This window comes from Caretta caretta, chromosome 26, assembly GCF_965140235.1.
Source record: "Caretta caretta isolate rCarCar2 chromosome 26, rCarCar1.hap1, whole genome shotgun sequence".
Taxonomy (NCBI): domain Eukaryota; kingdom Metazoa; phylum Chordata; order Testudines; family Cheloniidae; genus Caretta; species Caretta caretta.
The window spans coordinates 5,978,071-6,119,354 of NC_134231.1; the positions used below are offsets into that span (position 1 = coordinate 5,978,071).

General features: G+C 50.9%; 3 protein-coding genes and 1 long non-coding RNA gene across 8 annotated transcripts in view; 2 read left to right on the forward strand and 2 right to left on the reverse strand.

Moving 5' to 3' along the window:
• Nucleotides 1–4,244: 4,244 nt before the first annotated feature.
• On the reverse strand, nucleotides 4,245–8,145 carry LOC142070139 (uncharacterized). Its single transcript, XR_012666110.1, has 2 exons — nucleotides 8,000–8,145; nucleotides 4,245–4,406 (listed from the first exon to the last, which is right to left on the reverse strand). It is a non-coding gene; the product is annotated as an uncharacterized LOC142070139 (long non-coding RNA).
• On the forward strand, nucleotides 7,285–95,378 carry BMP1 (bone morphogenetic protein 1). 3 transcript variants are annotated; one of them, XM_048829460.2, is made up of 20 exons: nucleotides 7,289–7,594; nucleotides 44,668–44,781; nucleotides 51,115–51,276; nucleotides 52,544–52,661; nucleotides 57,040–57,218; nucleotides 57,451–57,556; nucleotides 66,908–67,032; nucleotides 72,799–72,914; nucleotides 75,818–75,920; nucleotides 77,657–77,773; nucleotides 78,081–78,226; nucleotides 80,566–80,761; nucleotides 81,285–81,410; nucleotides 81,610–81,770; nucleotides 82,533–82,716; nucleotides 91,095–91,220; nucleotides 91,504–91,631; nucleotides 92,147–92,360; nucleotides 93,032–93,282; nucleotides 94,421–95,378. In XM_048829460.2, exons 1-20 carry the CDS (start codon nucleotides 7,456–7,458, stop codon nucleotides 94,553–94,555), a joined length of 2,946 nt encoding a protein of 981 aa, XP_048685417.1. In that variant the 5' UTR covers nucleotides 7,289–7,455; the 3' UTR covers nucleotides 94,556–95,378. The 3 variants fall into 3 exon arrangements, with proteins under 3 accessions (XP_048685419.1, XP_048685417.1, XP_048685418.1); XM_048829461.2 differs by having other exon boundaries at nucleotides 7,293–7,594; nucleotides 82,536–82,716; XM_048829462.2 differs by lacking the exons at nucleotides 91,095–91,220; nucleotides 91,504–91,631; nucleotides 92,147–92,360; nucleotides 93,032–93,282; nucleotides 94,421–95,378 and adding an exon at nucleotides 90,005–90,394 and having other exon boundaries at nucleotides 7,285–7,594; nucleotides 82,536–82,716.
• A 12,800-nt stretch (nucleotides 95,379–108,178) lies between these two features.
• Nucleotides 108,179–128,576, reverse strand: PHYHIP (phytanoyl-CoA 2-hydroxylase interacting protein). Of its 2 annotated transcripts, none has more exons than XM_048829332.2 (5): nucleotides 128,207–128,576; nucleotides 116,668–116,851; nucleotides 114,469–114,643; nucleotides 113,033–113,150; nucleotides 108,179–112,548 (listed from the first exon to the last, which is right to left on the reverse strand). In XM_048829332.2, exons 2-5 carry the CDS (start codon nucleotides 116,830–116,832, stop codon nucleotides 112,014–112,016), a joined length of 993 nt encoding a protein of 330 aa, XP_048685289.1. In that variant the 5' UTR covers nucleotides 116,833–116,851; nucleotides 128,207–128,576; the 3' UTR covers nucleotides 108,179–112,013. The 2 variants fall into 2 exon arrangements, with proteins under 2 accessions (XP_048685289.1, XP_048685290.1); XM_048829333.2 differs by lacking the exon at nucleotides 128,207–128,576 and adding an exon at nucleotides 127,966–128,154.
• Nucleotides 128,577–134,026: 5,450 nt separating this feature from the next.
• The window catches only part of POLR3D (RNA polymerase III subunit D), an 11,028-nt gene continuing 3,770 nt past the window's right edge, over nucleotides 134,027–141,284 (forward strand). Inside the window, exons 1-7 of one of the 2 annotated variants that reach the window (XM_048829457.2) lie at nucleotides 134,027–134,096; nucleotides 135,331–135,508; nucleotides 137,074–137,117; nucleotides 137,403–137,554; nucleotides 138,667–138,791; nucleotides 139,539–139,710; nucleotides 140,631–140,902. In XM_048829457.2, the coding sequence (XP_048685414.1) occupies nucleotides 135,344–135,508; nucleotides 137,074–137,117; nucleotides 137,403–137,554; nucleotides 138,667–138,791; nucleotides 139,539–139,710; nucleotides 140,631–140,902 (930 nt within the window). In that variant the 5' untranslated portion in view covers nucleotides 134,027–134,096; nucleotides 135,331–135,343. The remainder of the gene's footprint in view (nucleotides 134,097–135,330; nucleotides 135,509–137,073; nucleotides 137,118–137,402; nucleotides 137,555–138,666; nucleotides 138,792–139,538; nucleotides 139,711–140,630; nucleotides 140,903–141,284) is intronic. The other variant, XM_048829456.2, reaches the window with a different exon arrangement.

The window sequence follows — 141,284 nt, forward strand, 5'->3', positions numbered from 1 at the left end:
TCTGTTTTGCGCTTTGCAGAAACACATTTGGGTGCATTTTATTCCTCTGCTCATGGGTGTCAGTTTCCAATCATTGTGCAATGGATTTGATGCTGCGGTCTGGGGTGAGGGGACACCGAGTACAGGGAGATTTACCCTGAAGGACATCTGAAATGTATGTAAGTGTACAAAAATGACTTTTCCATACACATCTCATGTTCCTTGGTCCTTTCTCAAGCTGTATGGATGCAAATGCAACCCTTCACTAGCTCACATGTGTCTTTTGCTTCAATGTTGCAGTGAGTTAATAAATACTAATAATGCTTTGAATTTATGTAGCATCTTTCAGCGGAGAATCTCAACATGCTTTCCCAATGTGGTTAAATAGCTTCTTTAAAAAGCCTCATTTAAAAGATAGGAAAATGGATGTACAGAGGTTAAGATTCAGTTGAGAACAGAACCCAGGACTCCTGGCTCCTTGTCCCTGGTTGACCACTAGACCATTCCCTCCCAGAGCTGGGAGTAGAACCCAGCAGTCCTGACTCCCAGCCTCTTGACCTAACTGCTAGACCATCCTACCTCTGTTTTTACTGCACAACCGTCACTTTGTAGATTCAACACCTTAATGTCACTGAAGGATCAAAGCGAAAGAGAACCTTGTTTAAATGCAAACACCTTTAGGAATTAGCAAAGTGGCCAGCTGAGAACAACACACAGCCAAGAGCTTAACCTGTGATATCTCCAACTTTCTTCGAAAGCTTTCCCTAGTGTAAAGTTTTCTCTTTATAGAAAGCATAGCCTCTTACCTCACGGTACCATTTGGCCGCACGGAACAGCAGCAGTGCCTGGGGATCCCAAAAGGCTTATCCAAAAAGGACAGAAACACATAAATTACTTTATTTGATAGTCGGCTGCAGGATGGAGGAGAATTGACTGCTCACTCAGGACGGTCGGAGGTTTACTTGTTTATTCCACAGCTTAAATAAATAAATAAATGGATACGTCAGGAGACACCAGATTCCGCCCAGTGACTGGCTGTGAAGAACTTCCCAGATTTTAGCTTTCCGGTTCTTAAAGAGAACATGTGAGGTCAAACTAACCGCCCCAAGGCCCATGATGCCACATGGCATTATTCTCACTAAATAATGCTGGTGGGGTTCTCATTTTTGTCCTGTTGAGGGTACAGTATATCCAACTTCCAGCAAGCCCACTTGAAAGAATCGAGGAACAGACTTGCCAAAGGGTACTTCTGTTCATTGGAGCACCTCTTGCTAAAAGAATATAATGAAGCCTTTTAAATGAAATTCCAGGACAAGGATCAGTGAGATTTCCAGTTCTCCTAAGTGGCAATCAGAATGAAGAGACCAGGCCACTTCATGAACAGGTGTGGAAAGAGATGTGAAAGAAATTCACCCTCTGAATCTGTTTGCCAACATGCTACAACTTAAAGGGGAAAAATACCCAGATTGGCCTCCAGCTTCTTAGAGGGTGTAAATCTGCATAGCTCCATTGAAATAATAGGTAGAGGCTGATTTACACCAGCTGAGGATTTGGCCCAATAGCGTCCAAAAAAACCACTTTTCCTGTAATCCGAACAGAACCTGAAGTTATCAAAATGGAAAGTGTTCGAGACATTCAGCTTTTACATTTTAAATGTTTCACCACGGATGCAGTTTGTCTCCTCTCGAGACTACCCTGACAATGACATTGGATTTGCCTCTTGCCCTTTTGCGTTCTCATTGCGAGCCCAATGTTGCAGTGTGGGGATTGCACACTACGAAAGGGGGGAAACAAAGAAAGCCACTGTTTTCAAAGGGTGCTTTGTGGAATAGAAACTTTTTTTAAATTGCACTTAGTAGCTTTAAAATCTTGTTTTTACAAAAAAATCTAAATTTTGGGTTTAAAATGAACCTGCAAGCATTTGTGTAATTGAAGTATATCCTGACATTATCTACCCTGGAGAAAAACAAAGGGGGGAAATACATCAAAGGTAATTTATTAAGGTGACAGGCTTTCCCCCTCATCAGTGATGTTTGAGTAAGGAATTGGAATTAGAGGAATTCTGAATTTAGCAGTTACTGAAAAGAAAACAGGAGATAAGTAATGTTATTTAACAGATAGGAAAAGGAAGGGGGATCTAGGATTCCTGGGTTCAATTCCCATCTCTGGAAGAAAGTTTTAGCTTGTACCCAGCGCAGGAATCTGGGACCGAGGATGACTGAGTTCTGTCGTCTTCACTGCCACTAACTCACTATGGAACCTCAGGCACTTTGTCCAAAAGTGGCCTCAGATTTTTGACACCCAACTTGAGATACCTCGAGCCTATGCAACTGCAGTTGGCATCGAGGGGAGTTGAGGGTGCTCAGCCTGCTGAAAACGTGGCTGGCCCTGCCCTCTCTGTGCCTCCGTCCTAGTCTATGCATTGTGACTAACAACACTGACCTGCAGTGAATGTTAATGTTTGCGAAGGAGTTTGAGACAGTCACACAAAAGGGCAAAATATTAACCTGGCTGTTTAACGGAGAGGCAGCATTACCTAATGCCCAGGACCGGGAGTCAAAAGAACTGGGTTCTAGGCCTGGCTCTGCCACTCACCTACTAGGTGCTCTTGGGCAAGTCCCTTCATTTCTGATTCCTCTCTTTTTTACAGCACAAGTTTTTTGGGAGAGGGACTGTCTCTCCCTGTGTAGATAGCTCCTGGCACAATGGGGCTCTGAGCTCAGTGGGGGCCTGTATGTGTTTTCATAATCTAAACAACAATATTAACAACTTTAAATACACTTCCCTTCCCATTTGTACTTGTAAGTTGGGGACAATCCTCCTCCTGCTGTGAGATTTGCCATCAATTTCAACAGAAGCAGGATTGAGTCCTACAGAAGCATCACCCCAGGGATGTGAGAGCAGAAGCAGTGGCCAGTGAACCTGATGAGTTCAGGCAGCTAAGCCAAGCCCCTGTGAGTCCACTGTGCACTGCTGTAGGACTCGTCATGCAAAAGGGCCAAGAGCGGTACACAGTGCATTTAAAGTCCTTAGCAAGTTGGGACACTGTATGCTGCAAAGTGTATCACAGCACACAGCGTGTAAGGCCCAACGGGACCACTAAATCATCTAGTCTGGCCTCCTGTGTAGTCCAGGCTATCGACCCCAGCCAGCACAGGGAGCAGATGGCAATACAAACTGCAGAGAACCACCCTAGAGTCAGGCAGAGTGCACTCCTTGCCCCCGTGTTGGAACAGAGCTGGGTTGGTGGGAAGAGAATTTCCTCCTCTCCTCCCTATCACACTCATGACTCACTTTCTGCTGTAGGCTGGGAATCTAACCCTCCCTCCCCCTCCCAGTCTAAATCCTGCCTACTCTATCCCAGGAGTTCTCAAACAGGAGTCCAGGGTCCCCTGAAAGGCCACAAGCAGGTTTTAGGGGGTTTGCTAAACAGGGCCAGCATTAGACTCGCTGGGGCCCAGGGCAGAAAGCCAAAGCCCTATCACGTGGGGCTGAATTCCGGGGCCCTGAGTCCTGCCACCTAGGGCTGAAGCCAAAGCCTGAGTTTCATGGGGAGGGGGGCTGTGGCATGGGGCCCCAGGCTTTTATATGCAGAAAACCAGTTGTGGTGGCACCGGTGGGCCAGGGAATTTTTATAGCATATTGGAGTGAGCCTCAGAAAGAAAAAGTTTGAGAGCCCCTAGTCTATCCTACCCCATCAAAACATGGGAATGCACATCATGCCCATTGATTTTAAGGGGGTTGCATGAGTTTTGTAAGCTCTTTGGGGCAGGGAACATCTCTCTGTTCCATTTGTACAGCGCTGAGCACCAGGACTCAGACTCCCAGGCACTTATAGGGATACACATTAGTATCAATTCAGCCCTGCATGTTCGCTGCCCTTGACAGACAATAGCGAGCTTGGAGCTCTACCTAGTGGTCACTCCTTGGGCTGATCCCAGTGCTGGCCAGTGGCCAACCCTCACAAATCACAGCCTTGCCCAGAACTGCAGCAGTTCCCCCATGTGGCTGACTCACCCCCAGTGCTGCTGAAGTTCACTCCCAGAGTTAGGCCTCCGCAGAGGCATTTTAACCCTTTGGACTCAGCTGGGTTTAGCATGGGATGGGATACACGTTCTGTGTCCAGTGGCAAGGAGGGAGGAAGAGACTGCAATGAGAAGGGGGGTGTAGAGGGGAAGGACAGGTGCTCAAGGAAGACAGGGAACAAGACAGCACAGTTGTGAGAGGGAAAGGCATCCCTCTCCCATCAGCACCACCAGCTGCTCTGTGGGCAGGTGTTCAGTGTTTAATACAGGCAGAGATCTCATTCTTCTCAGAGGAGCATGCAGTAGGAATTCCACTGAGAACTGCAGGGAAGAAACCACAACATCTCATCTTCACAGAGGTAACTCTGCTTTCTCAGTCTGCTGTCCAGCCGGGGTTGTGTTCTGCAGGTAAAGGAGACAAGGGCAATTAGTGAATGCAAAGGTATAGACACTGCTCACACCTACACACAAACAGCATAAGCACTATGTACTCTCTGACTGATGCACACACTTTTATATATATATATAAACACAGTATCCTCCCACACACCTTAATAAGTGAGACCACTGCTCCCGCCCATATGCACACAGCCCACACCTGCACATACTCACCATATCAAAGGTGCAATATCCAAGGCTGCTGGGAAGAGACTGCAGTTTATGGCCTAGCCCCAGTCACATGACCCGGGTAAAGGTTTCAAAAGTGTCTGCACAAGCTCCATGATAGTAGCCAACAGTTTCTACTTCTCCAGCAGTTGCTTGTGCATTGAGATGCCAGGCACTTCTTCCCAGACCCACCATGCAGCCCAGGGAGTCTTAGGGGCAGGAAAGAAAGGTGAGGAGCTGTTCAAAGTGGGAGATGTGACGCTTCTGGTCATAGCTGCCCTTGGGATGGAGAATAACCTACAAGCAACAACCCCACTGCTGTTCTGCAGATTGGGCACAACCAGGGTCCTGGGGAGATCCGAGCCTTAGCCAAGTCAAGGGGGCTAGTCCCAATCCGGGAGCAGGACTGGGAATGTTTGCTGAACCCTTTGCCTAACTGTGCTCTGCACTCACCATGCTATCCTGGTACCCCCTTCCTTGGGCCTTCTGTTTGCAAACAGCTTGCTCCCCAGGGCTCAGCTTCCAAAGGGTTAAGAAAAACACAGGCTGGGTGGGCTCCTGACAACAGGCGATCTCAGGGTCATAGTGCAAGGTAGCCAGGGGCCGCCAGCCACAAGAGAGGCCTGAAGTGACACAGCTTGACCAGTAGGTGTCGCCCACAGACCTCCATTACAGGGGTGCTGAGCCCAACTTCCCATGGGGGGAGCTCCCTGCATGTGTAAAGGCTGTTCATCTCTCCTGGCTGGGGCTGCTGCCAGGGCCTGGCTTTATCCTTCCACACACAGCTACTGCACCACCCAGCAATTCCCCTGCCCTGCTTCTTCTGCACAAGACAGCCACCCTCTCCCAGCACACCAGTCACCCCAGGGTGATTTCCCTGCTGTTAACCTGGCTGAACACTGGGGTTCAACAGCACCCCGGGCTGGTCAGACACCCTTCTCCAGTGGGCAGAGTCCATCCCTCTGCATCAGTCCTGTGGGGAGAAGCATGTTGCACAGGTACTAGGGTGACCAGATGTCCCGGTTTTATAGGGACAGTCCTGATTTCTGGGCCTTTTTCTTACATAGGCTCCTATTGCTCGCCACCCCTGTCCTGATTTTTCACACTTGCTGTCTGGTCACCCTAACAGGTACAGGCCTTGTGCCAGGACAAGCTGGTGGGTTCTCGTGGGGCCAAGTGTCTATACCTCACACGTGTGCAGGTGAAACCCCTGCCGCAGCTGGCACGGCTTAGCCTGGGCAGCTCCAGCAGAGAGGTCCAGGAGCAAGTGGGCTGAGGAGAACTCTGTGGCTGAGTGCAGTGGTGGGGCCCAGTGTGTGCATAGGGGACGCTTGCCCCCGCTCTGTGCTAGCTCCAGGGATAGAGGGCATCCTGCTCCAGGGCTGTCAGGCCAGCACATCTCACCAGCATGAAATTTGCCTTGGGAGAAGGGCCACTAGAAAACTGAGCGGGGCCAGATTTGCAAAAAGGTGCAGCCCCCAGCAGCTGTGACTGCTCCTGGCCGAGGGTTCACACTGTCCAAATCGGACTCTTGCAAACTCTCCAGTCCTAGTCCAGACCAGACCCCCGAGTGACACAGATTCATGGGGCAGAGACTGTGCTTCCCATGCTCAGTGCACATACTGAAATGAGCGCAAGCCAGCTGAGGGACTTCCCCCCTGCAGGGTAGGGAGGGATGGCTAGATTCCTAGATGGAGACCTCACAGGGGCACTGCACGCCTCCCTGTATTTCCTCAGGCACTGGAGAAGCATGCTGTCCCCTTCCCAGCCTGGCTCTGTGGCCATTTACCCCTGTGACAAGTGAGTTGAGACTCCAGTCCACCAGCAGCTCTTTGCATGAAGCCAGAGGCAGGGGGAGAATCCCTTGTGATGCTCCGATCCTGGGAATGGCTGGAGCTAGGGTTTTGGTTCAGGCCTGTCCGTGGAGACCCCAAGGGAAACCCCAATGTGAATGCTAACAGGAAGCCCTTACCAAAAGCAATCAACAGACTGCTAAGGAGGCTGCTTATTTCCCAGTTTCCTTCTCAGCAAGCAGCTGCTTTGGGGTCTATCCCATGGCCCTCAAGCCCTGCCTCTCACAGACCAGCCCTGGGATCCCAGCAGGGGATGACTCTCCCAGTCCTTCTCCCTCCCCGGTAAACATCCCAAGGGCCGGAGCAGAGAGGGGGCAGCGTTTCCTAGCTCTCCGGATCTCTCCTCACGCAGCTGGGAGCCCTGCAGCCGGCGGCTGCCCTTTTCTCTGGGCTTAGCTGCAAGGAGCAGCATCCAAAGCGGTGGGCGAGGGGACTGGACCATGGCGGGGCCCCCCCCCAGGACCCTGCAGCTCAGAGATCAGGTCTGAAACCCCCCGCTGCCGCCCTATAGAAACCTGCCACACGAAGGGGGCCCCGCAGCAGCTCCCTGCAGACCCGGCTCTCGGGGACCAGCCGGTGCCCACAGCGGGGCGGGGTATGACGGCCCCACGCCGCGCCACGGGATGCCGGGCATGGCCAGCCCCGGGCAGGCGGGTACCCCAGCGGCGGGGGTTGCCCGGGGGCCCCAAGGACGGCGCTCCGTGGCCGGTGAGCGGCGATGCAAGAGCATCTCTGGGAGCCGCTTCTCCCCCACCCCGGGCTGGCCCCGTTCCCAGCCGGGCTGCGAGCAAACTCTGCAGGCTGGAGGGGCTGAGCTCCCGGCCTGAACCCGCCCCCGCCAGCTCTCATTTCCCTAAAAAAAAAAAAAAAAAAAGACAGAGAGCGAGGGGGGAAACCCTCCCATCTCCTTCCACTTCTCTCCTTCCCCCTCCTTCCCGCTCCGCTTCTCCCTTCGGTCCCGAGGTTCGTCTGCCCGGGACTCGCCAGCCAGCATGTCCGGCGTCAGGGCGTGCTGGCTGCTCCTTTCCTTCGTGGTGCTGGGGCCAGCCCTGGACTTTCCCGACTACACCTATGAGCTGGAGGACGAGGAAGACACGGAGCCCATTGACTATAAGGATCCTTGCAAAGCTGGTAGGGCCAAAGGGCTCCCCCTGTTCCCCCCCCCAACCTCCGGTGCAAATGCGCCCCTTGATGGGCGGGTGCGGGGAGCAGCGAGGCCACCGGAGGACAGGGGCTGGGTGAGCCTGGGTCATGCAGACTCTGCCTGGCTGGCAGGGCAGCTGCAGACAAAAGAAAGGGGCCGGTGTGTGTGTGTGTTTAAGGGACACTTTCAAAGTTGCTGCTCCTGCAGCCGGGGCTGGGAGGGAGCGGAGCCAGGGCAGAGACAGCCTCGGGCAGGGAAAAGCTCCGAGGCTGGAGACTTGAGTTTTCTGGGTTGTTTTGCCCCCTTTGTGCTGCAGGAAATGAAACTTTTCCTCCCCCCGGGAGTTTTGGGTTTCTTTGTGGGGAGGGCTGGGGGGGGGGAGTTAAGCATACCTCATGCAAGGGAGAGGGGGAAGGAAGTTGCCACGAGGTTACGCTGTGGTGTGGGGGGGATCCATCCATCCATCTGCTTATACTTCGGACGTGGAGGAGGCTGGAGGGAGAGGGGGGGGCTCTCCCGCTTCCCCAGGAGGAGCTGTCAAAGCAGGCGGACTCCTCCAGCCCGGATCAGCCCCCAAGTCCCCGGCACAGCTGGCCCACTAGCAGCTCAGGCTTTGTGGCTACGAGCTCTCTGAAAGTCTCCTCTCGTTCACACCGGTTTCACTCCTGTCTCAGTCCGGTGTGAAGGGTGGGATCCCGCTCCAGAACCCAGTGGGGCAGGATCGGGCCGTAAGCAAGAGGAGGATCGGGACCCAAAGACTTTGCAAAAACTTTTTGTTCTTTCCTTCTCCCAGCTGTATACGCCGCTGCGAAACAGCAGCGGAAAAGCCTGGCGGTGATAAACCTGGGGGTTGGATTACAATTGATAAAGAGGGATTTTGGCTGGGAGGAGTGTTATCTCAGTTAGTGATTGTGACATGTTATTTCATCAGCGCCTTGGGTGCTGAGACTTGGGCTGGGAGTGAGGAGACTTGGCTCTGTTCTTGGCTCTGCCACCAGCCTGCTGCCTGTCCTTGGGCATGTCACCTCATTGCTTGGTGCCTCCCTTTCCCCAAACGTAAAATGGAGATAACGAGGACTGTCTTTTGTAAAGTGCTTTGAGATCTGCTGAGGAAAAGAGCCCTGTAAAGCCTAAGTAGTAATATATCACTGTTTATTATTATTCCAGTCATTATTATTAATCAGTCTAGCATGATGCTTTACCAACCAACAGTGAGGGAGTTTAAAATTTAAAGCTGCAATGGGATCCTTAGGGGTCCTGGGGTCCCCTGGGGCAGATTGGATTGTGGGAGTGGGGCCTGAATTTGTGTGTGTGCCACTGTGACCATACAAAGCACCGTCTAAGTGCAGTTATTATTGTATTAGAATGATGTTTATCATCTTCCTTGAGCAAGCCAGGCCAGGAGATGGCTAAGGGGTTGGTATTTAAATTACAGCAGCACCTACAGGCAGGGCTTTGGAGCTGTGCTCCGGCTCCGCTCCAGCTCCAGGCAAAAACCTGCAGCTCCACTGCTCTGCAGCTGCTCCGCGCTCCAGCTCCGGGCTCCGCTCCAAAGCCCTGCCTACAGGCCCCAGCTGAGATCAGGGCTCCATTGTGCCAGGTGCTGTATTGAATGAGAGATGCTCCCTGCCCTCAAAGAGCCTGCAATTGAAATAGACAAGAGTGATGAAGGGTGGGAGGGGAAACTAAGGCCCAGAGAGCAGACATGAGTTGCCCAGGGTCACACAGTAGGTCAGGTGTTGCAGAGCCTAACCTTGTGCTCTGGACACAGGAACCAGTTGTCCCTTTAAATCTGCTCTGTTCAGCCTCCACTTTGTCACCGTGTGTGTGTGTGTGTGTAGGAGAGGGGGCTTTAATTGTTGATTAAATTAATAGAGGTTGGTAGGGACAAGAGGTAAGTCCAGAGGCGTTCTTTCTGATTGTGCTTGTTGGTCCATTGTGTGTGAGACACACGCAGAGCGGCGTGCCGGAGCCCTGCCCCCCACCTTTATTGGATCCATATGTGACTAAGTCAGTTATTGCCATTTGTATGGTGGCTGCGTCCGGAGGCCCCAGTCTGAATCAGGCTCCATTAGACACTGCACAAACACAGGCCCTATCCCGAAGAGTTCTTTATCCCTCGATTAGCTTCAAGTGCAACTCGGAATCGGGGGGTTGGATGGGAGCTTGCCCATTGCTTCTTACAGGACAGGGAAGCAGTTCCTCTGCTAAGATTGGCCTGGCCAACTACATATCCCACAAGGCTCTGGGAGCGTGTGTGTTTGTGTGGTGTTTTTTGGTTTTTTTTTCAAGGCACCAGCTGCAGTAAGTTTCCTAGGACTTTAAGAGCAACCGGAAACAGCTGACTCCTTGGCACTTGGAATTATTCCGTGGCTCCCTTAAATTCCACATGGAGAAGGAGCAGTAGGAATAGCCAAGAATGGGATTTGGTTTTCACTGCACAGTTCCTGCCACGGGTATCCTGAGGCCACCCGCCCACCAGGGATAACTCCCTGTGGCTCACAGCCTCCGTAATGTTCCCCTTGCCATCCTTGCTCTCCGCTGCAGAGCTTCCCCCAGCCCTACCCCAGGGTGGTACTGGCCCAGACCCTGCTGTAGTGTGCCAATAGGCGTTTTCCTGAGAAATGCAGCCAGGCTTGGGGGCCTGCCAGCTTTGGCATCAAAGCTCCCACATCACAGCTGTGCCCGCTCCCTAGAAGGAAACAGTGGCCCTGGTCCTGCAGTCCTGTCTCCTTACCTCCTGTCAAAATAAACCTCCCTGGCTCTGATTCAAAGCCATGGCTGCGGCGGCTGCCTTAGCAGCCCAGTATCAGGGGGTAGCCGTGTTAGTCTGTATCCACAAAAACAACGAGGAGTCCGGTGGCACCTTAAAGACTAACCGATTTATTTGGGCATAAGCTTTTGTGGATAAAAAAAACCCCACTTCTTCAGATGCCTGGAGTGAAAATTACAGATACAGGCATAAATATACTGGCACCTGAAGAGATGGGAGTTACCGTACAAGTGGAGAACCAGTGCTGACAAGGCCAGTTCAGTCAGTTAGCAGTCCAGACTCCACAGCGCTGAGGGGCCCCTTGGTAGTTTGCCAGGAGCAGTAGCTGCATCAGAGCCTGTGTGTGCTGTGGGTTCTGTCCTAAGCACTTGGATCCCCTGCAGCTCTCAGACTAACACCCCCTCGATTTCAACCCAGGGGGCTGGCAACTGTCGGAGAGGAGCCCTTCGCTGTAGCATTCACTCCCCTGTTTGGACCAGGAGAACCATGTCCATCTATTCTGTTTTACTGTGTATAGGTTCTCATACCGCCCTCATCATTGTCCTATGTGAAGTACTTCCAGCCGTGCATTAAGCGACATGACTGACAACCTCACACGTGGGTTGTTCCCTCCCCAGGGCAGTGTGCAGTGTCTTGTTTGTGCAGTGAGGTGTCTTGTTTTAGAAGGGCTTTGTTTAATTTTTGTATATCTCTGTCCACAGTGCTCTGTACAATTGCTGTATTAATAGGGGGGCTTGCCCATGGGATTAGCAAGTCCTGTGGGGGGGCCCATCTGTTGCCACTGAGTCAATCTTTTGTGACAGAGTCAGTTTATAAAGCAACTAAATATCACTTTATTTCCTTTTGTACACCGTGGGCTAAAGGAATAAGCAGGAGATTAGCAGGCAGAACTCCTTGGGTTCTCTTTCCAAGTCTGGGATGGAAGTGTGAATTTGTGGCTGGAATAAGTGGGGGGGACTGGCAGTCAGGACTCTTGGGTGCTATCCCTGGGAGGGAAGTGTGGTCTAATGGCTAGAGCATAGAGGTCTGGATTCTGCTCCCAGTTCTGCTACTGACTTGCTGTGCAGCTGTGGGCAAACCCCTTTGCCCGCTATATGCCTCAGTTTCCCCCTCTGTGAAATTGGGATGTTGATACTGACTGACCTTTACTGGTTTATTATGAACAAGGCTGAGTTAACATTTGCACTGAGCTTTGAACACACAACACCCTTTTTGTGCTTGCTTTGTCCTTGGGAGGTTAATGTCCCGTTGTTGGGCTCTTCAGCAATGAAAACAAACTCCTGGGTGTCTCCTGACCCGTTAGAGATGGACAGCAGCTGTGGGTTTGGCCCTGTGTGAGTCACTAGTTCCTATTAGCCGGATGTGCTACTGTTGTAACTCTGCCTCTGTAATGTGATGTCGTTGGGGGTGAAGCTGGAAAACATGGATGCAGATTTTGGACCTCCCCCTTCCCAGAGTCAGGGCTGATTTGAATCTTCCCATTCTGAAGTGTCGTGGTATTCTGTTCCAGGAGTTTAGTCTGGACCCTTTGCTGGTCAAAATGCCCTTCCAATATGAAAGGGTGTGATGACATTTCATGGGCCCTGATTTCTGGATCTCTGAGCATCCAGGATAGCAAAGGGTGTGGGATACTGGATCACCAGGAATAAGATTGGGGTTATCCCCCAAATAACTGGGATAGTTAGCGAACTCCACCATCTGCCTATGTAAGAACTCCCCAGATCATACCTTGGGTATCTCTACCATACACACCTGGTTGCAGGGGAGCAGGGCTTGACCTAAATTCCAGTTTCCATGTTGAGTCAACTGAAGTCACTTGTTACAGTTGTATTTGTCATCATGATGCACAAACCTATTCCACCAGTTGTCATTTATTCATCCAGGGTGAAGTGCGTCCGCTGAGCAGAAGCCAGCGTGAGGCTTTTGTTTGGAGATTTAAAGCGGTGCATAGGCCTTGTGAATTTCACACCATGACATTTGGATTTTGTTTGTTAGTGCAGGGGCGTGGCTCATTTCACACTGCAGCAGTCCTCTGACTAGACAGGGATGGTCTTGGTCTTGGACTTACTCGTGCCTCAGTGTGGGTTGGGGCGAGGGGGAAGACCTTGTGAAGTCTCTTCCAACCCTACATTGCTATGATTCTATAATAAACTGAACAGGGGAGAGGTCAGCTCTCATCCTGCAGCTTTGGAAGGGCATGGTGGTGGCAGTGTGGTGAATAATAGGTAAGGTTTAGTTGCATGCTGAATTTTAATCCTGGGGAGAGCTGGCAGGATTTCCCATGGCAAAGCACAAGGCTGCGTGCTTGGCTCAGCTGCACCTCCCATCTGCCCTTCTGTACATGCTGCCAGCAGCTTGGGAAATCCTCCTGCTGTTGATTCATGCCAGCGGGTCATGTCAACAGGGACGCAGGACTTCCCAAGGCTTATCAACCAGCACTGCTGCTGTGCAGGAACAGGGAGTACCTGCAGTGCACTTGGACAGGAAGGATGCTTCAGCCTGCTAGAGACGGAATGGGACAGAGACTCCCTGCAGATTTCTCTCTCCTCTCTGGTAGAGGAAGGAAAGGAGAGAACAAAGCAAAGCATCCACAGGCAGCACAAGCAGAAGGGGAGAGATTGGCAAGACAAACTAGATTGGAAAGATTTGAAGGGGCTTTAATTTGTGGGTGAAAGAACTGTTTGAATGGAAGAGGAAAGGACCAGTTATCTCCAGGGGTTGATCTGCCTGAGGACTGCATTTCTTACCTGCTTTGGTCTTTAAGGCAGCACCTAGAATCATACTGGGCATTGCTTGGGAGGAGAGAATGCCCCCTCCTGGTCTATCAGCAGCCCTGTGTGCTTCCTGGAGGTTCCCAGTCCAAGCAGTGGCCCTTTGAAGATGTGAAAAGATCACGGCTTGAGACAGGGCTGCAGCGCCTCCCTGACTAGTGAGCGAGTGGATTGAGAGGCCTTGGACAGCACTGACTCATTATGAGGTCTCCTGGGGTCAGCCACACGCAAACAGTTTCCGGCCGGGAGAGGAGGACCTGAGAGCCGGCAGCATCATAGGCTGGAAGAAGGAGGCACTTGGGGAAGAAAAGAAAATGTCCTCTTTCCCCAAACCTGGGCTGGTGCACTAGAGAGACTGACAGTAACTCTGGCATGTGTCCTTCCCCACAGAGAGGAAATCCCTGCTTCCCCCTGGGCCTCATAGCTCCATTTCCCAGTGGCTTCAGATTTCCAAGCCAGGGCTACCTGGGGTCTGATAGTTCCTGCACCGTTGAGAGCGGATGCTGCTGGGGACATTGCCTCAATGGCTGGGATCTAGCAGGTCCTAAAGATGAGAAGCATCTGTAATAACTATCGGAACCTAGTTATTGAGCGAGACTGTATAACTACTGTATTCAGATAGTGGAATGCTTATTATACATGGGTATTGTGTTAATTCAGTGGGGCTGCAGGCGAAAGAAGACACTAGCTTCCAGATAAGAACAACCCAGCACACAGTTGAAAGACAGTGGGGAAAGCTATTAGCTTGGAAGATCCTACAGCCTGTCTCCAAGGAAGTTGCAAGGTTTATTTTGCCAGTGGTGGGAGGTAACACATCAAAGGACTATAGGCAGTTAAAAAACGACTTGATCCCTGGGAAGGGGTTGATCAAAAGATAGAGCAGGATTTAAAGGCACACTCTTTGAAGCAGGCAGGGAAAACTGCCTGGTTTAGTTGAGAGAACAGAGTATACCACCCAGACTCTAGAGGTCTTGAAGTGTCTGTAGGAAGTTTAGATCTGGATGTGGATGTGGAAGGTGGACAGACACCTGGTAAATTAGATATGCGTAAATAAACAATATGTTGCTTTAAGAAGGCTGTTTGGTCACTGCCTACCAGAGGAACAGAACAGAGGGCATTGAACATAAGTCAAGCCTGATGAGGCAATCACAGTTAGTATCTGGGGCTGCAGTCCAGGGTCCAATCTGAGGGTGAGAGAATTGTGTGATTCCACCCAAAGAGAGGTGACAGCCCGAGGCCTGAGAGGGGATGCTCTTAGAGAGGCCAGAAGGGGTCCAAGGTGCAGTTAGCTTGGTAACTGTGACACAACAGTCCTGCGAGGCAGGCAATTGCTCTTCTCCCCATTTCACAGATCGGGGGAACAGAGGCATCAAGAGACTCAGGCCTGGTCAACATTTAAAAGTTTTGCTGGCATAGAATCATAGAACTGGAAGGGATCTCGAGATGTCATCTAGTCCAGTCCCCTGCACTCGTGGCAGGACTAATTATCTAGACCATTCCTGACAGGTGTTTGTCTAACCTGCTCTTAAAAATCCCCAATGATGGAGATTCCACAACCTCCTAGGCAACTTATTCCGGTGCTTAACCACCCTGACTGTTTGGAATTTTTTCCGAATGTTCAACCAAAACCTCCCTTGCTGCAATTTAAGCCGATTGCTTCTTGTCCTATCCTCAGAGGTTAAGAAAAACAATTTTTCTTCCTCCTCCTTGTAACAACCTTTTACGTACTTGAAAACTGTTATCATGTCCCCTCTCAGTCGTCTCTTCTCCAGACTAAACAAACCCAGTTTTTTCAATCTTCCCTCATAGGTCATGTTTTCTAGACCTTTAGTCATTTTTGTTGCTCTTCTCTGGACTCTCTCCAATTTGTCCACATCCTTCCTGAAATGTGGCGCCCAGAACTGGACACAATACTCCAGTTGAGGCCTAATCAGTGCTGAGTAGAGCGGAAGAACTACTTCTCGTCTCTTGCTTACAACACTCCTGCCAATACATCCCAGAAGGATGTTGCTTTTTTTGCAACAGCGTTACACTGTTGACTCATATGTAGCTTGTGGTCCACTATGACCCCCAAATCTTTTTCCGCAGTACTCCTTCCCAGACAGTCATTTCCCATTTTGTACAGGTGCAACTGATTGTTCCTTCCTAAGTGGAGTATTTTGCATTTGTCCTTATTGAATTTCATCCTATTTACTTCAGACCATTTCTCCAGTTTATCCAGATCATTTTGAATTTTAATCCTATCCTACAAAGCACTTGCAACCTCTCCCAGTTTGGCATTGTCCGCAAACTTTATAAGTGTACTCTCTATGCCATTACCTAAATAAGTGCTGAAGATATTGAACAGAACCAGACCCAGAACTGATCCCTGCGGCACTGCACTCGTTATGCCCTTCCAGCATAACTGTGAACCACTGATGACTACTCTCTGGGAACAGTTTTCTAACCAGTTTTGCACCCACCTTATAGTAGCTCCATCTAGGTTACATCTCCCTAGTTTGTTTATGAGAAGGTCATGCGGGACGGTATCAAAAGCTTTACTAAAATCAAGATATACCACGTCTACCATTTCCCCCCTATCCACAAGGCTTGTGACTCTGTCATAGAAAGCTGTCAGGTTGGTTTGATAAGATCTGTTTTTGATAAATCCATGCTGACTGTTACTTGTCACCTTATTATCTTCTAGATGTTTGCAAATTGATTGCTTAATTATTTGCTCCATTATCTTTTGGGGCACAGAAGTTAAGCTGACTGGTCTGTAATTCCCTGGGTTGTCCTTATTTTCCTTTTTATAGATGGGCACTATATGTGCCCTTTTCCAGTCTTCTGGAATCTCTCCTGTCTTCCATGACTTCTCAAAGATAATCGCTAATGGCTCAGATATCTCCTCCGGCAGCTCCTTGAGTATTCTAGGATGTATTTCATCAGGCCCTGCTGACTTGAAGACTTCTAATTTGTCCAAGTACTTTTTAACTTGTTCTTTCTCTTTTAGCCTCTTCTGATCCTACCTCATTTTCACTGGTGTTCACTACGTTAGACGTCCAATCACCACCAACCTTCTTGGTGAAACCAAAACAAAGAAGTCATTAAGCACCTCTGCCATTTCCACATTTTCTGATGTTATTTTTTCCCCCTCATTGAGTAACGGGCCTACCTTGTCCTTGGTCTTCCTCTTGCTTCTAATGTATTTGTAGAATGTTTTCTTGTTACCTTTTATGTCTCTAGCTAGTTTGATCTTGTTTTGTGCCTTGGCCTTTCTAATTTTGTCCCTACATATTTGTGTTATTTGTTTATATTCATCCTTTGTAATTTGACCTAGTTTCCACTTTTTGTAGGACTCTTTTTTTGATTTTTAGATCATTGAAGATCTCCTTGTTAAGCCAGGGTGGTTTCTTGCCATACTTCCTATCTTAGCTACGCTGGACAGGTGTGTGATGCGGTATGATCCCTGATCAGCAAAGCTGTGCTGGCAAATGGTTCCTTAGTGGTTAGAGCAGAGGACTTGGAAGTCAGGACTCCTGGGTTCTTTTTCCAGGTTTGGAGGGAGTGTTGTCTCATAATTAGAGCACCGGGGGGAGGGGTGGGTTGGAAGTCAGGACTCCTGTGTTCTTTTCCAGCTTTGCAATAAGAGGAGGATGGCTTGAGAGACATGACTTGCAGGTTGTATTCTTGTCTTTGCCAATGACTGGCTGTGTGACATTGGACAGGCCACTCCACCTCTCTGTGCCTCAATTTCCCCATCTGCACAATGGGAGTTAGTCAGTGTTATCAACCCCACAGTCATGCAGCAAAGCCAGGAACTGATCCCAGCAGTCCTTGCTCCCAGTCCTGGCCATGAACCACAAACACTGTTCTTCCTCCTGAAAAACCTGCTCACACCTCTGAAGATCCTGTTTCCTTGCAGATGACCTTGATCATGAAGAACTGGGGAAGGATTAAAAAAAATCTGGTACCCCCGCTGAATAGATTCCAAATATTTTTCATTCCAGCAGCTCTTCTTTCAGCAAGTGACTAGCTCTGCTGGCTCCAGTTCTGTCTTCATAGTCAACTTGAATTTGCAGATTGAATCCAAACTCGAGAAGGAGGGAGAAAGAGAGAGAGTGTGTGTGTGTGGTCCCCCCGGTGTCCCTTTGCAGCTTTCTTCGATTAATAAATATCCTTCCTTTTCCGCTTGCTTCCAGAGAGGCTTTGACGTGAGTTGGGTTTGCTTCCTTGCCCTGCTTCCTCAGCTGGCAGCTGGGAAGCATCTAGTCTGTTCAGAATAATGGAGCAGGAGCAGTAGGAAGATGAGTCCCACCCCATAAGGAGAGTTCCCCTCCCTCTCTCCTTTGGGGTGACCAGACCATCTCCTGTTTGTGACCCATCTCTGAGCATGTGTTAGCTGGAAACCATTTATGCTATGCAGGAGGTCAGACTAGATGCTTACAATGGTCCCTCCTGGCCTAAGAATCCAGAGAGCTCAGCTGAGCTCCTTTCATTGTTGAGTGGGCTCTGATTAAGCTGAGAGGTACCCAAATCAGAAGCATTATTCCACCTGCCCCACCCCAAGCTTTGTGGGATCCAGATGTCATGGGTGTGCTAACCTCAGAGATTTACAAAACAAGACCCAAAGCCACCCGGGCATTATCCCATCCCTAAGACACCTCCTAAACAGCCTCCCCATTCCACAGTCTCCGCAGCTTCCCCCACGAACATGGCTAACTTCTCTACCCAACCCCAAAGTAGCCTGCGGGTGAATCGGGCTAACTGCACTGACGTCCCGTACTGACGTCAGTGAGCCCAACTGCCCCAGTGTCTCCTGCCTTGGGCAGCTGTTCGCCTGCGATAGCCAGGGCTACAGTGGCAGGATGAAGGAGGCAAGGGGAGAAATGAAGGCAGAGAATAGAGCTGTGCAAGCCTTGAGTCCTGGACAAGAGAAGTTGTGGACAAAGGGGGGAGAGGGCAAAAATGCTGAGCTTGCTACAAAAAGGAGAGAGAAGGGGCAGGGGACAGTGTGCTAGACTGGGACTCAGGAGGCCTGGGTTCAAGTCCCAGCTCTGTGTGACCTTGTGCAAGTCACTGTCCTGCACCTCAGTTTCCCCATCTGTAAAAAAGGGAAGAATAATACTTCCTGTCCTCTACCTTTATCTGTCTTGTCTATTTAGTGTCTCGACTCCTCAGCACAGACAAAGGGTAGGAGTGGAAACTGAGGCCCACAGAGAGGAAGAGACTTTCTGAAGGTCACACAACAGGTCTCACATTTCCCCATCTGCTTTCCCAACAATCCACCCCACTTGCCTAATGCCCTGGTATAAAAAGGCCCTTTCCTCCTTATCCCTTTCTGGATTCCTCTGTTCCCCATATCTGAACCACCAACACTCCCATTTTCTGTTCCCAAGGATGCTGGCTCCCTCCCTTTTCTGATTCCCTCCACAAACAGTTAAAGAACATGAGAGGCCATCCTGGGTCAGACCAATGATCCATCTAGTCTAGGGTCCTGTCTTCTCACCTGGTCAATACCAGGTGCTTCAGAGGGAAAGAAAAGAACAGGGAAATTATCAAGCGATCCATCTCCTATTGTTCAGTCCCAGCAGCTGGCAGTTAGAGGCACCCAGAGCGTGGGGTTGCATCCCTGACCATTTTTGCTAATACCCATTGATGGATCTATTCTCCATGAACTCATCTAGTTCTTTTTATAACTCACTTATATGTGAGTTCTCTGTGTCTTGCTCTCTCCTGTCCATGCACCATCTGCTGTTTCCATCCTATGTGTGCCTTGGTGCATAACATTCTCCTCGCGCTCCCCCTTGGCCAGTAAGCCTGGGATGCGCTCTGCCTTTGCGCTCAGTTCGCACAGATACATCCCATGGTACCGACAGCCCTGGCGGCTGGTCGGGCTGTGATTAGCAGGGATTTGGAACTCGCCAAGTCTGTAATTACACACTCGCCATGTGAGCCAAGAGAGAGGGAGGCAGAGTGGTTAAGGTGATGAGCAGCTGGGGATCCACTCGGAAGTAGGGGCCTAGCAACAGACATTTAGCAGAGCTTGAGGAATACAGTGAGGGGCTCGCTGCAGGAACGGAAAGCACACTAACTACAGGCCCAGGGGCAGGGATACAAGGGTGCACTGAGGAGGATGCACCCTGAAGAAGGAACCCTCAAGATCTTCATGCTACTGCCCAGTCCCAGCTCCATCCCAGAATCCCCCAGAGCCTTTGCCCAGCCCCTGCACCATATTCCCTGTTCCCCAGAATCCCCCAGGGCTCCCACCCTTCCCCAGCACCGTACCCTGTTACCTCAATGCCCAAACACTGATGTTAGCCTGGTCTCAGCACAGAAGGGATTTTTTTCTCGACCTCAGTTAAATCAAGTCCTCTAACTGACACAGTTGTACCAACTGTTCACTCACTGCTAGCAGACACCAGTAAACTATAGTAAGATCTATACCTGGCTCAGATTGGGCACATGCCAGGAGAGGGTCCCTGGGTTCTCTCCCCAGCTCTGATACTGGCTCACTCCCTGGCCAGCCACTTCCCTGCCCAGTGCCTCGATTTCCCCCTCTGTTAAAACAGCATCCGTGATAATGACCTGCTCCACAGCACGCGTTGTGAAGCTGAATTTCTTTTTGTGTTTGACAGACATGCGTCTGGGTCAGAAGGAAGATGCTATGGGAAAGCAAATATCCCTAGCCAGTGTTCACAGGCTGTTTGCTCCCCATCCCTGGCTGGTAGTGAGGGGCACTGCCAGGGGGCTGCAGAATGGTGCATCTGGGAGGAATCTCGCAGAGGGCCTCCCTTGCTTTCCTGGTTTGTGTCTCCATCCCTCCTTGCTGTTCTCGGAATCTCTTTGCACAGCCGAGGCTGCTGCCAGGCAAACATCCCGGAGCCTGCCTGTTCAAACACAGCAGCAATCGGGAGGTGCGCTGCAGGCCCAGCAGAGGAACAGAAGCTTCACCAGCGGTGCCAGGTAACCGTCCACTTCGCCCCAAGGAATCTCTGATGCTGCTGCTAGGCAGGAGACTTTTGAGGGAGGAATTCATTCCCCCCCCCCCCCCCCCCAACAAATGAGTGAGCTCAAGTTGCAGGACTCTGGTCAGGACTGTGGATGGGTTAGTGCAGAGGGTCACTCCCTCTGTAGCACACGCACTGGGATATATCCCCACTCCGATATGTGCTCATAGGACTCCCTGCACGGTGCCTGGGCTCCATGGCTGGTCTAACATGAATGCCGTGCCTGGCTCTGGCCAAGCTTAGGAAATGCTAAGCATTGTGGAATGACTGCCTGCCTCTGAGCTGAGTGATTGCCCAAGGCCAGATAAACACTCCGACCCCGCGAGGATAAACACAGGAAGGATATGGGGCAGGGATGGGCTGTTGGCCCTGTCCAGATGCAATGGGGAAACGTTACTGACCATTCAAGCTAGCGTGTGCTCTCTGCACTCTCCTCTCAGCTAGGGTGACCAGACATCCCGATAAAATCGGGACTGTCCTGACTTTTAGTTCTTTGTCCCGCGTCCTGATCGATGCACGGTCGGGACGCCATTTGTCCCGATATTGCGGCTTTGGCTGATCCGGCGGGTTTTGGTTTTTTTTTGCTTCCCCCATGTGTCCCAATATTTTGTCAGGTTCATCTGGTTACCCTAGTCTTATCTGACAGGGTACACAGCAAGGCTACATAGTACTGTGGGTTCATGGGGTTGTGGCCCCATCCATGTAGGCACAAGCAGGATGCGCTTTCTCTGTTACACTGCAGGGGTGCTGTTTGCATGACTTCCATCTAAACTGGTGTTCCTGATCCACCCTGGTCCATCAAAGAAGAGCCAATCTGGGGGATTGGGTGGGCTCAGGCGATTAGAAAGGGGATAAGTGGAGCCTTTTGGCTGCAGATCACAGGTTCCTGTCCAGCCTAGGAATGATGGGAAGGTGATCGGGGGTGCGGGGGTCTGTGTGAAAGAGCTGGACTGAGCCCTCTGCATTGAAATGAACTTAAGTTCCACAGAGCAAATGAATGAGAACGGTAATCGACCTGGCAGAGAGGAAGGATGGCCCAGTGGTTAGAGTGCAAGCCTGGATCTTTGGGTTCAATTCTTTGCCCCATCACAGACCTTCTGTGTGACTTTGGGTAAGGCCCTTAGGTTTCCCAGCTGTGGTGGAGGTATAAATAGCACTGCTCTGCCTCACTACTCCTGGGGTGATGGGGGCCACGCAAGTCCCTAAGGATAAAGAGCAATAGTAAGGATTGAGTGGAGCATGAGGCCTGACCCTCCCTCCCTTCCCCCCCCCAGGTAGTGCAGGATTGAGCTCCTTCCCGCAGCCCTGCCATCCTCCGCTGTGTCATGGAGCTCCAGTATTTCAGGGGGAGAACCTGGAACTGGCTGAATTCCACTCTTTGCAGCTTGGTGTCTCTGTGTGCTGGGAGCGTAGCATGTTCTGTGTGCAGCAGCCAGGCTGGCGTGAGCTAGCGAGGGGGAGGGGGAGCATTCCTGACATATTTAACAACTTTGGGGTGGAAGTAGGATGCTCAGCTATTGAAGCTGAGGCTGTATTATTTGCCAGATCAGCACTTGTCCGGGATCCACATTTTTAAACTAGGGTGACCAGATAGCAAGTGTGAAAAATCGGGACGGAGGGGGGGGGGGGGGTAATAGGAGCCTATGTAAGAAAAAGCTCCAAAAATCAGGACTGTCCCTACAAAATCGGGACATCTGGTCACCCTATTTTAAACAGATCTCCTCCTTCCACTGAGCTGCCTTCCTGTTCTGGGTAAACCCACAATCCCTTCCAGTGGTGCAGGAAAGCAGGTCAGGGTCTTGTCTTCCTTGGGACTCCACATTAAGTCTATTCCAGGAGGGCACAGGAATCCAGTGTGAGATTTGGAAAAGATCTTTCAGATCCCATTCAGTCCACCCCCAGAGATTTTGGAATATGAGACTTCCCACACTGGATCAGCTCCATAGTCCAACTAGTCCTGTCTCCAGCAGTGACCAACTCCAGATGCTTCAGAGTAAGGTGCAAGAAGCCACACGGTTATCAGTGGTGATGCAATCTGCCCCACCCCATGTCAGCCGAAGCTTTCTCGCAGGAGTTTTCCTTACTCTTTGTTTTCTAGAGTTGTTTCAGGACTTGTTTGAAACCCCCTCATGTAGTGTGTCTGTCGAGAAGCTATGTTGGCAGGAGAGCGTCTCCCACCTACATAGTGCGGTCTGGCCGCACTTTAAGTTGATGTAACTTACGTTGCTCGGGGGGGTGTTGTTTTCACATCTCTAACCAATGTAAGTTACATTAACTTTTGTGGTAAGGTAGGCCAGCCCTCTGTCCATTGGTGCTGCAGGGCTGGGTCTTTTAGCTCAGGCAGTAGAGGCTTGTGAACATAAAGCCAGAGGGCCCAGGTTCAATCCCTGATACCAACAGCTCACCCAGAGTCATGGTGTTACATTGGCAGTTGATCAGAGGTAGCTTTTCCTCTGGCTAACACTTTCTAGAGCATAAAACTGTCTCCTCGCCATTCCCTGGGAATCTCTTTGGTGGTATATGCCCAGCTGTGTTTATTATCCCACAGATGTCTGGATAGTTAAAATCTCTCCTGTGTGGCTTCCTGCAGTTTTAAGTACCAGGAGAGTTGGCCTGGGCCTTCTGTTTGCTTTCTCTCTCTCTCCTAGCTTTGGTCATCTGTGGAAAATGCCCATTGTGGTTTCTTTGTTTTTCTTCCCCTTTATCCTTGTCTGGAGTGTTTAAGGCCAGAATGGACGATTGTGATCACCTAGACCGGGGTGGGCAAGCTTTTTGGCCCAAGGGCCACATCTGGGTATGGAAATTATATGGCGGGCCATGAATGCTCACGAAAGTGGGGGTTGGGGTGTGGGAGGGGGTGAGGGCTCCGGCTGGGGGTGCGGGCTCTGTGGTGGGGCTGGAGATGAGGAGTTGGGGGTGCAGGAGGGTGCTCCAGACTGGGACTGAGGGTTTCGGAGGGCGGGAGGGGGATCAGGGCTGGGGCAGGGGGTTGGGGCACGGGAGGGGGGCAGGGTGCAGGCTCCGGGTGGCACCTACCTCAAGCAGCTCCCAAAAGCAGTGGCATGTCCCCCATCTGGCTCCTACGTGGAGGCGCAGCCGGGAGGCTGTGAGCACTGCTCTGTCCGCAGGTGCCTCCCTGCAGCTCCCATTGACCGTGGTTCCTGGATGTGGAGCCCCCTGGCTGCCCCTACGCATAGAAGCCAGAGACGGGACATGCCGCTGCTTCTGGGAGCCTCACGGAGTGGAGCAAGCCCCGGACCCCGCTCCCCAGCGGGAGGTCGAGGGCCAGATTAAAACATCTGGAGGGCCGGATGTGGCCCCCAGGCTGTAGTTTGCCCCCCGGTGATCTAGTCTGACCTCATGTATAGCATGGGCAAGAGAATGCCCCCTAAGTTGTTCTTGCATCTTATGACCATGTTTTGATTCTGTCACCCCCTTCTCATTCTTAAATTGCAACTCACTGGTATTGAAAATACATTTGGAATGGGGCTGTCAATTAATCAGTTAACTCAAGCGATTAACTCAAAACAAATGAACTAAATTAAAAAAATGAATCACGATTAATCACAGTATTTAATCGCACTGCTAAACAATAATAGAAGGCCAATTTAAATGAATTATAAATATTTTTGGATGTTTTTCTATGTTTTCAAATATGTTTATTTCAATTACAACACAGAACACAAAGTGTACAGTGCTCACTTTATTATTATTATTATTTTATTCCAAATATTTGCACTGTAAAGAAGATAAAAGGAACAGTATTTTTCAGTTCTCTTCATACAAGTACTGTAGTGCAATCTCTTTATCATGGAAGTGCAATTTACAAATGGAGAATTTTTTTGTTTGTTTCATAACCGCATTCAAAAACAAAACAACGTAAAACTTTTGAGCCTACAAGTCCACGCAGTCCTAATTCTTGTTCAGCCAATGGCTAAGACAAAGAAGTTTGTTTACATTTACGGGAGATAATGCTGTCTGCTACTTATTTGCAATGCCCCCTGAAAGTGAGAACAGGCGTTCACGTGGCACTGTGTAGTGGATGATGCAAGGTATTTATGTGCCAGATATGCAAAATATTTGTATGCCCCTTCATGCTTCGACTTGTAGATTGCACTATCTTTTATCTTTTTTTACAGTGCAAATATTTGTAATTAAAAAATAATAATATAAAGTGAGCACTCTACACTTTGTATTCTGCGTTGTAATTAAAATCAATATATTTGCAAATGTAGAAAAACATCCAAAATGTTTATAATAAATTTAAATTGGTATTAAATTTATTGTGATTAAATGTGATTAATCGTGATTACTTTTTTTTTTTTTTGACACCCTAATTTGGAATAGGGGCCATATTCTCTTGGGGCGTCTACCCAGACAGAGTGTGTTACAAATGGATAAGCTCTCAAAATAGTAAGTGGGACTGAAGTGGTGCAAAGGACTTGATCCGGGGTTGCACAGACGTTCAATTTACCCAGATTGAGTTGAGATGTGATCTTCTTCTTTTTATCTGCATGACCCTCCTTTGCCACTATCATTCCCCCTAGTCCATGTTTGCTCTTGCTTGCTCACAAGAACGCTGTTCACCTTTTGTGTGCGTGACCCCATTGCTCCTCCCCATTCTCCTGCTGTTCCGCCAGCCTAGCCAGTGTGGATGTGGGGTCTAACTTGTCCTGAAGTGACTGCTGCAAATGATTTGGGAAAGAATATTCTTTTGACAGAGCAGTGCAATTTTATCATACCCTGCAGGATATTTCCAGCTTTGAGGAGCTACTGGAAGGCTACCGAGCTACCAGACTCTTTGGTTTGCCAAAACAAGCCATCTGGGGTTGCTGGAGATCTTTTAACATGGTGTGGTGCTGAGGTAGGGAGTGGGGGATTAGAAAGGGTGACCAAGAGAGGGAATGGGCTTTCTGTTTGTTAAAGGAGCATGCCTCTTGCAGTTCAGGGACTGGCTTGTGTCATAATAAGAGCCTTGTTTGTAAAAAGCTCAGCCCTGGGATTACATCAGCGTTCCAAGAAGCAAAAAAGAGAGAGACACAACGTCAAATAGTTGAGTATTAAGTTATCTTCCAGCCGTTGGAAAAATATGGTCAACTAAGTTCTTTTGCTCCAGTGAGAATTCCCAGGACTTCTGACACAGCAGCACCTCAGTGTGACCCATTCACAATAATGCTGATACTTAGCAGCTCTCTAGTACCTTCTCCATGAGGAGCTCATGCACATGGCCCATGCGCCACTCAAATCTCACCTGAGTTTAAGCACAAAGACCTTGTGCTTCAGTTTGAGTAGGGCTTAATGAGGGCATGGACTTTGGGCTGGCGCTCTGCCCAGAGAAGAATTGTACCCTAGGCCTTTCAGAAATAGGAACTGATTTAATTCATTCCAGTGGGGGAGTGTAGGTCAGTATTATCCCAGAATTGCTGATGGGGAATCTGAGGCACAGTGGGGTTAAAGACAAAATATTCAAAAGTAGCCACTACTTTGGGTGTATGTTAGGTGCCTAACCTGAGATATGTGGGTCTGATTTTCAGAGACTAAGCATATGCGACAGCGAACAAGATAACAGACTCTTTTTTGTGTTTGTGATTTCATTATGAATTAAGGAACAATGTGCAACTCATTGGATTCTGCATGGCCACTCCCAATTGTTCGGTTATTTTGTTTTCAGCTTGTAAAAATGAGCCCATCCAATGCTCTGAGTGCATTTCCAGCTATTCTTAAAAAAACAAACCCTATCTGTCTATCGTTTACAGTAGAACTGCAGAGTGACAAACACCCCGGGAATGGAGATTGTTAGTAACTCTGAAATGTTCATAACTCTGAACAAAACGTTCTAGTTGTTCTTTCAAAAGTTTACTACTGAACATTGGCTTAATACAGCTTTGAAACTTCACTATGCAGAAGAAAAATGTTGCTTTCCTTTTGTTTTTTTTAATAGTTTACGTTTCGCACAGTACTATTTGCTTTTTTTTGTTGTTGTTTTGGTTTTTTGTCTCTACTGCTGCCTGATTGCGTACTTCCGGTTCCAAATGGGGTGTGTGGTTCTCTGGTCAGTTCGTAACTCTGGTGTTTGTAACTCCGAGGTTCTGCTGTAGTTGAGTTAGGGTAGCGCCTACAGGCCCCAGTCAGGGACCAGGGCTTCATCGTGCTTCGTACTGTACAGGTGAACAATAAAAAGGTCCTGCTCCAAATAGCTCACCCTCAGAGTTATCTCTCAGTTGGGTTTCTGTACGACCCATCACCATGATCTCTCTACCCCCAGATAGAAGGCCTGATTGTCAGAGGTACTGAGCCCCCACAATTCCAATTGAAGTCAATGGGAGGTCTGGATGTCAGGCCTATAGTATCAATCTCTGTCCTCTCTAGGTTATTGTATTACTGTCAGCAATGATTAGGTCTAATGTAAGGTCCACCTGGAACCCCTAGATTCCCACACCCGCCTCCCCTCCTACCCTAGCAATAGCCTGGGAGAGCAAGCCAGCCCAGAAGTCGATGCGCCATTTTGGCTTTGACAAGCGAGTAGAGGAATCAAATTGCAGAGTCCCTTCACTGGGGATGCCCGGCATCCTGTCCCCGAGGTGATCAGAGCATTAACTCCCGTGCTGCTAAGGGGGGCGCTCAGCTGCCATGGTGCAGCATGGGGAGAGGGGCTCTCAGTTAATCAGGATGAAAGCACCTTGTGCCGATCACTCCTTTGGAAGCAGGGCGTGCTTGCGAAGCAGCTAGAGACCACATTGCTGCGCTGTTAGGAATTGCTAGAGGAACAGCTAGAGAGCACATTGCTTCAGCTTTGCAGCCCCCTTCTTTTTCACAATTTCTTTCCTTCTCCTCCTCCTCCTCCCCCACTCAGCTACTGTCGATGGGAACTAGGTTGAAGGGATAGTACAGGAAAAACCCATCAGCACCAAGCAGCCGCCCTTGAACCTGCACCTGCGCAAGATTGCTGTGTTCTCTCCCTCCTCTGGCTCCAGCCCAGGCCTGATCTGCTGAGCTGTTATTTTGTCTACCCGTGTGTGTTCTGCCCGCCATGCACTCGCTTGGGTCGAACCCGGTCTCACCCCGATAAGGCCCTGTTTCTGAAGAAGACAAAACAGCCACAGGCAGAGCCAAATGGAGATAAACTTGGACTGAAGTGCCCGGCTTCCTTGTGAATGAAGTGGAGCACTGACGTGAGAGCAGGGCTTGGTCCTCAGTCCCTTGACCAAAATATCCCCCTTCCCACTGGTTTGCATGGTGCTGTGTATCTGTCTGCTGCTCTCCTCCCCAGAGGTGGCTGCATTGCCACGGGCTGCATGTATAGCATTTGTGTGAAGCAATTTGGGACCTGTGAAAGCCAAAGGAAAATACCCCTGGTATTCCCAATGCAGATTGCATCCTGCGGTGGCGAGTACTTTCAGGGAGCACATTAATAATGGCTGTGACTGGGATGCTCCAGACACGTAACTGAGCCAGGATTGACTGCCCTACAGCTCCTAGCTTTCCTCATGCCCTTGCGGCTATTGCTAAGTGCTTTGGTGTCCGTGTCTCTCCCTGACCTTGCCTGAGGCCTCTGTGTCTGAGTTTTCCCCAGCAAGCCAGCTCCTACTCCCTGCTCAGTTCAGTGCGCAGACCCCTGAGGCTGCTTGCTCAGCAGTTTTCTGATGCCCCAGTGACACCCAACCCCAGCTTCCCCAGGTACAGACAGGCCACTGCACAGCTCCGGGACGAAACCCCAGGTGGTGAGGCTGAGCTGTCTGTCCCTCTGCCCCAGTAACCCTCCCACTCCTCCCCTTCCCCGGCGTCTCTCCCCTTTGCAGCGCTGGAATTTACAGTAACAGAAGTCAGTCGGAAAGTTAAGCAAGGGATTTTTCTAAGCTCTGTGTGGACTAGCACAGCTGGCAGCCCCGAGGGAAGCCGCGCTAATACACATCCCCACCCTTACAGAAAATCTTTACTCCTTTCACAGAGGCTCATCCCCTCTCTGAAGGGTCTTTGCACCAACCTGTAGAACTGAGTAGAGAATTGCATCCCTGCTATAGAGGGCAATGGGATGGGTCAAAGCCTCGGCCTTTGTTACATTCCATGGACTAGATCCTTAGGTCATGGTCTCCTTGACCTCTGTGGAGCGACGCTTTTTATACCAGCTGAAGATCTCGCCCGATAGGTCATTGTAATAATAGAACCCTGTTGCTTTCATCTCTGTTAAATTCTACAGGACTTTTCCCCGTGGAAAAGGTACAAAGGACATAATGGGTTATGCCAAGCCCCAGCCTTCTGGCTTATTGCTCTGAGACCTTTAGAGTGAGGCCAGGGTTCAAATCACCATCCACGTGTCGCTTGCTTTGTGGGAACGGGAAAGCCTTGTGGAGGCAGCGCGTGCAGCCACTGCGGGAGGACAGCTCGGCAGTTGAAGAGCGGTGATCTCTGCTCACCCAACCAAGGGCTTAGTGGTTATAGGGATCATGACTGGGTGGTGACATCTCTGATGTGATGGAGGGCAGGGGCTAGGGCCTAGGCTATGGTATTCGGAGGGTCACTAAGAGGATAAGAGAGAACACAGCACAGCGTCTGAGGAGTAACCCCAGGGACTTCAATCAAATGCATGTCTGGGGCTGGGCAGGAGCCCGGGGTCTTTGGGTAACAGTGAATGTGACGCTGAGTTTGGCAGGAGCCCCAGTGGATCCTGGGTAACAGTGAATGCAGGGCTGGGCAGAGGCCCCTGGGAGTTTCTAGAGAACACAGTGTATGTCAGACCACAGTAAGGGGGAGGCACCAGCCCTGGGAACAACAGGGTTTGTTTTCTATCCCATCAGCTCACTACATATATCCCTAATTAGCCAGGGCTCACTTTTACTGTTTCGCTGCATTATTTTTTAGACCTGGGGTTGGAAACACAGAACAGGAGCAAGAAAACATCAAAGCAGTGAGAAGGATTTGAGGGAGCCCATTGCAGGCGGGTGATACCAAAACCAGAACCCCTCTGTCCTGGGGTTTGAGTCTCTTAATCACGTACTTGACTGAAGCTCATTCCTAGAGACTCTGCGACGAGACTGCACAGGCCGAGAACGCCACGCTTTGGCGCTTGGAAAGAGCCTTCGAAGACGAGGCTGTAATTCCTGTGAAGAGAGCGGCCCGATTCAGCAAGGTGCTTTGAGTACGTGGGTTGCCATCAGTGGGACTATGGCTAAAAGTCAGACCTTGTCTGCACACCGAAACGGTAGCACTCTGCTGTCTGGGCAGAGCTGGTGCAACCCCTTAGTGCGGATGCAATTACACTGGTATAAAGGTGCGTGTATTGGTGCAGCCATTGATTGCTGTATGGGAAGGGGAACAAGCTACCCTGGTAAAAAGCATTTTTAATGGAATAAGTGTATCTATACTAGAGTTGTACCAGAATAGCTATACAGTAAAAAAAAAAAAAAAGTCACTCCTCTCCGATGTCCAAAGAGATGTTTCTGCAGTTATTCTGCAGCTGGGCTTCCACTCCTCCTCCTCCTCCTCCCACAGGCTGAGGAAATCCAAGGCTTCTTTCCTGGACCAGGCAGCAGCACCAGGTTTATCTGGAGCTTTACATGGAGCCATACCTGTGTGCTCGCCAAGGTGGGCTAGCAGAGAGAGAGGCATTTCAAAAACACGGTAGAGGTTTTAAAGGTGATGGGCAGCTTCTGGTCCCTGCAACTCCTGGGCAGCAGAATTGTGACCAGAGCTGTGGTCGTCGCAGAGATGGGGCCATTGTGGGACTGTTGCTGGAGGACTGTTGACAGCAGAACAGCGAATGCAGCATCTACTCAGTGATGGTACCTCTGGGATAGGGCTCTCAGATGACTTGGGTTGTCCATGGAGTTGGCTGACCATGACACACAGAAAGTCAGGGTTTTACCAACAGAATGCAAAACTGAGTGTGGACACATGCAGAGGTGTGTTGAAATGAGGCAAGTTTTACTGGTAAAACTTGGAGACCAGGCCTAATTGACGTTGTTATGCTGCTACAACATCTGTATGGAGACCAGGCAGCAGGCACACGGTTAAGCGCCATGCTGAATGGTGGCCGGAGCATTGGTCTCCAACCCAAGTTAGCGTGTTCACCTACTTTTTTATTTTGTCTTGTGTATTCTGTGCTCTTGATAAGTACCAGGCTGACTGTCGTGGCGAATGAACACCTTTAGTTATTGATCAAGCAGATACAGCATGGGCAGCATCAGGGCCACCTTCCCTGCCATGCTGGCCTGCCAAAGGGCATCCATGAGAAGGGATTTCAGTCTGGGTGATCCAGCTGGTCCTTGGCCTGTGAGCTGGGACTTCCCGAATATGTTGTTAACTGCTAACCTGCAGGGGGGTGTGTGTTTGTTATGTAGGCAGCTGTTTGGGGAACTGGACTGAGACGTCCCACCCAGCACCTTTCACATGGTAATAGCCACGTTTTACACTTCTGCACAGGGCACTTTTTGGCCAAGGGGCTCAAAAGTGTCTGGTGACTTGGAGGTGCTCAGCTTGTGGCTGGCCGGCTTTAGGCCCCTTAGAAAGGTCTGATTTTCCTGCCATTTGAAAACCAGGCCCCTTTAGGATGCCTTCAAGCTGGACATCCAATATCTCACCTCCCTGGCCCTTTTCAAAGGAGGGTAAGTCTCTGTCCATTGGTCACTGAGGAGGATGGTGGTTGTAGTAGGAAGAGGGGCTGAGCCATAAGCCCTTGTATGAAGAAGTTTCGTACGAGGCAGGACCTGCTCACAGAATCTGGCAAGAACAGGGCTGATATTGCAGAAATACACATTCTTAAGAAGTGCTAGTCACAGAGTGCTCACGCAAACACATCCCAATATCAAGGATGGTACAAAAACATTCCCCAAGGATAACAGGAACACACTGACCCCTCCTAAAAGCTAAGGTCAGGATGACAGTACGTAATAATCAAACCAATATGTAGAAGGTGATGGATGATAACTAGCCACATCAGGGGCAGTAACTAACTATGTCAGAAGGGCGGTACTAACGTGTTTGGATCAGGGTACAAGTTGTATCTCAGAGGGAGTATCTTTGCCCAACATAGGGGGCAGTGGAAAGTCCCACCACGGACTGAGCTGCGTCCGTTGTCACAGGCATCCATGTCTTAATATCCTTGTAGAGTCTACCAGGTGCTATTACTGTGCTTCGTGGACAATAAACCTGGCCGGGTGCCTTCATACCTTAACGGATCTTGTGGTCATTGGGCGGTTTGATCGAGGTCTCCTGTGCCAACTGTCTGTGCAGAGCTGGGACAGCACGCAGGGAGAATACACACATGCAGGCAAACATCTGACCACAGTGGTAACTTTCGATGACAGCTGGTCTGAGCTGGGTGTGCCTTAGAGGTGAAAGGCCCCCACATATGATCACCATTCCCCTGAGACATCTACCCCACCTCCTTGCCAGACTAATATGTGTATTTGAGTGCATGGTGCTTAAAATTAAAGTGTTGCATCTTCCAAGGCTGCCGTTCACCTAACCGTCTGCCTACCACTGTCTTCCTGCAAAAATGTGAGAAACCTCTTCTGTTCATAGCCAGGCATCTCCTGCACTCCTGACTTCTATAAGCCGTCTCAGAGACTTCTAGCAGATTAAACTGTCTTGATCCCAGGGAGATCATTAGCAAATATAAGGCAGCCCAGCTGTTGTGGTTTATGGTGTATACTCAGCATATGGAGGAACTTTGTCACCATACAAAAAACCAACAAATCGACATGTCTATGTAAGATCAATTTGGAGAAATACGCAGGCCATTCCCAAACCTGTCCAGGAATGGTTCAACCCAGGAGTGTGTCAGCTTGTCTGTCTTGAAATAGCTCCACTGGTTCACACGGGGTCACCTCAGTGTGTAAAACAACACGGTTCATTGTCAGTGGCTGAGCTTCTGAATTATATTGTAAACTCTTCCGGGTGGGGGCCCTGGGTCTGACCCACCTGTGCCTTGCATCTTGTGGTGTCATATACACGAGCGCAAACTGAGCGCAACATGCTGCCATTGTAATGGCTTGTGCTCGGATACTGTGGTGATAAAACCCTGAAACAGATTATTTATATAGCAGTAGCGTCTAGAGCAGGGTTGGTCAATAAGTGGGACCGTTGGCCAAATCCAGATCAGCAGATGCTTTTGAATGGACCCCAAAATCTTTTTATTTACTCATTATTAGTATTAGCATTACTGTTGTTTTTTATTATTTTCTCCGGATTCTGGACCTTGACTATACCTTGACCAAGAAATTTGGACCGAGACAAAAATAATTGACTCCCCCTGGTCTAGAGGCCACAACCAAGATCAGGGCACCATTGTGCTAGCTGCTGTACAAACACCTGGTGAGAGACAGCCCCATCCAGAAGAGTTTATAGTCTAAATACGCAAGACAGATAATGGGTGAAAGGTGAGCGGAGTTGCCCAAGGTCATGCAGCAAGTCAGAAGCAGAACCAGGGATAGACCTCTGGTCTCCTAATTCACCAGCCATGAGGGCTAGAAACTTTTTTTTAAACAATGGAAGCTGCCATTCTCAGGTATTCACATGACTCCAGGAGCTGGGACTCAAAGAAAAACACCAAATGTCACAAGGCTCATGAGAAAATGGCGAGTTTGGCCCCATCAGCCACATACTGGGACATGGGAAGCCCGTTCCCTGTTTGTTCAGACACCAGTCGCTACTAGAATCCCTGCAGAGACTTGCAACCTGTGCGCTAAACCAGTTTCCTCCATCTGACAGCAGGATGAGAGGAGGAGCTGGCCCGGAGATCAGTTTTCTCTTCCCTTCTGGCAGCTCTTGCTTGTGACCCCACAGTCTGTACTGCCGTGTCCTGCCATCTGCTTGAGCTTTGGGGTCTAGTGCTGGTTGAAGGCTGTTAAAATTCTCCGCTTCCCCCTTGCATTGCAGAGAGGGTAATTTACAGGGAGCGCTCTGCTTGCTAATCTGCTATCACCCATGAACTGCAAACATCAGACAGCAACAGCCATTATGCTAATTGGGGATAAACAAGTCACAACAACATTGTATCAATTACAGCCAATGCTGTCAGAGAAATTAAGTGTCTTGGGAATCTTTGCAAATGGGTTGAACGCTCCTTCACTCCATTGTCTGTGATGTGGCAGCGGAAACTCCAGTGGATCATTTTATGGCATTCATTGAAATCTTTTGCTTGAAAAAAGATTTTTGATGAAAACTGCCTTTTTTTTAGAATAGAAAAAAGGTTTGTTCTTGTGACACTTTCTGGGTTTTTTCTCAATGAAAAAATTATATATATTGGACGTTGAAAATGATTAAAAACTGAAAAACAGTCATGAAATTTTTTTTAAAAAATGTTTTATTTTGTTCTGAAATTTTTCTTGGAAAATTCTTGCCATTATCTGACCAGCTCTGTTAGTTTCTAATACCCCTTTAGCCCGGTGTGACAGTACCCCTCTACCCATCTCAAAGCACTTTTCAAACAATAATTAATTCAATCCCACAACCCTCTGCAGGATAGATGAGTATCATCATAACCCACTTTGCAGATGAAGGAAAGAGATGGCACAGGGAAGTAAGCGAGTTGGGATGTTGATCCTGCGCCCGTTGCGACAATGGTAAAACTCTCATTGGCTTTAACAGGAGCAGGCTTTGGCCCTAGCCCAAGGGCACTCAGAAAGTCAATGGCAACCTGGGAATAGAACCCAGGGGTCCTGACACCCAGTAGCCTCCTGTACCTCAGTAAACACCACTTGCTTCTCAGCCAAAGGAACCCAGGTGTCCTGATTCCCACTTAGCTGCTCTAGGCACAAGACCACAGTCCCCTCTCAGAGTCAGGGATAGAACCGAGGAATCCTGATTCCTAGTCCCCTGGTCTAAATACTTCTGCCTCTTTGGGTCCATCCCAGTATCTGTCCAACTCTGCTAGTGGTGCCAATGACTACAGACTTTTTAACCCCCACGTCACTTAGGCTTGCGCTGAACAGAGTTAGACAACATGCCAGTAAAAACACTGAGGGCTGGAGCTGATCTGGTGACAATGGCGGGAAAAGAGCTAGCCTACATAGAGCCACAGTCCTTCTTTCCAGCATTCCCTGACACGTTCCCTGACCTACAGTGATCCTCCCGTGCAAGTCACCCATGATGCACTGCAGTCGTGTTGGTACATGTGTAGCTGAGCTCTTTGAAAGCGCTGCTGGCAGGAGCTCACAAGTGATACTTTGCTGCCTTGGTTTTGCCAAATATTTAAAAAATATACGAATAATTATTGGTTTCCCATTTCCTGCTGGAGGCTTTAGGAGCTTGGTCAAGAGGGCAGATCTTAGACTGCCTATTCCTCTGATGGGCATTGTTGCCGCCTTGTTGCAGTGGCCAATATGTTCTGTTTTTGTTTTGTTTTGTTGCTGCCGCGTGGGGGGGAAGATGGAACTTTTCCAAATCCTAAGTGTGCATTTTGTCTGTGTTGATTCCCTTCGCCAGCGATCCCTTTGCTGCAGAGAATTGTGTTCTCCACCCACGTGGCTATTAAAATACATTGCCTCTTAAAAACACATAAAGCCACCTTCATTTAGGGATACACCCAGCTTCAATGAGCCAGATCCTTACCTGCAATAAATCAGCATTGCTTGGTTGAAAGCATCAGCCACTTTTCAGAGGAGATGCATGTATTTGTCAGTTATTGAAGATAATGGAATGAGGCTGAGAATCTGGCTCTAAAGACTTGCAGTTTCATTACCCAGGTCTTGCACGTACCATAAGTCTCCCCACATGGCTTCTATACAGCCTCTTAATTTATATCTCTTGGCTGCATTCATAGCCTTGCAGCTCCTTCAGCGAGTTTACTTTCCCTTGCCTTTCTGTACTGTTCTTTCGCAGAAAAGGACCTGGGGATTACAGTGGACGAGAAGCTGGATATGAGTCAACAGTGTGCCCTTGTAGCCAGGAAGGCTACTGGCATATTGGGCTGCATTAGCAGGAGCATTGCCAGCAGATCGGGGGAAGTGATTATTCCCCTCTATTGGGCACTGGTGAGGCCACACCTGGAGTACTGCATCCAGTTTTGGTTCCCCCACTACAGAAGGGATGTGGACAAATTGGAGAGAGTCCAGTGGAGGGCAACAAAAATGATTCAGGGGCTGGGGCACATGACTTAAGAGGAGAGGCTGAGGGAACTGGGATTATTTAGTCTGCAGAAGAGAAGAGTGAGGGGGGATTTGATAGCAGCCTCCAACTACCTGAAGGGGGGTTCCAAAGAGAATGGAGCTCGGCTGTTCTCAGTGATGGCAGATGACAGAACAGGGAGCAATGGTCTCAAGTTGCAGTGGGGGAGGTCTAGGTTGGATATTGGGAAACACTATTACACTAGGAGGGCGGTGAAGCACTGGAATGGGTTACCTAAGGAAGTGGTGGAATCTCCTTCCTTAGAGGTTTTTAAGGCCCAGTTTGACAAAACCTTGGCTGGGATGATTTTGTTGGGGTTGGCCCTGCTTTTAGCAGGGGATTGGACTAGATGACCTCCTGAGGTCTCTTCCAACCCTAATATACTATGATTCTTGGCACTACCTAAGTGAGGGTATTGTCCATTAATGTATTTGAGAGTCAGAACTTCTGCAATCCCTCATCTTCCCCTTGGAGGTTTTGACATGTTCCCTAAAAGCTGTATTCTTTTTTATTATCTTGTAATTATTATTATTATTATTATTATTATTTTTGCACTACTCCATTGCCTCCTTGCCCACATAAATGGATAGTCAATCCAAATATTGCACAGTTCGTAGCCGGGTTCCTTCTTCTAGCTGCATGAGGCAGTGTGACACAGTGGGTAGAGTGCCAGACTGGGAGCCCAGACACTTGAGTTCTTCACCCCAGGCCTGCTCTGTGACTCTGGCAAGTCACCCTTTGTGTGTCTCGTTCTGCTCTGCTGTAAACTAGGGAGAAAACCCACCCTTCTGGGGGAACTGTGTTGAGATACTGGAGACTTCACAGCACCGGCGCTGCGGTAAGATCTCTCGTGTAGCCGCTCTATGCCGATGGGAGAGAGCTCTCCTGTTGACATAATTCAACCGCCCCAGTGAGCAGCGGTAGCAGCTCTCCCACCGACATAGCGCTGTCCACACGGCCACTTCTGCCATTGAAACGTATGTTGCTCAGGGCGTGTGTGTGTGTGTGTTTCACACCCCTGAGCAGCATAAGTTTTGCTGACATAAGTGGTAGTGGAGACATGGTCGTGTAGAACATCATTGTTCTGTGTCTGGTCAAAGCTGTGATCACTAGAGACAGGCCTGAACCATGAGGTCCAGAGCCAAAGGTCTCCAAGTTTTGTTCAGAGCGGGGGGCTTGGTTCAGCCATTGTAAAAGGGGGGCAGGTACCACGTTCATTTCTGAGTCAGGATCTGATTCTAGCTCAATATTCAGAAGGCTTTTAGTTTTCTCCAGTAACTCTAATTGTCCTGTCTCATTTTCATAATTAAAGACATAATTAAAGATGTTCAATTGCATCAAAGCAGGGACTGGGCATCACCTTTCCTTACGTGTTAACTGATCCTGTCACCTTCCTTTTCATTATTATTACTCTCTCCTCCATCTTTTCCTTGGTGCCAGAAAATGTTGGTGAGCTAGAAATGCAGAAGGAGGTGGCTTATTTCATGAAGTCCTATGATTCTGTCCTCCTCATTCCACTGTGCTGGCTGCTTTCCCTTTCAATGATTCTAACATGGACTGTGGCTGCCCATTGATTGCATTGTAGAGGGAAGGGCAAGACATTGCCTCATGCAGTCTGCAGCTCCCCGTTCATGGACCTGGCCCGTGGTGCTAGGCACTGTGCAAACATAGAACAGAGGGATGGATGGTCCCTGCCCCTAAGAGCCTGCAATCTACATACGTCTTTCGACACTGGGCTCTTATAGGAACAAGATAAATGACCTAAACCCCCTCTCCAGACCTGCACAGGGTGTTTCAGTGAAAATCTGGCCACCAAGGCAGACAGTTGAGCCAAATTCCTGTAACTGAGCTGAATCGCCATCCCAGGGCTGGCTGGCTGAGTGTTGATGGTGTATCTCTAAGATGCAGCCGCCTAGGGTTTGCATGTGGATTCCATCTACACAGCAAAGAGGAGAGCTTAGATGTCTTTTCCAGGGGAAGGAAATGGAGGGAGGAGGAAAAAGCCGTCTTCCAAGCCAATTGTTAAGTCTGGGGTATTCTTTCTCAGCCTCCTTTGGCCAGAAACCATCCTGTTTCTTTTTAGCACTGGTTTTTTCCCTCTGTGGCAATGCAAGTTATATCCTTTAAAGATTAGGTTGCTCCCATGGTCCCCCTGTATGCAGCATACAGCACAGGCTTTGTTTACCCTGGTGATTCCAGCAATCAGTAGCCAGTCACTCACTAGCGCAGAAGTGCAGACCCAGGGTATGTATTATCCAGTCAAATGGCTGCGGGCACTGTTCCGTCTAAGCTGCACACGTGCCCGCGTGCCTGGCAAAACACCGCGTGCACAACAATTTGCACAGAAGCACAACAATTTGCACAGAAGACATTTTTTGCGCACACGGCCTTTCAAAAATTAGAGGGAACATTGGTGGTGGGGCAAGTCTGCTTGATGGAATAGGAAGGAAGCCAGAGCTGGCCAAGGGGAGCGAGAGGAGCAGAGAGAAGGACCAGGTGTGTGATAACAGTGGAAACGAATCCATGAAGGGTTTTAAACACAAGAAGGATAATTCTGAACTGGCTCCTGGTCTATTTCCGGGAGGAAGCACAGGCAGGAATGTCTGTGAGGGGAGGGCTCCTGCCTCATACTGGGAATGAGGGGCGATCAACAGGATATCTCAAGTGCTTATATACAAATGCACAAAGCCTTGGAAACAAGCAGGGAGAACTGGAGGTCCTGGTGATGTCAAGGAACTATGACGTGATCGGAATAACAGAGACTTGGTGGGATAACTCACATGACTGGAGTACTGTCATGGATGGTTATAAACCGTTCAGGAAGGACAGGCAGGGCAGAAAAGGTGGGGGAGTAGCACTGTATGTAAGGGAGCAGTATGACTGCTCAGAGCTCCGGTACGAAACTGCAGAAAAACCTGAGTGTCTCTGGATTAAGTTTAGAAGTGTGTGCAACAAGAGTGATGTAGTGTTGGGAGTCTGCTATAGACCACCGGACCAGGGGGATGAGGTAGATGAGGCTTTCTTCCGGCAGCTCACGGAAGCTACTAGATCGCATGCCCTGATTCTCATGGGTGACTTTAATTTTCCTGATATCTGCTGGGAGAGCAATACAGCGGTGCATAGACAATCCAGGAAGTTTTTGGAAAGCGTAGGGGACAATTTCCTGGTGCAAGTGCTAGAGGAGCCAACTAGGGGGGGGCGCTTTTCTTGACCTGCTGCTCACAAACCGGGTAGAATTAGTGGGGGAAGCAAAAGTGGATGGGAATCTGGGAGGCAGTGACCATGAGTTGGTTGAGTTCAGGATCCTGACGCAGGGAAGAAAGGTAAGCACCAGGATACGGACCCTGGACTTCAGGAAAGCAGACTTCGACTCCCTCAGGGAACAGATGGCCAGGATCCCCTGGGGGACTAATTTGAAGGGGAAAGGAGTCCAGGAGAGCTGGCTGTATTTCAAGGAATCCCTGTTGAGGTTACAGGGACAAACCATCCCAATGAGTCGAAAGAATAGTAAATATGGCAGGCGACCAGCTTGGCTTAATGGTGAAATCCTAGCAGATCTTAAAAATAAAAAAGAAGCTTACAAGAAGTGGAAGGTTGGACATATGACCAGGGAAGAGTATAAAAATATTGCTCGGGCATGTAGGAATGATATCAGGAGGGCCAAATCGCACCTGGAGCTGCAGCTAGCCAGAGATGTCAAGAGTAACAAGAAGGGTTTCTTCAGGTATGTTGGCAACAAGAAGAAAGCCAAGGAAAGTGTGGGCCCCTTACTGAATGAGGGAGGCAACCTAGTGACAGAGGATGTGGAAAAAGCTAATGTACTCAATGCTTTTTTTGCCTCTGTTTTCACTAACAAGGTCAGCTCCCAGACTGCTGCGCTGGGCATCGCAAACTGGGGAAGAGATGGCCAGCCCTCTGTGGAGATAGAGGTGGTTAGGGACTATTTAGAAAAGCTGGATGTGCACAAGTCCATGGGGCCGGATGAGTTGCATCCGAGAGTGCTGAAGGAATTGGCGGCTGTGATTGCAGAGCCATTGGCCATTATCTTTGAAAACTCGTGGCGAACGGGGGAAGTCCCGGATGACTGGAAAAAGGCTAATGTAGTGCCAATCTTTAAAAAAGGGAAGAAGGAGGATCCTGGGAACTACAGGCCAGTCAGCCTCACCTCAGTCCCTGGAAAAATCATGGAGCAGGTCCTCAAAGAATCAATCCTGAAGCACTTGCATGAGAGGAAAGTGATCAGGAACAGCCAGCATGGATTCACCAGGGGAAGGTCATGCCTGACTAATCTAATCGCCTTTTATGATGAGATTACTGGTTCTGTGGATGAAGGGAAAGCAGTGGATGTATTGTTTCTTGACTTTAGCAAAGCTTTTGACACAGTCTCCCACAGTATTCTTGTCAGCAAGTTAAGGAAGTATGGGCTGGATGAATGCACTGTAAGGTGGGTAGAAAGCTGGCTAGATTGTCGGGCTCAACGGGTAGTGATCAATGGCTCCATGTCTAGTTGGCAGCCGGTATCAAGTGGAGTGCCCCAAGGGTCGGTCCTGGGGCCGCTTTTGTTCAATATCTTCATAAATGATCTGGAGGATGGTGTGGATTGCACTCTCAGCAAATTTGCGGATGATACTAAACTGGGAGGAGTGGTAGATACGCTGGAGGGGAGGGATAGGATACAGAAGGACCTAGACAAATTGGAGGATTGGGCCAAAAGAAATCTGATGAGGTTCAATAAGGATAAGTGCAGGGTCCTGCACTTAGGACGGAAGAACCCAATGCACCGCTACAGACTAGGGACCGAATGGCTAGGCAGCAGTTCTGTGGAAAAGGACCTAGGGGTGACAGTGGACGAGAAGCTGGATATGAGTCAGCAGTGTGCCCTTGTTGCCAAGAAGGCCAATGGCATTTTGGGATGTATAAGTAGGGGCATAGCGAGCAGATCGAGGGACGTGATCGTTCCCCTCTATTCGACATTGGTGAGGCCTCATCTGGAGTACTGTGTCCAGTTTTGGGCCCCACACTTCAAGAAGGATGTGGATAATTTGGAGAGAGTCCAGCGAAGGGCAACAAAAATGATTAGGGGTCTGGAACACATGAGTTATGAGGAGAGGCTGAGGGAGCTGGGATTGTTTAGCCTGCAGAAGAGAAGAATGAGGGGGGGATTTGATAGCTGCTTTCAACTACCTGAAAGGGGGTTCCAAAGAGGATGGCTCTAGACTGTTCTCAATGGTAGCAGATGACAGAACGAGGAGTAATGGTCTCAAGTTGCAGTGGGGGAGGTTTAGATTGGATATTAGGAAAAACTTTTTCACTAAGAGGGTGGTGAAACACTGGAATGCGTTACCTAGGGAGGTGGTAGAATCTCCTTCCTTAGAGGTTTTTAAGGTCAGGCTTGACAAAGCCCTGGCTGGGATGATTTAACTGGGAACTGGTCCTGCTTCGAGCAGGGGGTTGGACTAGATGACCTTCTGGGGTCTCTTCCAACCCTGATATTCTATGATTCTATGATTCTATTTAAATTGGGCTGCTCTGGGCAAGGACTTCCCGGTACGCTGTGTTTGACCATGCCCAGCACAATGGGGCCCCATTCTTGGTTGGTCCCTAGGCGCTACTGTAATAAACATGATTAATAGTAATAATGGGATTTCAGAAGCTGGATACTGGGATTCCCTCATCTCCTTTCTCCTACCACATGCACTAGGTGTCCCCATTCCGTGCATCCCGAAATCTGCTGTCATGTTCTGGGACTGTTCCATCACATAGCTATGGCTTCCAATCTAGGTGTGTTTTACACAGAGGATTGACTGGCATTATCTGCTTGCATGGCGCAGTGTGGTTCTTAACTACGCAGAGCTCTACTGTGATACTTGGAGAGCTTGTTGCTGTAGAATTGCCTTTGTAACCAGGAGGATGGATACTCAGTCTTCTCTGAGGGTCAAATTCCACACATACACCGTGTACTGGGCCAGGACTAGGTCTATGTACGAGGCAAGGCCCAATCTGAGGGCTTAAGTAGGACTAAAGTGGTGCCTAGCCTTGTGGGTACTCTGCTCAGGGGTGAATTTCATTGGACACATGGGGAGAAATCTTCTGGGCCTTCCTTACCCAGGTGACGCTCCCAGTGGTTGTAGTGAGATTTGCCTGAATGAGGGCCGCACCGCAAGCTCAGGGGTTGGCTTGCAGCCCTCCTGATGGACCCGAACCAAACCACTGGATCAGATCCCAGATCTGAACAATGCGCTTGGGCCACTAATCTTTATACCAGGACAGCCCCAAACTTAGCTCCAAACTTAAAATGTGAGTAAAATCTGAATCCAGACTTTGCAGCTTGAGCCCCATCTACCCTTTGAATGTTGGACCCCCCTCCCCCAGGCTGGCAAATCAGGCACAGGGCCCCCACCCCATCCTCTGAGGGCCTCCGTTGTGACTCTGGGGCCGCTGTCTGCAGCGGCCATCGTGCGAAGGAGCTGAATCCAGGCTCGCTGTGGGGAAGGAGGGAGGCAGAGGCCGTGTTTGCACCAGTGATCTCTCGGTTGTACCATATGGTTTATATTCTCTTTGGCAGAGGAAGCTGAGGTTATTTGAGTATCCCTTGGCCGTAGACTGGCGTGTGTGTGGAGACACAAAGAAAAAGGAGGGTGCAAAGAGGGAACTTGCAAAAGAAGCTCCAGGTTAAAACAATGTGTGTAATAATAATTAATAAAAAAAAGTCCCGAGGCCTGTTGTATCCAAACCAGATGTCTGAGCGTCACTGCTGCCAGCAAAGCTGGTGAACTGGCACAATGGTGGGGCACAGAGCACCAGTGGGTGCTCCAGCTTCATCAGTCTTCTTTGTTGCTGCTTTCCCTGCACGCACTGTGTTTTTATTTTAAAAAAGGGAGTGGGAGGGAAGGAAGGAGAGGGAAAAGCCAGCTGCATTCTTTCGGAGGTGCATTTGAGGTGGAGATTAACTCCTCACCTTTCCTGTCCTGGGATTCAGGGGAGGCTGGGCAAGAGGAGAAACGGAGAGAGAATCTGCCTTAGTTATCCCTGGATTGGAGCCACACTTTGCCCCAGTAGTGTGTTTTCTGAGGTCAGTTATCTGGGATTGTGACATGGGCTGAGGTGCCTGTGCACAAGAAAATCCATGGGCAGGTCCCGGGGCACCAAATACTGTCGTCCCCCCCCCGCCCCCATTCGTTTACAATGATTATCAGTGTCCCTTGTGAGCTGGCAAATGTGCCCCGACCCAAACCTGCAGGGCACTCTGCAGCTGCTGTGCGGCAAAGGAAATACGGTTGATCTGAGCTCGGTTTACTGGCGGCAATGAGAACCCAACAGACTAGAGCGTGTGCACTGGGCTCCTAACTCACCGAGCTACGGAGTGGAATTCTCTGCCCTGTGATTTATCGCAGTGTTCCTGTCTGGCCCTGGAATCTCTGTATCCATGAGGCACCCTCTGAGCTGCACGTCCAGGGGCCTGATCCTGCATTGTCCACTTTGTGCAGTCATCTGCACCAGTGCCAAGTGACTGTAAGATGCCAGTTCCGAAGGGTAGCATTTGACACCCTGTTGTGCTGGTGTAAATATGGCTGCACAGGGCAATAGAGAATCGGGTCTCCAATCTTTTGCCCTGCCTCCTTGCTCTTTTCAGAAGGTCCGGTGGAATGTTCTGAAATAATAATCCTGGGGAATAAATATACACTGGCAGTATCGCTAATGCCAAGCCTTTATAAAGCATGAGTTGTGTCCCAAAAATCATGGGACTGGCTTACAAATCATGAGATATGGGGTGGAGGGGGGAGGAAACCCAGCAACTGTTGGGTTCTTTTTCTTTATCTCCTCATTTCTGGGCCTTTAGAGTGCCTTTGGGCCCTGGTTCCAAGCTTTTCTCGGCAACCATAAGTGCTAGAAACTTCCTCCTTTTTTTTTTTTTTTTAATGAAAGTGGAGATTCTCACCTAACCATGTTTGTCTGTGGTCAGAAAGTGCCTTGAGAAACACACCAAACAGGGCCTAATAACATCAGCCACACTATCAGAGGCTCGTTCACCTGCACATCCACCAATGTGATATATGCCATCATGTGCCAGCAATGCCCCTCTGCCGTGTACATTGGTCAAACTGGACAGTCTCTACGTAAAAGAATAAATGGACACAAATCAGATGTCAAGAATTAGAACATTCATAAACCAGTCGGAGAACACTTCAATCTCTCTGGTCACGCAATCACAGACATGAAGGTCGCTATCTTAAAACAAAAAAACTTCAAATCCAGACTCCAGCGAGAAACTGCTGAATTGGAATTCATTTGCAAATTAGATACTATTAATTTAGGCTTAAATAGAGACTGGGAGTGGCTAAGTCATTATGCAAGGTAGCCTGTTTCCTCTTGTTTTTTCCTCCCCCCCCCCCCCCCCCAGATGTTCTGGTTTAACTTGGATTTAAACTTGGAGAGTGGTCACTTTGGATGAGCTATTACCAGCAGGAGAGTGAGTTTGTGTGTGTATGGGGGTGCGGGGGATGTGAGAGAACCTGGATTTGTGCAGGAAATAGCCCGACTTGATTATGTAAAGAGTTGTCACTTTGGATGGGCTATCACCAGTAGGAGAGTGAATTTGTGTGGGGGGGTGGAGGGTGAGAAAACCTGGATTTGTGCTGGAAATGGCCCACCTGATGATCACTTTAGATAAGCTATTACCAGCAGGACAGTTGGGTGGGAGGAGGTATTGTTTCATATTCTCTGTGTATATATAAAGTCTGCTGCAGTTTCCACGGTATGCATCCGATGAAGTGAGCTGTAGCTCACGAAAGCTCATGCTCAAATAAATTGGTTAGTCTCTAAGGTGCCACAAGTACTCCTTTTCTTTTTACACCAAACATCGTGAGACTCCGTGACAGAATCACAAGAGCTGGCAGCGCTGGAGTCTTGTGATACCTACAAGTCATCACCAGTTGTCCGTTACTCTCCTGCCCCTTCTGCTTGGGCTATGATTATGGTACCATACGGGACCCTGGAACCAAGACCCCAAAGTCCCGTTTCTAGAACATTGATTGCTCTGGCAGCTAGGTGCTGGTCTTGGCCTTCCTGGTGACAGAGGGCCAGAACAAACCCTGTGCATCACTGAAACCCTGAAAGTCCCCGTTTTTTATCTTCAGTGGGACATAAGTGCTGCAAAACGCCATGTATTGGGAAATTTCACCCGTAAGCTTTGCAATGGGAGCTGAGCTCTTGAAAATCTGGCCCAGCAGTGGCTGCAGGACATTTGAAAACCCAGCCCTGAGTATCTGATCTTTTTCTTGATTCTTCCCAAGCTGTCAGCTTGAATAATATCCCATGACTGCAAACTCCAGGGTTCCCCTTATAAAACGCCTACTCTGGGAAGGCAGCAAAATTAAAACCTGACAATTTCTGCCCCATAACCAGCCTGTCCCCTTTTCCAGCTGCCTTTCTGGGAGACATCGCATTGGACGAGGAGGATCTCAGGTTATTCCAAGTGGACCGACTCGTGGACCTCAAACGCCGCACCATCGAGAAAACAGCCACCAACACCTCAGGTACAGTAGCACCTTAAGAGCGGTAGGAACTGCTCAGCTGCCAGAGCTCTTTACTCTGGTCCTTTCCAGGTGCTTCCTTTAGATGCCTCCGCACACGGGGGGTCGGAGAAGAGTGGGGTTGCCAAAGTCTTTCATAGTTACCGTTATTTGGTAAGATTACTAAGTGCCTCCCAGCCCCAAAGCAGAGGGATGTTTCTGCCCCATCTGCTGAGCCGCTGATGCTGGGGTGGTCCCCGAGGTCACATTTCTAAATGATTTCCGGGAGGTAGTTACCGCATGTCGTGCTGCATAATGAAATGGAGGGAGAGTCCCCAAAGCAGAAGGGATCAGCTGGCAGGGGATGGCTTGAGCCAGGGCCCCTTGAGAAGAGGGGATCATGGACTGGAATTTTCAAAGGGTCCTGATGGGAAAGTCAATGGGAGTTGGGAGCCCTGCTCCCTGAAAGCCCCTTTGAAAACTCCATCCTGTATTGTTAGCCCGGTATTCGTTACTGGGGAATGCCTGGCTGCAGGATGCTGTTAGAAGGGAGAGCTTGACTCAATTGTAGGGCACGGGCCTGAGAGTCAGGAGGCCCCAAGTTCCCGGCTCTGCCACTGCTATACTGTGTGACGTTGGGTGAGTCATGTCACCTGTGTGACTCAGTCTGGGAATGGGTATCGCAACACTGGCCCATCTTCACGCAGTGCTTTGAGCTTGTGTGATGGGAAGCACAGAGGCTTATTATTCATGTCCTGGTTGTCTCTGGCAAGGCCTGTGTTGTAGCTCTCTTAAAAGGAGCTAGAAATAGAAGGTACCTAAGAGATTTAATTCCCCTCCCTCCCCCGACATCCATTTACGATATCAAGCATCTGGATTATTTGTAGTATCCATAGCTCCAAGGAGCCCAGGCCCTGGACCAAGACCCATTGTGCTGGGTGATGTACGAACGCAGAACAAAGGGATAATCCCTGCCCCCAAAAAGCTCACTGGTTTAGCCCTGAGAGCCACAGGTAGGAAGGACACTTCCCCGTCTCCAGGATTCTCTTTCTGTGTCACTTACAAATCACAGACCCTCCTGTTCTAGCTCTGTTCACCACAGGCCCTTAACTAGTGACTTGAGCACAGGAGCCATTTGGTGCAACCCTAACAGCAGGGCTCCCCAGCCCTGTTCTCCTGCCTTTCTTTCATCCTTCCCGCCCCGCACCAAAGATAAACAGAATGGCCTGGCCAGCGCTGAAGGATTGCATAGACCCTACCACCCGTCCTGCTGAGAGGTAGGGGTCATTAGCCCTGCAGGCTGCCCCACGGTTAGCTCAGCTGCGAGTACTGAGACAGACTGAAAAAGGGGCAGCCACCTCTGGCATGGCTCCACTAATAATATTTGCAGGCTGCACGTCTGTTTGGGATAAGACAAAGGTACCCCAGCTCAGGGCCAGTTCCCACAGGCACCTCAGGGAAGCTGTTTAACCATTCACGTTCCCCCGGAGTTCCTGGGGATCTGTCCTCCAGTCTTGCTGTCTCCCTGCTAGGGGAATCTATGAGGCTGTGGGGAGACTCTCCCCAAAGAGACGAGCAGACGCCCCATTGCTTGGAACAGTAGTAGCTGGGCTAGGCAAAGTGCTGGGAAATAGGGTGGAGGGGACAGGCCTGCCATGGGCCCCGGAGGCAATGGACCAGTCGGGAGCTAACGGGTTTTCTCCATCTGCAGTTTCTCCTACCTCATGCACCATCGTGGCTCACACAAAGTGGGCCCCATGGTCCGTTCTGGCTGAGATTCTGGAAAGTGATTAACCCTTGGGGATACCTCTGTTCTCAGGTGCCCGGCCCAAAACCATCCAAAGGGGCCTGACTTTCAGACAGTGCTGAGCACCCGCCCTCTGGTGACATGACCCCTTTAAGACATCTTGAATTGGGCATCGAAAATCACTCTGGAAAATCTCTTCCTATGAACCAGTCAGGGGTCCCAGGGCAGAGCTACGGACACACAGCATAATCCCAGTGCCTAAGCCCTTCCCACAGACCTGGGGACAGATCTGTGGCAACTCACAGAATCATAGAATATCAGGGTTGGAAGGGACCTCAGGAGCTCATCTAGTCCAACCCCCTGCTCAAAGCAGGACCAATCCCCAATTAAATCATCCCAGCCAGGGCTTTGTCAAGCCTGACCTTAAAAACTTCTAAGGAAGGAGATTCCACCACCTCCGTAGGTAACGCATTCCAGTGTTTCACCACCCTCCTAGTGAAAAAGTTTTTCCTAATATCCAACCTAAACCTCCCCCACTGCAACTTGAGACCATTACTCCTTGTCCTGTCATCCGCTACCACTGAGAATAGTCTAGATCCATCCTCTTTGGAACCCCCTTTCAGGTAGTTGAAAGCAGCTATCAAATCCCCCCTCATTCTTCTCTTCTGTAGACTAAACAATCCCAGTTCGCTCAGCCTCTCCTCATAACTCATGTGTTCCAGTCCCCTAATCATTTTTGTTGCCCTCCGCTGGACTCTCTCCAATTTTTCCACATCCTTCTTGTAGTGCGGGGCCCAAAACTGGACACAGTACTCCAGATGAGGCCTCACCAATGTCAAATAGAGGGGAACGATCACGTCCCTCGATCTGCTGGCAATGCCCCTACTTATACATCCCAAAATGCCCTTGGCCTTCTTGGCAACAAGGGCCCACTGTTGACTCATATCCAGCTTCTCATCCACTGTAACCCCTAGGTCCTTTTCTGCAGAACTGCTGCCGAGCCATTTGGTCCCTAGTCTGTAGCTGTGCATTGGGTTCTTCCGTCCTAAGTGCAGGACTCTGCACTTGGTCCTTGTTGAACCTCATCAGATTTCTTTTGGCCCAATCCTCTAATTTGTCTAGGTCCTTCTGTATCCTATCCTTACCCTCCAGCGTATCTACCACTCCTCCCAGTTTGTTGTCTTCTGCAAACTTGCTGAGGGTGCAATCCACACCATCCTCCAGATCATTTATGAAGATATTGAACAAAAGCGGCCCCAGGACCGACCCTTGGGGCACTCCTCTTGATACTGGCTGCCAACTAGACATGGAGCCATTGATCACTACCCGTTGAGCCCGACAATCTAGCCAACTTTCTACCCACCTTATAGTGCATTCATCCAGCCCATACTACTTTAACTTGCTGACAAGAATACTGTGGGAGACAGTGTCAAAAGCTTTGCTAAAGTCAAGGAACAACACGTCCACTGCTTTCCCTTCATCCACAGAACCAGTTATCTCGTCATAGAAGGCAATTAGATTAGTCAGGCATGACTTGCCCTTGGTGAATCTGTGCCGATTGTTCCTGATCACTTTCCTCTCCTCTAAGTGCTTCAGAATTGATTCCTTGAGGACCTGCTCCATGATTTTTCCAGGGACTGAGGTGAGACTGACTGGCCTGTAGTTCCCAGGATCCTCCTCCTTTCCTTTTTTAAAGATGGGCACTACATTAGCCTTTTTCCAGTCGTCTGGGACTTCCCCGGATCGCCATGAGTTTTCAAAAATAATGGACAATGGCTCTGCAATCACATCCGCCAACTCCTTTAGCACTCTCGGGTGCAACTCGTCCGGCCCCATGGACTTGTGCACGTCCAGCTTTTCTAAATAGTCCCAAACCACTTCTTTCTCCACAGAGGGCTGGTCACCTCCTCCCCATGCTGTGCTGCCCAGTGCAGCAGTCTGGGAGCTGACCTTGTTCGTGAAGACAGAGGCAAAAAAAGCATTGAGTACATTAGCTTTTTCCACATCCTCTGTCACTAGGTTGCCTCCCTCATTCAGTAAGGGGCCCACACTTTCCTTGACTTTCTTCTTGTTGCCAACATACCTGAAGAAACCCTTCTTGTTACTCTTAACATCTCTTGCTAGCTGCAACTCCAGATGTGATTTGGCCTTCCTGATTTCACTCCTGCATGCCCGAGCAATATTTTTATACTCATCCGTGGTCATTTTTCCAATCTTCCACTTCTTGTAAGCTTCTTTTTTGTGTTTAAGATCAGCAAGGATTTCACTGTTAAGCCAAGCTGGTCGCCTGCCATATTTACTATTCTTTCTACACATCTGGATGGTTTGTCCCTGTAACGTCAATAAGGATTCTTTAAAATAAAGCCAGCTCTCCTAGACTCTTTTCCCCCTCATGTTGTTCTCCCAGGGGATCCTGCCCATCAGTTCCCTGAGGGAGTCAGTCTGCTTTTCTGAAGTCCAGGGTCCTATTCTGCTGCTTTCCTTTCCTCCTTGTGTCAGGATCCTGAACTCGACCATCTCATGGTCACTGCCTCCCAGGTTCCCATCCACTTTTGCTTCCCCTACTAATTCTTCCCGGTTTGTGAGCAGCAGGTCAAGAAGAGCTCTGCCCCTAGTTGGTTCCTCCAGCACTTGCACCAGGAAATTGTCCCCTACACTTTCCAAAAACTTCCTGGATTGTCTGTGCACCGCTGTATTGCTCTCCCAGCAGATATCAGGGTGATTGAGGTCGCCCATGAGAACCAGGGAGTGCGATCTAGTAGCTTTTGCGAGTTGCCGGAAGAAAGCCTCGTCCATCTCATTCCCCTGGTCCGGTGGTCTATAGCAGACTCCCACCACGACATCACCCTTGTTGCTCACACTTCTAAACTTAATCCAGAGACACTCAGGTTTTTCTGCAGTTTCGTACCGGAGCTCTGAGCAGTCATACTGCTCTTACATATAGTGCAACTCCCCCACCTTTCCTGCCCTGCCTGTCCTTCCTGAACAGTTTATAACCATCCATGACAGTACTCCAGTCATGTGAGTTATCCCACCAAGTCTCTGTTATTCCAGTCACGTCATAATTCCTTGACTTTGCCAGGACTTCCAGTTCTCCCTGCTTGTTTCCCAGGCTTTGTGCATTTGTGTATAGGCACTTGAGATAACCCGCTGATTGCCCCTCTTTCTCAGTATGAGGCAGGAGCCCTCCCCACTCACACGCTTCTGCTCGTGCTTCCTCCCGGTATCCCACTTCCCCACTTACCTCAGGGCTTTGGTCTCCTTCCCTCGGTGAACCTAGTTTAAAGCCCTCCTCACTAGGTTAGCCAGCCTGCTCGCGAAGATGCTCTTCCCTCTCTTCGTTAGGTGGAGCCCGTCTCTGCCTAGCACTCCTCCTTCTTGGAACACCATCCCATGGTCAAAGAATCCAAAGCCTTCTCTCCGACACCACCTGCGTAGCCATTTGTTGACTTCCACAATTCGACGGTCTCTACCCAGGCCTTTTCCTTCCACGGGGAGGGTGGACAAGAACACCACTTCCGCCTCAAACTCCTTTATCCTTCTTCCCAGAGCCACGTAGCCCTCAGTGATCTGCTCAAGGTCATTATTCGCAGTATCATTGGTGCCCACGTGGAGAAGCAGGAAGGGGTAGCGATCCGAGGGCTTGATGAGTCTCGGCAGTCTCTCCATCACATCGCGAATCTTAGCTCCTGGCAAGCAGCAGACTTCTCTGTTTTCCCGGTCGGGGTGGCAGATAGATGACTCAGTCCCCCTGAGGAGAGAGTCCTCGACCACCACCACCCACCTCCTTCTCTTGGGAGCGGTGGTCGTGGAACCCCCAACCCTAGGACAGTGCATCTCGCTCTCCTTTGACTCCTGTCCTGGATACTGTCCGTTGCAAAATCAGCAAGCCCCATGCACTCTTTGCCAGGGGGCCCGTCTGTGTGGCCTTGGCCAAGCCATGCCCCATCACAACCCCAGCCCATCCCGACAGGCAGCATCTTCCATGAGCCCTTCGATGGCAGCATTCTAGACTGTTTGGAGACCAAGAACTTGGTGCGCCCCGGCTGCTTTTATTTCATTTTCTTACAGAGACAGGCAAAATTTTGGAACGGCTGTGATTCCCAAGCCAAGCACACGTCGCTTGAGATCCCGGGGGCACTAGCTGGCCTCTGCTCTGCCCCATCCTAATTTAGCTCAAGAGGGACCAAAGCCACTGTCTCCTCGGCAATGTAGAGAACTGGTGGCTTTGGCGAAGGCCATGCTAGATGAGTAATTAGTCCATTCTGCCTGTAATCTGGGCTAGCGGGGAGATCACATCCTGGCTTTCCACTGTGAAGTCCTGGGTTCAAGTGTGATGTAGACTCATTCCTGCGATGAGTTTGGTGGTCTCCTCTTAATCCCTGTTATCATGACCCTCAAACTGGGCCTTGGATTCATCACCCCAAAACAGATGTAACGGAGCATGGATTATTGATCGGTCTGGTGTGTTAGGTTCGCTGGGCCAGGTCCATCGCTGGCGTCACTGAAGTCAGTGGTGTTACACCAGGGAGGAATTGGGCCTGGGGACAGTCAAGTCACCATGGTTCCATGGTCACACCCCCTGCCTTCGCTGCCCTCCTGCCCCCCAGGAATCAGCACCAACAGCACCAGCCTGAAGTCCAGGAGGCAGTGGAAGAGGCAATGGAGGAAGGGCCGGGAACGGTCTCGAAGCCGCCGGGCAGCCACTTCCCGTCATGAGAGGGTGTGGCCGGATGGGGTCATTCCCTACGTGATCAGCGGGAACTTCAGTGGTGAGTGGGGGCGATCGGCATGTGCTGGGCCCGCCGGCTCAGTACGCTGGGAGTGCGTTTCATTGCCAAGCTGTTTTCCTTTCTCGTCATCTGTTGCTGAGGAGAGAAGGGCTCCAACGTGGCAGCAAGCGCGGTCCAGTGGTTAGAGCAGGGGATTGGGAGTCAGGACCCCTGGGTTCTATTCCCAGCTCTGCCCTCAATTTGCTGTGGGACTTTATATGAGTGGCTTCCCCTCTATGAGCGTCAGTTTCCCTCTCTGTTAAAATGGGGATGATGATGACTAGGGCCCTACCAAATTCACGGTCATAGGATTTTTTAAAAACTATGATTTCAGATATTTAAATATTTCATGCTGTTGTAACTGCCGGGGTCCTGACCCAAAAGGAGTCAGGGCGGGGGAACAAGATTATTGTAGCGAGGTTGTGGTATTCCCACCCTGACTTCTGAGATGCTACTGGCACAGAAGTAAGGCAGGCAATACTGCGACCCCCTGCAATAACCTTGCAAACCCCACCCCACCCCCAGTTGACCTCCTTTTGCGTTGGGACCAATGTTCCCTCTAATTTTTGACAGGCCGTGGGCGCAAAAAATTTCTTCTGTGCAAATTTTTGACAGGCCGTGGGCACAAAAAATTTCTTTTGTGCAAATTTTTGTGCGTGCGGTGTTTCACCGTGTGCGCGGGGTTTAGGATCTGTGCGCGCACGCACACGTGCACTGCTAAGAGGGAACCGTGGTTGGGACCCCCAGTTTGAGAAATGCTGGTGAAATCTGTATGGTATAGGGTAAAAGCACACAAAAGACCAGATTTCACAGGGGAGACCAGATTTCACGGTCCATGATGCATTTATCACGGTCGTGAATTTGGTAAGGCCCTAATGCTGACTCTTACCTCCCTTGGTAAGAGACCTGTGGATTGTGCATGCAACTGCTTCCACTGAGAACAACAGGAACTGATGCGTGCTGGGCCCCTTTGAAAATCTGGCCCTGCAGGGCCAGGTAAGAATGAAAGATCATTGCTCATTCCAGCACGTTGCTCTGCCAGGTGCTGTAGGACCCTGTGACAGGTCTGGCTCAGCCGTATTCCTGTGTTGCCCCTCACCCACCTCAGCAGGGCCAATGGTGATTATTTATTATTGCAGAAAGTGGGCGCTCTAGTTATGGATCAGGGCCCCCTGGTGCTAGGCACTGTACAACCCGAGAACAAAATCCCCATGGGGCTTAGAGTCTAAGGAGCTGAACTCCTGGTCTCCTCCTGCCTCTCTTGCAGGCAGCCAGCGGGCGATTTTCCGGCAGGCCATGCGCCACTGGGAGAAGCACACCTGCGTCACGTTCTTGGAGCGCAATGCTGAAGAGAGCTACATAGTGTTCACGCACAGGCCATGTGGGTGAGTGGGGCTGAGGCCGCTGCTGGGCGGGAGGTGGTTCTCGCTCACCAGAGCCCCGAGGGACATTGTGCACTGGACAGAATCACCCATACTGGGAACTAAGGCTGAGATTTTCAAAGTAGTCCAGGGGAGTTAGGTACCTACTTGACTTTGAAATTCAGTAGGAACTGAGCGCCTTATTCCCCATAGGGCCCCTTTGGAAACCCCAGCCTAACAAGTGGGGCAACATTGCCGAGTGATTGAAGCACAGCCATGGGAATTTGAACTGTGCTCTAATCCGCTTCTGACTTGCTGGGTGACCTTGGGCACATCACTTTGCCACCCGGGACCTCAGTTTCCACATCTGCCCAGCGGTGATAACAGTGCGGGCCTGCCCCACAGGGGACTGGGAGGACTCATTCTGTAAAGTGCTTTGAGATCCTCAGATGGAAGGGGCGAAAGGAGGGCCTTGGCTTAAGAATTATGATTTTAATTATAAGACATTGGCAAATTGGAATTCAGAGGAAAGGTGGCAGAAAATTATGATGAGCCAAGTTTGAAATGTGGGTGCCTGGCTTTGCAGTAGATACAAAGGGCCTGACTCTCCTCTCACTCTGGTGTAACTCTGCTGAAGTCAAGTAGCTACGTGGTGTAAAAGTGAGGAGAGAATCAGGCCTCCAAGTTGCATGCAGCCCGTGAAAATTTTATTCTATTCATTACAGTAAGGCCTAGAAGCCACAATCTGTGTTGGGGCCCCATTGTGCTGGGTGCTGTACATGCACATAGTGAGAGTCAGTCCCTGCCCCCAAGAGCTTACAATTGAAATAGACAGGACTAGACAAAAACTAGGAGGGTAAACTGAGGCATGGAGCGGGGCAGTGACTTGGCCAAGATCAGGCAGCAGCTCAGTGGCAGAGCCAGGGATAGAACGCAGCTCTCTGGAGTCCCACTCTGGTACCTTAACAACTAGACTTTGCTGCTTATCTGACTCCCCCTCATTTGAAAGAGCAGGTCCATAATATACCATTGCATGCTCTGGGGGCCAATCCTGCAGCCCTTGCCTACCCAGATGGTCTCATTAAAGTTAACAGGTCTTCTCGCTGCAGGCCCAGGCCCCGTGCTAGAAGCAGACCATATGTGCCATTCAGATGCAGTCCCATCTGCCGCGATCACTGCTTGGTCACAGCTGTTACACAGCGATCCTTTCCAGAGGGCAGAGTGTGTCAGTGTTGTGCTCGAGCGCCAGGCTGGGGGGGGTTCAGGCTACAGGGCCAGATGTGGCAGGGATCCATTGGATCCATTTGCTCAGCGGTAGGGGTGGACTCCTCTCCTGTGTGATACACTCAGCTGCTGGTGAATAGAGTGGTGGCACTAATTAGACCCAGTTAGGTATCTTGGCATTGAAACACTGCCAAGCAGAATTTGCTCTGCTCTAGCTCAATAAAAACTTTGGTCCTGATCCTGAAATAAATGGAACTTAGGCACTTGAATGACTTTGAGGATCTAGCCCTTTGTGCCTGATTTGGGAATTTCTTTTTTAAGGAGCTGGGTGCAAAGATCCTTTCAATGTAGCAATACAAATTGGGGTTGCCCAAGTTGGCCCTCCTAGCAGGATAAGAGGACAGTGACACTGTGGAACTCATTGCCACATGATATATTTGGGGCCAAGAGTTTAGCAGGTTGAAAAAAGAAGGATTGGGGGTTTTTATATGGATAATAAGACAAGTCAGAATCCTAGTAGTAAGAAAAAAATAAAACAAGAGCTTGGGAAGAGAGAGAAATCTTCATGCTTCAGGGCATGTACCAACCTCTAACTAATGAAGGTCAGGAAGAAACTTTTCTTGGAGGGCAGGTTATCCCACATTGGCCTTTTGCAGTTTCGTGCACCATCCTCTGACACACCTGGTGCTGGTCACTGTTGGAGACAATGCTATTGGCTAGGTAGAGCCCTGCTTTGACCCAGTCCCTATGTTCCTGTGATTCACAGACCCGTTTGTACACACTGTGCATATGCCTGCAAATTAGAAACTTTGGTAGAATAATGAGGATGGATTCAGATAACCCAGTCTGACTGTGCTGGTGAAAAGTAGGTGGGGGATGTGATAGCTGTCCACATAGTCAGCGAGGAAGGAGGAGAGCCCTTGGGGTGGGGGCTGAAATAGGATAAAATTAAGCAACGGAAAAGGCAGGCTGGCTCTCGGCAAATGTTTCCTGACAGGGAGAAGTATCAGGCTGTGGAACAGCCTCCCTGCGGAAGTGGTGGATTCTGCAGGCCTTCAGCTAGTCTACTGCAGGGATCAATCCTGGGCTGGCCAGGCTGGTTAGACAGGACAGGGCCAACCTGCTTTGTTCCATCTCCACATCAAGGCAGAAGGCAACTCTAGCTGGAAGGAGGGCTGCTCCCCGGCACGGCAGGTGCTGCGTGTTCTCAGCAGGTGTGGTGAGCTGGGGAGGCAGCTTTCGCTGGGAGCTCCCCAGCCCAAGTGCTGGAGCTGCATGAAAGCCGCCTTCTCCTCCACGTCCCTGCGTGTGGTACAAATGCAATAAAGCAGGGTTATTAATCCTCTGGTTTAGCGGAGTCAATCCATGGAGGAGCCATGGACCCACCCTCTTCCCACAGCCAGCCAGTAACAGCCAGGAGCCCTGCTCATTCCCTGGGAATGAAGCCTCTTGGGAGGAGACCAGCAGGGACTTGGTGCACTGCAGAGGTGGAGGAGCAGGAGTGATGAACTTGGTCATGCTCTGGAGCAGGCCCTATTGGCCAGCATAAGTAGCAATGCCAAAGCATGACTCTCTCGAGGTCTCTTCCTGTCCTAGGATTCTTTCACCCCTCTGTTCAGTGACAGCGGGTTCAGCTTCTTGGTTGCTTGCTTTGTTCAGATCCAGTTCTTCCTCTTCCACCTCAGCCGTGCATAGCCATAGAATAAGGTGCGCTATTGAATGAAACAGCTGGATTCGCTAGAAGCCTGCACACTGAGCTGAGAGCACTACCAACTGAGACAAGGTGCCCAGTACCTCACTGGAGCAGGCCCTAAAGGATACATTTTACCTTGATTTGCTGTCAGCACATTCAGGCCTCCAAAAGTCTTGGGGAGGAGAAAGCACCTCTCTCTGGCTACTCAGCCTGGTGCAGCTTTGGCTGACTCCACAAGTCTTTAAGGAGAGGTGTAGACAAACACAGGGTGTTCCCAGCGGATCCACCTCTAATCGCAGGGGAGAGAGAGACATGTGACAAAGTGCAAGATGTTAGAACCATCACCCAGGAAACGTCCGCGCATTCTGAGCCAGGGGGCCAGATTCTGACCCCTTTGGGAACTGGTCAACTCCCGCTGAAGGCAATGAGTATCTCCCCATTGACTTTAATGGGTGTATAGACCAGGGTGCGCCAATGACTTCAGGGGAGTTAGATCAGTCTGGCCCACAGAGTGCAGCGTTCTCCTCGCGGGCCCCAAGTGGCGGCGGCATCCTGGGGTTCGGTTCAGAGCAGCAACCAGCAGCTTGGACGCTCATGCAGACCTCGTCAAAGCTCTCGGAGCCTCTGGCGTCTGGCCAAGGAGCCTTCGTGGTGGTATTTTGGCTCTGCTAGTTCCAGTCCCGGCCAGAGCGCAGAGCTACAGAAAGGAAACACAACTGTTCTTAGGAGTTAACCCCAAACTGGTCCCAGGCAAAGATCCAGGCCAGGTCTTACTCCATCCAAACTGGTTCCCGCATCCCCACCTGGGGCAGCTTCTCCCCCCGCCCCTTTCTTGCTGGTGACATTCACTTTTCCAGCTTCAACTTTTCCATCCCACAGGCAGCTGCAGCCTCTCAGCCCGGTGGGATGTGCTAAGCCTTCCCAGTTTCTGACTAGACCCTTCTCGAGTTAAAGCCACACAGGCTTTCGTTTAAATAAAACCTGGGCAGGCCGTTAAAAGTTTCCAGAGAGTAATGCTTTTCCATAGGCCCTGCCTCTTGTGGAGACTTTACAGCGCTAACACTTACGGCCCCGCTGATTCTCAAATGATTCGAAGGGTCGTGATTTCCCCACGGTCAGAGGGGGACGCTCCCTTCTCCACCCAGCTCTCAGACGTGCCTCGGTCGTGGGAGGAGGAGGTGGGGTGTCCCCACGAGCACAGGTTACTCCAGACCTTCCATCATGTGATTGCAGACACCTGCTCATCTAGGATGATGGATGGAACCCTAACTCTAACTCCAGGCCACTTAGTGCCAGGGGAAGAGCATAGCCTTAAGACCATTAACCCTTTGGAGACTGGCATATCGGCACCTCCCCCTGAGCACTGCCCTCGGAATGGCAGTGATCGAAGGGTTAAGGAGAGTTGCTGATGGGCTGGCTGATTTCTTGTTCTTGCTACGCATGGGGTTCGATGGGGCTCTTATTCCCCCTCTCCACCCACCCCAGGTGCTGCTCCTATGTGGGCCACAGAGGAGGGGGACCCCAGGCCATCTCCATTGGCAAAAACTGTGACAAGTTCGGCATCGTGGTTCACGAGCTGGGTCACGTCATCGGCTTCTGGCACGAGCACACGCGCCCGGACCGGGATGACCACGTGTCCATCGTCCGGGAGAACATTCAACCAGGTAAAGGCCCCTGCACTCCTCTCCACTGCCATCTTCCTCTGTCCTCCCCTTCCCTTCGTCCCCATGCCTGGCACCCTCAAGGATGGGACTGGGAAGTAGCTGGCAGTAATCAGCCCGTGCTCGAAGGGAGAGAGCGAGACCAAGGACGTGCGTGGCTTACCCAGGTTCCCCTTCTCCACCCACTGCCGCCTCCCTTGCTTTATTCATGCCTTTGTCTCCCCCGGTTTCCCAGGGCAGGAGTATAACTTCTTGAAGATGGAGCCCGAAGAGGTGGAGTCCCTGGGCGAGACATATGATTTCGACAGCATCATGCACTATGCCAGGAACACCTTCTCCAGGTAAGAGTCCGAGGAGATGTTGCTTCATTCACTTGCTTAGCCCATGTGCACACACCTGGCCTCTCCCACCGGAGCTTCTTTGTGAAAGCCACGCCTTGGGCCCGAGCCCTCTCTGATGCCCTGTGGACCTGCCACAGGGATGAGCCTCACCCACTGCGTGAGACATGCAGGCTAGGATGAGATTCCCAGCCGGGCGCTCTCTGCCGGCTTGTTGGCCAGTTCAGGCTAGGATAATTGTTCCTGTTGCACTGAGACGAGGCCTGAGGGGACCAGATGCCTCTCTTGGGGAATGGGGGTTAAAGAAGCCAGGGGACGTAATAGGGAGGGAATTCGCGGGAGGAGGCAGAGAAATTCCTTGACTCAGGCTTCTGCAGGTGAGCAGCTCCTGAGGGAGCTGCAGAATTAGACCCCTAAGCCCAGTTTGTTACTGGCATCACTCCACTGATGTCAGGGAGGGATCCCTTGTCCGTGTGTGCCTGGTGATGAGCCGGCTGCGGCTCTAGGGAAGTTCACCATCTCCCCCCTCTGAGGGAAAGCCAGGAGGGTACTCTCCTAAGGCGGCTGGGCACAGACAGACCCTACAGGTCTCTCTCGCTCCCCGGCTGGCACTGCCCAGTGTCCCCACACAAGCTCCCCAACAAGTCCTGGCCTGGATTAGACAGTCGGGTCTGCTGATAGCATGCAGTGGCCAGAGGGGAGACGGAGAGCGGCCAGAGAGAGAAGCCGCCACCTCGGTCACACGGCAGGAAGTCCACTGATGGCAGAGGAGGTTGGGAACTGTGGTGGGAGCTGCAGCCTCTAGCAGGGAAGCCTGCAGCGAAGGGCACTGAGAAGGGGAGGAAAAATCAGGGGGGCTCGGTGCCTCTGGGACATTCATCCAGAATCTCAAGGCACATCCTGCTCTAGGTCCCATGTGGAGGCAGCGTCCTTCAGGGGCCTGTGCCAGAGCGTCATTTGAGAGCAGCTCCTGAATCAGCCTGAGCTAATACTCCAGTAAAAGCCCATCCCAGGGCAGGCCCCCGCAAACAACAACTCTGTCAAAATAGTCCTGGCAGCGCTGACAAGGGCTGGCCGTGGCCGGCTGCCTCCTAGGAGTCAGGAATAGGAGTTGAGTGTTTACCTTAGAAAGGCAGGGGAAGTGCAGAGCTGGGCCTGGAAATCCCCTCATTGCCCTAGGGAGAAGGTTATGCACTCCCAGGTTGCGCACACCTGCCTCCCACACTTCCCTTCTTCACTCCCGATTCAGTAATTCCTCATCCACCGCAGTTGTGGAAAGCCACAGAATAGGGTGCCTGGGTACTAGCATGGAGAGAGAGGAAGGAAGGAAGGAGAAATCAAAAAGCTCTATTTAATAATGATACGCAGCTCTAAGATAACCATTTAGCTGTAGTACTGAGGCCTCTCCTGTGTCTTCTGCCCTGGCCAATGCAGGATTGTTCCCTGCAGTATATTCTCCAGGGTTTCGTCCCATCTGGGTTTCAATGTTTCAACTCGTGAGACTCTTCCTCGTTACCAAACATTTCCTGCTCTTCAGCCCCAGTTTCCGCAGGATGAAGCTGGCAATAGTACCGGCCGAAACACGCCAGGCAGCAACACAAACACCACAGGTCAGGGGTATCTCATCCCATCTCCCATGGCCATGAATGATTCTCCTACCCCCTCTGTGATCGCACCTTCCAGTGTTTGCAACAGCAAAGCTGGAATCTCCTCCGAGGTGCATTGGAGCAGAGAGAGAGAGAGGCCCAGAATGTATTCTCACTTGCAACAAGCCGTGTTTGAATCCTGATTTTAAATGCATGAGAAATCCCCTGAGGAGAAGTTCACCTTCTGACACAGCCGCAGCCAGGGAAAGGGCTTTGAAAATACAAATCGCTAATTACTGTAAATCTCACGGATCGCTGGGAGCAGCGCCACATCTGGATCTGCCACCGCAGCCTGACTGCACTGCACCATAGCCCACCTCCCGGCGGGTTGCATCCTTGCATGCTACGAGCTGACGATGTCCTCTGCTGAGCCTGTGGGCTCCAGATTATCCCTCCTTTGCTTGCCGCTGTTGGGCTTGTCGGTCTTTTCCCCGGGGAGGTTGGCTCGGCAGGTGAATCCCAGGTTGTGAATTCCTTTCAGCCGAGCCCGTTGGCGCGCGCTCCTCAGACGCGTGTCACTGCAGGCTACGAAGGTGCAGCTGGTGCAATTTCTCCTTGCGCTGCGTGTGCGGTGCTGCCTGGCGTGTTTCAGCCGGTACTATTGCCAGCTTCGTCCACGCTGCCTGGGATGTGCTGCTGGGGCTTGCTTTCGTAAGAGACACACAATGTTCCCCAGATGGCATGAACCAAACCTACCCAAACCACCTGTTATCTGTAATGGAGGCAGGTCCCTCTGGCTATTTACCATGGAGTATAACAGGACAGGGGTCCAGAGACACAGAGTCAGGCCTGAGTTAGCATGGGGGCTCCCTTCCTCTGCTGGGTGTCAGTGGATTCAGTGAAAGCAGCCAGGCTCAGGCCCCAATTCAGCAGGTGCAGAAGCAGTGCAACAGACTGGGCGCATGACGTCAGCAGGACTGCCCGGCTGCATAAAGCTGGGTGGGTGCTTAAGTGCTTTGCTGGATCAGAGCCTGCAGCGTCCTAAGCACCTTGGTCCTACCGGCTCACATCTTCAAAAGTCGCTAGTTAGAGCAGTCTGAACCAAGGGGAGGGGTCTTGGTTCTATTCCCAGCTCTGCCACTGACAGACTGGGTGACCTTGGGCAAGTCACTTCACCTCTCTGTCTCACCTTCCTTTTCTGATTTAGGCTGTAAACTCCTCTCAGTGGTGCCCCAATCTCTATGTGCTACCATAATAATTTGAGGTGCTTTTGGTGCCCAACTCAGGACCCCTCTTTGCAGAGGTGGTGAGCACTCTCAGCTCCAATTCCGGGCAGTGGGGGATGCACGCATCCATCTCCTCTTAACCAGGAAAGGATGGAAAGTTCAGGTGAATTCTGCAGAATTCTCCACCAGTTGGACACCAAGCCTTCAGGCACCCTGAAGGAGGGGCGGCTTTTGAACAGTGTCCTGCTGATCTGGGAAGCTGGACATCTGCCCATCGTTGGTGAAGTGGCATCTGGAGAGCCACAGCAGCCTTGATTGCCGAGAGCTCCAGGCCTCCATCAAGAACGTTGCAGAATTGCGGTCGCTCGGCACTTTTTTTTCCTCTTTCATAAAAAAGCCGGGTACTTCCACCCTGCCCTGCGATTCTGTGAAAGCTGGGCCCTGGAGGCTCGATATGGGACAAGCACTTGGGCTTCATATTCCCAGGGTCACTGGCAACTCACCACACGGTTACTCACTGCGGAGCAGCCCTGAAATTTCATCACTTATTTTCCATCTCTGGCCAAAGCCTGTTGAGGAGGAAAAAGACTGGACATGGGGCATCTCCTTGGGTGATTTGCCGCACATGATGGTGCTGCTGCTGCTGGTCGAGAATGTCCCATCTGCCTTGCCTTGTGCTGCTCTTTCAAGTTCTGTTGCCTCTCCTGCCTTGGCCCCGGCTGCCAGATGAGGGTCCCTGCCAACTGGGTGAAACGTAACAAGAACTCCACGGGGCCAGGAAAGCAAGCCTGCAGATCACTCAAGATGACAGGATGGAAACTATAGAGAAATAAAAGCCCCCCTTCCCCCCGCATGCGCTCCCTTCCAGATTTAAACAGGTCCATATGGTAACAGGAGCAGGGAAAGATTCCATTCATTAATGGCAGAGTCCCGACCCGTTGGGGGAGAGCGAGCCCAAGCTGCTTGCACAGCCTCGCTCCGTCTCAGTGCCTGGTTCTCATTCTTTTCCATTTTCCTCCATTCCCTCTTCCTCTTGTTTTCTTTCATTTTCTCTCTCTCTCTCTCGGGGGATGGTCTGCCCTGGAAAATGAGGTCGGTTTAATGACGACGACGTCGGTCGGGGTGTGCAAAAGCCATGCCCTCGAGCCGGGTAGTTCCGGCGACCTCTCGGAGAGGTGGATTAACGACAGCGCGGGGAGCGGTTTCCCCATCGCTGTTGTAACCCAACTCCCTAAGAGGCCGTAGCTGGATAGATGAAGGAATTCTTCCGTCCCCCTAGCGCCGTCTGCCCTGGGGGTTAGGTCAGTGTAGCCTCATCCTAAATTCCCCTAAGCTGTGTGGTCGTGCAGCTGCCTATTAAGCCCTGCGCAGGGCTCAGGGCTGCAGCGAGGAGAGGTGCCCCTGCCGCCGGCCCCAACACAAATCTGCCACAGCCGGGAGAAAGGAGCCCCTCCCTTGGCCTGGCCCAGCCCACCGGAGCTGCCGCAGCTGAGAAGAGGCACCTTTCCCCCAGCCCCGAGTTGCTGCGGCGAGAGGGGCCTGAGGGGAGTCCTCTTTCCCCAACGCAGCCCCTGGGCAGCCTGCAGCCCAAACTCTGCATCCTCGGCCCCACCCCAGAGCCTGCACCCCAGCCCTCTGCCCCAGCCCTGAACCCCCTCCTGAACCCCTCATCCCCAGCCGCAGCCAGAGCCCTCACCCCAGCCAGAGCCCTCCCCCTCTCCCCCACACCCCAATCCTCTGCCCCAGCCCTGAGCCCCCTCCCACACTCTGAACCCCTCGTCCCCAGCCCTGAGCCTTCACCCCCAGTCAGAGCCCTGATCCCCCAACCCTCTGTCCCAGCCCTGAGCCCCCTCCCACAGCCCTCATCCCTGGCCCCACCCCAGAGCCTGCACCCCCAGCCAGAGCCCTCCCCCACCGAACCCCAACCCTCTGCCCCAGCCCTGAGCCCCCTCCCACACTCCAAACCCCTTGGCCCCACCCCCACCACATGAATTTTGTTGTGCCCACCAATATGGAGGTGATGTGTTACACATCTCCTCCATATTGGTGCACATAACAAAATTCATTCTGCACATGGACGTAAAATAGAGGGACCACTGGCCACATCTCTCAGAGGTGTGGATTTTCATATATCTGAGGGACGGAGCTTTGCTGGTGTAACTTCCGTGTGTAGACCAGTCTTCTGTTCCTCTTCCACACACATTCTTACTCATTTTCTCTCCTCCTTTTCCTTGCCCTGTTTTATTTTCTCTCTCACTCACTCACTGTCTTTAGCATGCCAAGCAGCCTGTGAGCACCGTGGAATTTGCTCCCTGTTGAGCTTGCTTCTGAAAAGAGGCAAGAAATATAGACACCAAAGTATGGGGCGTAGGATGGGCCAATGCTGTGTCTGCAATACCCTTTGGGCCTGATCCTGCTCCCGTTAAAGTTGCTGGGGAAACTGCTGTTGCCCCAGGATCGGGCGCACTGGCTTTTCAGAATGTGGGGGAGTTCATCGCTTTGGTTTGGGGCCCCAGGGGAGGCCCTGCTGGAAAACTGAGTGCAGGAGCCTTGCCCTTCGGGATGGTGTGTCTGTGGGGAAGGTTCTACCTTCTTTGTGGAGAGCAGTTGGATTAGATGGTTTGAGAGACAAGGGGCTTCCCAGCTGGCATCCTGCCATCCGCCTCAGTGATGGAGAGTGAAGCTGCTTCCCTGACCTGCTCCTGTTTGTGGGATGAGCTCAGAGCAGAGGTGGGATAATGCCCTCAGACCACAGCCTGGCCCATGAGCAATCCCTCTCCACTCTCCCTTCAGAGCACTCCTCCAGTGGTTTTGGTCTCTGGTGACGACAAAAGCTTCCCCCAGAGGTTCTCCCTGCATGTCTTGGGTGCCCTACTTGCTGGTGGCTGGGTTTCACGACAGCTCCGCACCCTTGTTTACATTTTGGTGTTTTTTCATGTTTGGTTGTGAAATGGCAAAGGGCCATGGGGAGCTGCCCTGCTCTGTACAGCTGCTGCTGGCTGGTCAGGATTATGCATTGGGTCACTCCAAGGGCACATGCTTCATGTAATCAGTGTCAGAGATGGAACTAGAACCCAGGACTCCCTCGGCTCTCACCTCTAGACCCCACTCCCCTCCCAGAACTAGGGATAGAACCCAGGAGTCCTAACTCCAACCCTCCTCTGCTCTAACCATTAGACTGCATTGCCCTCACAAGACCCACCCTAATTGGGGAATGACACAACCCCACCCTAGCCCTGCTGCTCCCCCTGCACCCCAGGTCTCAATTGCTGATTAGCAGATGAGTTAGCTGCCCCTCTCCCCCCACCAGCTGCATGCAATCCTTTTCTTCCACCGGTATGCGCCTCCGGCTTGTTTGACTCACTTTCCTTCATATATTCAAGGAGCACTTTAATTACAGGGGCGTGTGAGCTGTTTTTAGCAGCTTGCCCCTTTTTCCCCCCGAGAACAGAGCTGACCTCCTTTTGCAGCTGTGCCACCCTTTCAGGGGCGCGGTGTGCGACGCCCGCACTGAGTCCCAGGGGAGGAAGCCAGCCCACATATTAGAGAGTTCTGACTCAGCTGCCTGGATGTGGACCCCACAAGCCAGGCTAGATCTGGCACAGGCAGGGTCGTGGCCCACCCCCCCACCTGCACTCAGCTAGGAGTGCCGCTGCTGTACTCCTCCTGCTCCAACATCAGCCCCCTCCCCTCAGCACCTTTCCCCACACAGTCCTGATTGTTACCCCTGGATGGCTGATTTAAAGCCATGTGTTTGTTACGGTCTCCTGGCGGCCTGCCCCAAAGCAGTGCAGCTCCTCCTGAACTGTCCCCCTCCTGCACCCCGAGCTGCTGCCCCAGCTTCATCAAGTGGCTGGTGTCAAAGCAAACTTCCCTCTGGTTGATAACCGACGATACCGCTGACCGGAGCGATGCCAGGGCGGGTAATAATGCTACCGATAACCGACGATACCGCTGACCGGAGCAATGCCAGGGCGGGTACTAATGCTACCGATAACCGACGATACCGCTGACCGGAGCAATGCCAGGGCGGGTACTAATGCTACCGATAACCGACGATACCGCTGACCGGAGCAATGCCAGGGCGGGTACTAATGCTACCAATAACCGACGATACCGCTGACCGGAGCGATGCCAGGGCGGGTACTAATGCTACCGATAACCGACGATACCGCTGACCGGAGCGATGCCAGGGCGGGTACTAATGCTACCGATAACCGACGATACCGCTGACCGGAGCAATGCCGTGGCGGGTACTAATGCTACCCATAACGGACGATACTGCTGACCGGAGCAATGCCGTGGCGGGTACTAATGCTACCCATAACGGACGATACCGCTGACCGGAGCGATGCCGTGGCGGGTACTAATGCTACCCATAACGGACGATACTGCTGACCGGAGCAATGCCGTGGCGGGTACTAATGCTACCAATTACTGATGATACCGCTGACCCGAGCGATGCCAGGGCGGGTACTAATGCTACCGATAACCGACGATACCGCTGACCGGAGCAATGCCAGGGCGGGTACTAATGCTACCGATTACTGACAATACCGCTGACCGGAGCGATGCCGTGGCGGGTACTAATGCTACCGATAACCGACGATACCGCTGACCGGAGCGATGCCGTGGCGGGTACTAATGCTACCCATAACGGACGATACCGCTGACTGGAGCGATGCCGTGGCAGGTACTAATGCTACCCATAACGGACGATACCGCTGACCGGAGCGATGCCATGGCGGGTACTAATGCTACCCATAACGGACGATACCGCTGACCGGAGCGATGCCAGGGCGGGTACTAATGCTACCCATAACGGACGATACCGCTGACCGGAGCGATGCCGTGGCGGGTACTAATGCTACCGATAACCGACGATACCGCTGACCAGAGCAATGCTAATACAATGTATCGCACTACGGTGCTATAATATTGATACTGCTATTCATAGAATCACAAAAGATCAGGGTTGGAAGAGACCTCAGGAGGTTCTAGTCCAACCCCCTGCTCAAAGCAGGACCAACCCCAACTAAATCATCCCAGCCGGGGCTTTGTCAAGATGGGCATTAAAAACCTCTAAGGAAGGAGATTCCACCACCTCCCTGGGTAATGCATTCCAGTGCTTCACTGCCCTCCTAGTGAAATAGTGTTTCCTAGTGTCCAACCTAGACCTACCCCCCTGGAACTTGAGACCATTGCTCCTTGTTCTGTCATCTGCCACCACTGAGAACAGCCGAGCTCCATCCTCTGTGGAACCCCCCTTCAGGTAGTTGAAGGCTGCTATCAAATCCCCCCTCACTCTTCTCTTCTGCAGACTAAATAACCCCAGTTCCCTCAGCCCCTCCTCGTAAGTCAAGTGCCCCAGCCCCCTGATCCTTGTCATTGCCCTCCGCTGGACTCTCTCCAATTTGTCCATATCCCTTCTGTAGAGGGGGGACCAAAACTGGACACAGTACTCCAGGTGTGGCCTCCCCAGTGTCGGATAGAGGGGAATAATCACTTCCCTCCATCTGCTGGCCATGCTCCTACTAATGCAGCCCAATATGCTATTAGCCTTCTTGGCAACAAGGGCCCACTGCTGACTCATATCCAGCTTCTCGTCCGCTGTCACCCCCAGGTCCTTTTCTGCAGAACTGCCGCTTACCCAGGACTGTGACTACTACTGATAAGTTGCAACACTACTGACAATAGTGGTAGAAAAACTACCAATGCTCCTGCTAGTACCAGTGCTGCAAATGTCGTAATACTACTTAACATTTCTCAAATCGTTTTTTCAGTACTATGGGTAGGAGTATTAATGCTGCTATTACCACTTCTGATACTAAGATGTTGATTAATCCTAGCTCTAATATGCAGTGCGACTTGTAATACTGCACTACTAATGCTACTGTGGTAACAGTGCTAATGTGGTTTCCCTGCAGTCTTTGGGGCCGTGACTGTATGATCCTGGGGTCTGAGTTCTGCTCCTCCCACCTTACTCGGTGCTTTTCCTTCCCATCTGCTGCTCCATCCACCTGTTCTTTTCCACCCACTTGGTCCTAAAATCTCCCGCTGTCTCCTGAGCAGGTGACTTGTGTGCTTCTCCCCACTTCGCTCTGCCAGTCATTCCAGGAAATAATTGGGCCGAATTTTTGTGCCTCTCCCTCTTTAACTGTTTGGCCAGTCGGGGTCTGGGCCATGTTCATCTCTGGGATAATTCCACTGACTCCAGCCTTTCTCCAAGCGCAGTGAGCGGGGCTTGCTGTGACTGCATACAGCTTAGACACGACACGAGCAGACCTGGACTCTCGCCAGAATGGGTGAGCCATGCCCACCGAGCCTCACTTCGGCTCTCAGACTGGGCCTGGGCTTGCTACAGAGGCAACGTGCAAAGGACCCTTCACTGCTCTGCAGCCAGTTTGGGCAGCAGGGGAGCCCTGCATGGAACCCATGAAATGTGAATCTCTGCCCCAGGTGCTGCTTTGCTATGGAGGCCCAAGGGCAGCTGAATAGGTGGCGTCCTCCATTCCCCTCACCCCTCTCTGCTCTTGTTCCAGGGGGGTTTTCCTTGACACCATCAAGCCCAAATACAATGTGAACGGGGTGGTGCCCCACATCGGCCAGCGGACTCGGCTGAGCAAAGGGGACATAGACCAGGCACGCAAGCTTTACAGATGCCCAGGTAAGAGCCACTGGCTACTCAATATCCGCCGTGGGGGTAGGGTAGGTGCAGAACATCCATCTGCCTGCTGGGATCAAGGGGAAACCAGCTACACTAGCCTTACCTGATACATTATTGTTATTACTGGTGTCACAGTAGCATCCAAGATCCCAATTAAGTTTGGGGCCCTATTGTGCTAGGTGCCACACGTACGCTTAAGTCAGGGACAGCGCCTGTCCTGAAAAGCTTGCAATCTAAAGAGAGGAGGCAGACAAAGAGTAGGAAAATGGGGGATTATTATCCCCATTTACAGAAGGGAAACTGAGGTCACCCACGGAGTCCATTGCAGAGGCAGGAATGGAACCTTAGACCCCAGGAAACTTTAACCGCATAACCCTCCCAGTTGAAATTGTTCACATTCTGAAATTTCCACCAAAAAATTAATCAGAATTTCAAATTTTTGACCAAAAAAGTGATGATTTTTTTCACCAGTGCTCTCTGGTTTTCAATCAACCATGGAGTGGCTAATTTTTTACCTTTAAAAAAATATATATATATTTTGACAAAACTTCAAACAAAAATAAATAATAAAACCACGGAAATAAATAGAAAAAAAATTTTAAAAATCCAAAGTCCAGCTCAAATACACACGCTGTGACTGCAATCAGAATGTAGCATGCATTCTTCATAGGTCTATAGTGTATTTTGACCCACACACTTATTTTGTTTGTCTCCTAGCTGCATGAATGTAAAATCTTTGGTAAGGATGACTCAGAAAGGAGTTTAGAGGGCAGAGAATGAGTCAGTGACCCACTGGGAATGGAATCACAGCCTCCGATTTGGTAACACCAGCTGGAGTAAGCTAAGCCTGGTGTCCCAAATCCTTCCTTGTGTGTTATGTCCCCCGAGTTCTGACATCATGCTCTGATCTGACCGCTTCCCACTGCTTTATGAATGGAAATAGCATGACATAACCCAGGTCTGAGAGCCCAGTCTGGACAGACAGCTCCCATCTTCACCAAGGCTTTGGAGACCGTCCAGCCATCCCCAGCTTTGGCGCCAGCAATTAAACAGACGTCAGAAAAGAAGGCAGGGACAAGTAGTCAAGAGAAGAGCCGGGAGTGTGTGAAACTTCTGATTCCCATTTGACTCCTGAGTCTTGTCAGGCCGGAAGATCCCAGACAACCAGCCTTGCTCACCCTCTATGTTCACAGAGAGGTCAAAGGCTTATAAACAGAATGGGCTTGTTTTTCCACCAAGGAGTTCAGTGATAGCCGCGGGAACGTTTCTGAAGGGAATGATGAGTCGGTGCCAGGGAATAGGGGGTGGTGCAGCAGAGGGGGAGTTACTGGCAGAGTTGAGTGTGTGAGGAGCACGGGGCTTGGATAGCAGGGTCAGGATTGAGGTGCATTGACGGAGGTGGGGTGGGTAGCCCAGTGCTGGAATAACAGGTGCAGTGGGACAGGACTGAGATGCTCTGACAGAGTTGTGTGTGTAGGGAACTTGCATCCCACTCTTGTTTTGCCTGGCTCTAACTGGTGCTGATCACTTTGGGTACCACTCCATTTCCCCTAAATACAGTCAAAACAGAATGAAAATAAAAATGATACAAATCTGCTGAGTTTCCCGAGCCCTAGAGGGGCCTTTTCTGTTGCTTTCTCTGGAGCCCACCCGAGAGAGTCGGCAAGCTCTGTTATAAACCTTTCCCCTTGTGCCTTATGGGTTGCTGCCAACGGAGGATGTTACGAAGAACCAAAGCACGTGTCAGGCAAATGGAACGAGGCTTTGGAGTGCCACCCACAAAAAATAGCCATGGAGACACATGCCTTGTGACAGTTGCCTCCCCAGCTTCCCCCACTCCCAGCTGACAGGGTGTGGATGGAGAAGACAGGCTGGCCAACAGCTGTCAGTCTCCTATCTTCCCTGGGGGAGATATGGTTGAATCTCCTAACAAGTTCTAATCGGCTGCCTCATTGTGCCAGGTGCTGTATGTACACATAATAAGAGATGGCCTCTGCCTCAGGGAGCTCACAATGTAAATAGACAAGACAGACAAAGGAAGAATTGAAATCCCTGTTGTACAGATGGGGAACCAAGGCACAGAGAGAGAAAGTCAGCGGAGTTACTCCCCGTGCAGCCTGAGATCTGAACCTGGCCCTGTGAGCCAAAGAACAATATGCTGTGTAGGAGCCCGGGTGCCTGGGTTCTATTCCTGCCTCTGTCACTGACTAGGCTTGAGCAAGTCATTCCACTTATCCATGCCTCCGTTTCTCCATCTATTAAATGAGGGTAATACCCAGCTCCTTGGGCCAGAGGAGAGTGGAGTGCAAGGTTGAATTCATCAATGTGTGCAAAGTGCTTTAGGATCCTCAGGTGAAGATGTTAGAAATGGGTAATGTATTTACAGGGCATCTGTGGTAGATGCTATGGTGACAGAGGCATTACAAATGTGTGTGATATCTACAAAAGAACAGGAGGACTTGTGGCACCTTAGAGACTAACAAATTTATTTGAACATAAGCTTTCATGAGCTACAGCTCACTTCATCGGATGCTTATGCTCAAATAAATTTGTTAGTCTCTAAGGTGCCACAAGTACCCCTTTTCTTTTTGCGAATACAGACTAACACGGCTGCTACTCTGAAACCTGTGATATCTAAGTACACTACAGATAACAGACCAAGATTCAGAAATCTAGATGGACCCTGACTCAGGATAGGAGCAGACCATGAAGAAATCCCTGCTGCTCAGAGATAATTTTTACAGTGGAATAAAATGAGACATATGCCCTATTGTTGCTTCTTTATAATGGAGAAGGTTTGTTTTTGTTTTCTTTTGTTGATTAATCGCAAAAGTAAGGAGGAGGGACAGCTCTTCTTCCATTTGTTTATTTCTTTGTTTTAAATTGAAATTCGGATCCGCGCTCAGGTGGAAGGCTCTAGGGAGAACTGGAGAGCTAGGAAGAACTATGACATCACATAGGCAAGGAGAGCACAAGTTGGGCAATTGAGTGGAGAAGGGATTTTTAGTCAAATACCTTAGAACTTTTTGTGCCAGATTGTCTCCTGGGATAGATGGACACAGCTCCTTTGGCTTCGCTGGAGTTTTGTCCTTTTGCCCTTTGTTTATCATTAGTTCCTGTTTAACTCCAGTGACTAATTGACCTCTTGGAGAACGGAAGTCTTTGTTAAACATACAACACTTTTGCCGGGCCCTTGCAGTGAGAACACCCCGGAGACCTTCCAGACGTTCTCCAGCAAACTCAGGGCAGAGCAGAGTTGAAATTGCTGATATTTCTAAGGTTAGAAACCAAGCAGGGAAAATTATTATTAAAAAGAGAGGGACAGGGTTTCCTTTTTTCCATGGCAGGGACAGGCTCAAACCCCAATTCTGAAATTATCTTTTACATTTCACCTTTAATCTTGCTCCATCAAAATAGTCCCCAGTGCTGGCTCCACACTCGGGGAGGCGGGAAAGAATGTCTTGGCCTGTGGACAGCAGTACTGACGTGCCTCTGAGCTTTGCCACAGCTGACTAGATCATGTGGCTTCCAGATGGTAGTGCTGGGCTAGATCCAGATAGTGCTAAGCAGTAAACCTGTCATGGCTGGCTGGCCACGGCATGGCGTGGCAGGGTTGGGGGTGGGGGATTTCTGCCCTGATGGAGGTGGGGCTGCCACGGGGCCTTACTGCAGATGCAGTTCCTGGAAAGCCTTAATTGACACTTGGATGCAGCTCACCCCTGGCTGGGTTTGAGGCTCTGGCTTGGTGGCTATTGGAGCTGGGAGGCAGGGGAAACTGTTTACAGGAGAACGTTCAATCCATGGTGCTCTGCTGGAAAGGCTGAGACTTGAGGGGCGGGAGGGGGGTGACACGAAAACTCTTGTAAGGTTTAATTTTCCATCTTAAAGTTGGGACTTCTGTTGCTGTGGCAACATGGCACCAGGTTGGGTTTCCATGGCTACTTGGGAGCTTCAGTCCAGGCTATTGAGATTTGATTGGAGGGGTGAGGGAGATGCATCTTAAAAAGGCCAGCGCTGCTATTTGGGTGACAAGAAGCAAAGCCCACAGACAAAAGACAAAGATTTCCCTTGGAGCAATGCAGCCAGAGGGGTTGGGGGTGTGTGTTAAACATCGGGTTTGGAAGTGCTAACTTCTGCAGGAATGCAGGGTCAACGCCCAGCCAAGGTGATTCAGCCTGGCTAAGGGGGATAAATTGTCCTCTGTGTGATGTGCTGTCTGGGGGAGGTCTTGGGAATGGGATCTTTGAAAGCTGCTGGTTGTTGAGCCTGATCCAAACATCCCTGAACTTTGCATTCAGATCTTGCAGCAGCCTCCCTCTGGATGGGACGCCGGAGTCCGTGAGCGCTACCCAGGGGCAGGGCACGCACTGTGGCAGTCCAGAGAGGCAAGCCTGGTCCAATGCTCTGTCTGTACAGTAACTGGGAGCCCATTGTGCACCCTCTCCTTGTGCTCAGGATCAACTCCCCAGCACGCCTTCAGCGCTTTCGTGGTCCATTGAGCCGTTTCCTGTGGGCACTTGCCTCCCTCGCCCTGTGCTCCCTCGGAATGGGCCTCAGGGTCCAAAGGCGCCTCCAGTCCCATTACAGCCTCAGGAACCCAAACTGTTCAGAGCTGCTGGGCCCACAGAAGGAGGCTGGAGCAGCGCAAGAGCAGAGAGCTTTGGGGTATACCTGGCGCACGGGAGAGGTTCACCTGGTTTTGCATCAGGACCACAGACGGGTCAGAACGCTGGGAGTTCAGAGTCAGACCCCAAGCAGGCCCTGGGGTTTCTAAGCGTTTCCCTATAGCTTTAGTTCCCCACCACTACCCCAATCTATATAATCCTTCTCAAGAAAACGCCCCACACGCAACCCTGCGACCGTCCCTCACTCGCACCAAGCTATTATTCGGGAGCTCTTCCAGCTTCTGCCCTCCTCCCACTGCTGCTCTTCCTCCCTGATACAAACCGAGCAGCTCTGGACACGTCATTCCACCTGCTGCTGCTAATGGTACCCGGCTTCCCCTTAGGTGCTGGAACTAGGGCGCTGGGGGGCAGGAAGGGGGGCTGCCGCACCCCTTGGTTGAAGTGGATTCCATCATATAAAGGATGTACAGTTCGAGTCTATACAGCTTGTTCCATTGCCCTGCCCACCCGGCCATACAGCTCCTTCTGTCACAAACCCTTTCCGAAGCTTTGGCTCATCATGCACCTTGTGAATACATGCCAGTAACATGTCCCCGTGTGTCTCCACAAAAGCCAGGAGAGACACTAAAGTCAGCCAGCCTGGATACCTTCTGCTCACGCTTGCAGAGCTGGCGGGGGAGGAGGGTGGGGGGTGTTGCAGATGGGAAAACTCAAGGCACTTCTTTGGGTAGCGCTGGAATCGGAAGCTGGCAAGGGCAGGGAGCGGTTAGCGACACATTAACCCTTGTAACAGTGGGAGCAAGTAGCTTGGATCCAGAGTTTGATCTTTGATATGTTGTCTGTCTGGGGTCTTCCTACCCTTGTGCTGGACTTCAGGGAAGACTGGAATAAAATTCTTTCATCTCTCTGATTTGGATGTTTCTTACCCCCGATCCATCTGCCTCTCTCACTCCCTGCCCTGGCAGATTTATGGGAGCGTGGGTGGCAGTCCGTCAACATTTGTTCCTTCTGACCCAACCTGCTGTTGACAGGGGGATCTGCTGTGGGGCTGCTTGTGAGGGGTGCAATGACTTGGCTGGGTGCTGGGGTTGGCTTTGCTGCTGGGTTTTTAACCCTCCGCCCTTTCCTGTTTTGTCCCCAGCCTGTGGAGAGACCCTCCAGGACAGTCAGGGGAATTTCTCCTCCCCAGAGTTCCCCAACGGATACCCTGCACACGTGCACTGCATCTGGAGGATATCGGTCACCCCGGGGGAAAAGGTACCAGAGCCCATCCCAAAGTGTCTGGGGTGGGGCGCACAGTTGCAAAGGGCTGGGGGTAAAGGGGTTAAACGAGGGAAATCCAGGTGTTGAGTGATGCTTTCCTTTCTTGTTCCTCCTTCTTCCTAGTCCCTTTTTCCTTTCTCTGTCTCTCCCCCCTCTCTTGTTCTCCTTCCTTCTTTTTTCTCCATTTTTCCCTTCCTGTCTTTCACTCTCTGTCCCTTTTCCCTCTCCCCTCTTATCTTCTCAGTACCCCCCCCCCCCCCCGGAGCACTGGATGTAAAGCCGCACAAATCGTCACCTTCTCTCCTTCCACACCTTTGTGCCCCTTGTGTGGTGGTTCCTTCCCCTACACACACACGCACACGCACACACACGCATGCATGCTCCTTTCCCATGGGCAGGTCAGCCCCAGCTTTCAGCACGCAATGTGGTGTTGGCTTTCTTACGGCCATACCTCCGCTCTGGCTGGCTGGCTGGGATCCCATGTTCTGGGAACTGTCTTGGCAGCCGCAGCTATTTAACTGCGCGCTCCCCAAGCTCCACGGCACGGCTCTGCGTAACCAAGGATCCCCTGGAAGGGCCTCGATACGGAGCGCAGGGCAGGGAGCAGAAACGGGGCGTGGAGCAGGAGTGGGAACTGCTCCTTTGCTGCACCCCGTTGGAATTTTACCCCCTCCTCCAGTCTCATGCTTTCAGGGTCACCAGGCTCCTATCAGTTAGGGATGGGAAAGGCCAGTAGAGCATGTGCCTTCAACGGGGGGGGGTAGGGACCATCCTCCCCTTCCCATACTGCCAACAGGAGAGGATCCCAGCTAGATCCTGGCTTGGGGGCAGGGGGGCAGGGAATGGAAAAGGTGTGAATCACTGCATTAGAGGCGCCAGAGCCATTTACTCTTTGGGGCAGGGACTGTCGCTTTGTTCTGTGTCTGTACAGCGCCTAGCACCGTGGGGTCCTGGTCGATGGCTGGGTCTCCTAGGTGCAATCGTACTACAAATAGACAATGATCATTAGAGCACTGAGCCCATCCCCCTTCAAGGACAGGGTACAGGCCCCAGAGCCGGGACATCACACTGATGTGCTGCTTCACCTTTGGCTGTGCCTACCTGTGTGGGAGGGGCAGTGGGAAGGTGAGTAGCCAGCAGCTGGTGCCTCTTGGGGGTCCGAGTGCTCCTCCCCAGAGTGGGGGGTCACCGGAGAACAGGGGTGGTTTGGGCCAGGACCCAGCCTGCTACTCGGGTCACAAGCAGGCGACCTTACTCTTCAAACAACCTGGTTCTCCCCTTTACCCTCAGGCGCAGTGATTCAACCCTCCCCTTCTGCCCTGCCGTGCTGCCCACGCATTGTCCGTGCCAAAGTCACTAATGGGATAGCCACACGTTCATGCCAGCCGGGGAGGGAAAAGGCCTTGTGGGCCATCCCCAGTGGGGGATAGCACAGAGGCGTGGGCTATTCCCTGGGGCTTTGGCCAGCCCGTTGGAAATGTCCCAAGCGCAGGGGGGCTCCCAGCGCTTGCCTGGAGAGGGACTCAGAAAGATCTCTCCTTTGGGAAGCTTTTCCCCCCGATGAGCTGCCTGAAGGCCCAATCCAGAGCCTGCTGAAGTCACTGGGAAGGCTCCCAATGAGTTCAAGGGGTGTTGGATCAAGCCTTAATTGCTCCTCTTGTTCAACTTTACCCCATTCCTCTGAGTCAGACACTCTAGAGTTCCTCAACCCCGCACCCCGGCCTTGCTGTTTTCTGCCTGTGAATCGTGCCAGCAGACGGCTCTCTTGGCTTTCCATAGTTAGCAGCTAGCCAAGCTAAGCAGCTCTACGTATTTAGTGCCTCTGGCTGCCATATCTCAATGCAAGCACCTGTTCATCCCTGAGCCCTTCAAGACTTTGGAGAAGGACCCGATCTGACAGTGCCCATGCTTGGGTTGAGTGGTGATCTGGAGCCCAGCTCTGCAGCCTAGGCCCGTTTCTAGCGGGAGGGGTTAAGCAGCGGAGCTTTACGCAGTCACGATTGCCTGAGTTGGGGTTTCATTACAGACTCGTAGCTTGAACCTGGGTCCTCTCACATGAACCGGGGGCAAGTATTTTGCTTTCCTGACACCCTGGGATACCTGTGGTTCCCACCTCAAAAATCAAACGAAAGTCTGCTCTTTCCATTGGAGTTTCTGCTATTTATTCCACCCTGATGTTCAAAGCTAAACGCAGGGCCCGCGGCCTCCTGCAAACACTTTCCTGTGTTAACTGACCACTTTCCTCAGCCAGCGGTTGCAGCGCCTAACGATACTTGCCTGGGGTGATCACAATAACGGATGGGCCATGGGCTAGCTGCAGTGCAAATGCCCTGCTTTCGGAAGTTTGGGCCTGTGACTAGTGGTACCTCACTTGGTAGCTTCCCAACTTGAAGTGCCTGGATGGGCCGTGGTTTTCAGACAGTGCTGAGCATCCCCCTCTGCAAGTCGGACCCCCTGTAGGGTGTCTAGCCACTTCTGGAGGTGTGCAGGCCTTTGATCAAAGTGGCATCTGGACATGGTGGCTACTAGAGATACCTGAGGTGGATGAAAGAACTTTAGTTGAGCAGAGGATGCGATTAGTTCATGACTGCACCCAATGGAAAGCCCTCCTGCTGCTTTTGGGTTCACTCACTCCCCCTGAAGCCTGTTGGAGGGAGATGGCTGGAATGGCCTAATGATCTCCTGGATGCGTTTGAACCTGGGAGCTTCAGTAATGCAGCACAGGCTAATACCACATCAGCTCAAGGAATAACTCTGTGAGCTGGCACCAGTAGTAGGCTATTATCTTGTCATGGTCGAGCCATCAGAGGGGGAGGAGGCACTCACTTGGCCGGTGTGTTACCATAGGGTTCCTCCGTGGTGGGGGTGTTTTAATCTCTGCTTGTTTTCCCTCTCAGATCATCCTGAACTTCACGTCCCTGGATCTGTACCGAAGCCGGCTGTGCTGGTATGATTACGTGGAGGTGAGAGACGGGTTCTGGAGAAAGGCCACACAGCGAGGTAACCAACAGGAATCTCGGGCAGGCGGGCCAAGCTATGCTGTGCAGCTGGAAGTCAGTCCCTCTAATGACCCCTTCCTCCACCATTAACTCCCAGCTCCAGTATGCTCTCCCTCCCCACATTCCCCGCCTTCTCTGCTTTATTTGCTTGTGGCAAGGAACTTTCCACAGCGATGCTGAATGATCCACATGCCATCAGCCAGAGTAGGCAGAATAACCAGTGTCTTGGGCCTGGTTTTCCTCTCACTCACCCCATTGGTTCAAATGGGGATAATCCCAATTGACATGAGTGTGAGATCAGAAACTCACCCACAGAATCATAGGAACAAAATGCTGGAAGGGGCATAAGAACGGCCACACTGGGCCAGACCAAAGGTCCATCTAGCCCAGTATCCTGTCTTGACAGTGGCCAGTGCCAGGTGCCCCAGAGGGAATGAACTGAACAGGTAATCATCTAGTGATCCATCTCCTGTCACTCATTCCCAGCTTCTGGCAAACACAGGCTAGGGACATCATCCCTGCCCATCCCGGCTAATAGCCATTGATGGATCTATCCTCCATGAACTTATCTAGTTTTTTTTTAACCCTGTTATGGTCTTGGTCTTCACAACATCCTCTGGCAAGAAGTTACACAGGTTGACTGTGTGTTGTGTGATGAAATACTTTTGTTGGTTTTAAACCTGCTGCCTATTAAACATCAAGGAATCATCTAGTCCAGTTTCATAAACGACTGGTCTGAGGACCGGCGTCAGTCCCTGAGATCTCCCTGACGCAGTTTAGGAAGGCAGAAAGCCAGTTCCTGGTATCAAAGAGGTTGAGAAACACTAACTAGTCCATCCCCCTGTGCCGAGGCAGGATTAAGTCTACCTAGATCACCCCAGACAGGTGTTTGTTTAGCCTGTTCTTATGAACATCCAATGACGGCAATTCACACCCCCATGTTCACCCACATCTTCCAAGTGCTTTGCAAATGAAGCAAGTGCAACTCTGTCGACCTCAGTGGAGTGACCCCTGCATACGTGAGCGCTGCATGTGACCATTAGCAGATTAGCCTAATCCACATGGCCCATCTGGCAGGCAGGCAAGCCAGTCTCCCCATTTTGGGAAACAGAGGCACAGACAGACGTGACGGGCCAAATTTTCCAAAGATCTCGGCCCTCGTGCGTGAAACTCTTTTGAAAAATCTGGCCCTCGAAGACTCGCCGAGGGTCCCACCGCGAGTCAATGCGGGGAACAGAACCTAGGAGTTACTTGATTGCTAGTCCCCAGCTCGACCACTAGCCCACGTTGCCTTTAAAAAATGGCTGATTCAGACTTATGGCTGCACAAGCTATTTTGAGCCAACCAACGTAGGGGCCTACAGAATTCCTTACCCAGGAACAAACTGGGTTTCCCCGGGGCGGGGGCCTTTCTGGTAACTTGCTCTAGCCCCAGAACTTGATCTCTATGACAATGATGATATAAATGTTCCCCAGAATTCCACATCCTTACATTCTGGGCCACTTCACCCCTCCGCCCCGGAAACATCAGGTGTTTATGAAATTGCCATAGAATGGCCATTTTCCCATCCGAAACTGGCCGCGTTCCAGGGCCAACCAGGTATTGTCAGGAAGCGATGTTGCCTTGCCAAATGTTTTGCTCTGCAATGACGGTGCAGGGAGCAGAGGGTGTGAGCCACTGCCACCCGGCAGTAAATGCCGTCGAGAGATACCCAATAAAGCACGTGTCCTTCTCCAGGTAGGTTCTGCGGGAATAAGCTCCCCGAGCCCATCATCTCCACCGACAGCCGCCTCTGGATTGAGTTCCGCAGCAGCAGCAACTGGGTCGGCAAAGGGTTCTTCGCCGTCTACGAAGGTACCGGGCTCTCCCCTGGGACTGGCTGGGTCGCTCATGTTGGTGCGGGGAGGGAGATGACTCCATGGGGGGAGAGATTCCACACAGTATCTTAAGGGTTACTTTTCTTTGGGGAGGGCTGATTAGGATTGTCAGTGCTAAGCCTTCTCCTGGGAATGGGCTGGGTGGTCGCAGGCCCTCCAGATAACTTTCTCCCCTGGGGGCTGCCCCAGAATGTGGGGGCCGGTCCTGGCAGCAGCATCACCTCTCCCCCAGGCAAGCGCCACCCTGCTGCTTATAGCTGGGCTGGTGTTACCTTCCCTTACAGCCATCTGCGGGGGAGAAATGAAGAAGGATAATGGCCACATCCAGTCTCCGAACTACCCAGATGAATACCGGCCCAACAAAGTGTGCACCTGGAAGATCACGATCTCTGAGGGCTTCCATGTGGGGCTCACCTTCCAGTCGTTCGAGGTATGGGCCTCATGAGTGTCCAGCCCGCACTGTGAGTGCGCGCAGGGCAATGGGGACAGGACACAGAGCCTTGATGCTCACTGTGGCCCGGATCCTGAGACATGCTGAGCCTCTGGGACTCTCTCTGGCCCTGTTGAGGCTGGCAGGAGCCCAACACCTCTTGGGATTTCACCCAAAACTTCACTAGCGCCTTTTGCCTGAAGATCTCAAAGCGCTTCCAAAGCATTAATTAGTTAATTTTCGCAGGCTGGGTGAGGGAACAGCATTTCCCAGTGGATAGGGCATCAGGCTAGGATTAAAGGTTCTGTTTCTGGCTCTGCCATGACATACTGGGTGACCTTGGGCAAGTCACTTTCCTTCTCCCTTCCTCGGTTTCCCCATATGGGGGTAATGGTCCTTTAAGCTTCCTGGAGGAAAAGCCCCATATAAGAGTTAGGTATTGCTATCTTGCCCATGGTAGAGCTGAGACACAGAGAGGGGAAGTGGCTTGGCCAAGATCATTCAGCAGGTTGGTGTCGGGATTATAACGCAGAATGCTTGATTCCCTATCCTGTTTAAACCCCTTCTAAATCCTTTTGGCAGCACTGAGAATCTGAGCCCTAGATCAGTGCTTCTCTAGCTATCTGATGTGGGGGACCGGCATTTTTTCCCCCAATGTGCGCGCAGACCGGCAGCCAATGGCTCGCGGACTGGTACCAGTCCGCGGACCACCACTTTCAGTCGCACTGCCCTAGATCATGCCTCACTCCTGTTAACAGCAATTCCCATTAGGCTGCAGCAAACGCACACTCTCCTCTTTTTCACAATCCCCTCCTCTTGCCCGACAACAGACAGGCTCACAGAAGTCACCACATGCCTCCACTCCGTAATCAAAGCCAGAAAACTGAGTCATTGGCACTCATCCGGAGTCACCCAGTGGCTCTTCCCGTTAGAACAGCATTCCTTAGCAACGAGAAACCTACCGGCGAGCTCGCCTGCAGAGACAGTCAGAACTTCCATCCCCTGGGAAATCTTGATATTGCAAAATTTCCTTGTTCCCGAAATCACATCGACAAGTCAAAATTTCCAAAAATTCCCACAAAATGAAATTTCAGAAACATGGTTTTGTGCTAATATCGAAATGACCTTGTCGAAGGGCTTGGCTCTGAAGGAAGCATTTTGACTCTGATATGATATTAATTGAAATGTAGTGCTTTGCCTTATCGAAACAAAACGTGCTGATCATTTTTCATCCAAAATATTGAGAACACGCGAAATGTGTCGATTCCATTGAATCGATATTTTCCGACAGTAAATGGTCCCGCTGGAGGATTTCTGCCCAGCTCAGCTCTACAGCGGTAGGAAGCCAGCATGGGCTTGTGGTCAGAACCGAAGGGGGCGGTGAGTTGTATAATTGCACCTCAGCCCCACCTTGGAACAGCTCCGCCAAGGCAAGCGTCATTTGCCTTTTCAGGGTCTATGTACGCTGCAGTGGAGAGGTCTGATTGCAGCAGGGGGTGCCTTCCCCATGCTAGCTGTGATTGAGGTAGCTTGCTAAAAATAGCAGTGGAGACTTGACTTAGCGCAAGTGAGTCCATACCAGGGGTCCAAGGAGGGCTTGTATTTGGGCTGCTAGCCTGTGTGGCCCTGTCTTCACCACTGTTTTTAGCAAGCTAGCTCGATGGATGCTAGCCCAGATACACGTGTTGCAGTGACACCTCCCATGCTTAGCACAGACATGCCCTTACATGCACTTTACCTACCCCTTGTGGGCTTGCTTGTGCTTTCACGGTGGTGTAAATCAGGCATCCCTGCTGAAGGCATTAGGATCATACCTGTATAGAAGTGGTTCATGGGAAAGCAGAATCAAACCGTGCATCCCCAACTTCCATTTTGTAGCTGCAGTACCATGACCCCCACTCAGACACCTGGTCTACAGCTCTCAGGCCTGGTTGCATGTCGAGTTTGTGGGCTGGGATATGAAATTGCTCGCACCTGAACTGAACCTATAACGCTTCTCCTTTGGGTCAGTTGAACTAGGTCCTACTCCCTTCTCTGCCACTGACCTGCTGGGTCACCTTGGGCAAGTCCCTTCCGTGGCTCAGTTTCCCAAATTTTAAAATGGGGGTCATGGTACCACCCCTGCCTGCTGGGGCTGTTGTTGAATTGCTTTGGGATCATTAGCTGAAAGGAGCTAGAGCTGCCAAGTAAAACCACAATGGTTTGGGCCATTGCTACTGGATTTGGGAGCTAACCTCAGCAGGTGAAGTTGCTGTCTGGCTGATCAGGCCCCTGAGCAGCTGAGGGATCCTTGGGAGCCCTCCGGTGAACTGATGTCTTGCCTACTCCCCCTATCCCAGATCGAGCGGCATGACAGCTGTGCCTACGACTACCTGGAGATCCGGGACGGCAGCACCGAGTCGAGTAGCCTGATCGGCCGGTACTGTGGCTACGATAAGCCTGACGACATCAAGAGCACTTCCAACAAGCTGTGGATGAAGTTTGTCTCGGATGGCTCCATCAACAAGGCTGGCTTCGCCGTCAACTTCTTCAAAGGTACCGGAGCTTTGCCTCCGCCTCTCCTCTGCTGGCGGCGTCTAGAGCTCACGTGGCAATCGGACCCTTTCTTCTGAGCCTCCTGGTGTATGGGGTGGGCTTGGCACAGCAAGCCGGGGCGGATAGGCTCTGCTTGCCAGTGGGAAAGGGGCAGGCTGAGCTGTTTCCCCCATGTCAGCCGGGGGAAGCTCTTTGGCTTTAAAATCTCAACCTTTATCCTTGGGTTTCCTGGAGCAGAGGGACCAAAAGCAAGCCCAGTCCAAGGTACGGTCCAACCCTCTAGCAACTGGCCAGGAGCTTAGCTTGTTCAGAGGCCTCTCTCTTTCCAGGCCACTGTTCCCCAGTTCTTCTCCTGAGTGCCCGACTGGGGCTGCAGTCCCCCGCCCAGCTTGGTTCCTTTCCTCCATGGGGGGCTCTGAGAGTGGCACTGCCCCCCTTGCTGGCCAGCGCTGAGACGTGGCCCTAGCAGCCCTTTCCAGGTGTCCCGCTCCCAAACCCTTTCTCTGCTTTTGTCCCCTTGCAGAGGTAGACGAGTGTTCACAGCCCAACAACGGCGGGTGTGAGCAGCGCTGCGTGAACACCCTGGGCAGCTACCGGTGTGCCTGCGACCCTGGCTATGAACTGGCTTTGGACAAGCGCCGGTGTGAGGGTCAGTATCTACGGGCAGCCAGGACCCTTCCCTTGACCCTGCTGACCGCTCCAGAGCTGTAACTGCTCTTCCCCGCTGCACCTAGCCCTGCACTGCTCCAGCACACCCATCCGCTTCTGAGTGGTGCCTGGCCTAGGACAGTCAAAGTGTCACGCAGGAGGGAAGCCTGGCCAATGCTCCCATGCTTTGTACCCTTCAGCCGCCTGTGGAGGCCTCCTCACCAGACTCAATGGCTCCATCACCAGCCCTGGCTGGCCCAAGGAATATCCGCCCAACAAGGACTGCGTCTGGCATCTGGTGGCGCCCTCCCAGTACCGCATCTCACTGCAATTCGAATACTTCGAGACTGAGGGGAATGACGTGAGTACCAAGGCCCCATCTCCTTATGGGAGGAACTCCTCCTTTGTGAATTCCTCACCACCACCTGCAAAAGACCAGCTTGCTGCGTCTCCGGGTGCAGATCCCCGCAAGGTTTTAAGCCCCTCTGTGCATGGTCTGGGCTTGGGGGGAGGCATGGCTGCAGAGGGAGGTCAGATGCTCATTTCTCGTGCTCATTTTACGTCCTGGAAAGTGCGTGGGTCAAAGCCAATGTAGCAGCTCTCAGAGGAAGTGAGGGACTTTTCTACACCAGGTTGGTTGTTGCACGAGATTCATAGACTCTAAGGCCAGAAGGGACCACAGTGATCATCAGAGAACTTCCCTGAAACTCATTCCTGTTTGAACCAGAGCAGATCTTTTAGGAAAACATCCAATCTGGATTTTAAAATTGCAGCTGATGGAGAATCCACCACGACCCTTGGTAAATTGTTCCAGTGGTTAGTTACTCTTACTGTTGAAAACGTACCCCTTATTTCCAGTCTGAGTTTATCTAGCATCAGCTCCCAGCCACTGTCTAGCTAGGGCCGATACATTGGTGCAAAGCTTTAGCATGCATGTGTGCACTGCTGTAAATCGTGACCTGCCTCCCCCATTGCTAGTCACTTTCTGCCCACTGTAGACAAGCCCTGAGCTCAGTGCTCTAAGCCCTGCTCCAGAGGAGCAGCTGGTCAGCTCCTGCTGGCTGCGTCTCCTCACCTCATCTCAGCCTGGCTCCTCTGTCTGTCCTCTCCACCCTCACCCCAGCAGGTTTGCAAATACGACTTTGTGGAGGTGCGCAGCGGGCTGTCGGCCGACTCCAAGCTACACGGCAAGTTCTGCGGTGCCGAGAAGCCCGACGTCATCACTTCCCAGTACAACAACATGAGGATCGAATTCAAATCCGACAACACCGTCTCCAAGAAGGGCTTCAAAGCCCATTTCTTCTCAGGTAGACCCACTAGCCTGCAGCATGGGTGTCCTCTGTCCCTTCACCCCCACCCTATCGCTAACTACCTCCAGCCACTTACCTATGCCTAGAGGGTGCAGTCCCCAGCCCCTTTCACTGGAGGACACTCTGCTGCCTCCAGGAAGTTCTATGCAGATGCCTCCCCCTCTCCAGCTGCAGCTGCACTGGAGAGCCATGGAGGAGTGGGGAAACATGTTCGAGGTTCTGCAGCTCATTCCAACTAGGAGCAATGGCCAGATCCTCAGCTGGTGAAAACCAGCATTGGTGCTACACTGTTTTACACCAGCTGAAGACTGGAAATTTAAAAAAACAAACCTACAACTAAGGCCATCTCTGTTTAATAGGCAAAATCTCTGTCCCGCTGGAGTCAGTTCCTGTGGCATCACTGTATGCTATGGGGCGTGTACAGTGTATGGGCTGCAGTCTGCCCCCCGTTCCACGGGTAAATCCAGAAGATGCTGAAGTGGCTGCAGGTCTGCACCAGCGTACTGGAGATGGGAATCTAGCCTAGAGTACCTGGGCCCAGATCCTCAGGTATTCAGGCACTGAACTCCCATTTAAAACACTGCGAGTCCGGTGCCGGACTATCTTCGAGGATGTGGGCCTCGTGGCTTACTCTGGTCCTGATTCCGCCACCCTCGCTCACACCTATTGCTAGGGCAGTCAGTGGCACAAAGGCAGGACTCCCCATGAGTGAGGGCAGCCCTGTGTGTGTCAGAGACAGCCAGCTACCCCCTGGGATGAGCCCGGGCAGCCCCAGTGGATCCCTCTGCGCCAAGTTCAGCAGTGACGTAAAGCTCCACTGTTACCGGGGTGAGTTATACACACTGGGCTAAATTCGGCTGTCAGCAACATGGCCGCCGCTCCTGTTGACTGCTGCGTGTGGCTAAGGATATGTCCATACGGCAGACGGGGGATGGCAAGCTCTAAGTAAGGGATATGTGCCAGCTAACACAGCCTTATGCCAGCTCATGCCTATGGGCCTTCATTGGTTTCAGAGAAACTCCCCACATGACTAGTCCTCCAACACAGGAAGCCTGGGCGTTGTCCACTCCCAGCTAGGGAAGCTTTTAGTGGCATTGATGCAAACAGGGCTTGTCTACACAAAGACTGAGTGCGTGGCCAGCTAGGGTGTGAATCTACAGCCTGCCGCACACTAAGGGGCTGTGTGGACCCTGCGACCATGCACTAAACTTTCCCTACTGCACTTTGGCACCTTGCTACTTGAAACTCCAGCTTGCCACGCACTAGGTCTCTGAATAGACAAGCCCACACACTTTTTGCTTCCCTTGCAAGGCTAGACCTTGAAGTCCGCCTCTAAGCCTTTGGCCCCTGCAATCATTGACAGGTGCAAAACTGCCAGAGCAAATGACAGAACCAGCGTAGGGCTGCACAGCCAGTTGTTATTGTTTGCCTGACTTTAAAAGGTGCTGAGCTCCCACCGGGCCGGATGAAGTTAATGGGGCCTGCCAGTGTTCAGCACCTCTGCAAATCAGACCGCAGATATCTAAGTGCTGCCATTTGTGTCTGTAATTATTAATTATGTGTATTGCAGTAGGACCTAGGCGCCCCAGTCATGGACCTCTTGTGTTAGGCGCTGTACGAACACAGAACAAAAAGACAGGCCCTGCCCCAAAGAGCTTGCAGTCTGATTAGTTGTGCTACATTTAAAGGGACAACTCCTGGGAAAGCAATGAGCTGCCCTAGCCCCTGACTGCCCTTGGTGCTGGCCTTCCCTTCCCAGGGCACTGCATTCTCTAGCATTATTGTATCATAACAACTTCAAGGAATTTGAGCTATCCGAGTGGGCCACTTCTCGCCTTGGCTACGGGTGTCTCCTCGCATCGCCTCCTCCGCTTTGCCTGTCCCCGCGGTGCATCCCAATCCCTGGCTCTGCTTTGATGATGCCACTGTCTGCTCAATGCCTTTGCCACTTGTCCCTCCTCCTGCCACGCTGGGGACGTGGCAAAGCATCGGCGCGCCTTCTCTGCTTGAGGGTGTCCCTCTCTTCCTCCTCCTGCTGGGATGTGCGCTGATCTAGAATGGACTAAAAACTCCCACTACTTTCCTAGACTAGTAACAGCGGTGAGATATTGACCCGTCCTACTCTCTTGGCTATGCAGGGTCATTTGGATCCCTGGCTTATACCTTATGCGGCAATGGGATTGCACCTGGTCTAAGTCTAGGGCATTGCACAGGGTCTAAATCTAGGCAGGATTAGTCCTGAGATCACTTAATTATGCCGTGGAGGTGAATCATCTTTGATCCATGGAGCCATTCAGCTGCCTACGCTCCTTGGATTGGGTCTCCTTCCTTTAAAGCAGACAGGGAATGTTGGGACAGTTCCAGTAAAAACCATTACCTGCTTATTTCCTGTGTGTCTTTCTCTTCTTTCCTACACCAATGCCTTGAAAGCAGCGTTAGCTTTTGGAAATCCTTTATCCGCTTCTTTTAAAAAAAACAAACTCCTGGGTGAGCCCTCCAGCTGATGTAAATCAGCGTAGCTCCGTGGAAGACTAGTTCAGGGGCTCACTCTAGGACCCCAGTTCATTTTTGTTTAGGACAGGTTTTAAGTCTGGGCAGGATTTGTCCTGAGGTCCCTTCATTATGTTGCAGCTGCGAATCGCCTTTGATACATTTCATACATGTTTAGGGCACGGTTATCTTTACGCGCACGCTGAAGTCCCAGTGAAGTCCAGGCGATTGAAGGACATGTTTAAAGGGAAGCACATACTGTCTTGAATAGGCATGGATTTAAGCGTATGCATATGCCGAAGGGCATTCCTGAATCGGGGCCAGAGAAGGATTCCTCAAGGTCTTGGCCCCTTCAAGCCCTCTGCCTGAGCAGTTTTGCCCTCAAAGCTCAGAGAATTTCCTTCAGCTCCTAGTGAGTGCCCTGCCCCATCCCATGCTGCCACAGGAGACGTTCCAAAGAACCCACCCAAGAGGGCTTCTGCAGCTCCTGTCGAGCCATCATGTCGCTCGTTAATCAAGGCCGCCTGCAGCTGGCTGGAATGAATGAAGAGCCAATGGGCGGGCTTCGGGTATGGTATTTTTGCTTTATTTTTTTTTTTTAATGAAAACAAGGCAAGTAAGGTAATCTGGCCTGGCCCAGCTGGCAGGAATCGCCACCGTCCAGCAAAGAATGACCTCAGATAAGCCTCAGCAGCTGATCATCCAGCAGGATTGCCAAGGCATCCGGGTAAGTGTCTTATTCTCCTCCACTTCTTAGCTTAACGGCCTGCTCCTGGATCCTTTACTCACCTAGGGGAATGAAATCCGGGCCCTGCTGAAATCAACGGGAGTTTCATCATTGACTTCAATAGGGTCAGGATTTCACCCATTGGTTTTAGTGGCACTACTTGGGTGGGTAGGGGCTGCAGGATCCCAGGTGCCAACTTAGGTCCTTTTCAGCCTTTTGATGTGCCTGCTGTTTGTTTGCTCCCCTGCCCGGTCTGCCATTGCAGAAACACAGCGTTCCTCAAAGACTTCCCAAGTCGCGCCTACCCGCCCACAGAACAATTCAGACCCATGGCTTTATAACTGCGATGGCTACTACACACCCTTGTTCGCATTTTGTGGCAACTAGGGAGCCATGGGTGACTTCTCGGGGAGCCCCCAGTTTGTCCCATGGGCTCTACTCACTGGAACATCCTCAGGCTGCGGATTACCAGAGGTGCCCACTGCAAATGAGGCCATAAAAATATCCCTTCTGTCTCTTCACTCAGGTCACAGCAAGATGAAGCTGGAGGACACAAAAAGAACTGGATTCCCTATTTGGCGTATCACCCCTATTTGCTCCCAGAATATTCTATTGTTACAGTCCAACACCAGGCAGGGCCAACCATGAGCAGCTCCCAGATGTTTGCTTGGCTGGCTGGTCTCCTCTCTAGAGGTATTCCTATTCCCTTGGTCCACTCTGGAGTTCTTGGGCCATTCATGCTCCAGATTCAGGCCGGAAGCAAAGCCTGGCTGCCACTGTCCTGTTGCGCAGGAAGGAGCCCTCCCATCTTTGTGACTGAGTCATGTTCCTCACCTTCTGGGCTGCTTTGGGAACTGGGGATAACCAGAGGCAGCTGGCAGGAGGCAGATCGCTCTGGATTCTACCTGAGAAAGCACCAGCCGGGAGCAGAGCTAACGGCCTGGGTTAATGTGGGTGCGTGCATTAAACGAGTAAATGAGATCAAGAGCCGTGGTGGAACAGCAGCTGTTGACCAGCCGAACGGAGGACATTGGCTGGAATGTTCTATTCCTTAGCAGGTGCTGCAGAGTCTTGGGGCTTCTCCATTTCCACTGGAGCTGCCAGTGTCAGTGTTCAGGTAAGCTCCCCCTCCAATGTCCCTTCCACACCGGAGCATTGCTTCACTGCTGTATGTTTGTGTGATTCGGTACCTCTTGGGCTTAGGTATCTTTCTGGCCCTTCATTACTATTGTGCAGTGTTATCTGCCTAGGTTGTTGCCCTCCACCCCAGTGGCGGCTTGATTTCATCACCGCTACATGTGGTCCTGCTCCAGGAAAGCACCTAAGCACATGCTTAACAGTGGCAGTCAGTGGGACTTAAGCACGTGCTTTGGCCAATGGTGTGCTTTTGTGGTATCGGGATATATGTCAATACAAACGGGTGTATACGGCCCAATGCTGCATCGCTCGATTGCAGTGGGAGTTTTGGGTGCAGACGGAAAGCAGAATTGGGCCCAGAGTTTGTAAGGTGCTTTGGGAACCTTCAGGATAAATGTCAGACGATATCGTTATTGCTGATTATTTATTTTCAATGAACGAGTTATAGAATAAACAGTTACTAAAGACAGCTTTCCAGTGGGCTCTTTTCCTATGCAAATTCTCTTTTTATCTTTTTCCATCCCAGGTGTCCTTTCTGAAGGGGGTTTATTATACACAGTCCCTCTTGCAGACCCCTAGCCTCGATTGAAACGCTTCTCCCCCCTGCTCTGTTTGCTGCCTGTACAGTTAGGCCTTTCAGAGCCCCCTCCTCTGCTGCATCATGAACTTTGAGCTTTCTGGTTATAGGCTTCCAGGAAACAGGTCTGGCTATGTGCAGCAGTGGGCGGTCAGAACAAGGGGGTACGTACCGTTGCACAAAGGGGTTGTAATGGCACGTCACACCTGTTCTTAACAGCAGCCAGGCTCGTAAGAGTAACTGGACCATGCATCATGCTAAACAGAGCCTCGCATGCATGTCTAGATGAAAGAGCCTCCTGAATGCTGCCTGTAAGCAGTGTCTCACCTGGAGCCTTGGGCACGGGAGACACCTGGCTTCCTGAGGGGTGTTCTTTTCCCCACAAGACAGAACGGTCACGCGATTTTTGCTATTCTTTGTATCATAGTAGCAGACCTAAAGGCTCTAACTGAGACCAGGCTCCTATTGTGCTAGGCACTGCCTGTGCACAGAGTTGACCTGCAGAGTTGACAATCTAAACAGATGAAGGAAGGACTGTTAAGCCCCTGTTCTACAGATGAGGAACAGTGGCAGAGAGGTGAAGTGACTGGCCCAAGGCCGCATGGGGAGTTTCAGAACTGAGCCTGGATCCCATGAGACCCAGTGCGATGTCTTAAGCATAAGACCAGCCTTTTGCTCCAGCAAACCTTTCCTGGATTTGTGCTGTCTTGTGGGGAAAAGAACACCCCCTAGGAAGCCAGGTGTCTCCCATGCCTGAGGCTCCAGGTGAGATGCTGCTTATAGGCTAAATTCAGGAGACTCTTTGACTCGCTGACTAGAAACAGGTGCTTCTTGCAGACTAATCATTCTTGATGTTTAAGCCCCTGACTGTATGCTTGGCACAGTACAGGGCTAAAAGAACCACAGCTCCTGGGGGCTTACAGTCTGAACAGGTAGTGTACACAAGAGCCCACTGCAAGACCAGGGGCTGGGGCCAACTTACTGCCATTTTTAATACTTGGTTGTCTGACCCCAGAGTCAGGATCTGCCATAAGTGGAAATCTCCAAATGCCCAGTCTTAACTGTCCTGTTATTGTTATTTGTATTACAGTGGTGCCGCAAGACCACAACCGAGATCAGGGCCGTGCTGTGCGAGGTGCTGCACATATACATAGTGAGCAACAGTCCTTGCACAAAGAGCTCACCAGCTAGACAAGACTGGCTAAGGGTGGGAGGGGAAACAAGAGGCCGAGAGAGGGGCAGTGTCTTGCCCAAGGTCACACACACAGGTCAGTGGCAGAGCTGGTGAATAGAACCCTGGTCTCCTGGCTGCCAGTCCAGTGCACTATCTGCGTCACCGCACGGCCTCTTGGCCTGTCCTATAGCCAAAGAAATTGCCCCAAAAGATCATCTCACCTTCCCAACTGGAAGCCCATGGGGAGCCCTAAGTAACCAGCCTTCCTACACATGCTCCAAAGCCTTGAGACGACGTCGCATTTCAGGGGGTTCTGCCACGTGCAGGGGCAGGTCCTTCCCGTAACAATTGCAGCCAGGGTTCGGCGGAGCGGAGGTAAGTGGGTAGGCGGGAGGATTTTGCCTCCTCCCATCTCCACGCACCGTCCCATTCCAGGTGCCCAAAGCACAAACAACGATCCCTCAAATATGGTCTTCCAAAACCTCCTCCAAATTAACACTTTGCAAACCCTGTGCCCTCTAAGTTATCTATCTGGAGGGCTATCCCCCATGATGCTCATGTTCCTCACAGGAACGATGTGGAATTGGTATTGGCTTTTAGCAGGTGACACCTAGCGAAGACTTTATTTGACTGATAGCTTGAAAGGGCCAATTTGCTCCGAATACTCCATTGTCTCAAACCTCTCTGGAGTCTGCCAGCTCACCTCTGCCTCCTCGCATTCTCCTCTATGCAGAGCTAGAGCTGTGTTAGGCCAGTGAATGTAGAATAACATGGGAAAGGAGGAGACGCTTCTGCCCTGAAAGGAACACTCCCCCCAAGCGCCTCGAGGGGGTGCTGCACCAGAAAGTTCCTCCCGACTGGCCCATCCATCACTTAATGCTGGAGCTAAAGTTTGCTTTCAAGAGCCAAAGGGGAGGGGTGGGGTGTGACTCAGTGGGCTCCAGGAGATCTTGGCGCCTTCCCCTTGTGCTGTGCCTCTCCTGTAGTTTGGCAGCAGTAGCTGTGTGTGTGCTTCCCCTTTCGCTCAGCTCTGTAACACGTGCTACTGAGTATGGCCCCCGCTCTCTGCATGTCCCTCTGCCCCCCAGCCCTTTCCTTGGCTCCCTTACCTTGGTGTCCAACTCTCCTTCCTGGCACAACAGCACAGGTTCGTTTTCATTTTCTCTCTCTGTCGTTTCAGAAACGAAGCAGCAGCCGCAGCCCCCGAAAGCTCGCCCACCCGGCTTGAAGTTCCGCCTGCAGAAAAGAATACGAGGCCCGAAAGGAACTCGGCCAATCCTCCGTTCAGTTCCTCAGGAACACCACTGCCCCTCCAAAGGATCCAGGGAACAGGGAACCAATGTCCTTCCGTTCTGTCCTAGCTCACAGCCTCGCTCAGAGAGCCGCCCAGGCCCCAAATTCGTTGCTTGACAGAACTGGTTGTTGGCCTTATTATTTTTTTATTCACCATTGTTTTTAGACTCCTCTGGTTTGTCATTGACCAGTTGACCTTTATTTCCAATTTTTATTGTGTCTGTGACATTTCCTATTGATAAGTAAAGAAGGACACCATGTCCTGGTCTTTCTTGCATCTTTGGTTGTCCTTGTGTCTGTTTTTCTACCTACCCGTCTGTACAGTAAGCAGGTAATGGTTGTGTCCCATATATATTGAATTGATTTCCATATGGAGTTAGCACGGGGCAAGATTTGTAGACACGGAGCTTGATTCTCCTCTCGCTTGCACTAGTTTTGTGCTTCAATCACTGCATTCACTCTGGTGGAAGTGAGAGCAAGGGTCAGGCCCATAGATCTGGTTGCTGCTGGAAATAAGAACTTGCTTGTCTGATAGTTTCCTTCCACTGATAGCTGAATGTTTCGAGTCCAGGTCCGGGGACTTTCAGTAGCACAGCACTCAGAGCCTGAGAGTAGTGAGTGAGGTATGATTTAGTTGGCACAATTTGTCTCCATGGAAGAGGTTTCCACTCGAACAGGCGGAGGTATGGATTGAGGTCCCTTAAGCTGATGTTCACCCCAGTGCAGAAGGGTCACAGGGAGGCACTGGACACCAATTCAGTGATGGAATTTAAGTGGGATTCTGCAATGCACAGAACCTTGTGAGTGAGCCTTCTGCACTGCGGGTGAGTCTGGCCCTTTCTGAACGGCTCAGCTGCCCTAGATTTCACCCCATGGAGAAGGGCCGTCCATTGCAATGCTGGTGATTCACCATAACCCAGCAGGGAACAATTCCTAGGCCCGGCTAAACCACAGACTGCTTCCTTTCTTCTCCTTAGACAAAGACGAATGTTCGAAGGACAATGGGGGGTGCCAGCACGACTGCCTAAATACCTTCGGCAGCTACCAATGCCAGTGTCGCAGCGGCTTCGTGCTGCACGACAACAAGCACGATTGCAAAGAAGGTACGTTTATCCCCAGGGCAGCAGGTACGGTACAGTTGCCTTGCTGGGCTTCTCCGTGCACAAGGTCTCTGAAGGGTTTGCTGCCAGTTTCCTCTGGACCGTGCACAGGTTTCCCCATCTCTTCATATTTCCCAGCAACAAGGGGCTGGCGAGGGGATAAACAGCTTAGCTGGCCCTTTGGGAGTGTTAGGTGAGTGAGTTCTGGAGGTGGGGGAAGGATAGAGAAATGATCCTTTGGGGGATAGGCCCCCTGGCTGACTCCTTTGGGATTCTCTTCCTGCAGCTGGCTGTGATCACAAGGTGACGTCCATCACTGGTACCATCACCAGCCCGAACTGGCCCGATAAGTACCCGAGCAAGAAAGAGTGCATCTGGGCAATAACTACCACGCCTGGGCACCGCGTCAAACTGGTAACGTATAGCGCAAGGGACTAGCAGCAGAAAAATACACATGTGATATAGCGACCGCAGCCACCGGTCCCCGTGTGAAGGATACAGCAGCTAGGAATTTCCAGTCTGCTTCAGAGCAATGTCTGTCGAGTCCATTGTCCTCTCTCCCGCTATGTCCAGTGCCAGATGCTGTGCAGGGAGGTGGATAGCCTCTCTAATGGACAATGGAGCCATGACACACATGGGAGGAAGGGGACAATTACGCAGGAACATCCCCGGGGGACGTTTCTTGTTAATGGTGCTTTGAGAACAGTCAAATGGGATGGGAGTAGATTGCAGACAAGGTGACCTCTGCACAGAGAAACTGCCGGCTACATCCAGACTAACGTGGCTCCTAATAGCATAGCCAGAGATGTGCTGTGTATGGGACTTGGAATGGCCCCCTACCACTGTCGTGACTTGAGATCCATAGAACTTCGGTGCTTTGCCACCTACTATCATTGTAAGTTTCCCTCCATCTCCTCCCGTCTTCCCAGACCTTCACAGAGCTGGATATTGAGGGTCATCAGGAATGCACTTATGACCACCTGGAGGTTTACAATGGGAAAGATGCCAAGGCTCCAGTCCTGGGCAGGTTTTGTGGGGCTAAGGAACCGGACCCCGTCATCTCCACCAGCAACAAGATGTTCCTCAAGTTCTTCTCCGATAACTCCGTCCAGAAGAAGGGCTTCCAGGCCACCTATTCAACAGGTAACCGGGTTTTTGTTTGCTTGGTGTTTGGTTCAGTGGCAGGTACCTAAAAACTCCGGAGAGTTGTGGTGATGTCAGGCCAGGTGTGAAGCTCTGGTCCCAGAAGAGAGGGTCTGGAATATTATCCCACTTCACCCTTGTGTCTCCCTAGGAACTGTGGTGCTTTAAAGACTCCGAGGCTTGGCGCGGTTCAGTATTTTGCATAATGTGTTAAATGTATGGAGAGAATCAAGGGGAGGAGAAGAACAGAAAGATTAGGGGTCACCGGCTGATAGTAAAGCAACGTTGAGAGGAGCAAGCAAAGCAGCTGCCATGTTTCTTTTTGAAGTCACGCTTTTGCGGGGCAGATGGCTCAGGAGATCAGTGATGGGACAAGGAGCCACTGACTTCTGCATGGCACATTTGGCCGTCTATCTCATGGCTGCTCAGTGGACCCTGTGCAAAAAATGCCCATGGCTGGCAGATTAAGCAGAGAGGCCAAAGGCTGGATGGGACCAGAGGCTGAGCTGATGGGGTGGGTGTTCGGTGAGCTCCAGGGTAGAGAGAGGCCCCCCGTGGCTGCCAGAGGGAAGACATTAGGAAATAGGGAGGAAAGAAGATGACCCTCTCTGGCAATAGGTGTGCACCCTTCTTCACCTCCTTGCTATACACGAGTGTGTTCTTACTTCCAGTCTGCGGGGGCCAGATGCGAGCTGAGGTGAAAACCAAGGACCTGTACTCACACGCTCAGTTCGGAGACAACAACTACCCCGGGGGCTCGGACTGTGAGTGGGTGATTGTGGCGGAGGAGGGCTACGGGGTGGAGCTCATCTTCCAGACCTTCGAGATCGAGGAGGAGGCCGACTGTGGGTACGACTACATGGAGCTCTTTGACGGCTATGACGGGACAGCGCCACGCCTGGGGCGCTACTGCGGATCCGGGGTAAGCTTTCCCCGCTGTCCTCCCTTCCTTCCCACCCTCACCCCCACTTGGCCCCAGAAGTCAGGGATAGCTGCACCACATCCCGGAGCGAAACCGTGCGCTCTGAGCCAAGAATTGATTGTTCAGTTTGGTGGCTGAACAGAAAAATCCAGGGGAAAAAAAAAATGTTTTTGTTTGACCCACAATGAATTTTTTCCCCAGTGGTTTTATTACGGTTTGGAGTGGTCTTCAACCTTTTTTAAAAAAGTTTAAGCAAATCTAGCTACATTTTTAAACAAAAAGTCAAAAAGGTTTGTTTTGAAATGTCTAAACGAACCATTTTGACTTTTTCTACTTTTTTTTTTCATTTGTTTTGGGACGAAATTATTCACTGAATTCAATCTGGATTTCCAACCCAGATAGGGGGCGGAGTTTGGACTGAAAAATGCCTTTTTTGGCAAATAAACTATTCCCTGAAGAAGAAAAAACTGGCCCAGCTGTAGCACTCAGCTACTGCGGAGATGGGCACAGTGTAAGAACCTATAGGGACGGGAAAAACCAATGATGATGCAAAGCACGGCAAGCCCACTGGAGGAGAGCGGGAAACACCTCACCCCTGGCGGGGAAGCGATTGAGCTTTCAGAGCTGGGGGCGGGGTGGCTAAGACTAGGGAGGGATATTTCAGTTTAATGTGGATCCATTAGGAAAGAGGGATAAGGCAAACCGAAATCAGTGCCCATCCAGCGTCCGTAGCCATGGAACTAACCCAGTTCAGGTTGGTGCATAGATAAGCCTTATGGTGCTCGCCCAATGGCCGCCTAGGCTCAACCCTGCCATTGGACGCTGCCTCAAGCAAGGTGGGGTGCAAGCTGCCCCATCCCAGGAGTTGCCCTGGGATTCAGACATTGCTGTCAGCCCCCCAGGCCTTCGCCCTGCTCCCTCCTGGCTCCAGGGCCGTTGATGGTTTGTTGCTGACCTCTCTCAGCAGCAACTTACCTCACTGGCCCGTGAGGAAGGGGAAGAAGAGCCAAGGCTCCACCCAGCCGTCCCAGAGAGCCTGTAGACTCTCACGTCCCTGCAGTCTCTCACCCTCTGGGTCTGTGAGGGAGAAACAGTGTGCCCTGACCGGCTCTCTCCACTCCGTTGCCTCCCGCCCCAGCCCCCAGAAGAGGTCTCCTCCGCTGGCGATTCGGTCATGATCAAGTTCCACTCGGATGACACCATCAACAAGAAGGGCTTCCACCTGCGGTACACCAGCACCAAATTCCAGGACACTCTGCACACAAGGAAATGAGGCTCCACGGCCACCAGGGCCCTCACCACCCCACGCTGGAGGGACGGTTCTTTTCTGTATAGAACAAATACATGCGCGGGGAGGTGGGGGGAACCAGACAGACTGGATGGAGAAACACACAGTCAACCTCAGCACTAAGACACACTCACACAGAGGCTAAGGTGCAGTCAGCTGCTGGCATCGACCAGATTGAGGGCGGGGGGGATGTCTTTTATCTCTTTAAATATCCATTTCTGGGCCTGTTTTTTTTCTTTGAAGCAGGGCACCGCCCAAGCCAGGAGCAAATGTTCTTCTTAACCACTTTGCAACTACCGTTGATGAATCGATTGTATCCCCCAACTCCCCTAACACCCCCCCCACCCTTCAGGAGGTATCGCTTAATGCAGGAAAGTCCAACTGTATGGCAGACGTTTTCCTTTTAACTTGACAAAGCAGGTATCAGCTCAGCTCCCTGAATGTACAAAGCCCATAGGAGTGAAGAGCCCAGCACGCACACAGAAGCTGCTGGCTATCTGTTGTAACGATGTAATAAAAATTATGTCTTGTAAGGAGATGGCCATCGGCCTCTTTAACTCTCATCTGTTTGGGGTTTTGTTTTAGTGATGCTTTTATGAGAGACACCTAATGTTTCGGAGTCCTTTTCCCCCAATGTACGTTTGTTCTTTTTAAAAGTCTGATCTCCAATTGGAGCGTTGTCCTCTTTCATGACACATCAGTCGATCTAGAGACAGCCCCGAAAACAATTGCGGGAAGGAGCCATGCACTACCTCCAGCCCCACTTGGAAAGTCTACATCTAATAAATGGAAAGTGTTGCAAACAAAACCGCCTGGAGTCCTTGCTGGTGTGCGCCTGCTATCCAGGTATTCCCATCTGTGCACTCTCTCTTTTGGATCCTTTTTGGATCCTCTTTCATCCTCTGCCATCTGGTGGTGGTTTCCAGCAATGCTGTTTCTTTCTGGGGTCCTGCTTTGCAGAAGCCATTGTCTCATTGGGTTCCAGCAGTGCTGGATCCTTCTTGGGAGAGATCCTGATCTCTTGGATCCCATTCTCGTGCCTGCTCTCCAGCTCTGCTATCTCCTTCGGGATTCCTGTGGTAGTGTTCTGCTCTCCAGATGTTTCCAGCTGTGATCTCTCTTTTGTCGATCCTTTTCTGCAGCATCTCTTAATCTTCCATGGATCTGATTTTCCTTTGACACTCATGTTAATCTGGAGGAATTCTAGTGGACTCAGTGAAGTGTCTCCATTATGTGGTAAATGAGAAGACTAAAAAAGGCCCTATTTATCTGGGGCTTGAGTCAGCAAAGCAATTAAGCAGTTGCTTAAACTTAAGCGAGTACTTATGTGCTTTGCTGATTCAGGGCCTTAGGGAGACGGGAAGGGCTTTATTGATCATATTTAATAAGGACTCTTTTAGGTTTTTATATTCCAATAACTTTTCCCCTCACCCCACGTTGCAAGGGGAATAGCAGGAAAATATTGCAGAGCAATTAAGAGAGACAAGAGAAACCTATAAGGTAACGTGGGCATTTCTAGTCAGCAAAGAGCAGAGACCTGGCTCTGAACCCTGGCGTGGCTACGAGTCAGGTTTGCTAATGTGAAATGCTCAGTTGCTGGCTCATTTTGCAGGAGGCGCTACACGAGCAAGGCGAACACTGTTCACACATGAGTAGGTCTCTCTGAACCAGAGACGAGGCCGAACCCAAACTCCAGAGCTTCAGGAAAGCACAGAGCCAGGCCTGCATTGTGCAGTCCAGGCCCAGCTCTGATTGCAACAGCCATTCTGGAGCCTTTAACTGAGGCTTGAAACAAATTTGTAGAGCTTCTGGTCAAATGCATGTCAAGGGCAAAATGCAGACACTTGGATCAAACTCCATTCTCAACCCAAACAGTCTCCAGAATCCTTGTAGGCGGAGGAGTCACCAGCTCTGTCATGGGTGTGCGAGAGGCACATGGGAAGGAAAACCACACCCTGGAAACATTTATCCTCAGCCCTCTCAAACTCACCCCCCACCACCACCACCACTCCTCCTCTGTACAATCCAAGAAACAAGCTGAAGTGTGATATTGCCTCCATCCCCTTGCCCAAGCCTGCCTGTCCCTCTTCCATTCTGTCTTGTGTCTGTCTCTACATGAGCTGCTTGGATGGCTTCTCTCCTGTGGGTCTGAGAGTAATACAGTGCTTTTCCTCCGGAAGGCTCCCAAGGCACTTTGTGAGCCCCATACAGGGTACTTAGCAACACTGGGAAACAGTTGCCCCTGGGGTGGGGTGGCAGCTCTGTCGACAGCTAGCATACAGGGCTGTGGGAGATTGGGGGACACCAGTGGAAACACTGACTCCAAGTGCCAAAAGATCTTAATGTCTTTGTAGAGGACACAGGATGTCAACCTGCTCCAAGAGACACAGCCTGGGGTCTCATCTGATCTCCCTTGGAAGGATAAAGGTTAGATGCACTAAGCACCACCAGAGACCCACGTGGCCAAATCCTTAGACCCTCACTCAGTTTTTAGGCTACACTTACTCAGCAAAACTGCCAGTAACTCCAATTAGAGTTTGCTTGATTAAGTAAAGAGCAACTATAGAGTAAAACATGAGTAAGGACCTTGGGAATTCCACTGTTCTTTCCTTCAGCTTCAGCATGTGTGCTGTAATGACCTTGCTAAGCAAACTACTTCATTCAGTGTGTCCCTCCATCCAGATGCTTACGTTTCTTTTTTGCCAGCTGTAGCCTGTTGCTCCTTCCTCGGCCCAATGGTGCTAGAAAAAGAGAGTGATGCCCAAATACTGTGACGTTGGATATCCTAGAGTAAATGGGGTGGATACATTAGTTATCATCGACCTTTTCCATAACTGTGCTCCTCTAGCCAGGGCCTAGCTGGGACCCTCTCCACCTTTCATTTAACAACATGAGAAAGGCAGGGAGGGCATGACCCCCAGCACCAGGTCATGGCCCCCCAGCTGGAGAACCCTTGAATTCAAGGATTCCATGAAACGGGTCACTGAACTTTGTCCGGAAAGTGATGAAACTGAAATCCACCTCTTGAAGGTCTCTGATGACAGCGTAGGTATGAAGCGTGCTTATGACATCACTCGGGCAGCTGCTGATGTCACAGAAACCCCAGCGCCGGGCACAATACTCAAGTGAAGGTGGCATGGAGATGGGTCAGGTGAGTGGAAAGGGAGCAGCATGAGACTCCAGAAAGAAAAATGGAAGGAAATGCACTACACCCCACGGCAGCTTTCCAAGAAGATTGGAGTCACCTACTCCATGGCCCAGTTCATAGTGCAGAGCTATCGCAGGCCATGCCATGCCAAAGCTCGCCAACGTGTCACCCACCTTCAGCCAACTCCAAAAAAACAGAACGTAACTGTGTATAAGGCCCAGTGCACATATTATGTCAGGACCAGGGGCCGAGGCCGGGAGTTAACGGACTCTGATGCATCTTTAACATCTTGCTGCAGAGCAAAGGGGAAAGCGGAGGAGGATATGCGTGGCTATGATGCTCCGTTGACATCTAATGCCGGGGGCAAGAGAGGAGCCAAGAATATGGGTGACTCTGATGTACCTTCTCTTCACATCTATTCAAGATCTTATTCCAGGGCCAAGTCCAGAAAGGAGCACGTGAGCCCCTCCACATCCTATTCCAGACCCTGCAGGGGAAGAAGCTGTGTGGCTCCTCCTGCTAGAAAAGCAAAATTTTCTAAAGGAAGGAGGGGAAGAAGGAGGCAAAGTGTAAAAAGGAGAAAAGGAGCCCAGGGTGGGAGATACCAAAGAGTGAGAAAAGCTGTCCCTTTTGTGCCTTCTAAGCAGCCCTGCCAGGGAAGAGGCAGAGAAATACCCATAACCCTCCTTCTGGATGTACCATTGAACATATACCTGGAGGATGAACAATGGACAGTGAAAGGAGAGGAGAGGCAAACAGGCAAGAAACGGAGGAACAAAGGTGTCGCTGTCCAAGTCCCTTCCATCTGCACCACCGAGCTCGTAGCAACAGATGGCTATCAAACCGATTCTTCTTGCGGACAGGGGGAATCCAGGACCAGGCAATGGGCTGCAGATGCATCCACGACTGTAGATGAGAGTCCAGGGGAGAGGAAGGTTCCTGTCCCTGAGGAGATTTCCTGTGAACATGGGGCTTATCCAACAGGGGGAGAGGTCCCAACAGAAATCAGCAAGGAATGCACTGGCTCTGGGTGGTGGGAAAGGATCCAAAACTGGCTGCTGTCCTTCGGAATGTATTTGGAAAATATAATAAAGTCCTAGCTCTCCCAGCCAGATCCTTTCTTGTTTGCTATTGTTTCATTCGTCCCTAATGTGAGCATGCTTAGAGTGCTGAACCAGGGACCATCTGCATCACAGTGGGATGTGGGCACTTGCAGGTAGCCTGCTGTGAGCCGCTGGAGAATCTAGCGAGCAAGGCTTTGAGGACCTGATTTAAAGGCCACAGGAGTCTTGGCACTGACTTCACTAGGCTTTGAATCAGGTCCTTATACAGCCCTCACCACCGACATCTGCTGACCACCTCACAGGCTGCATCCCAGGTGATGAGGATGATCAAGTGATTACCTGCTTCCTGGCCACAACCCCATCACCTGGGAGGCAGCTTAATTAATCACAGGCTGGGGATTGAACCAGAATCCCTTTAAAGGACCAGCCCATCCTGGGAGAGTCCCTTGGATTTTAGGGGCCCAAATTGGACCCCTGGCAGGGGCCTGTTTTTCAGAAGGAGGGAGGGTAGGTAGCTGGGTGGGTAATAAACACTGTCTAAAAATTAGCCCCCTTAAGTTACCTTAAGTAGAGCTAGGTGGGGAACAGTTCTTCATCCTGGTAGTGTTTTTGAGAGTTCCATGTTTTTTCCCATCCCAAATTGGGATGAGAAGTCAAAACTCCAAAAATGTTTGCAACCTGGCGATCTGAAAAATGTTTTGTTTCGATCACTTTGAAACATCTCATTTCCATTTCAACCTTTTTCCCCATTTTTTAAAAGCTTTTTTTAGTCTAAATTAACTAAAATGTCTGAAGAGAAAGTCGCTTTGCACCAGAAAACGAAGCTGTTCATTTCGGTAATGTCAATGCGGGATGGTTCTACAATTTCAGAACTTGTTCTTCTCAAAGGGGGAGAGTTATCAGAACCGACCCTCCCCCACAAACAGTTCCAGCCCCAGCAAATTGACATTTTCTGACAAAAAAAAGTTGGGCTGGAAAACTCGCAACCCGCTCCAGTCTCAAGTGGGGCACTTGGATGCACGAGTTGCTTTTGAAAACCTTGGCACGCAATTGCTACTCCTTGGAACCTCTGGATGGCCCTTTGATTTATGGGTGCTGCCAGCTGTGGGGAACATTGGCCTCATTTTCCCCTTTCCCTGTCTCCCTCGCATCTGCCCAGCTCGCATCTGGATTCAATCTCTTTTGGCCCTAACACTGTCTTTGTATCATTGCCCAGCCAGCCGTTAACATTTCAGCAGCCCCAGTTCTGTCATTCGGGGAATGCAGCTTCTTTCAGCTCCCCAGGCTGTATCTGAGTCGACATAAAGGGCACGCCTGGTCACCTGTGAAATCTGCAGCCTGATTTGCAATAGTTTGCAGGCCAGTCCCAGTTTTAACCTGGTCCTTTCAGTAGCTGTCAATCAGCCCTGTGCTAATTGGGCCAACTTTTAGGCAGAGACTGAGTGGGGAGAGCAGTCCTGCGGCACATCTCTGCTGACTAATGAAATTCTGCGCTAACTGAGCTGGCCGATGTGTATGTGCACCACTGCCTTCTACTGGATGGTATCTGAACTGCTCAGCTGCATGGCATGAGTCTGATACTATCGCTAACTACTAATGGAGATGTGACAGGTAGCATCATCATCATCATCATCAAACACGCACAGTCTACTGAAGACCACTGCACCAGGCAGAGTGACCATGGCGGATGGTGTCGCACCCGGCATTGTGTAGTGAAGTTCCCAGATCTGGCTCAATTCTGCAAATCCACAAATCCCTGGAATGGCCCCACAAAGGTAGGGTCAATGGAGAGTTTTGGAGAGCATGGTATGCTGGGGTGTTTTTGTCCATCCTGGCAATGGGGTTGAAGAGCATGCAATGCTGCTTTTGAACTTAATAAGTGAGGAGAGTTCGTCTGAACTCAACAAGATGAAATACAATGAGAATAAGCATGAAGTACAACACTTGGAAGGAAAAATCAAATGCCCAGCTACAAAATGGGGAATAACTGGCTAGGCGGTAGTGCGGATGAAAAAGATCTGGGAGTTACAGTGGATCACAAATTGAATACGAATCGTCAATGTGATGCAGTTGCCAAAAAGGCTAGTATCATTGTGGGCTGTATTAACAGGGTGTTGTAGATAAGACATAGGAGATACTTGTCCCTCTCTGCTGAGCACTAGTGAGGACTCAGGTGGAATATTGTGTCCAGTTCTGGGCACCACACTTTAGGGAACATGGATACATTGGAGAGAGTCCAGAGAAGAGCAACAAAAACGATAAAAGATTTAGAAAACCTGATCTATGAGGAAAGGTTAAAAAAACTGGGCATGTTTAGTTATGAGAAAAGGAAACTGATAAGTCTTCAAATCTGTTAACGGCTGTTATAAAGAGGACAGTGATCCATTGTTCTCCATGTCCACTGCAGGTAGGACAGTATAACAATGCAGGTAGTACACAGGTTTGACAGATCCTGAACTTTGTCTCAGCACAAAGATATTTTGGCACCAATAAGCGAGACGTGGACATCATGCAGGAGGCAGTGAGAAATACTGCAACTTTGAACATGGCTTGCAGCCTAGGTAGATAAACTCGTCAATTGCTCCACAGAACTCAACCCCTCCTGCAACAGGAACTCTGCCGGCCCTGCTCTATGGTTCTGGCCCTTGATCTTCTGCCACGAGAAGCAAGCGGCGTCTTGGAGACTTTGGAGCGGGGAGGCTGAAATATTTGGACTTCTCCACAAGCAAGGCAGTGTCGTCAGCAGAGTCTCAATGAGTGAACACTTCTTCACCACGCTTGATTCTGACACGTGGAGGGGGAAGTCCCAGTATCCAATCGATCACTCAACACAGAATAGCGGCAGGATGAGAATTCATCCCTGCCTCATGTTGTGTGGAAATGCGGCAAAAGCCGTGAACCAAGTGACAGTGGCCTGTACTTTTACAGTAGCTAGTGCTGAGTTCTCTCTCTGTTGGTATTAGGGTGACCAGAGAGCAAGTGTGAAAAATTGGGACAAGGAATGGGGAGTAATAGGCGCCTATAAAAGACAAAGCCCCAAATATCAGGACTGTCCCTTACAAAATTGGGACACCTGGTCACCCTAGCTGGTATCACCATGAAGTTCAGAGGAGCCCTGACATGCAGCACAGTCCTGGCATGGTTTTGTTTCACCACACCTTTCAGCTGGGGATCACAAACCATTATAACCATCAAGCAATGATTTGCCGTAATGCAACACATTCACCCCAGTTCCCTTCTGTTTGTCAGGCAGCTCCAGTCTGGGGGTTCACATCTTGTCTCAGAGACAGCTGGAGAGGGGCTGGGGGAGGGGAGAGTGAACCCAGTGGCCAATGCACCATGTACAATGTCCCTAAGCACAGATGTCATCTTGCTGGGGGCAAAAGGCAGGATACTGTGTGGGGCTGAGACCCAAGAGAACATAGCAGAGGTAGGTAATTGACATGGTGCAGAGATAACCAGACCTTCGGCATAAATCTTGTTTCCTGGGAGCCTGGATTCAGGTTTCTGCATTCAGGTGGTGGCTGCTGGCAGTCGTTTTCAGCGCTAAGATATGGGACATCGCCAGGTCCACTTGGGATAACAAAGGTGAGTCTAAAATGAGACACGCTCCCCTAGGGAGGAGCGGACAGGAGGTAGGCTAATGCCCCTATGCACCCCCGCTCCCCCTGGACTTTGTTTAGTGCCTTCGCATTTCAGAAACGACAGCTTTGCGGCTCCCCCTTGTGACCAAACTAGCTAGTGATGGGATTAACTTTTGCGCTGGGGGGGGGATTGTCGGGGGGGTTGTCAGCAATGGAATAGCCTCCCTCCTTAACGTTTCTCAGAGGCTGGTTTGTTCTAAGTGTCAAGTGGCGTCTGTGTACTGCACTGTCCTGTTCTGGGGTGCAGGACAGCAGCGGGTAGTGGGGAGTGGGGGTGGTAGAGGATGGGGGCTACTGAAGAGATGGAGTAGAGAGAGCACCCATTGCTAGGGGCATTGTGAGGGTATTTGTTGCCAAGGAGCATAATAGCGAGGGCACCTGTTACCAGGCAGGCCTGGCAGTGAGCTCTGATTGCAGGGGTGCTACAGCATTCAATAATAATTTTTCATCTTTAGAAGGTGGGGAAAGATCATGGCTTTAAGTAACTTGAAATTTTCAGTGTCCATTTTGGAGCAGCTGCAGACATTGCTCTGTGTGTGTGTGTGTACGCCCATGCTCCTTGGAGAGTCTTTAAAACCTACGCGCCTCCCCTCTAGGTCCCAGGTTGTCTAGGTGGACAGAATGACACTATTCTGCTATGAAAACAGAAAAGGGGGCTGAAGGACACACGTGGGACTGGATATGCGTGGGTTTGCTGGTGGGTTACATAGCTTCAACGCTAGCTCATCTATCCAACCCCACCTTTGGACAGTAATGATCAAAAGCTGTTTCTGTTCGAGGGGTGCCCGGTGGCCCACGTGAAATGAGTTTGCTGGGTCTTGGCCCAGTTGGGCAGGCATCAACATCCCCAAAACCATGATCAATTGGCACGAATTAGTCCCCTTGGTTGGTAGCTTCAGCAAAGGCGCCATGGACTGAATGGGACATTCAGAAGAAAGCGCAGTGTGGTCTAGTGGATATAGCATTGTACTGGGAGTAGGGAGACCAGGGTGCTACCTAGCTCTGCCTCTGTCCCATCTCTGTGCATCAGTTTCCCCATCTGTAAAATGGGGCTAATTATACTGACCTCCTTTATAAAGCACTCTGAGATCTACTGATGGAAAAATGCTACAGAAGAGGTAGATGATATTATTAGTGGTGGGTAGGAGTGTAGGGAGAAGCTTGCACTGCCTGCCTCTGTCCATGCTGTACCTGCTCCATGCACAATCTCCAGGCTTGTCTCTTACAATGCAAATTGTAGATAGGAAAGCTGAATATCCTTTGGGAGAAAACCCTGATCTGAGGGTCATAGCTAGATCCCTAGTATAAGAGGCAGCCAGTCCTTACCCCTACTCCAGGAGGAAGGGACATGCAAACAAAATGGCAAGTTTTCTTTTCTTTTATGTATTTCATGCTAATATTACGAGTGGGATAATAGTGCAAAGCATGACGAGTAATTGCATGCTAATTGCCAGTTAGTCAGTATCTTATTTAGCAGTGTTCTCTCTCTCTCTCTCTGTAGCTTGCCTAATTTGCAAAGAGAACTTGTGTGTGAATCGGATCTTTTTATACATAATTTAATAATAACAGGTTTCAGAGTAGCAGCCATGTTAGTCTGTATTCGCAAAAAGACAGAGTACTTGTGGCACCTTAGAGACTAACACATTTATTTGAGCATAAGCCTTCATGAGCTACAGCTCACTTCATCGGATGCATTCAGTGGAAAATACAGTGGGGAGATTTATATACATAGAGAACATGAAACAATGGGTGTTACCATACACACTGTAACGCGAGTGATCACTTAAGGTGAGCTATTACCAGCAGGAGAGCCGGGGGGGGGGGAAGGGGGAACCATATGAACTGGAACCATAAACTCACTGAAAATTAAACCCCACCAAATGAGGGTAGATCCATCCTCATCATCGTATCCACTCATTATACTCCACACCTGAACATAGCCATTATATGGACAACATACCCCCATTTCTCAATGTCTGTACTTTGACCCGTTAAACTTTTACTCCGAATCGGGGAGATTGCAGATTATGCATTCCTTACACCACCAGTTCCTAAACCAAATTTTGTACCTCTTGATAATCTGTACCTAATTCCCTGATAACAAGAACCTTCTATGCTTAAACTCTGTACCGTTTTCTTTTTACTTCAACATTATCTTAATAATCAAGGATGGTGTTTTCAGGAAGATCACCGATGGATTGTAGTTTCCTCAGGAAGTCAGTGGTGTCTCGAAGATAGCTGGGAGTGCTGGTAGTGTAGGGTCTGAGGAGGGAGTCTACATAGCCAGACAATCCTGCTGTCAGGGTGCCAATGCCTGAGATGATGGGGCGTACAGCTAATAAGCGATGGTCACATAAACACCACCCTATACCGGAAACCTACTGACTGCTATTCCTACCTACATGCTTCCAGCTTCCATCCAGGACACACCACATGATCCATTGTCTACAGCCAAGCTCTACGATACAACCGCATTTGCTCCAACCCCTCAGACAGAGACAAACACCTACAAGATCTCTATCAAGCATTCTTACAACTACAATACCCACCTGCTGAAGTGAAGAAACAGATTGGCAGAGCCAGAAGAGTACCCAGAAGTCACCTACTACAGGACCGGTCCAACAAAGAAAGTAACAGAACGCCACTAGCCGTCACCTTCAGCCCCCAACTAAAATCTCTCCAACGCATCATCAAGGATCTACAACCTATCCTGAAGGACGACCCATCACTCTCACAGATCTTGGGAGACATGCCAGTCCTTGCTTACAGACAGCCCCCCCACCTGAAGCAAATACTCATCAGCAACCACACACCACACAACAGAACCCGCTAACCCAGGAACCTATCCTTGCAACAAAGCCCATTACCAACTGTGCCCACATATCTATTCAGGGGACACCATCGTAGGGCCTAATCACATCAGTCACACTATCAGAGGCTCATTCGCCTGCACATCTACCAATGTGATACATGCCATCATGTGCCAGCAATGCCCCTCTGCCGTGTACATTGGTCAAACTGGACAGTCTCTATGTAAAAGAACAAATGGACACAAATCAGATGTCAAGAATTATAACATTCAAAAACCAGTTGGAGAACACTTCGATCTCTCTGGTCACTCGATTACAGACCTAAAAGTGGCAATTCTTCAATAAAAAAACTTCAAAAACAGACTCCAACTAGAGACTGCTGAATTGGAATTAATTTGCAAACTGGATACAATTAACTTAGGCTTGAATAGAGACTGGGAGTGGATGGGTCATTACACAACGTAAAACTTTTTCCCCATGTTTATTCCCCCCCTCCACTCCCCACTGTTCCTCAGACGTTCTTGTCAACTGCTGGAAATGGCCCACCTTGATTATCACTACAAAAGGTTTTTTCCACCCCACTCTCCTGCTGGTAATATCTCACCTTAAGTGATCACTCTCGTTACAGTGTGTATGGTAACACCTATTGCTTCATGTTCTCTATGTATATAAATCTCCCCACTGTATTTTCCACTGAATGCATCCGATGAAGTGAGCTGTAGCTCACAAAAGCTTGTGCTCAAATAAATTTGTTAGTCTCTAAGGTGCCACAAGTACTCCTTTTCTTTTTAATAACAACAGATTCTGGCATAAAGAAGAATGACATCTGCAGAGACACTTGCTGGGATAAAAATTACGTGGGCCATCAACTCTCATGCTCCCCTGCACAGGCTGCCCACCGGCCGGGGGTCAGGAGGGACCCTGCACTCTCACCCCTGCCTAGCATTGTACTGCACAGTTGGCCAGGTGCATGATGCAGATGTGCCAAGCCTCACTCATTCTGGATTAATTGTCAGGCAGCTCCTGAAGCGCCTTGCTCTTGTGGAGATGGATTTTGCAGCATTTTAGATGAGTAATTTAAAATGTCTCACTGGCAACATCTATGAAATCAGAGGCATTTAAACTGTCACGGCTTAGAAAGCTCTGCATGAGTGAAGCTTTTATTTATTTTTTCACCACCCCTGAAGTATCTGGAATTTCCTACTGATAACAGACAGGACACCAGTCTAGATGGACCATTAGTGTCCCAGTACACCTGGAGGCAGGATTCTGTGCTATCTCAATGCAGATGGAGACCCCAAACTAGATTCAGATGGAGACCAAGAGAGAGGGCATGGGATCTCTGTGTAGATCGAGACAGGATACTGGTGCAGTTGGAGACCAGACTAGATGCACCCATGTTCTAGTCAATGCAGCAGGAGACCGAATTCCAGACTAGACTGATTTCTGAGCTGCTGTGAAGTAGTGACTTCTGTGTTCCGAATCCGGAACCTCTTGCTGCTTTGTTTGTGTTCATTGCAAACTCTTTTCCTCTGGTTTGCAGGCACTTTGTGCACTGATCCTCAAAGGTACTTAGGCACCTAATTCCCATGAGAGTAAGGTGCCTAAATACCTTTGGAGATCAGGGACTTTGTGCCCAGTTCCAAAAGCAGAACATTAGCCAAACTCTGCAGACCCCATTGCAAAGTGAGTGGCCAGTCTGTGAGCAGCATTCGAGTCACCACAGGGCAGATGGGGAGGAGGGGAATGGACCCAATGGGCTGCAAGATCCTCTCCACCCTTACAGGGAGAAATACTGCAGTCTTCTGTAGTGATAACGCCAAGTAGGGTGGGCCATACTCCACAGTTCTTACTCAGGCAAAGTCAAGCATAGAGTACGGATTGTAGGATTTAGCCTAGTAGAAACTCTTTTATAAAGCTATTGTGCTTGGGGTCATTACTGTAGGATACTGTTACTGTAGTATTAATTACTGCTGAGCAGTGATATGCTCTTTGAAATTCTGTAATATTATTTACTGTAGGATAGTGTAGCATTCATTTCTGTTGACCATTGTTTTGTTTTTTAGTACTGCAATATTAAATACTGTTGAGCTGTGTGGTCGGGTCTGTTTCTGTGGAATACTGCAGTATCAATGACTGTGGAATCGTGTAGCAATTCTTGAAAGCAGGGTAGAATTCCTAATTCATCTTGCAGGCTAGTCCTGCTGTGTCATGACCCCATAATGTCATGGCTTAAAGCCAGAGCAAAGTCACCCAAACGTGGCCCTGTTAGTGTCATACAGAGGTTGCTCTGATCTGGCTCACAAGATCATTAATGTCCCCTCAAGACTCCATCCAACTGTGGTGGTAGCAACCACGGTCCATTCCTCCTTAGGTGGTATGTTCCATGGGGGCCTATTTATTCAGGGTCCTATACTGATCCTCGTGTTTTGAAGCATCAAGAGGTGGAACAGGGAGAAGCCAATGTGGTCTTCAATGTGCTCAGGAAGACCTTCACGACAGAGAACCCCAAAAGGAAACAGGGAAGCCATGTTAGCCACCCCAGGAGCACCCCAGCTGTACAGAGAGGCCTCCCTGGGGGAATGCCCAGAGGTTATTGAGCTAGAGGATATCTTGAGGCCAGGCAGGAGGTCAGGTAGCAGAGTTAATTAACAGGTCATGGTTGCTGGGGTGGGGTGGGGACTCTATGTTCACCATTGCAACCTCATCCGTTTTTAAACTTTTCTTCCTTTTGACCGTAGAAGATATTTCAGGCTCCGTTCCATTGGGAGAGCTTCAGCAATGGACCAGCCACTGCAGCCCCACCCCTAAGTTTCCCACTGCCACACGCACAGCCGTATATAGAAGCCCTTTCCTTGAGATTGGATCACCTCCCTGGCACAAATCCCCCACACACACACACCCCGCTGCCCCGAGACGCCAATGCAAGCAGCAGGCTGGGCTGCACACAGGTTGTTAGTTTATTGATACATACTGTCAGCACAGCACAGGTTTGAAAGGGTTTTCTTTACAGCGTGCATCATACACAGAGCCTGGGAAAGCACCACATCAGGCCAGGGACGGTGCGGCCGCTACCGCACAAGCGCCATGCTGCGGTTCTCAGCCACGGGCGGGGCACAGAGGGCAAAGGGGGATGGAGTCTCTCAGAACTGATGTGGCCTCTTCTGGCTCCCACGCTGATGCTGCGGAAAGGGAAATCTAGCCTGCGTCGTCTTTAAAGGGACAACAAGACGCTCCCAAACAGAGATCCACTCCCCCCTTGTGGACACCCTCCCAGCCAGAGCAACAAAGAGATCCTGACTCTCCCCTCCTGGTCTCATGGGGGCATCTATGTCAGGCTAGAAACAGTCTAAATTCAATCAACCTCCTGCCCCATAGTGTGCGTTACACCAGCCTCGACTCCCCGACTGTCACACGCATCGGCCAATAGGCAACTTACAACCCCCTTACACAACACCTCTGAATTGCACCCACTGATTCAATGAGTTCACAGTCAGCTGTGCCACACACCACCTCCTCCGATCTCTAGAGAAATTGTCAATCCCACTCACCACCTCCCCCGTCCAGCTGTCTCTAGGAAAGGCCGATTGTCACCAACCCCCTCCTCCTCCTGTCTCCAGGGAAGACTCTCCGGTTATGTCTACACTGCAATAAAAAACCCATGGCACTGGGTCTCAGAGCCCAGGTCAGCTGACTTGGGCTCGGGCTGCAGGGCTACAAATTGCAGTGGAGATGTTCTGGCTCGGGCTGGAGCCCAGGCTCTGAGACCCACCCCCCTCGTCAGCCTGGGTGAGCTCGAATGTTTATATTGCAATTTTATAGCCCCACAGCCTGAGCTCGGCAAGCCTGCGGCAGCTGACCCAACCCAGCCAGAGCTGTGCCGTGGATCTTTCATCCCACTGTGGACACACCCTTAGTCACCACCACCCTCCTCCGCCTGTCCCCCAGGAAGGCTGACTATCACACCTACCACTCCCTGCCTGTACCCATCTCCAGGATATTACCTCAATTCCCACGTGGCCATGAGCAATGAAACAAAAGTCACTGCCAATCCTGTGGCCTTTGTGGGAGTGATCTATCAACTTTACTGCTTGGAGGTGCTTCCGACGATGCAGCAGCCTTTGGGACCTCTGTGTCAGGATCAGCACGCAGGCCAAAGACCAGCCAGGAAACCGCGCACTACCTCTGCACAAGCCACATCCCAGTGGACGACTGGGGTTTTTCCAGTTGGCATGGCTGGATTTTGCGGTACGAGGGGCAATCAAAAGCTAGTGTAAAAAAAGTCAAGGTCCTTATCGCTTCCCAGCTGCAGCACTAACAGCCCAACACAGCGAGGGCACACAGCAAACACTGCACAGCTGGATGCTCAAGCACCCCAAATGCCACTAAGAATGAAAACACGACTGTGCTCACCAGAGCCGGGCCTCCCTTCCTGGAGCAATGGCCAGGGCTGGAAATTTCCCTCTCCCTTTAAGGGTGACTGCTTGATAATAAATGCCCTGCTCTGTTTCTCTGGGCAGCCGGGGACATGCCGGGTATAGAATATGACTGCTCACCAGGCGCCTATAGGATCTTTATCTGCTGCTAGTGGCTGGTCTACATGAAATCTGTTTGTGAATCTACTACTTCTGCTGCTCGCAGGGGGACGTGCTCCTTTAACTCACACAGTAGCAGCTCAGGCTTTTAAAGCTGACGGTTCCAAGGTTCAAACCCCCTGCTGGTGAAGGGGATAGCAATCAGAGCTCGGGGACCCTGAACATCTTCCAGCTGTTGGCAGCAGAGTCCTCAGTTCATTTGCTTGGACCTGCTGCTTTGGATGCCCACAAGCTCCTCCGTGGGTCTTATCTGATTTCCAGATGCCGAAAAACCTTTCCACACAGAACATCCCTGTTGCCTCTGTCCTTCAGGCCCTGGCCTCAAACTGCAGCAGGCTGTGGTGAAAGGGTAGACTCTGCATCTCTCTTCCAACTTAGGAGATGCCCCCACATCCTGTCCTGTCTCGGGGCCAAGGGCAGCTCGCAGGCACGGCTAGAAGGCTGACGGGCGCCTCACGCCACACGTTCGGGCGGACTGGGTGCCAACAGACTCCCCTGGAAAGCTAAAGTTTTCACATAGCACAGAAAGCCCAGCACTATTTATAAAGAGGAGGGAGAGAGGCCCAGCCTTGGGAGGAGGTGGCTGGTGTGGGGAGCAGGGTGGGCCTGGGGCAGGAGCTTAAGGAAGTTCTGCTAGGCTCAGGCTGCCTCAAGTGATGGGCAAGTTAGGTTGAAGCAAGGATGGGGCTCTGCTGTGAATGCCTTGGGATCTAGCCAAGCCTCTTTTCTCCCATCACCTGGAGAAAAACTCAGCCCTCAAGACCCCTCTTGGGGCAACACATCAGCAGCCGTAGCATAGCAGACAGATCATGCCTGAGGGACATGGTAGCAACAAGGAGACCCAGCACTCTGATCAGCCTGGTTCCATGGTGCCCAGTGGCGGGAGGCCAGGGGAGAGCCATGCTTGGAGGTGGGAGTGGGCAAGGGGGACAAAAGGAAGAGAGGCAGAAATTGCTCCTCACCCCAGAAGCTGGCAGGTCACTCCAGGACCTGACTCAAGTTGCAAGCAGGAAGACTGCATTCCTCTCCCCACCAAGCCGGGTGGGGAGGGGCTCGTGGGCAGGGCTAGGCTCCAGCTGAGACAGGGGAGCAGGTACATTCACGCTGCAGCCACCCCCAGGAATTCCAACACACCCCAGGAGTGCCACGGGGCCTGTCAGGACCTGCAATGGGGCCGCTCACCCATCCCACAGGGCGCTTAACCAGGTAAATAAAGGCTGTGAAGCAAGAAGCTCCATGACAACCTGGGGCTGAGACAGAGCCGAGATGGAGGGAGCTGAGGGTGGGGTAGCTGTATGCTCTTTCCTGAGCCTGCCAAGCCCCCAGTAACTGAGTCCCCCAACCAGGAGGAAACAGCAGGCTCTAGTTTCACAGCTGGCCATCTCAGCTAAGGCCCAAACCTGGGCTAGGTGGCTAAGTGCATGCTGGGCTCACAAGCCCCGCCCCGTGCAAATCTATCTCCTGGGTTAGGAGGCTGGCTCCCAGCTGCAGTGTGACAGACCCTTCAGGGCTCCCCAGGTGGGAATCAGGTGGTAGGTGAAGAGCTAGCCCACCTGGGCAAAGTAGGAGTTGACTGAGCACTTAGCAAAGGGCAGGGTTCGGGGGAGTAGCAGAAAGGGAGGGGCTCATTGAATTGACAGGGTGAGGGAGGGCTGAAGGGGCAGACCTAGGAGAAGGGGAGCTCGTATCAGAGGTGGAAGAGCTCCGGGTTCCCCTGGTGACAATCTTTCCAAATTAACCCAAAGCTCCTGTTCTTTCCAACTTGAAAATGGCAATGAATGGGCAGCTGGGTTCCGAGGGGGATGGCGCTCACACTCCCCAGTGGGGCAAGTGCAGAAGGGGGCGGGTCTTTCCACCTTGGTGTGAATCAGATTAGCAGCCAGCTCAGGTGTTTCCCTTCCCAAACTGACAGAGGTTTGTCTGCAGGAGTCAACGGAGGCCAAGATCCCATCTGAGTGGTCCTCTCCCACTAGGGCCGGGATCCTGTCAAGTCCATATTTACATTGGACAGCGAGATTGGAAATCCACAGTCCACGCTCAGTCCAGCCACAACTCCCATCCCGGTTTCCACCCCTGGCCCCATCCCAGACCACGTCCATTGCAGAGAGCCTCAGGTTAGTCCAGTCCTGCCTCATGCATGCCTCCCCACACACGCATCCCCTCCAGCTCCCCCCTCAAGTCACTAGCGCCCCACGCTGATATTGCACGTCTTGCAGCTGGGGTCCTTTTTGGCATCAGCAGTGGAGAGGCTCATGAGTTGGTGGCCGCTGATCTCTCCCAGTACACCCACGCTGAGGTCGACGGGCTCGGTGTATATGACCTCCAGGATGATGTCCTGGGCATGGTGATAGACCAGCTCGCCGTCCTCCATGCAGCAGGTCAGGAACTTGTTGCAGGAAATGTCCAGCTGGGGCAGGCGCTCCCGGCAGAAGTGGTCTCCCGGGGAGCCCTTGGGGGCCAGCACCAGGACGACGTAGTGGTAGGCGGTGTACATGCAGTAGAAGTCCGCAAAGTAGAGGTTGGTGTTGGGGCTGAAGAGGCGCTGGGCGGGGATCTGGAAGCGGTAGCGGCCGTAGGGTGAGTCCTGGGGGGGCTGGCCTGTGTTGAACTCGGTGTTGCAGCTGAAGAAGATCCCGTGCAGCATGCCGCTGGTGGGTGAGCCATGGCTCCCGCTGTTGTCCTTCAGGGAGGGCTTCATCATGTTCCCACAATGCATCCTGAGAGGCAGGGGGAGAAAGAGTGAGCCGCAGCCTGTCAGCCCAGCGGAGGGGGTATGGCTCTTGTTCTCCATCTGCCGCACTAGAGACTAGCTGCTCCTCAGGGTTACCCCAGCACGCCCCACTGAAATCCGGGTTCGGATACTATTTGCTGGTGTGCGTAGAACACAAGCTTGTGTTGGGAGACTAGTGGTTAGAGCAGGGGGTGAGATTGGAGTCAGGACTCCGGGGTTCTATTCCCAGCTCAGGGAGTGTGTTTGAAATCGGTTTTACTTTAGAGCGGGTGCAGATAGGTCTGGGACAGGACAGGGCCAGAGGGGAGACCAGCCTTGCAGTCCCAGCTCTGTGTTCTTTGTGCCCTCTCATTCTAGGTCAGGAAAATATCTCCTGGAGATGATGCTTCTCCCCCCAGGCTCCCTGCATTTGCTAGGCTGGGTGTGTTTCCAGCCCTGCAAGGGGAGCCTGTGCGGGTAAGGGGTGTTACCTGACATGCTGGAAATATTCCTTGTGCTGGTTCCTATAGAAGACAGAGAATCTGAGCATCCTGCCCGCAATGAGCTCAGCCTTCTCCTGCAGCTGGGCCAGGTGCTCCTTGGCATAGTCTGCAAGGGGGAGGGAGACATTCGCCATCAGTGCAGCCAGCTCCCCTCCTACCCACCCCTGTGCAACCTGCCAGGCCCCTCCCCATCCCCTCCAGACAGCTGGCTCCCCCTCTGCACCCATGGCAACCAGACAGCTCCCCCTCCCCATTCCCACCTTTCTGCCTCCCTCGGATGGCTGCAGCGAGCTCCCCCCTCCCCTTGTTTATTCCCTCCCCTGCCTTCACAAACGGTTCCCACCCTTTCCCCTAGCTGGCAGGAGCCAGCTCCCCCTCCCTTTGCTTCCCCCTCAGGGTGCGACTGGCTCCCACACCCTAAGCCTCCCACTCTTCCACTGTTGCTCCACAAGACAGGGTTTTGCTAGCTCTCACCCCACACCGCCACACCGCTTTCCTGTCAGCCTCTGTTCTGCCCCAGAGTCAGCAGCTCCCACTGCTCTTGGATTTTTTATATGCCTTTAGTCCAGGACGCTCCCTCCCCTCTTGGGCTGCCCTGCACCCATCCCCCTCTTCTGTCCCCTTTCCCCTCACCCCTTCACCAGAACACCCACAGCCTGCAAATAGGCTCCTGCCCCAGGGGCAGGGGGTCTTTGACTGCACAGGACGCCCCTGCTTAGTAGCACCATTGCCCCGAGGCGCTGAGAGGACCGGGGATTGTTGGGGAACAGAGCGCTCCCTGGGAGGGGACGGGGGACGGGCAGGGGCACACACAAAGCCTCCCTCTGTTGACTGTCACTATGGAATTGGGGTGGGGGGTCAGTGGAAAGGCTGTGGGGGGCTCCAACCTGTGTGAGAGCAGAGCAGGGGAGCAACAATTCCCCCCTCTACCCCCACCCCAGCTAATGCAGAAGAAAGGAAATCTACTTGTGGGCACCGTGCTGGTGGCAGCTGGTCTGTGCCAGCCCCCTCAGACTTGGCAGCAGGCCCATTAGGGAGCAGTCGCTGGCTAAGAGAAAGGGCTGCACAAAGAGGCTGGAGCCCCATGGGGGCAACCCATGGACAGCTCAGTTCTCGTTTAATATTCAAGTAGCGTGAACCACTCCCACCCCCCCAGCCCCGCCAGGGCTCGCACAAGCAGCATGAACTCCCCAGACCTTGCATAAGCGGTATAACATGACAGAGTGTTTTTCTCCCCAGGGCAGATCCAACGTGGGTCCACAGTGAACTCAGCTCTGAGAACCAATTCCCCTCTGTGGTGCAGCAGGCTGGAGATTCCCTCCCGAGGATGGGCCAGAGGGGCTCATCACAGTCTGAGCCAGCTGGGCATGGACCGTGTGGCTGAGGTTCCCCTACCAGCTATTGCACACGCAGGGCACACTCACCCCCCGTGCAGAACTCCACGGTCTCGCTCCAGCCGGACACCAGGTACTCCCCATCGCTCTGCTTCACCGCTGTCTGCACGGCCACGCTGTACTCTGTCCTGGGGCTCAGGAACCAGTGGCCCCTCACAGTCATGGGCAGTGGGACTGCCTTGGCGACCAGCTTGGTGGGCACATCCTGTTCAAGGGCAAGAGCCATGCAAAAATAAACCAGGCTTGGGATCGAAGCAGTGTAGCTAGTGATCCCCTCCGCACCACAAAGCCTCCTCCCACAAGGAGCATGACACCCGGGCCCTGGGAAATACAGCACCCATCCAGGAATAGCCTCAGAGCATTGCACAAGGCTGATCTGGCAAGACCCTTCAGCAGCTCAGCTAAACTGGAAGTACATGCTTGTAAAAGAGCCCGTGCCTGCCCATGAGGAACAGAGAGGCAGGTCATGGAGACCTTGGGAACACCCTTCTTAAAAACAATCCTAGTCTATTACAATGACAACAGCCATGGCTCCACAATCTGCTGTACAGTAAGCTGCATGACCTACTGGCGTGGAAAACTGTCTGGTATATTGCTGCAGTGGCCACTACTCTAAAACAACTGTCACTATTAATATGTTGCTCTTAAATAGCATAGACTGACCGAGAATGCTGTCGAATTCACTATAATAGAATACCACTGCTGCCTAGCATCACCCTCGCACTGGTTACTGTAGTACACTGCAGAGGAGCACTGTTACTAATATCTGTTACTGTAGTATTTGTTGCCATAGTATCTACTGAAGTGGAATACTGCCATATCTGTTACTGCAAAGTATTCTAATATTCATTAGCATGGTATTAATATCTGTGGAATACTCTGGTGCTTGTTATTGCAGAATAATTTATTACCATGGTATTTACTGTTGTTGTACCTGTTACTGCAGAATATGTAGTATCTATTGACTCATTGCAGTGGAATATTGCAGTACTTGATATTGCAGAACATTGTTGTCATTATTGCCACAGCATTGGTCACTGTGGAATACTGTAGTACGTGTTACTGCAGAATGCTGCGGTATCCATTAACATAGTATTCCGTCCTATGGAACACTAATTCTTTTTCTGTTTGAGCAATGTCTGAGATGGTGCCTTCTGTGTTGCACCACTCAGGTGCCAATATACCTCCCACCCCACCCGGCCAGAGTTGTGCCCAATTCCTCCTGCACACGAGATGGGCAAAGAAATCTCACAGAGCCCTGGAAACAGCCAAACAAGCTCTGAGGTGTCCTGAAAACCTTTGTTTTAAGGAATAAATTGCCGTGTCAGTAGGCCACAAAAGCATCAGTGCAGCGCAGTGCTGTTTCTGTGGTAACGGCCAATGCTGAAGAGTCAGGAGACGTGGGGGAAAAAGACGCTTATTACTGGGGAGGGGAAAAAAATAATGTTTAACGTTAAATAGCATCACCGTGGTAACCATCCTGCTAAAAGGATCCTGAATTAGTGACTCTGTTCCAGAGGGAGAAGGAAGAGTGAGTAATTCACTCCACGTCTCCTCTGGTTCTGCATTGGAGGGTAGGTTTAGCACTCTTCTCCATGCTGATTTGGGGGGTACAGCTACTTCCTCACCCATCCCCACCCTGGTTCACGGGAACAGGCCCCAAGTCTCCCAGGGCTCTGGCCCCCTGGCATCAACTCTCCTAGGCAAAACCTTTTAACTTCACAGTAGAGTTGGGTGGGGAAAGGAGGTTCTTTTTTCCATTAAAGCCTGGCTCAGGCATTTCGGGCTGGTGACACTAGTGGGCTGAGAGTCCGAGGGGCTGAGATCCAAATCCTCCTCCCACTGAAGGATTTTGACATCAGTGGGACCTGGATTTGAACCTGACTCTTCTAGTTACCCACAGCAGCGGGCACAGCGCCCCCCCCATGTTGTCCCCACCCATGAACCCAGTCCCTACCCCGAAGGGACTCCTTCCATGCTCCATAGGACATGCACTCCTTGGGTCCTCCACTGAAGCTGCCAGCAAAGGGACCCAGTATGGAGGCATCTGGGATGCAGATACACAGCTGGAGGAAGAGATGGCAGCTGATGGGCTACACGGGGAGTGACTCAGCGCTGGGCTGAGTACTCGGAGAACAATCGTTGGCTGAGGGTGGCCACAAGCATCCAGTCGCTGACCACATTTTTCCCTACCCCCACCCCCACTGGGCCGCCCCACCCCTTGCTCACCCTGTGTTTGAATTTGTTGGAGTTCTTGTTCTCCTTCTTGTTGAGGTCGATGAAGTAGTGGGTGACTCGCTCCAGGTCTCCCCCGTCCATGGCCCAGGAGATCCGGAACGAGTCACATGTGATGTTGTTGATCTCGATGCTGCGGGGGGTGGAGAGCAGCTCCATGGTCCAACCCGCCTGGCTCCTATGGCACAATGAGGGGATCAGTACGGTGACGGGAAACCAAGGGGTAGAGGCCATAAAATCAATTGGCCTCATGACCAGATCCAGAGCCCATTAGAGTCAATGGACAGACTTCCCTTCACCAGAGTGGGTTTAGCCTCCAGCCCACAGCCTGGCCCCAGGGCAGAACCCCCTGACCCAGCATGGGACTCCGTTGCAGCTTCCCATCCCCGATGTGAGAATCTGGGGGGTGCTCTGAGGCAGCCCCTCTGCCAGCACTGGAGAGAGAGTACTCCACGGAGGTGTATGTTTACACAGCTATCTGGATGCACACGCAGCTTCTGTGGGCACAACTCTGCCGATGGGGAGTGAAAATGCTGGCCCTAAATGAAGGGGGAGGGGGGGACGAGGCGGAAGAGCTGTGACTTGGGAGGCATGGGAGCTTGCATGGCTAGGAGGCCAACCTGGGAATGGCTGAGCACGGCCCAGCTGTAGAGGAAGGCTGACCTTGTTGTTAATGCACTGGCCCAGGACTTGGGAGGAACTGGATTCCATTTCTGGACTCCCTCAGCGCTTTGCATGTGTCACTTACTGTCCGATTTCCAAAGAGACCGTGCTGTGTGTCCACCCTCGATAGGCACCAGACTGGCAGCACACGCTGTGTTGAGCGCTATGGAAAAATCTGGCCCCCGCTGTGGGTGGTGAGCCCTTGAAAAACTGACCCCTCACCGCTCTGTGCTTAAATTCCCTTACTGTAAAAGGGGGCCACTGACACTTCCTTGGCGGGCCTCATCTGTCTAAAGTGTGAGCTCTTTGGGGCAAGGGCTGTCTCTGATCCTGTGGCCATGCAGGGCCCAGCATGATGGGCAATGATCTCGGTTGGAGCTACTGGAATACAAATAATAACACAGAGAATAGCCCTTCCCAAAGAGCGGCAACTCAGGCAGCGATTCCCCAGCTTCTGTCATTCTCTCGCTTCGTTTCCCCATGTATGTGCCCCTCTCATCGGAGCCCTAATTAATTCCATCTGAATCCATGGCGCCAGCTGAAGAGCGGGTGTCAGCCCACACGGAGGTTTGACAAAGCAGCCGGCACCTTGCAGGTGTTGGTGCCAGCAAGTACATCGCAAGCCTTGAACGGGACAGATTCAGAGCAGATGGTGCTGGGGAGGGAAGGGGCTCTGGGCCAACAGACGCAAAAGGAGGAGGGATTTGAGGGTTTTTTTTTGTTTTGGAAGGAAAGGAATTGCAGGCAGGGAGGGGTTGGAGGCTGTGCATGCCAGGAGCTAGAGAAGATGTGAGAATGCCAAGAGGGGGATCGGTGTGGTATCTGGGTAACCCCCAGTTTTAACATCCTGGCCTTTGTTATTTCAGGCACTGCTTCCCACTGTGCTTAAAGCAGGTTGATTGCTGTTGTTGTACAGAGGGCAGGGTGCAATGGCAGATGGCCATATTCTGCAGTTACAGGGGAAGTGGGGGTTTCTTGCACGTGCACGCAGCGTGTTGTGCATGGATCAGGCAAGGGAAAGTAAACAGCATATGCAGGGCATGCAAGGTGCATGTATGTGCAAAGAATGCAGATACTGTCGAGTAAGGTGTGTTTTGGTTGTGTAGGTGGTATGTTTGGAACATGTGCATACAAAGTACATGTGATGTGTGAGCAGAGGTAACGGGTTCACATGTCACCTGCATGTGTTACATGTGTGTGTAGTAGGCAGAACCCATGGGTACATGTGGCATGGATGTAATGTGTGTGCGTTCATGCAGCGTAAGTGTGTGCTCTATGTGTAAAAAGGGCACCTGGTGAATTGGAGATTCACTCTGGGTACAAGCCCTGCATGAGGCCCGCTAATGAAGTGGGTTCTGCTATGTATTACTAGCTACTGATGGCTGCCAAAAGGCAGCTTTGGGGTGTACATGGAACCTGAGTGGTACATGGGCAGAATTTCACCCAGCATTCAGCATGAGTGCTAACAGATTTCCCAAATGCACTCAGCCCCCATGGTGATCCTGGGAGCCCAGTGTTCAGAAAAGCCCAGCACCCAACATCTGCTCAGCACTATGAGCTCTGGGCCAACGTGTGGTGTCTGGAGTGGTTGCATGACATTATTTCTTCCACGCCTCTTTCATTTGCAGTGTACCCAAGTCTGTGACCTTCATGGATGCCAGCAGCTTTGATGTAGGGATTATTTAAGACGCAAAAGGCAAGACAGCCTAGGGCTGGGCAGAAGCTGAAGTTCCTTGTAGCATTATGAGGCCTGAGAGGAGTTTTTTCCATAAGGAGGAACTAGGCATGAGACTCTAAGCTCACACACAGAGGTATAAATCAGGAGAGATTTCACTTCCACCCGCTTGGCACAGAGGGTGGTGGTGGGGAGATGAGATGTGACTTGGGGAGGCAGGGGTGCTCTTCCCCTGCAGCACTCCCTGGGCGGAGGGGAAGGTGCCCTGCCAAGAAGCAACCCTTATAATCTAGGTGTTTCTCTTTAAAGGGATGGCACTATATTTGCTTAATGTGGGGAGGGAAGGGGGAGGGGGGGCGGAAGAAAAACAACAACATAGGACTTAGATTTGGGGAAATGTATAATTACATGTAAATGTTCTCCCGCACCAGCTGTTTGTGCTACAGGGAAAGCTGCTTTTATGCCCAAGGCCCAGCCAGCACTGAGGCCTCTGGGCTTGATTCTGGACTCTACCCTGCCACTGATTTGTTGTTTGATCTTAGGCAAGTCACTTCCCCATCCTGCTCTGTGCCTCACTTTTCCCATCTGAACAGTGGGGATATGGGCTACCGTTCTGTTTCATGGGGGCAGGGAGACTCTGCCCATTGATATTTGTAAAGTGCTTTGAGATTGATTCTCAGATGAAAGGGGACAGAGGTATTATTGGCTGAGGTCGGGCACACTGAGGGGCACACTGAGTTGGCCCTGGTGAGTTTTGCATTCACTTCATGTTGCTCTGGCTCCTTTGGAAACAACTGTGCAATCAGTTTCAAAGGGTGAGGCTTTTATCTGGAGAGAACAGGTCTGATCGCCTGTGCTCCCGTGGGGAGGGGCACTGGGTGAATCACGAGCAGCTAAAAGGCCTAATTCACCTTCCCTTTGCTCTTAGTGCCTGTGGCTGAGCCCTCCCCAGCTAAGGAGGCTGGGGCCTGGTCAGTGCTTGGGTGGGAGAGCTGCTGAGTGAACAAAAGTGGTGCTGGCAAGTCGACATAGGATGTTTGGAGTCAGTATTGAAAAGCTGCTTTCCGATGAGAAGTAAAATCAAGCTCTAACTAAGCTGCTGTGGCCATTAAAGATCCCTTGGTGTTTCTTCCGTTAGCAAGGCCAGCATCTACTCTCCCAGGGATGCTACACGGCCTTTAGAAGGACAGATTTGCAAATGTTTCTCTTTTCTCTTCCCCGCCCTGCTCCATCTCTCCCCTCCGCCCACCCCCTGCTCTCTCACACGGGCACCAGCTCCTGCAGCAGGATCACAGTTTGTTTCGTGTCAAATTTCCCTAATCGTCTTTCTTCTCTTCCCCCCCTGCCGTGATGGCTCCTTTGTGTTTGGGAAGCAGGTGCTTTTATTTATAGCTGCCACATGAACAGCCCACACCTTCGCGTTTTGTTGCCATTTCTCAGAATTCAGTGCATCAGAATTTAACCCTGCGATGACTCAATATATCCAACCACAGGGAGCGTAGTTCTTGTGCAGCACCAGGCACTAGCTGAGGGGGGGAGGCTGTTACCTGGGTGACGCACTTTTTAGAGAGTCAGTGTCACAGTTAACAAGGACCTGAGGGGGGCCACTTGAACTCTTTTTTAATTTGAGGGGGAGAGGAGATGAATCCAGGCATCAGCTTAGCAACCCTACAGTAATAACCAACTAGTGTCAAAGCAACTCGAGAATAACAATCAACCCGTGCGCACATCTCATAAGCAACGGTGATAACACCATCCTGGCCACTATGGATGTAGAAGCCCTCTACACCAACATTCCACACAAAGATGGACTGCAAGCCGTCAAGAACACTATCCCCGATAATGTCACGGCTAACCTGGTGGCTGAACTTTGTGACTTTGTCCTTACCCATAACTATTTTACATTTGGGGACAATGTATACCTTCAGATCAGCGGCACTGCTATGGGTACCCGCATGGCCCCACAGTATGCCAACATTTTTATGGCTGATTTAGAACAACGCTTCCTCAGCTCTCGTCCCCTAACGCCCCTACTCTACTTGCGCTATATTGATGACATCTTCATCATCTGGACCCATGGAAAAGAAGCCCTTGAGGAATTCCACCATGATTTCAACAATTTCCATCCCACCATCAACCTCAGCCTGGTCCAGTCCACACAAGAGATCCACTTCCTGGACACTACAGTGCTAATAAACAATGGTCACATAAACACCACCCTATACCGGAAACCTACTGACCGCTACTCCTACCTACATGCCTCCAGCTTTCACCCTGACCACACCACACGATCCATCGTCTACAGCCAAGCTCTGCGATACAACCGCATTTGCTCCAACCCCTCAGACAGAGACAAACACCTACAAGATCTCTATCAAGCTTTCTTACAACTACAATACCCACCTGCGGAAGTGAAGAAACAGATTGATAGAGCCAGAAGAGTTCCCAGAAGTCACCTACTACAGGACAGGCCTAATAAAGAAAATAACAGAACGCCACTAGCCGTCACCTTCAGCCCCCAACTAAAACCCCTCCAACGCATTATTAAGGATCTACAACCTATCCTGAAGGATGACCCAACACTCTCACAAATCTTGGGAGACAGGCCAGTCCTTGCCTACAGACAGCCCCGCAACCTAAAGCAAATACTCACCAACAACCACATACCACACAACAGAACCACTAGCCCAGGAACCTATCCTTGCAACAAAGCCTGTTGCCAACTGTGCCCATGTATCTATTCAGGGGACACCATCACAGGGCCTAATAACATCAGCCACACTATCAGAGGCTCGTTCACCTGCACATCCACCAATGTGATATATGCCATCATGTGCCAGCAATGCCCCTCTGCCGTGTACATTGGTCAAACTGGACAGTCTCTACGTAAAAGAATAAATGGACACAAATCAGATGTCAAGAATTATAACATTCATAAACCAGTCGGAGAACACTTCAATCTCTCTGGTCACGCAATCACCGACATGAAGGTCGCTATCTTACAACAAACAAACTTCAAATCCAGACTTCAGCGAGAAACTGCTGAATTGGAATTCATTTGCAAATTGGATACTATTAATTTAGGCTTAAATAGAGACTGGGAGTGGCTAAGTCATTATGCAAGGTAGCCTATTTCCCCTTGCTTTTTCCTAACCCCCCCCATCCCCCAGACGTTCTGGTTAAACTTGGATTTAAACTTGGAGAGTGGTCAGTTTGGATGAGCTATTGCCAGCAGGAGAGTGAGTTTATGTGTGTGTGTGTGTGTTCCCCCGGGGGGGGGGAGGGAGAAAGCCTGGATCTGTGCTGGAAATGACCCACCTTGATTACCATGCACATTGTAGGGAGAGTGGTCACTTTGGATGAGCTATTACCAGCAGGAGAGTGAGTTTGTGTGTGTATGGGGGTGGGGGGGTGAGAAAACCTGGATTTATGCTGGAAATGGCCCACCTTGATTATCATGCACATTGTGAAGAGAGAGATCACTTTTGATGGGCTATTACCAGCAGGAGAGTGAGTTTGTGTGTGTATAGGGGTGGGGGGGTGAGAGAACCTGGATTTGTGCTGGAAATGGCCCAACTTGATGATCACTTTAGATAAGCTATTATCAGCAGGACAGTGGGGTGGGAGGGGGTATTGTTTCATGGTCTCTGTGTGTATATAATGTCTACTGCAGTTTCCACGGTATGCATCCGATGAAGTGAGCTGTAGCTCACGAAAGCTCATGCTCAAATAAATTGGTTAGTCTCTAAGGTGCCACAAGTACTCCTTTTCTTTTTGCAAAGACAGACTAACACGGCTGTTACTCTGAACACTGTGGACATGGTGCTGCTAACGACTGAATGGGAGATAATCCCCAACCCCAAATCTCTATTGGCTGGATTCTCCTGCCAACCACCCTGGTACGGGCAGAAAGCTCTGAAAGCCACAGCTCTACACGGGTGGGGGCTCACCCAGCGTGAAGCACCTGCTGATAAATAGCCAGCGGCTGCTGCTGGTCTCAGCTGTGCTGTTTGCTCAGAGACCGATCCTTGGGGATCCGGCCAGGCCATTAACGCTGTCCTTTAAATCAGCTGCAGTCCAACCTGCCAGCAGGCTGCCTGGTTTAATGAACAGAACTGTGTCTTGTGACTGTGGCTGAGGGCCTGATGCAAGGTTCCAGGGAGCAATTCATTGGCACCCTTCCAGCCCCGCTCAGCTTCAGCGTGGGTCCCATTCGCTCAGCACCCCCAGACATTACCAGTATTTTTCCTTTCTCTATTGACGCTTTTTTCTCCCTTCTCTCCAGTGAATTTAGCTCTGGTGAAATGTGCTGGGCTGGCCACACTGGGGAGGAGCAAGGCCCTCTGGCTCCAGGTCTGATGCCAATGGCTCTCTGGAGCAAGAGGGGAGTCCAGCCTCCATGCCGCATTCTGTCTTCGGCCTCCCTGCTGAGGCTGCTGGCAAATGAAGGGGAGGTAGTTGTGGTGGACAGTGGGTTTGTAATAGCCACCGCTGTCCACCGAGAACTCTGTACGAATTCACAGATCCAGTGCACTGATGCCATTTTCCTCCAGCACCTCCTGCTAGGAGAGGCTTATCTCTCTGCAGCATGATACCGTCCAAGGAGAGGAGGTTCTTTGTGCAAGCTCAGCACTTCCTGATGATCAGGTTTGGCTTCGAAGCAGCTGCATCAGGTAGGCTAAAAGCTCAGCCCTTTGGCTCCGTCTGGTTCAGGGTGGCAGAGGATGCAGGAGGAAGAACTTGGGGAGAAATTGCTCCAGAGTGATATTTCTCAGCCTGGCTGTTCTTTCCTCTGGTATCTGGAGGGAGGGGGGCAAAGGCATGGCAGCCAGAAGCGAGGGGTGAAGGAAAGATAAAACTTTGTGGCCCCTTGGTGTGGCTGCTTCTGTTCCCTGCACAACCTGTTCTTAGGGGGAAAGCACTGCCAGGAATCCAAACAGAGCGGGAGGGAGGCTGGGTTAGGCTTGGAGCCTGGAGCTCAGGAGCAGATGGAGAGAAAGAGAGCAGGAGGTGGTTGGGACAAAGGAGGGAGGGGGGTCTGGGAACAGACCCTGGACTCCCCCATGTGCCCTGTTGATGCACTTGGGCGGAGCTTGGCCAATGCACCTCACAGAGCTCAGAGCTGACCAGGCCCCTGCCCCACAGCACTTACAGCCCAATAATGGGTGGACAGGGAGGCTGGCTGGATGAATGAGCTGAAGTGAAATGTGCCTCTCCAACCGCCATGCAGGGAGGCCGTCAGCACCCGGTTAACCTGGAGACCCATCTCAGTACCGAGCGGGGCTTAGCAAAGCATAAAACACTGTCAGGAGCAAGTGCTTGCTGCTCTGCTTTTGAAAATGCTCCACAGGGATCTGGATGCCCTGAAGCCCCAAGTGCCATTGGAAGCCACTCAGCCAGCATTTCCAGTACGGGTCCTGACCTGCACTGAATGTACAAGCAGCTCTCACTGCGGAGCATGGGAGTGCACAGCTAGGGCCATGGGGCTAGTGAGCAGTGTGATTCCTCTGTACCCCTGAGCAGGGTCATCCCTGGGTTCCCCAGCAGTAACACAGCACAGTCCAGAGGTCCAGTGAGGAACCCTGATGTGGTGCATAGAGAGAAGCTATGCTTTTGGAAGGGGAAAGATACACAGGTCTCATCATGCATGGGGTGCCACCAAACAAAGTCTAATCTGCAGCCCTGCGGTCAAATTTGGTGCAATGTGTACATGTGTTTTTATTACGCAGACCTTGGCAACGGGGATCAATGAGGGGATTCGGATGGCCAGATCAAATCCGTCTCTGGCAGCAACTGGCATAATGTTCCAATCCATTGTTAGCGCCAATTAATAAGTAGCGTTTGAAGAATGCATAGCAGGCTGTTTGGCTCGTCTGATGCACATGGGCTCATGCAAAGTTAGTCATAAACGCATGCAGATCTCCCACACGGGCAGAGGCGTGAAGGCATGCGTGGCGATCCGCAGAGAGAGGGAGAGAGGAAAAGGTGCGTGTGAAGAAGGAGAGATTCCTACAGGAGCATGCTCAGATACAGAGAAGTGAGCACAGAGAGAACATGCCTGGCAGTGCACTGACATGAAGACATACAGAGAGACAGCCACATCAGACATGCATGCAAAGCTATTGTTTAGCTTGTGTATGCACAAGTAGACAGAGACACATACATGTATGGCAAAGCACATATATGAACAGCGACAGGCATATGCAGATAAACACAGGTGTAAGTAATTGCTTGGTCTCTGTTACTGGAAAATATATGCAGGTATGTACAGGGGAAAAGGTACATACACAAATGGGGATGCACATGCATGAACAGTGATAAAGAGACCCCTGCCCAGAGCGACATACCCAACTGGGTGTGTAGCTGTCACAGAAAAAGAGCTGTACACATGCATGTATAAAGCAAGGCACGAGTGAATAGCACTACATATCTATGTCCAATAATGGAGAGGAAAACACACATACTCAGGGAGATGCTGGTACACACGTGGGAAGCTATTGCCTTGCTTCTGTGTATGCAGACATGCATGGGGATGCACACACAGGAATGGGGCAAATGGAAGCACATACATGTTGAGTGATCACCTTATCCTTGTACATGGTCAAAGAGAGGTGCCAATGTGCATGTACAAAAAGACATACAGGCACATACAGAAATGGAGACACATACATATGCACACCTGTGTAGCTCTCACTTTATCTCCCTGCATGCTCAGGGCACACCGCACAATTATCTGCCCGTACAGAGGCAGGCACATGTCGGAGGTGCACATGCAGGCACAGAGAGCCCAAGGAATGCACAGATGCAGCTGTCACTCCCTCTCTGTGCATGTTCAGAGAAAGAAATATACAAAGACACACTCACACAGGCTCAGAGGAACGAGTTACCTACACTATGCAGAGGCAGAGGAAGACCTGGACTGGGACATAAACAGAGATGTGCACACGTGTATGCACACACTCATGTAATTGTGCATGCCCATTTCACACACACACACCCCACCCTGCCATTAAAGAGTGCTCCATTCCAATCTCTGATTCGTAAATTAAAAGCCACTTGACTAAAGGGGAACGAGGAGCCTTGGCCAGTACTCAAGGGAGATAGCTCCCACGCTTATAGCCCAGATCCAAAGCAGGGTATGGAGACAGCCAGGGAAGAGCAGAATGTGTGTGGGAGGCGCTGGTCTCCTCAGGGACTGATGCAGAAAAACCTAGCAGCCTACCTCTGATGTGAATGCCACTTCAAAAGAAGGGACGTGGGAAGCAAACCCAGCCTGTCCCAAACCCCTGCCTCATGATGGGGACAATTCTGACCTCCTTGGCTTGTTCCCCTGCTTCTCTGCCCCTTTAAACTCCAGTCCCTCTCCCCACATCGACCACCCACACGGTCTCCTTCCAGCCCTCTCACCCTCTCTCAGAACAGCAAGTTCCATTTTCACCTGTCTGAGCCAAACCAGGGAGATGGAGCAGGAGGCTGTTGGAAGAGATGGGCTCCCTGCTGTTCAACAGATTGGCTGGGTGACCTAGGGTTTCTACTGGCTGCCTACAGGAAAGCAATGGCCCCCTATGTCCCCTAGACTGTAGCAGGCAGAGTAATTCCCCGAGCAGAGCCTGTCAGCAACTAGAGAACCTGAGCTGTAGGGAGCCAAGGTCACCAAAGGCAGCATGTTACCGAACCTCAGAGATGAGTGCAGGCAGTATGAGGGTGCAGCTCATAACCTCCCACTCGCATGCAACCCCTCCCTCCTCACAGCCCTTCCACCCCCATGCAGACATACTCACCTGCATGTCCACCTACACATGCACACACACCCCACTGCCTGTACACAAGCACATACATATGATCCATACATACCCACTCACAAGCAGGTACACACAAGGAGATGCACACCCATTCACAGCCACTCAAACACCTGAGTATACACACACACACACACACACGCCTACGGAAACATACATAACGACAGGCATACAAATACAAGCACACCAATTCACATTAGTGCGCACAGCCACATACATACACACACATTTCTAACTGTATATGCACAAGTACAGTCACACAAACACACATGTACACATACATACAAACCCACTCAGCCACATATATTCACAACCACCCATCCGCAAGCGCATACATATTATGCATCCGTGCACACACTCACAACCACACACATGTATCCGCTCATATCACAATCAACGCATCCGCTCACAGCCGTGTACACATAAGTACATATACACCTGCTCACAATCACCCATAAACATATATACATACAACACGTCCCTATATATACATACCATACATACCTCCACATGCATGTCCATACATGCAAACACAGAGAAAACCATGCACATGCATGAATCAAACTCATGCATAGACGTCCATTAACATACATACAGACACACCCTGCACCCATATACTTGCGCACACACTATACAACCATGCACATACAGTACATACACACCCATTCACAGGTACTCCATACTCACATATATCATGCAAGCACACCTACTCACTCACAGACACCCATTAACACATATACATGTACACCCCCCCACACACACACATATATCTGTTTACAGACGCACACAGACACACCAATCTGGTCTCCGGTGGCAGCTCTTTTTAAGAGCATGGGATTTTAGGCTGTCAGAGCTGCATGGCACATTAGCCCCCATTCATGGAAACCCAGGTAAAGTTCTCCGATCTTCCCCATTCCGATCGGCTGTGTCGTGAAGAAAGGAGAAGGTCGTTTCCTTGGGGACAGTGAAAAGCAACGTGACAGGTACAGCTGTCTTCTCAAGCCCTTGGAACAGATTCCAGGGCTTGGAGAGATTGACAGATGGGGCCCTTGCCTGGGCTGCTTAACCTCCCTTCCCCTGCTGTACTGTCTTATTATATGGGGGCTTTTCCTGCCTCAGGGCTTCTGAAACACCATCCTCTCTATTATCACTTACCTAGTGCCTCCTTTCCTCCATGCGCTTCACCAGACTTGACCGATTAATCCCTGGGAGGGAGGGATTTCTTGCTCCCATTTAACAGATGAGGAAACAGAAACATAAGTGACTTGCCCAAGGCCACAAAGTGAGTCAGTGTCACAGCCAGGCTCAGCACTCCTCAGTTCATGGCATCTGGTCTGGTGCTCAGAACCACACACACACACACCCCATCTCCGAGTACAAGGTAAAAGTGCCTTACCTCTCTCCACAGGGAACCTCTGACGCAAAGAAGTTAGTGTGGCTGCCTTGTGTATTAAATGTGTGTCAGACACACAGCTGGGGTGAGGTTTCTGGTTCACAAAAACTTGGCTGCAAAAGCAGTCTCTCCAGCTAGGTGCTGCTGCTTCCCATGCAGTCCCCTGCCTCCTTCTGGGCTGATGCTCCTCCTCTGCCTCCGGCTGCTATCGCTGCTACCCAGATTCTTGCAAGCGCTAGGAAACAGCAGACACCCTAAAGAAGAGGAGGAAAAAAAAAATCAAAGCAGCATGGAGGAGAAAAAAAAATACAGCCCTTCTCCACCAATCAGGTCTCAGGCTGCAAAGCATCAGGTGATGAGCAGCCACGTTCCCTGCCTAGCTTCCCCAAGCTGCATCCTCTGCTGTGCAGGGATAGCAATGTGAAATTACAGAGGCTTTTCCTGTGGTGGAGGGTGGGGAGTCGCAGGATCTGGGGCAGGATCTGGGGCAGAGAGGGGAATTCGGCCTCAGGATGGGTGCAGAAGTGTGATGTACTGCACGCATGGTACCAAAAATGGGGAGAGATTGGTGGTCACTAAGCAACGCTGAAATCTTATCTGAAACTTCAGAAGAATGGGCCAGACTCAGCCACTGGTTTGACAGGAGTTGCAGCAGTGATGTATTTGAGCAGCTTTAGGCACCATGCTTGCATTTATACAGCAAGCCCTGACACTATTCACACCTGGATGCTTATTGGTTAACTGGGAATTGTTAACTTTGTTGGATTCTCAACCTTATTCAATGTCAAAATTTTTCACAATCCCCTTATATTTACTATAAAAGTAAGAATAAGAAATGTATTGATGATAATATAAGCCCATATAATTTATTTGTGTGAGTGTTTTGAGAGGTTGGCATAGCATACTTGCCCTTGAAGGGGAAGGTTTTGTGAGGAGTGGAGAAGCGAAATTTTCTTTGCTTTAGAACTGTAGTAAAATTTTCAGTGCTTCATGACCCCTCTGGCTGCCTTTCATCACACACACACACTGTCCACACCCCACTGTGGGGTTGCAAACCCCCATTTGAGAAGCGCTATCCTTGTGGACAGAGTGGGGTAATTGTCAGGATTCCTGGGTTCTGTTCTCAGTTCTGGGAGGGGGGTGTTCGATTCATAGAGTTTAAGGCCAGAAGGGACCATGAGATTATCTAAACTGCCCTCCTGTAGATCACAGTTTCACCATGATGCCGGTATGGAGCTCAATGTGTTGTGTTTGGCTAAGCCATCTCTTCCAGAAATGCAGCCAGGCTTATGTGAGTTCCTCAGCCAGAAGGCCCCTCAACATCCTGCCAGGGCTCCTCCTGGTGCAGGGAGTACAGTAAAACTTGCAGAGGAATCACAGGGAGTGGAGGTGGGCCATGGACGCTGGACTTTCCCTGCCCACATGGTGGAACAGTTTCACATTCCCAGTGGCTTGGATGGAAAAACCGGACGGTCAAGTGAAGGGATTTCAGGCTGAATGGAAGTCTCTCCATTCTCTTCCCCTACCCCACAGCTGCCCCATCGTGTCACAGAACAGCATCCCCTGGGCTGCAGCTGGGACCCGCTCAGTTGCACATTGAGTAGAGGTAACCGAGGTGCTGGTAATTACATCATCCATCTAGCTGTCAGCAATCCAAGGGCAGCCGGGATGCTGCCACAGCTGCCCGGCAGAACCCCTAATGATGTCTCTCTGTCACTGTCCCCTCTGTCACAGTCACAGCCTGGCGGAACTTGCAGTGCTGTCAAAGGATAGTTCACCTGCCCTAGCCTTGGGCTTCCCTCAGCCCTAGGCTCATTGCCAGGGAAGCAGAATGGGGGCAGGGAGAGAGCAGGTGTGAGGGGTACATGTGAATGGTCATCTCAGTGAGTGTTTGTGTGAATGTCCATGTGTGTGAGTATCCGTGTGTGTGAGTATTTGCATATGTGTGCAACTGCTTATGAGTGTACATTGATTTGGCACCTAGATACCTTGGGCACCATCTCTCTGCTTGTGTTATCCCTGTGCAGTGAAGATCAGCTATGACCTAGTCCCTGTGCTCTCTCAGTATGTCAGTTGCACCGATTTACAGCCCAGCTAGATTTAGTGATGTGGAATGGCCATATATGCCTGATGTGATTTAGAATCATAGTTATAAGCTAGGGACACATCAACTAGAAGTAACGGAGGAGGAAAAGGACCTTGGAGTATTGGTTGATCATAGGATGACTATGAGCTGCCAATGTGATATGGCTGTGAAAAAAGCTAATGTCATCTTGGGATGCATCAGGAGAGGTATTTCCAGTAGGGATAAGGAGGTTTTAGTACCGTTATATAAGGCACTGGTGAGACCTCACCTGGAATACTGTGTGCAGTTCTGGTCTCCCATGTTTAAGAAGGATGAATTCAAACTGGAACAGGTACAGAGAAGGGCTACTGGGATGATCCGAGGAATGGAAAACTTGTCTTATGAAAGGAGACTCAGGGAGCTTGGCTTGTTTAGCCTAACTAAAAGAAGGTTGAGGGGAGATATGATTGCTCTCTATAAATATATCAGAGGGATAAATACCAGAGAGGGAGAGGAATTATTTAAACTCAGTACCAATGTGGACACAAGAACAAATGGATATAAACTGGCCACTAGGAAATTTAGATTAGAAATTAGACGAAGGTTTCTAACCATCAGAGGAGTGAAGTTTTGGAATAGCCTTCCGAGGGAAGTAGTGGGGGCAAAAGATCTATCTTGCTTTAAGATTAAACTCGATAAGTTTATGGAGGAGATGGTATGATGGGATAACATGGTTTTGGTAATTAAATGTTCATGGTAAATAGGCCCAATGGCCTGTGATGGGTTTTTAGATGGGGTAAGATCCAAGTTACCCGGGAAAGAATTTTCTGTAGTATCTGGCTGATGAATCTTGCCCATATGCTCAGGGTTTAGCTGATCGCCATATTTGGGGTCGGGAAGGAATTTTCCTCCAGGGCAGATTGGAAGGCCCTGGAGGTTTTTCGCCTTCCTCTGTAGCATGGGGCACGGGTCACTTGCTGGAGGATTCTCTGCTCCTTGAGGTCTTCAAACTACAATTTGAGGACTTCAATAGCACAGATATAGGTGTGAGGTCTTTTTTAGGAGTGGTGGGTGAAATTCTGTGGCCTGCATTGTGCAGGAGGTCAGACTAGATGATCATAATGGTCCCTTCTGGCCTAAATATCTATGAATCTATGAATATTAGGGTTGGAAGGGACCTCAGGAGATCATTTAGTCCAACCCCCTGCTCAAAGCAGGACCAGTCCCCAATATTTGCCGCAGATCCCGAATGGCCCCCTCAAGGATTGAACTCACAACCCTGGGTTTAGAAAGCCAATGCTCAAACCACTGAGCTATCCCTCCCCCATGGGTGGGGGTGTGTGTGTGTGAGAGAGAGAGAGAGAGAGAGAGAGAGAGCGCGCGCGGGCACGAGCGAGCAGCTCAGGCCTGGACCAAGCGGACCCTAAATCTCTCTATTCTGGATGGCTGAAAGTAACCCATTACCTCTTATTAAGTGGGCCTAAGTGATTCAATGGCCTTGGACTGGCCTACAGCACAGGGGAGAATTCACCTGAAGAGCGGATGTGATCCTTCTAAAGGGTTTGTAATTAGGCATTACTATCATCAGCTTATTCTGGACAAGCAAATCTGAAATTTCCTCTCTGTGTTCTGTTCCCCACCTACAGTGCATAATGAAAATTAAGGTTAATTAGGAAAGGATGAATCTAGAGGTGCATGAGAGATTGTCAAACTTTTAGAAAGTATTTTTTGTAAGTGTGGCTTTGTGAAACGTTTGTGAGTTTTGCAAAATGTCTGCCTATCTAACTGGATTCTCAGCTAATGCAAATCAGCATAGCTCCATTGAACAGGTCCCATGTATACCTTTATTTTTCAAGAGAACTCTTATTGAAAATGATGAGCCCAATTCTGATCTCCTTTACACTAGTGTCAACATGGTATCTTTCTATTTATTACTCCAGATTTACACTAGGAAAAGTGAAATCAGAGTTTGACCCATGCATCTATTTCTAATGAAAAGAAAGCCTGTGCTATGCAGAGAATAGAGATTCTGGTTTAAAAGTCATTCTTGAGTGGCTTCTAGTCTCTTACAAAACAAAGTTTAACAAAAGAAATCATGTTGCAGCCCAAAATTTGTGTTTGGACAGAGCTAATAAGCAGAGCCTCAGAAGTCCTGTTCTAAATCTAGAACCCATGATTTTCAAATAGGATCAAATTTTGGCAAAACGAGTTCTCTCTTCCCTCCAGTTAATGGGTTTTACAGGCACCTTCAGGGGTGACCGTACAAGCACAATTGCCGCAGAGATGGTGTGGATACTGCAGAAAACAGGACAAAGGAATATGGAGGTGCACAAGGACTGACTGCAGCAGCATCCTCTTCAATTTACCGCTCTTCACCTGAAGTGTTAACATGCTCCATTACTGCAGTTTCATGACACAATAGAGGTAATGAAGGAACGTTTTATTTCTGAGGGGCTGGTTTCAAAAAACACCTTTATCTTGATGCGTGAAAAATGAATTTGATAGCAACAATTTCAGCTAGTGGGATTTTCCCTTAGGCTTGGAGAGCCCACTTTCATTGCCGATATACCTCCCTTCCTGCAGAGGTGTTAAATTAAAGCCCAGCACGACTATAGATTTTTCTATTTTCACTTAGCACTAGCAAGGAGATACTTGAAGCTCTTTCGTAGCAGGCAGCAGCCACTGACAGGAGCGAAGGACTGTTTTGGTTTTTATAGAGCCAGGGCTTGATTTTGAAAAGCAGTTTTGGATTTTTCTCCAGCAAATAATTGCAGGCCTGGTTTTATGGGGTCAAATAATTAGATGAACCATGCTTTGACATGTAGCTGCTTGGCTGCCTCCTGGAAACCAGGTGATTAGACATCACAGCACTGTAAAGAGTGTCTGCAGAATTGTGTCTGGGTGTATAGTTGTGTGGGTGCAAAACTGCTGTTGCAAGTATTTCCAACCCCCAAGCATTCAAAACTCAAGAGCTGGTCCCTGAGAAAATCATGAGTGGCCTAAAATTCATGAGATTTTAAAAAAATAATAATGTTTTGTGTTTTGGTTTCTGAGCCTTTGGAATGCGTTCAGTTCACATTCTCAAGCTTTTCTCCAAAATGAGAGCTAGAAACATACTTTTTTCTTTTAAATTAAAAAAAAAATCAGTGAAATCTCATGCAATCCGTATCCTCCAGGAGCTGGGGCTTTTAAGAAAAACAGTAAGTATTGCAAGAGTTGGCAGCGCTGATTTGCAGAGAGTGAGATGAGGGGCATCAGGTAGTTAAAGCATGGATGCCACTCGTAAGCTTCTAGCAGCATTTACCTCCTCTCATCCTGGGGAATCGTGCGAGTGACAGACAGTCTATCGTACAATTCTTAGCATGGGCATTTCGATGCCAATGTGATCTAGAGGGTTGGCAGGGTGATTGTGTTGTTAGCATAGGTAGGTATTAATTGCAGTAGGGGAGGAGAGTGATTGGGAGTCTGGACTCCTGGGTTCTATGCTTGATTTGCCCACTTATGTCCTTTGTCACCCTGGCAAGTCAGTACTCTGCCTCTGTTTCCCTCCCTGCCCACTAGCTGCAAGTATTTCCCCAGTGCAGTGGGCGCCCCTCACAAAGATGGCGCCTCCTTCCTCCTATGCCAGAGGTCGCCCCTCACAAAGATGGCGGCACGCTCTTTTCTCCATTACGAGTGCGTGCCCCTCACAAGCATGGCGGCGCGGCGGGAGTCCCGCCTCTTCCACTGCCCCTCACAAAGATGGCGGGCGCACGCATGCGGGCTAAAGTTGAAAGGTCAATCGTGGGGTCACGCTTTTTCCTGTTTGCTGCTGCTGGTCGAGGCTGGGTTAGATAACAAGGATTGGGTCTGATGGGGGTGGGGTGTCTGGACGGGGGGGGCGGGGTATGAGCCCTCTATGAAGGGGGGGTGCGTGTCTTGACGGGGGGGGTCCTGTGCCCCATATGGGGGGGTGCGTGTCTGGACGGGGGGGCGGGGTATGAGCCCCCTATGAAGGGGGGTGCGTGTCTGGATGGGGGGGGTTCCTGAGCCCCCTATGAAGGGGGGTGCGTGTCTTGACGGGGGGGTCCTGAGCTCCCTATGGGGGACGCGTGTCTGGACGGGGGGGGAGGAATGAGGCTGATTGAGCTTGCTATGGGGGGTGTGCCTGGAAGTGAGAGTGGGTTCCCAGGCTCCTATGGGGTGTGTGAGCCTGACAATGAGTCGGGTGGTGTCAGAGCTCCCTATGGGGGGTGCACACCTGGAGATAGCAATATGGGGTTGAAGCCTGGGCGGGGGGAATGGTAGGGACTGCACGCCTGGAGACAGGTGGTGGGGTCTGAGCCCCATATGAGGGTGCCTGGAGATGGGGGAGCCTTGAAGGCGAGGTGTCTGAGACCCCTGCTGGGGGATGTTGAGTCCCTATAGTGAGGGGCCTAAAGAAAGGGGGAACTCTCCCCCTGTGGTGAGGATGAGTTCCCTTATAACCTGGAAGCTGGGTAATTGAGCCCCTATGTGTGGGGAGAAGTGAAGAGGTCAAAGCCCCCATGTAATGAGGGGGATCTGACCCTGTACAGCAAAGGGTCCAGGTGGGAGGTGGGTGTGAGTCCTGAAATAGTGAGGGCTGAGTATGTGGGCCTTCTTTCTGATCCCCTTTTGGGGAACTGGTCCTCAGTCCAGCAAAAGGCAGATGACTTGCAGAAAAGATCTCCCAGCTCGAGCTGTCGTCCTGTGCTCAGTATACCTTCCTTACCTGCAGGCCGCCCCGCCGTCCCCCTCCCCCCCACCTTCCGAAGGGCCCTTCAGTTAATCATGCCCCTGGTATCTCAGGTCTATTTTGTCCCCTGTGATTTGTTAATTTCTTGCCCTAGCAATTATCCTTATTCCCTTTTCTCCCGATCGCAACAAATTCCTATTCCTCTTCCTCCTCCTGACTGAGCTGTGTCTGGACAGAAAAGGAGTCGGCATGGCTGTAACACCACCTCCATTCCTTCTGGCTCAGGAAATGGGTTTTCAGGTGTCAGCTCTTTGGGTTGCTGGAAATTTCAGCCGTGTTGTTCCCTCTGATATTTCTCTTCCCCAGATAGCTGGAAAGGATGTCGGAGGGGAGTTCAGGCAACGACGCTGGAAACCCAGGCAGTCTCCGGCCTGGACTCGCTGGGGCACGAGGGCTGATAGGGAGGAGACCTGCCACCCCCATTACCCCTGGGCGCCTCCCCTCCATCCGTTCCCGAGACCTTACCCTCGGAGGAGTAAAGAAGGCAAGTGTCCCCAATGGCACAGAGAAGACTGCCCTCCTGACTTTCTTTAACCAAATAAGTGGCCTATAAAATAACTTTCAGGTTTCAGAGTAACAGCCGTGTTAGTCTGTATTTGCGAAAAGAAAAGGAGTACTTGTGGCACCTTAGAGACTAACCAATTGAGCTACAGCTCACGAAAGCTCATGCTCAAATAAATTGGTTAGTCTCTAAGGTGCCACAAGTACTCCTTTTCTTTTTGTAAAATAACTTTGATCTCATTTTATAGAACCTGATCCCGCACCCACCAGGGTCAGTACCACTGACTTTACCATGTGGCAGATCTGGCCTGTAGTATCCATGACTTAGTGCTGTACAGTGATCAAGAACACACAGTCACTGCCACAAAGAGCTTGCACCCTCAACAGATGTGCTTAGTGCTGTTCCAGTGACACTTCTTTGAGGGATGCTGCTAATTGTTCTTGGCTCCTTTTTGGAGTCTAACGAAAGATGCCTGACATTAAAAAGCTTAGAGATCTGATTTTTATTACAATAATTCCAGTGTCAACTTGTTTTTTTGTATCTTTCTGCCTGTCTCGGATGGAGGAAGGGGCGTAAACTGAACAGTAACTGTTTGGGTTAAGAAGAAAGTTGTCCATTTTGGGGTGGCTTACACCTTCCTATGCAGCATCTGATAAGGAGGAGACAGGATACCACACTCGACTGACCACTGGTGTGGTCTGATATGGCAGTTCCTATATAGTGTAGTTGTTGCATCAGGAGCCTTTGCAATCAGAACTCCTTGTTCTGCTCCCTTCTCTGACACTAACTCCTTCTGAGGCTTTGATCAAGTCACTCTTTCTATTTCCTTTCCCCATCTGGAAAGTGGGAGAATACGTATCTCCTCGCCTTGTAGGGCTGGATATGAGGGTTAATCAATGAATGTCTGGAGAGCAGTTGGGAAAACAAGCCTTAGATAAACAGCATTATTCTTTTTTGAACTGGCAGCCTGGTGATGACCTTGCCAATCCCTGCATGTTTCCATGTCCTCTGTGGCCTCTTCTTCTCTAACCCATTCCTGATGCCACATGAGCTATTTGTGTAACTGGGGCTGGCACCTTCTGTAGAGGTAACTGGGTAGGGAGTTGTACGGGACACACTGCATTGTCTGAGTCTGTAATGCAGCCAGACTGGTTCTGTACCAGGCTTCCTCACTTCTGTTTGTAAAGCATCTTTTTATCCATAAACGCTCAAATAGTCAGAGCCTAGACAGACGTTCGGGTGCCTGTGCATAACATGGCTTGTAAACAGCAGCTCCAGTGGGGAGAAACTATTGGACCATGGTAAAACAAGAGACTGATGTAAAGTACCTCCAGAAGTCGAGATTTACATCAAGGGCCCAGGGCCTGGCTCCCTTCAGCTCCTACTGAAATCTGTGGGAGCTGAGGGCTCTCAGGATCTAGCACCATGTTACAGAGCTCAGCAGCAGATGGTGGGGTCATCAAATAGTTTCCCGTTTGTTTTCTGTGGCTTATATTTGGCACTTTCTGAACAAGAGACTTAATCATTTTTTTGTATTTGTTTTGTAGAAAACTTTCACCCCCAACATAATTAGCAGGAAGATCAAAGAAGAGTAAGTGGCCACCTTATATTGTCTCAGTGGAGTGGGATGTGATCATCTAAAACGCAAATTAACGTGTACTGGCTGCAGTGCACTATTAAACAGCCTCCACGTTCCACCCCAGGGGTGGCTGTTTTGCAGTGTTGCTATAGACAGTTTGTAAAATATTCTGGCATCTTCTGAGTGTATGTAACGACACTCTAAGATGTGAGGGTGGATCATTTCAAGTGTGTTAGGATTCAGCAGGAGCGTTTTAGGCTTGCAATAAGCAATACCCCATCAAACCTTTTTCTCCAGGCCAAAAGAGGATATCTCCATCAAGAAAGAGAAGAAAGAGAGAGATCGGGATCGGCAGCGAGATGGCCATGGACGAGGCAGGGGGAGGCCGGAGGTCATTCAGTCCCACTCCATCTTCGAGCAAGGCCCAGCAGAAATGATGAAGAAGAAGGGTACAGTTAGCAGGAGTGTGGACAGCACTTAAGGCTGTGGGGCAGGAGGGTGTCACAGAAGCCACTTTTCCCAGAGTCTCCCTTCTGCTTTGCTTCTCCTCCTTGGAGATGACTTCCAAGAAAGGCCAGTGGTGGGGAGAGATGCTGCATTTCAGTGTCAATTTGAATGATCCCTATGTCCGACTTGCATATATCTTTTGGCCAGAATTGTTAAAGCACTTTGGAATGAAAGGTGCTGTCCATGGGTAGGTTGTTTTTGTTAACGTGGGTACTGCCTTTTTTGCAAAGGTTTGAAATAAAATGATCTAGGGTTTGGAAGGGCTCAGTGATTCACTTTGGGGTAAGAGAGCTCTTCACCACAAGGTTACCAGTTTCAATCCAGCCCATTAAAGTCACCACTGTTCGATTCATTGCGTGGTGGGTCTCAGTGTGGTTTCTAGTGGGCAAATGTCCTGGTGGCTTGTGCAACATGCACTTGGGGAAGTTAAGACTGGAGAGTCTTCCCTGGCTGGAGAGTGAGGCCTTGTCTTCACAGCAGTGTGAGTTCAAGCTGTAACTCAAGTGTTACCCCAACCCACCTCCCGTTTGCGCGCACACACCTGGCTCTAGTTACATGGTGCTTTAAAGTCAGCTGAGCAGCGCTGTTGCAGGGTATAAGTTGATCCTCAAGTACTGCTAATGCTCAAGCTACGAATGCAGTGGGGGTGCAGCAGCCTAGGTGATAACGACTCATCAGCTGCTGATCCATTCACTCTGTGTAACTTGGGTGTTGTTTTGCACTGTGACCATGCTCACTCGAGCTAAGCTAACTCGGGTAGTAACTTGAGATAACTGTTGCAGTGAAGACTAGCCCTGATCTACCCTCTCTCCCCACAGGTGCAGTTCCTCTAGGCCAGGGTGGAGGCACATTGTCAGGCTAGTGCTGGGGAGAAGCTTGCACTGTTTGTGCTGTTCTGTTCTAGAGTTGAACAAGGGGATCCGGGGCTGCAGGGCTTTGAATCTAGAACCACTTAATTCACACCAAGAAAAGGGGGATTGAAATACAGTGCTCAGCCAAGGGATTATCCCTGTTCCAAACCTTCACTCCTGCACTCGCCTTCTCTTTCACACAGGCACTTGGGATAAGACCGTGGACATGTCAGACTTTGGACCTTCCCACATCATCAACATAAAGAAAGAGAAGAGGGAGACGGACGAGGAGACCAAGCAGATCCTGCGTATGCTGGAAAAGGATGATGTAAGCAAGGCTGGGAGGAGGGGGCAGTACCATCTGGGACGCAGAGCTATAGTTCTCCATCCGGCTGGAACAGAAGAGCCTACTCCAGGATTGTTCCATTGGATGGGGGCGGGGAGGTTGAGGAGGGAGTTTAAGGCTTCTAGTTCCCTGACCTTTGTTAGTCTGGGAGTCCCCAGTTCTAGCCCTGCCAGCAGGACACCTAGGGCCAAGTGGCTGTTTCCCCAGAGGCGGGGCGTCCCTGCTGCTCCCCGAGAGTCAGTTTCTGCACCCAGCAGCAGGAGCTTCAGGCTCACCTCTGGTTACTCTCCTGATTTCACTGCCTAGTAGAGAGGAGAGGAGAGGATACTTACATTGCCTGATCCTGCAGCAGTCACGGACAGCTCCCATTGACTCCTGTGGGGTTGGCTTATATACAGATCAGACCAAGCACTGTTACAGATGGCATGGAGTCATAGGATTACAGTATCTGGGCATGGTTGGTGTGCAGGACTAGAAGGCAGGATTCCTGGGTTCGGTCCTTAGCTCTGCTGTCAACTTGCTATGTCAGTGGCAACTCGCGTCCCCTCTGTACCTCAGTTTCCACTTCTGTAAAATGGGCAGGGTGCCTATCTGCATAGGGGTTATGAAGTATTTGTCCTCTCTGTGTCCAATGGCTCTGATAAGTCCTGGCTGGCAGCTCTCCCCTCTCTGGCACTGAGGGATATTCTACCTTCTGACTCTTCTCCCTCTCCCGCTTTCCTCCTTCAGTTCCTTGATGACCCACGCTTGAGGAATGACATCCGGAACAAGCCAGTTCAACTACCCCTGGCCCACTCAGGCTGGCTGTTCAAGGAGGAGGGCGATGACCAGGAAGATATGAAGCCTTTGGCCACCAGCACCAAGGAGGAGATGATGGAAGTGGATTTGCCTTCAGTGAAAGGTACTGGATTCAAGCCCATCATGGTCAGACTCTGTGCTGGGATCCCTATGGGGATACACCTAAGCTCACCAGCCCTAGCTACAGCCTTGCAGCTTGAATGCTTGGGGTATGGGAACATGGAGCTGATTTGTTCCAGTGTACTCACAAAATCCAAGCATTCAGCTAAGGGTACTGGCTATTGACTGAAAGGTATCCCTGGGAGGCCTACCTAGCAGGTCTCATACATTTGGTCTGGCCCTTCTACTTCCAGCCTCCCCGCCCCAGCGAATGGGGGACAGAGGCATATCAGGGGTTCCCTGATCAGAAGAGAAGCAAGGTACAGAAGTTGCAGGGGGTGGAGGGAAACCACATGGGGGGGATGTGTCCTCTTAGTATGTTGGACCATTCACAGCAGCACAAGAGGTACGGTGCTGTCCAAGCCTGTTTGCTCTGACTGAGGATGGTTCTTGTCTCCAGCTCTTCAGAAAGGGATGAGAAACCACCCAGAACCAAGGGTTTATTCAAGAGGCTCAGTGTGTAGCCCAGACGTTAACTACGTGTAACATTTCCCATCATCCTAGTCACTAAGGGTCAGGTCCTGCACGGTGCTGAGATCCTCAATTCCCACGGACTCCCAATGAGAATTGAAGGTGCTTAACACCTTGACAGGTGAAATAAAGACACCAGAGGCCAGCGTTCTTCCTGTGCCCCTGGCTAGTCTGTTGCAAGGGAGCAAGATTTGCTGCAGGTGGCAAGAGCCTCTTCTCCCCTGCTTGCCCCCACCCTCACTCCTGGGGGTGTGAAGCGGACACCCCCGGAGCATGGGAAGGTGGCTGTTGTCTAACAGGGAGCTTATGGTGGAGTGGGGAATAATTCTGCACAGGTAGCCTGCGACCTTGTCTGCACCGCAGTGAGCTCTGCGGTTTTGTCTCTGCTCTTAGTGAAAGAGGAGCCCCGCGATGAGGAGGACTCTGAGGAGCCACTGGCGGTTGCCAAGCCATCTCAGGCAAAGGCACCTCCCAGCTACCCGCAAGACATCTCCGTGGCAGAGCTGCTGCAGAGTCTGAGCCTGACCAAGGAGGAGGAGCTGGTCTTCCTGCAGCTGCCGGACACCCTCCCTGGGCAGCCGCCCACGCAGGACACCAAGCCCATCAAAACAGAGGTGCAGAATGAGGAGGGGCAGATGGTGATGGTGAAGCAGGAGAAGAACCAGGTACGAGATCAAGCGGGGCCCTCACTGAGCCCTCCATGGTATGGGAATGAGATGGACATTGTAGCAGGGGGTTGTCTTGCTGCGCATCACCCCTGTTAGAGGGGAGCTGTGTGCATATATTGTAGCTAGGTGCTAGGGAAGCATGTGGACTCCCCGGGAGGCCCATCAGCGGAACTCGTAGGTAAAACCTAGCTAACAGCTGAGCCCTGTGAGACAGAGGCTGCCTCCGGGGCACTGGTGTGCATGTGCAGTGGGAGAAGGAGCAATGCAACAAGGGACAGTGTCTGTGCTGGCATTTCTGGGGAGTTTGCTGTATCCAGTGGTGAGAGACCTGGGGCAGGGGAGGGCACACAGGCAACTTTAACAATGCTCCCCAATCCTT

Bases quoted from the DNA above. Each gene is read 5' to 3' on its own strand.
- PHYHIP (XM_048829332.2), bottom strand. From the start codon at position 116,832: ATGGAGCTGCTCTCCACCCCCCGCAGCATCGAGATCAACAACATCACA. The intron at 114,644-116,667 runs GTGAGCAAGGGG...GCCCTTGAACAG, and splicing joins CCAACAAATTCAAACACAGG to GATGTGCCCACCAAGCTGGT. The intron at 113,151-114,468 runs GTGAGTGTGCCC...TCCCCCTTGCAG, and splicing joins CGTGGAGTTCTGCACGGGGG to ACTATGCCAAGGAGCACCTG.
- BMP1 (XM_048829460.2), top strand. From the start codon at position 7,456: ATGTCCGGCGTCAGGGCGTGCTGGCTGCTCCTTTCCTTCGTGGTGCTG. The intron at 67,033-72,798 runs GTAAGAGCCACT...TTTTGTCCCCAG, and splicing joins CAAGCTTTACAGATGCCCAG to CCTGTGGAGAGACCCTCCAG. The intron at 91,221-91,503 runs GTACGTTTATCC...CTCTTCCTGCAG, and splicing joins CAAGCACGATTGCAAAGAAG to CTGGCTGTGATCACAAGGTG.